General features: G+C 40.6%; 1 protein-coding gene and 2 long non-coding RNA genes across 6 annotated transcripts; all 3 read right to left on the bottom strand.

The window, feature by feature from the left end:
* Window positions 1-32,017: 32,017 nt before the first annotated feature.
* Window positions 32,018-54,237, bottom strand: LOC144583087 (uncharacterized). Its single transcript, XR_013536679.1, has 2 exons — window positions 54,098-54,237; window positions 32,018-52,178 (listed from the first exon to the last, which is right to left on the bottom strand). It is a non-coding gene; the product is annotated as an uncharacterized LOC144583087 (long non-coding RNA).
* Window positions 54,238-62,333: 8,096 nt separating this feature from the next.
* Window positions 62,334-71,169, bottom strand: LOC144583086 (uncharacterized). Its single transcript, XR_013536678.1, has 2 exons — window positions 67,626-71,169; window positions 62,334-67,431 (listed from the first exon to the last, which is right to left on the bottom strand). It is a non-coding gene; the product is annotated as an uncharacterized LOC144583086 (long non-coding RNA).
* Window positions 71,170-74,319: 3,150 nt separating this feature from the next.
* On the bottom strand, window positions 74,320-91,849 carry LOC110076075 (uncharacterized). Of its 4 annotated transcripts, XM_020787929.3 has the most exons (5): window positions 87,394-91,849; window positions 85,988-86,093; window positions 84,077-84,216; window positions 79,297-79,497; window positions 74,320-76,502 (listed from the first exon to the last, which is right to left on the bottom strand). In XM_020787929.3, the coding sequence occupies exons 3-5, from the start codon at window positions 84,204-84,206 to the stop codon at window positions 76,195-76,197; spliced, it is 639 nt and encodes a 212-aa protein (XP_020643588.3). In that variant the 5' UTR covers window positions 84,207-84,216; window positions 85,988-86,093; window positions 87,394-91,849; the 3' UTR covers window positions 74,320-76,194. The 4 variants fall into 4 exon arrangements, with proteins under 4 accessions (XP_020643588.3, XP_020643589.3, XP_078232246.1 ...); XM_020787930.3 differs by lacking the exon at window positions 85,988-86,093; XM_078376120.1 differs by lacking the exons at window positions 85,988-86,093; window positions 87,394-91,849 and adding an exon at window positions 85,737-85,959.
* Between the last annotated feature and the right edge of the window lie 16,149 nt (window positions 91,850-107,998).

Here is a 107,998-nt window from a genome sequence, read left to right as displayed (position 1 = left end):
AGAAATGCATCATCATCATCATCATCATCATCATCATCATCATGATAGTGGTGGTGGTGGTGATGATGATGATGATGCCATCTGCCAACTCAGATTTTACTTGGAAGCCTCACAGTAGCTGCAGAGCAGTGGTGGTGGGAGTGTTAACAAAGCAATACGTATTGTTGCTACTCTAAGCAGCCCTATATTGTTGCAAGGGATCCCTGTGGAAAAGAAAGGTATTTGGGAGCGGTCTTGTTAACTGAGAAATTTAGATCCATTACCTTTGCAAAAGATATTCTCCTGGTAGAAAGGAAAGTTGCTAGAAGTGGATTGTTGATATGGAACAATACTACAGCCTGCATTTTTGGTGTTTTCTTGTGGGCATGGCTATGAAGACTGTGCTGAGGACCCAGATTTTAAAATTTGTCACTGAGCTACCTTTTCTAAACATGTACACAATTAATTTAAAATGACTTTTTGTACTCAATGATGAGCATTTTCCATAATCTGTGGGTGCACTCTCCTCATAAATATGAAGATTCTGTAGTGGAGAATGTTGTGATTTTATGTAAATATGAAGATTCTGTAATGGAGAATGTTGTGATTTTATGCTCGGAAATCTGGCTATAAACCACTTGATTCCCAGAAGATGCCTGGGAGCAACACATTTACCACACCCCTCAGTGATTTCTGCCATTTAGTAGTGAGTAACCAAAGGCGCACCCATGATCCTTCAGCCTTAACCTAGCTATGTTCTTGGGTCAATTACAGTGGTGCCTCGCTTAACGAGTGCCTCGCTCAATGATGAATTCGCATAATGATGGCCTTTGCTGGAAATTTTGCCGCCTCACCTAACGATGTTTCCTATGGGGGATTTTCGCATAACGATGTTTGTAATTTCTTTTTGATAGCCAACTGGTTTCCTGAGGGAACTGGTTTTCTACTCCACTTTCCCAGCAGCATTGTCAGAGGAGAAAGCTAACTGAAATAAACTGAGAAGGAAGACAGGTAACATGAAGGCCTAGCACTACAATCTGCAGCTGTTGACCAGAGGAAGGCAACCTGTGGCCAGCAACCTAACTTCAGAAGCCCTCCACAATCAGTCAGTTGCATCCCAGACTACTAGGTGGCAAGGAAAAGGTGACAAAGAGATGGGGAAAGTACAGGGGGTAGGGAAAAAAAGATGGAGGAAAAGGAGAGAGAAAATATCTGCGTATCTGCTTTTGGTTTTAGCCTTTGTCCATTGCTGACTTCAGCCCCTCTAGGGCTGGCATGTGATGCCTGACAGATTATGGTATAGTTGCTGCTCCTCTAGGCCTTAGTGGGTCAGTGGTAAGGAGAGGAGGGAATATGAGACTGAAACTTTCCTTTGAAGAGGAAATAATTACCCTGAGTGAGGCTAGACCTGCAGGAAAGCAGGAAAAAAGCTGCCTTCTCCTCAGCCTCGCAATACGTTTTGTCTATATATTGCTTTTCTTGAGATTTCTTGGCCATTTGCCCCAGCTCGTGTTGTATTGAGCATCCCTGAATAGTCATATATCTCTGTGTGACAGACCACAAGAAGTCTTTTATCTTGTACGGAGGCTCCTTATTCTCATAAAGGTACAATAATTCTCCCACACTTGGCAGCACCACACTCTATGGAGCTGTGGTACAGACAAAACATCGTGTTTTGTGTGGATTGCCTCACGTTACAGACAGAGCACTGTATCCATTGAGGGTCCTGTGGTTTGGAGTTCCTGTCCCTGAGGCTCTTATAAATCCACTCTTGCCTTCTCTGTGCTCACATCTTCTTTTCATCTGAGAAAACCAGTACTTCCAATTAGACAATAAAAAAAGTGTCACTCACAGTCTCCTTGAGTTCTGTTTCTCAGAGTACAGCAAAAAAAGCAGAAGAAAACATCATTATCCACTTCTCCCAGTGCTTCACCACTAAAGCTCAGAAAAGTTACTTTCTGGGCTAGAATTCCCAGAATTGAGGTCAGCGTGAGGGATTCTGAGAGCTGTAGATCAAAAGGTTTTCATTCCTACATTTAACACCTCTTGAAGTTTTTGTTGTTTTTAAAACCACCCAGAATAGTGCATGGCACTAATGGGGTAGTATATAAATTTAAGAAATAAAATAATAAATAATAAAATAAATCTATGCAAACTTTGCCCACCATGGGACATATGGGAATTTTGCAGCATTGTGCAGGAAATTCTGTTGCAAAATGAAGTTTCTCCAGTCACACAAAGAGTGATCCTGTCCTACTTGCAGAGAAATAACTAATTGAATGGTGGTCTTCATGGAAAAAATGAGGCTTATGTCTTTTTTGCCTGGTTAAGATAATTTCCCATTAGCACAGGTGGAGAATGAGCAGCTCTTCTGAGCCTGTGCATTTGTGTTATTCTCTTTGGATCAACAAGATATTGGAGCCCCAGATGGACTGGGTTTGTTTGAACAGTGCAGGTGGCAGAAGGAAATTTCTGTTGCTACTCTCTAAATGGGTGAATGGAATTTGCTTAGAGTTTCTAGAAAATGAATCCCTTTAGAAATGTTGGAAGCATTCCATGTTGGGCGGGTATGGAAAGATGCTTGCTGAGAAACTGTCAACTATATGCGTGTTTATTAATGAGAGGTTGATAAGGATGGGAAACAGAGTATTGAGAAAGTACTTAGTTCGGTGGCTGCTGCTCATTTGAGCAGAATAATGCAGATTTTGAATTGAACATGCCATCTGCCTAGCACCGGGTATGACTACAATGCCACTGGCATGGTTTGTGGATTGTGGCAGTTGTAGTTGAAAAAGGCAACATGTACAGTGGACCCTTGACTTACAGACGGCTCGACTTACAGACGGCTCGACTTACAGACTTCCCTGGCTGCAAAATTTTGATTCGACTTGCAGCCAGAGAATCAACTTACAGACCAGAAAAAAACCAAAATGGAATAAAAATAGAATAAAAACCACTGGTTATGGGATTAATCGGTTTTCAGTGCATTGTAGGTCAATGGAGATTCGACTTACAGACTTTTCAACTTGCAGCCACCATTCCAATACGGATTAATTCCTTAAGTAGAGGGTCCACTGTATATGCTCTGGTAGTGAAACAATTCCTGTTGATATGGTGTGATTTTGCAAATCCATCTGAAAGTATATATCAAATGTAGCAGATTTGGTTTTAGGTGTTGACTTCTGCTTCTTAAGCTGCCACTTTGTGCGGCTTGGAGTTGTTGTTGTTGTTGGGATCAATATCCTGGGAAGGATGAGACCCACTCTTTGCAGCTAACTGAGACAATGAGAAGGGGGACTGAACAGGTAGATGCAAGAGATAAATGAACTTCTAAGACATCTAAATAGGTCTATAAAAATATGGGAAGATCTTTTGGTACAGGACATTTTAACACACCAGAGGATCTTACTCTTAAATAAGTGCCAGGTTCCTTGGCATGAGGGCTACAAGACTGCAGATAGTTCATCCATAGAAAAGACAATAGGTAGCTTTGTCTTTTGTCTCCCATCGACACCTGGAGCACTGGTGCCCTTGACACATTATCACTAAGGCACTGCAGCCAAGAAAGCTTCCTATTTCCAGAAAACATTTTCCTTCTGTTCTATCCTCCCGAGAGGAAGTCTGGAGTCACTGTTCTGTAGTGGTTTTAGGCTTCCCTATGCAAAAACACCATTTACAGCTGGGGCACTGGTGCTGGACTTTGTGACTATAGATCTATTTGGTCCCACTAGGTTTTATGGTAGGAAGGCTGCTGGATGGAGCATAGGTTTGGTGAGACAAATGACTTGCTAATGATCCAAGACAGCCGGGGAAATATCTCCCCTGGGGAATTAATAGATAGATAAAAGATGGTATTTTTAAAATGTAGGTCTCTATCTGGATGCTTGGAATAAATGAGCCATCAGAAATGGGAGAGAGAATGTGTGTGTGCGTGCGTGCATGTGTGTGTGTGTGTGTGTGTGTGTGTGTGTGTTTGTGTGTGTGAAGAAACTGCTATTTGGAAGGAAAAGAAACAGGAAGGCAAAAAAAAAAAAAGAATGAGTGAATGATCTTTGAGCTTTGGCTGGAAGCCTCTTAAGTCCAGGAGCAGTGGTTCCCAACCTTGGGTCCCCAGATGTGCTTGGACTACCAGAAATTCTGGCTAGGACAGCGAGTGGTGAAAGCTCCTTAGAGTTTTAATCCAAGAACATCTGGGGATCCATGGTTGGAAACCATTGCTCTACAGCTTTGGTAGTGTAAGGAGCTCCCTCCCTCACCCTGAGGGGTCCTCATCTTATAGAAATACAATGCCAAGTTGTAGTTATAGAAATACAAAGCCACCACTCAGCATTAAGGCCTTGGGGCTTTATCCTCAGTAGTTTCAAGGAACTGTAACTTCCTTTGAACTTAATTATGCAAATACCTGTGATTGGAGTGTAATATTTTAGGTCCAGCAGCAGGTTCTTCTCAATTTTGGGAGCCTTTGGTATGATTTGCTTGGCCACTTTAATTTGCAGCAGTATGAAAGCACATGCCAAACATTTTCTCATGCTCTCTTGGACATGGGTAAGAATGTAAGAATGATAATGGAGGGCACTAGAGCTGTTTTCTGGTCTTGAGAATCCAGCAAATGCTCAGTCTTACTGCCTTCTGAAGCTGACCAGAGGATTGGGGCCAGTAGTACAGACAAAATGGGTGTAAAAGATGTGGCTTTGTTATGGAATATATAACTGATTAACCTAACTCCAGGTTAATCAGCTAAGCACAAGCGGCATCAAATTTCTGACAAATTTCTAATCATGAGGTAAATCTCTTTTGCTAAAGGCCTTCCATCTGGAAGTTGGCCTTTCAGCAACAGTTTCAGTATGCTACACTTACTGTTTTGACTTGAATAGCTGATCTCTATTTGGCTGTAAGCTAAATATAGGCTTGACCTTATTACCACCTGGTGCTTGTTTGTAAGTGCACCATGGACCACGTGCCACCTTGGGAGGAACCAGATAGCCAACTGATGGTTATGCTTTGAGGCAGGTTATACTCACCTGAGCTCTGCTTTTCACCTGAGAGAAAGAAAGAGTTCCTCTCCCACAGGAGCACTGACGCACAGCCTATATATCTGCAGAAAGCGCTAAAACACTTCTGTGAATTTTTGCAGTTAGCAAGGCTCAGAAACACTGAATAATGCAGAGCATGAGAATTCAGTACAGGTGACATTAGAGAAGAAAGTCAGTGCTTCACATGAAGTCTCAAGAGAGCAAAGGAAAGGGGGACATATTTGCTGCACTAAGAGGATCAGGACTAGCACAGTCTAGGCCTCCCAAATTCCTTTTCTTCCAGTGATATCCTTGTCTGTATGTAGGTATGCCTGCACACAGCCCCTGTTCAGATTTACAGATATTCTATGCATGACGCATTGGGGGTTGTGCAAACTAGGTTTGTGTGAACCCACCAGAATCACATGTGGATTATCACCAGCAAAACTTCCCTTGATTTTGTTCATGTGCAACCCTGCTGTTCACAAGCTCTGGTTTTCCCATTTTGGTTGTCACTGAACAACTAGAATTAGTAACAGAGAAGAAGCCCTCAACACATCTACCCTAGATATTGACCCATTTGCTCTACAACTAGATTGACTTGGAATCCTATAGCTGACCTTCTAGCCTGCTCTACCAAGATCTCCTTCACTATTGATTCCTGCCCCTCATTCCTACCACACAATTTGCTCCCTGGTGAAATTGATAAATTCATAGAGGGAGGTGTCAGTTTTACTTATGTTATCCTTGTTGTAATAAACCTGGGCCCTGCCTTTTCTCTCTCTCTCTCTCTCCTAAAGTAGAGTGGATATCATGTTGCCTTTTTGAACAAAAACAAAAAATTCCCTTTCCTCTTTGGATCTGAATCATCAAATAAAACAGAGAATAGGGTAGAGAATGAAGTTTTATCAGCTGCTGTAAAAACAACAAGAATTTTTCTCAACCTTGTTAGTGTCCCCAGAGGGTGAGATCTGTTTGTTTACAAAGCTTGGTTCAGAACCTTGCCAGTTTCACTGTGCCTCAGAGAAGAGGATGGTGAAGAAAGCTGCATTGATGATGCTGTCATTTCAGTAAGAGGTGGAGGCTATAATGCAAAGTGCGGGGTTGGGAAGCAAATATGCAAGCGTATGTGAGAAAAAAACAGTAAAGAGATTAAAAATGGGCTTCAGTTTTAATGTGCTTGTTCACAGGTGAACACAGCATGCATAAGGTTGAAATGGGATTGCAAATCCACCTGCATTGCCTGAAAAGGCTTTAAGCACAACACCAGCACATTTACAATTTCATCTCTCTCTGTCTTGTTTGCACGCCAGTAAGTAGGTGCTCACGAGTTCTTTGATCTTGTGCATTAAATCAGTTTTATTCCACTATTTTCTAAATTCTGTTTTACTTTCAACAGAAATAATTTATTTCATTTCTTTTCAGACAGAAGAAAATACTGTGCCAGCATGCAGTTAAATGGTGGAATTAGCTACTACAAGATGTTGTGATGCCCACAAACTAGGATGACGTTTTAAAAAGATTAGACGAATTTGGGGTGGTGGTACCATCTCTTGTATCGGAGATAGCCTCTCAGTAAAGGTTATTGGGGAACATGAATGGAAGGGTGTTACTGCTGTCACATCCTGCTTGGGGACTCCCTAGAGCAATGACTTCCAACCTTGGGTTCCCAGATGTTCTTGGACTAAAACATCTCAAAGCCTTAGTTTTGCTGGCCAGGATACCTGGGAATTATGGTCCAAGAACACCTGGAAACCCAAGGTTGGGAAGCACTGCCTTAGAGGCCATAAAGTAGCCACTGGGAGGAAAGAGTGCTAGACAGATAATTGGCCACCACAGTTCCACCTATGGTTTAAACAAATACAGTGGTGCCTCGCTTAGCGATTGCCTCATTTAACGATGTATTCGCTTAGCAATGAGGTTTTTGGAGCGATCTTGTGCTCCGTTTAGCAATGTTTCCAATGGGGAAATTTCACATAGCGATGTTCGGGACCTTGCTTCACTTAGCGATGACAGTTTAGGTCCCCTGTTTCGCTTAGCGATGTCCGTTTTCACTATTTTTAGTGTGTCTTAAAATGTTCAAAAACTGTTTAAAATGCTTGGAATCATTAGCGCACCTTGTAAAACCTTTGCAAACTTAATTTGGCTTTGTTCTGAGTCTTCGTTAATTTTTGGTGAATCCCCCCCCCCATTGGAATGCATTGAACTGTAGGTTTGACATCTTAAGACACTTTAAAAATAGCGAAAACGGACCTGTCAAAACCATTGAAATGCATTGAAACCTATTCAATGCATTCCAATGGGGGAACCGCGTTTCGCTTAGCGATGTTTCCTATGGCGATTTTCGCTTAAGGACAGTAATCCGTTCCCATTGGGATGGATTATCCGGTTTTCAATGCATTCCTATGGGAAATGGTGTTTTGCTTAGCGATGTTTTCCCATAGCGATGTTTTGTTGGAACCAATTAACATCGCTAAGCGAGGCACCACTGTATGCTATTTAAGGGTTAAATTATTGAAAATTCTCAGAAAGATCAGGAAAGCTTTTGTAATTTCCTATCATGCTTTTTGGGCACAGTTGTACAACAGTTCTCCTTCTTTTTCTTCATCCTCCATTTTTTTACCACTTTCCCACACAAAGACACCCTAAACTTGATGCCCAAATCCATACCAGCTCACATTACAGCAATTCATAAAAGAATTCATAAACAAGGATCAGAATACTGCAAGAACTGTCCACTATAAATCATAGTAGGAATAAGGAAACAGGGATCAGTTTGAGTTCTTCCTTCACATACTGAACTACTTCTGGTATAGTTGCCCCTCCCTTCTTCCTAGGGCCCAATCTCACAGGTCTTCTGGTTCTGGCTGCCTGCTGACCTTCTCCACCACTCACTCAGCAGTAATTCCTCCCTTAAGAACTAGTCTCACACCACTTTCTTATTTCTTTGCCTATAATAATGGTTAGGGAAAATTGCTCTCCAAGCAAACATCACGCCTGGAAATTTAGGTGGCATTCTTTAAGTCAGTGAGAACTCTTCAACCAGTCCACATTGAGCCACCTTTTATTTGATGCTCTGCTTTCAGTGCCTCCTTCCTCCAGTTTTAAGATGCCAGTGAAGTCATTCTCATGTCGTATGGGTCCTCTCAAAGGATGACTGTTCATTGCTAGCATCATTGCTCAAAACCTTGATTCCTCAGTTGCAGTGCTAGAATTAGCACAAGCCAAAGCTCAGAAAGCCACATTCTAAGTAGCGATAGTGCAAAGAAGCAGACTATCCCAAGTTTTGCTTTTGATTGGGGTTTTTTTGTGTGTACCTACCCTTTGTTAACTTACTGAAAACAGTGGTTAAAAAACAACAACAACCCACAGCCACTTAGCTCAGTGTGGCAGTCCATTTTTGTTTAGCTTTCTAGTCCATCCCTAAGCTATAATTAGGGTGGATCCACTGGAGCTTTGAAATTTAGAGAGTACAAAATTTTGTTTCTGGAAGGTTATAAACCTGCCTGTGGTATTTGCTGCTAGAAAGTAATGGATGTGCCTGTTGAAAGCACATGTATCACCTCTGGATTATCCTTCCCAGGCAGAAGGAAATACAAACACTGGGAACTTTAGTGAGGAAACAATATGGCTGCCATGTGCTGAGGCCCAGGCTTTTCTCCCCTTTCATCTGTCCCCTTCCCACTCTTGTCAGTCTCATAGGACACAAACTGAACCAGTAATGGGGTGAAGCTAAAGATACCAGAATTGCTAGTTACAGCTCTCGTAGCCCCTTAGCTCAGCTCAATTTGATGCCGCCTCCAGGTGACTGTCCCACTCACTAGTCGCTGGAGCAAGTCTTCTTTGTGTCCATAATGTTCCATAAATAGGCAAAGGAATTATCTTCCAAATGAAACTCACAGCCTCTTAAAGATATCAAGGCATCTCCTTTCCATCACACACAATTGAGCCAGATGGTACAATATAGGTGTCATTCCCTATGTCCTTGACAAATTCCATGAGGGCCTTTAAAAGATGGTCCAATGGCCCATCAGTTTCGTTATACAGTACTATCTCTTTCCATGAAAAGTTCCTGAAGGCTCAATGGAAGGAACAAAAACCTCATCCTGCACTTCACTGTACAATACTACACTATAGGGGCACATTTCCTTCTGATTCCAGCTGGTAATCAGTTTATACCCTGAAGCGTGGGGATTAATAGCTCTTGTTTCATTACATTCTGCTGACCTAACATTCCCCCACAAGTTTGAAGAAGAAGATGTCACTCTTCACTTCTGTTCCTTAGGAAAAGCTGTGATGTAGCACATATGGTGCAATGCAGAATGCTGCGTGATGAATATTCCTGTGAATCAGTATCTTCCATGAAGTTCAGCTCAGATTTTTCAGTTTTGTGATCATTCCTTTGCCTTTCCCAAACAAGTGTTCCAAAACTTGGTAGTTTCTGAGGTACCTGTTTGACTGACAGGAGTTACCTCTACAGTACATGTTCTTTATTTTTCCTGGCCCATAAATTACTTCAGTAGTATAATGTCAAAAAGCATCTGTGCATTTTTCTCTTTCAGTCCATCCTACTTAGATAGTACCATGTTGCCTTGTGAAACTTTGAGATTAAAACACAGCCAATTTCTGCACCTATTATTGATTTTGTAAAAAGAAAGCTATCTTGCCACAAAATAAATGGTTTTGTGGGTATGTTTTAAAGAAACTAGCTTTGTATGGTTTTGCTGAGCATCAGTCTTCTGTCAGTGATAACCACCACCCCGTATGAAGAAAAGACAATCTGTTTCCCTTGTAAGAAAATTTTCGCAGTGACATTTGTGCTTTTTGTAGTAAGCATTTAATCTTTCTATTAAACAAGACAAAACACATGGTTTGCCACCCTAGAAACAGTTGTCCCAGACACTTATGTCAGTGTGCTTTGCAGTTTCCAATTAAGAAAACGTTTTAGGATCTTTGACTCTGTCATTTCATTATGTGATATTTTAATATTTTGCTCCTCTGGAACAGAACTTAAAGCCAGCTTTAATTTAAATGAACATTCAGTTGTCCAAACAATAGTCATAAACAGGACTGCAAGCTTCTCAGCACAATCTTATTGCCTGTTAATTCAGAAGTCAATACCTCTGGGTAGAATTCTATTAGCATAGAATTCTATTAGCAGAGTTTGTCAATTTCTCAAACTATATCTACTTTCCATTTATGAACGCTAGAGATTATCATATTAAAAACAATGGGCTTATGCTTGTGTAAGGAGGTACTGAATACTGCCTTGTTTAACTGGTGAATAAAGGCAAGTACATAGGTGATGGGCCACTGTGCACATGGAAAAAACAAACAGGATTTTGGCTACCATATTTAACAGGGCTTTTTTCTACGATATACTGGGACATGGTGGCTCTGCGGGCTAAACCGCAGAAGCCTGTGCTGCAGGGTCAGAAGACCAAGCAGTCGTAAGATCGAATCCACGTGACGGAGTGAGCACCCGTCACTTGTCCCAGCTCCCGCCAACCTAACGGTTCGAAAGCATGCAAATGCGAGTAGATTAATAGGGACCACCTCGGTGGGAAGGTAACAGCGTTTCGTGTCTAAGTCGCACTGGCCATGTGACCACAGAAGATTGTCTTCGGACAAAACGCTGGCTCTATGGCTTGGAAACGGGGATGAGCACCGCCCCCTAGAGTCGAACACGACTGGACAAAAATTGTCAAGGGGAACCTTTACCTTTACCTTTTCTAAGATAACTGTACCTTTAATGGGCTTATCTGAACATTTATTGCTAAATTCAACTGCTACTCTTAAATATAGTAGGTATATTGCCCAGAATCCTATTGCTTATTTCTTTCTTTCTTTCTTTCTTTCTTTCTTTCTTTCTTTATTTCTTTATTTATTTATTTATTTATTTCCCACCTATCTAGTCATTTTTTTGGTTGTTTTTTTCTTTGCAACCTTGCATGCTGAGTCCAATAGGTGTAGCTGGGAGAGACCTTTCTGCCCTCTGAATTCAAAGAGTGCTTCACCTCTCTGCTTTTAAGCCTTTTCTCCCTCCTCTTTGTCTGCTGAAAGCTGTCAGTGTGTTGAGGCCTGTTCCTGAAAGTCAGTCAGACATTATTGTTGGTTTGCTATTTGATCTGTTCAACTGTAAGTAAAGAAAATGGGTTTTATTTTTCTCCTACTAATGTCTCAGAGCCAGTTATTGAGACTGTAAGTGCCAGTTGATGAGAAAAAAGGCAACTAATTTGAAGATAAATCTGCTCTGTGAATCCCTGCACTTCTGCTTTGACCAGAAATATAAAATTCTGCAACAAATTCTCCAGGAATAAATCTCAGAGGAAAATTTCTGCTGGTTAAGAAGTCCTTAAAGAGTCACCACTTTCATTTCTTCTTGTGTGCCAGTCGCATGACTTGCTGATTCTGGCTAGTGACTCAATGAGACTCAGTGTTCAGATCCTTTTGATTATTCAATAGGTCTTGTCTAGTTAACAGTTTGGTTATCTAATCTGATAGTTAACAGCTAATTAACAGCTAATCTGATATCTGATTTATACAGGACTGTTCTAGTCAGCCAGAATGGTAGTGGTGGTGGTAGAAGGGGGGCTAAAATGAAGAACACACATGCTTTTCATTAAAAAAAATGTGTTGACTCTGATATGTTAATATATTGAATGAAAAATAACATGAAAGTTGGATTTTGTTTCTGCCAATGAGTGTCAGAGTATGTTCATTTCGGTTAATAAAGTATCTCATGTTTACTTCTTCATTGGTTAAAGGTGTTGTATTGAAGTTGTATGTAGAGAGAGTCAATATGGTGTTGCAGTTACAGTGTTGGTCAAGGATTCAGGAGGCCTAGGTTCAAATCTTACATACTTGTGATCTCTCAGCACAACCTACCTCATAGAGTTGTTATGAGGGTAAGTTAGAAAGGAGGAGAGGCATGAATACTACCTTGAACTCACTAGAGAAAGGCCAGAATAAAAAGTGCAATGAGTAAATACATAAAACAATACAGGAATAAAGAAATAAAATGATAACATGCTTACATTGAACAATTGCTATTTTAAATCAAAAAGCTTAAAGGCATTACTAATTTAAAGAAATGATGTTCTGCTCTTCTGCTTCTTCCTCTCAGTCTGAGGAAGACAGGGGCCTTCTTCCTCAAAGGAAATGCTTATATCTTAAGATAATTCTTTCCACTTTTTTATACCAAATGTGGTGTAAAATTAACCCCTGTTTTTGTAAATAATGAGGTTGTTCACAACAGGAACATGTTCCCAGACCATACACACCCTTTCCAGGTTATAGTACTGTCAGCAGCTACATTTGAGAAAAGCTTGATGGGTCTGCTTAAAGGAAATTTCTCTGCATGCCTTTGTCTGGCTAAACAGGGCTGTTTAAGAGAGGGGACATATGGCTGGAAACAGTGTGTGGCATGCCTTCCCTGTGGCAGGCCGGCAACTGTGAGTACAGCATTTCTCCAGGAGAAAAGGCTGTGCCAAACTAATTTGGATCCAACATGTTCATCCACCGCTTCATTGACGCAGGTAGCTGTGGAGGAGGCTCAGCTAAAGTGTATACAATGTGTGTTCGGACTGAAGTAGTTTTCTAACCATATTCATTATTTTTGTATTTCACAGCTAGATCTACAAGAGGGAAAAAAACCTTTCCTTACTTTTCCAATTACAGGGTGGCAACAACAAGCCCTATCCTCATACCATGCCATTCCTTCAGTTTAAATAACAGTAGCTAATAACTGTTCCAGATTTTTTTGTGGAGGGGGAGGAATTCCACTCCTTTTTTCCCTTGTTTGTTCTTGTCTGCCATAAAATAATTTTTTTCTCTACAGAAAATCCTGAAAAGCATAATAAACATACAACAGATCCATTTCCCATTGGAGTGCCTCCTTTAAATTCCTTCCTTCCTTCCTTCCTTCGAACTGATTCTGAACTGAAAGTTTCCATCTGGGAAGCTAAGACTCATAGAATGAACTGAAACTATAAGTGCCATACCGCTAAACTACCACCACCATCATACAGTACAAGGAAGAGAGAGAGAATAAACCAGCCCTACTATGAGAAAAAAGCACAGAGAGGCAATGATGTTGTATCCAGACATACCAAGCAAAGACTTAATGTCACCTGGATGTTTGGAAAAATACCAGTAACTCCCATAACAAAACAGGCACATTTGGGAGAAATAATGACTTGTCTGGAAAAGCTCTAAAATAGCCATCAAAAAGATGGGCCATTAAAACCCTTTGGCTCCGGCTAGCTTCCACATTAGGCATGTCATGTAGAATGGTTATGCTTAGCTCCTTCCTCGGTTGTGGGATGTCTCCATTATATTCCCTCCCACAGGAGGCTGGACTGGCCGCATCTTTACGGTGCTTTACTGAAGACCTTTCTTTTTAGACACGCTTTCCCTTAGTGAATTGGCTAGAAATGAGATATTCCCAGAAACAGCTGTCTAACATATAAAAATACAGATAAACATGTTTTGTTCCACCACCACCCCTTAGACTGTATTTCAAAAAAAATAATAATCTTTAAAAAAAAAAAAAAAGAATAATGGAACAGTAGCATAATCTCCACAGGTGTACATGTTGCTATCACTGCCTTCCTGTCTTTATAAAAAGAATTAGGTTATGATGAAGGCAATGGCATACTGGGAAAGGATGCATCACAGCATAACACATGTTGACTGTTTCCAAACATAATCCTTTTCTTAGTTCTATCTTTCCCATCCATCTTTTTGTTCCTAGCAGTTTGGCAACACATGACCCACACAGTGAGGAGATGTCAATAATTTTATAGAGATTGTTTTCTGTGGGATACCACCCATATTGGCAGGCAGGGTATGATGGCAAACTTGAGGAAGTTATCAGATTGGTTGCCGTGCTCCTCAGTGTGAAGAGCCTTATGGCGAAGTGCTTAAACAGCTGCACTATAGCCAAAACTGTGCTCTCAACCTGGGGTTCAGTCCCCGGTAGCCGGCTCAAGGTGAACTCAGCCTTCCATTCATCTGAGGCCAGTAAAATGAGTATCCAGCTTGCTGCTAGTAGTGGGGTGCAATATGTAAACTGCATAATTAACTTCTAAACCACCCAGAGATTGATTTAATTGCTATTGGGTGGTATGTAAGAATCACACTTTGCTTTGCTTTACTTGATCCCTTCCTTTCCTCCTTCTTTTGTCCAGTGTTTTATAGTTTTCTGCCTGGGCACATTCAAAGCTTGGCAGAAAATAACTGGTTACTTGTAATTCATTGTTGTTGTTTTCCGACAATGAAGATGTAACTACATTACATTATAATTATAACTTAACAAGGGATAACTTTATTCCTTTTATGTTGTAACTCTAAATGCTAGTAGCCAAAATCTTGTTCAGTTTTTATGCACATGTGAGGACAATTTATGTACAAGTCAGGGCAACTGCAGTGTTTCTTCCCCCTGTGGAGCACTCCCCTTTGCACAATTTGTCATATGACTGGTAGTGTGCTTGTGTCACAATCAGTCCTTGTCAGATTGTGTGAAGGGGGGTGGTGAAACACTTACATAATTGTCCCTTAGGCAATCACATATTCAAACAGGATTCTAACTTTTATAGCTGTCAGGAGGTAGCTTCACTACACAGTAGAGGGAGAACACCAAATGGTTCAAGGGCTTCCTCACGTCCTGCAGTGGACGTTGAGGCAACGACAAGGTGGATGGGATGAGAATGTTGTTTTTTTTTTTACCACAGACCAACCATACACACTAGTATTCAGATTTTCAAAAAAATTAAATAAAATTAAATAATTTTAGTTATTTCCAAAAAAACAGAATAGTAATGAGTTAGTTCTGAAAAATCGTAACTATAACAGTACCAGCTACTATCAGGAAACTTGGAACAAAATGTTTAATTCATTAACATTCTAATTTCTGGTCAAAAGCAATGGTCTTTGAACACATGTATGCATACCTGAAATTAAAACTAAATGTTTTGATTCTGCTGTTAGTAATGGGCATTATGTTATACAGCCCTGTGTTCTGAAATTACATACTGAAACAAGGCCCTTAGCTAGCTGGAGGATTCTGAGAGTTGTAGTCCCAAAGGTAATGTTTCCAAGTTCTTTTCCCACAGGGGCTGTGCATTGTGTATGCGCAGAGGAGGAAAGCTGCACAGAAGGGGTGGAGTCACATTCACTCACACAGCCGTGCACCTTAGAGGGAATCTTACCCTCTAAGTCATGGCAACTGAACTTCTTTCTTCTTTCTTTAAATATTTCCACTACTCATCCAAGTAGCTTCTACAGTCTGAGGAGAATTGGTAGGAGACCCCTGATATCTCCTCCACATTGGTTTCACTTCCCTCTGGTCTGAATAGGCTGGTTAGAAGGATGAAAGATTTCATCCATCCCCAGAAAGATTAGGACCACATACATCAGAAAGGCCACTGTTAACAACCATTAATGATCAATGGCAATGGGTGAAGAAGGACTGCAGAAGTGGGATTTTCCCTCACCCCCTGTCCTTTGTCCTTCTAACCAGCCTATTCAGACCAGAGGGAAGTGAAACCAATGAGGAGGATATATCAGGGGTCTCCTACCAACTCTCCTCAGACTGAAGAAGCTACTTGGATGAGTAGTAAAACATTTCAACCTAACAAGAAAGAAGTCCAGTTGCCATGACTCAACTACTAGATAACCTCACCTGGATGACTGAGAATCTTCACAGATAGAGGGAACCTTGTCTGCCATTCTTTCTTTTGGCACTCTACCCTTGGGCCACAGATGTAGACTGCAGTAAAAGTACGGAAGCACCACATTTTTCTGGGGAAGAAATAATGGAAAGATTTCTCTATGTTAATTCCCAACCCCTATCTCGTAAGCAAGATGAGTACATACTTGTCAGTTTCCTAAACTAGACAATGCTTGCCACCATTTTGAGAAGACTAATAAAGGCTTTTAAAAAGTAGAGTGAATAAGCATAGGTTGCTGTTTTGAACATGTGATATGACGTGGCGGTAGAGGATGCAGGAAACAGAAAGAACATAATCTGGAACCTTTTTCCATTTCCTACAATATCATAATGACCTCTATCTTGTTACTGCGCTATCTAGGAGACAAAAAAATCTTGGAATCTCATTGTACCATACACGAGAAACAGTTCTAAGAACCCAATTGTTTGGTGCTGCTAAAGGCCCAGTGGCATGATTTTCAAGCAGAGCATCATTAGTGCCAGTGTTCCAGTACAGCTCTCTAATCTGAGGAGAATTCTGCTGAGACCCTTTATAGTCTCCCTGTACTGTAATTCTAATTGGATGGAAGTCTTCTTTGATTCCAGTAATTCAAGATGGTTCTGTGCATTGTATGCCTGTACTTTATTAACCAACAGGGGACTGGGTGAATTTATGTTCCTGTTCACATCATATACTCTTATGGACAAGAGCTGATCAAATGTAGCATCAAGCTACAGGAGATGCTTAGCTTACATTTAAAAGCCAAACACAAGTTTTCTTTCCAATTAATTGATATTCTTAGAATCCTATGCCTGAGCAATCAGACCTGCAAATGAATCATGTGTTTACTTCCTGTTTACTAGTGATAAATAAAATATGCTAATTTGCAACATGCAAAGATGAGAAAATCCTACACTAGGACAAGCAGATGTCTTTTGTCACGGAAGAAAGCGCTGCTTCTAAACACAGGCTCTTGTGTCATTAGGATCAGAAACTGTTTACAGATCACAATTTGCAACTATAGGGTTCTGGTTTGGATATAAGAGACAAAACTGAGGATTAGATAAAACACAATTGAAGTGCAGCTGCTCATTTCAAGGAAAGGATGGGCAAGGAGGACTGCATGGGCATGGCCTATGTTTTTGGCATAAGCCCAGGTTTTTCACTGTGACCCAGCCAGCAGGCAATGCCAAACATTTCTGGGAACACAAAGCCTGTTGGAAACCAGATCTTTGCTATACTACAAGGTCTTGCCCTTGTGAAGCTACATCCCACAGAGGTTTATTCTCGGTTTGTGCAAATCTTGAGTTTTCCATATGGATACTTAGTTTGCAGAAACAATAAACCGTAGTGCATTCATTTGAACTGGATATGACTTGAGCAGGGCCACTGTTTTTAGAGTTCAGAATATTTGAGGTCAAGGATGCTTTTTGGGGAGAAATGCATTAAAACTGATCAAGTGCACACAAATTTCTATTTTTAGAACTGGTTACAACCAAACATATCTGTTTATGCAACATACCATTTCTTTCTTTGGGATAGATAGGGAAATGGTGCAATATCTTTCCTTCTCAGCTTACATGGATCCTGTGTTTTTAAAGGGTTTGGTTTCAGCTGGTTGTTTTTGTAATACAAGGAAAGATCTGCTAATGCAGAGATTAGTTGGTGCTTGACAGTACATTACGAGTGTAGGTGACCTGATCCAAACACTAAGCACAGACCCATCCTGTGTCACATCTGCTCAGCCATCTGACCTAATCTTTACTATTCCATAGGAGGTGTAATTTTTAAAAAAGCAACTGGGAAAAGTTTACAATAATGTTAGATGCAGCTGTTCTTCAGCTATGATCAATTTTGAACTTCCATTTTGGAATGTTCCCATGGCTCCATTCCAATAAAAGGTAAAGGTAAAGGTTCCCCTTGACAATTTTTGTCCAGTCGTGTTCGACTCTAGGGGGCGGTGCTCATCCCCGTTTCCAAGCCATAGAGCCAGCATTTGTCCGAAGACAATCTTCCGTGGTCACATGGCCAGTGCGACTTAGACACGGAACGCTGTTACCTTCCCACCGAGGTGGTCCCTATTTATCTACTTGCATTTGCATGCTTTCGAACCGCTAGGTTGGCGGGAGCTGGGACAAGCGACGAGAGCTCACTCCGTCGCATGGATTCGATCTTACGACTGCTTGGTCTTCTGACCCTGCAGCACAGGCTTCTGCGGTTTAGCCCGCAGCGCCACCACGTCCATTCCAATACTTAGATTATATTTCACACTTCAAAGAAAATCCTTTTAGTGAACACAAGATAAAAGCTGGGAGAAATCTGATCTTGACTCTTGCCGAAACAAAAAGAATGTCTTGGATAGATGCTATAACAGAGCTTGACATGGCAAGAAGCAGTCAGAAAGTTTGGAGGCTACTCAAAAGACTAAATAATGACCCAAATAAAAGGACACTGTATGCAAATACAACACCAAACCAAATAGAACACCAACTGCTCTTGGCAGGAAAGACTAATCAATGCAAAATAAAAATAAAACATCAAAGGGATATTCAGAGCGAATCCCATAAATTTTCTAGGGCCTTCATATTGACAGAACTAGAGGAAGCCGTAAGAAAATGTAGGAATGGCAAAGTGGTGGGACTGATGATGTCAGGACAGAGTGAATTAAACATTTAGGACAAAACACAAAGGAATGTCTCCTTCAACTTTTTAATAACTGTTAGATGATGAAACAAATTCGAAAATTATGATGGAAGATGAAAGTAATCATTATATTGAAACCAAGTAAAGAACCATCAGACACCTAAAGCTACAGAATCTCCCTACTATGTCATCTATACAAAGTGCCTGAATGAAGAATATGAAAACCTCTAAAATGGAACTTCTTCTAATTCCAGAACAGGCAGGCTTGAGATCTGGCAAGAACTACTGTATACTGCTCAGATGTTAAACTGAATCCAGCATATAGAAGACAGTTGTGAAGTATATAAAATAACTGTAGCAGCATTTGTGGACCTTAGAGGGGCATATGATACTGTCCACCATCAATTGCTGCTCAAAAAGTTCTACTTTCTTACTGAAAATCATGGACTAACAGAAATGGTTGCTGTGCTACTTCAAAACTGAATATTTTTTGTTGGCTGCCACAGGAGACACAGTTTTTTAAGAAAGCAAAGGAACTGTCCCTCACAGGGCAGCATTCTGAGGCCTTTTAACATTTACACAAATGATCAGCCAATGTTCCCATACCCCAGAAGTTTCATCTACACTGATGATTTTGCCTTGACAGTTCAGGGGAAAATTTTGAGTCCACTAAGCACCAGCTGACGTGCCAGTTTATTTAATTCATTGGTAAAAAAAATGTCAACAGCAGGAGTTGACTAAAACAGAAATTTTCTCCTCCTAGCTAAGGGAAGGGCATACATAGTGTGAGTTAGGCCATCTACATACATCTCTCTAGTCAAGAGGCACATATGTCTATGCACCTGTATGTATATCTGGTTTTTTATATGTATGCAGAAGAATGAGAAGCGAATTTCAGCAGCTAACAGTAGCAATACATCATGATAATGTTCTGTTAGTCAGTGTAGAAGAAATATTACCTTGAGACAGAATTGATGAAGTGTTCACTGAAGAATGATTTCTATTCAAATTATGCTGCATTTTGCCATTCTAATTAACCATGGACTTCACTTGGTGCTGACCTATTTTTTTCTTATTTGCCATCAAGTCATGTCTAACTCATGACTTGTTGGCACATGACTCTTAGGGTTTTTGAGGTATGTGAGATATTCAAAAAGTGGCTTACCACTGCCACTCACACTGAATTTGCATGGCCACGTGAGGATTTGAACCCAGGTCTCCTCAGTTCTAGTACAGCACTCTATCCACTATTGCACAATGGCTCTTATCTGTTCTTTTACTTGTATATATTTATGTAGAGTTTGTGTGTCTGTGTATGTATGATTTTAATTATATCTGTAATCTGGTGTTCATGTGAGGGTGTGTCTGACAGATAGACAATTTTGAGAAGAAATGGAGGTCAGTACAGTGAGCAGAAGCGTAGCTGGAAGTTGGGGGAAATTAGCTACCAATATTTTACGGCTGCTTTTGTGTAGTCAGAAATTAGATAGTATTTATACCCGAAACTGTCATTTTTCCATGTCTAAGCACAGAGATGAATGTTGGTCTATTTAAATCTAAAGACTTTGGAAGATTTTTAATAGATAGGAAAAACTGAGAGATCAGCTTTGAGGGCATCACTTTTGAAGTGGTGTGCAGCAGGTCACCATAAAAGAAACCAGAGGTCAAGGAAACTCATAAGGTGCAGATAAAAGTAAAATAATGTGCATTTGCTGACTCACAACAGTAAATCTGTTGACATTTAAATGGAAAACTTGTCTGGTCATTATTCTCTCCTAAAATTTGCAAAATTCTTCACACAACTGTATATCCATATGAACAATTGAAACTGATACACAACGCACACAAAAGTAACTTGTTAACTGTTATTGCTTATCGGTTCTCAGGAAACTACCCATGATTTTTCTATATGGGGTGGGTATGGGCAGGCAGAATCTGGCATGACCAAGGGTAAGGAATCATGGGAATAGAAATCCAACAACGTATGGAAGACTACAAATTACCCATTCCAATTCTATATCATGGACCAAACAATCTCACCTTGTATAGTCCCTTAGGGAGCTTCAAAAATAGCACCTTGATACTATTCCAAATCCTGCTGGACTGATAATGGCAGGACCAAATATGATGGACCAGTGATATGTCTACCCCTTCCTTTCCAGTTGCTGGCATTCTGCGTGTGTTTAAATCAGTTCCATCCCATTGACATCAACAGGAGCGAATCAATCTATGCCAGCTCCAGGGCCAGCCAATTTGGGGGTCATGTCTGGCTGGCCATCACCAGCCAGTTTGGGGGTCATGTCTGGACTTCATGAGAACTCTGGATCCATGACATCTCTCAAATCGCCTAATGACAAACATCTGGCATGCCTCATCTGCTCCTCTCCTATGCTGGAGTTACTGCATCAAAGAGATAAAAGGCTGAGGCCTTTCCTCTCCCTGAAAGGGTTAGCTGAGGTCAATTTCCTTTGAAGTTTGATGGAGCTGCCCATCAAATCCTATAGATTTTTGAGTACTGGCCCCAGAAGCACATGGACGCAATTAAGATTACAGGGATATTCAGTGCCATAATAGTTGTTAACTGTGGAAGAGATTTAAACATGTCTTTTGAAGTCAACACTATTTGAAATTAATGATGAGGATAAGAGTTTCATAGGAGAGATTTTCCAAATTTACTTAGAAAAAAATGTCATAGGAGAGACTGCCTTCATTTACTTAGTCTCGAATTCTTTCTGAAGCAATGAACAGTCAATCTCAGTATTTAAAAGAGCCAAACTTTAGCCTCCAGATCCTTTATGGAGTCAGTCCATGTCATATTTGGTCTTCCTGTTTTTCTGCTGCCTTCTACCTTTCCCAGCATTATTGACTTTTCCAGAGAATCCTGCCTTCTTATGTTGAGACCAACACAGGACAGCCTCGGTTTCATCAGTTTTGCTTACAGAGATAGTTTAGGCTTAATTTGCTCTACCACCCACTTGTTCATCTTTCTGGTAGTCCAGGGGAATATGCAAAGCTCTCCTCCAGGACCATATTTCTAACAAATCCTTAACCCTTTTATTTTCCTGTCAGCTTTCTTTACTGTCTAGCTTTCACACCCATAGATGGTGCTTGGAATACAAGAGTGTAGATGATCTTGGTCTTGATCTCCCATGACACATCCTTAGACTTGATGATCTTTTCTAATTCCATCACTGCTGCCCTTCTGAGTCTCAGTCTTCTTCTGATTTCTTGGCTGCAGTGTCCCATTGGACTGATGATTGAACCAAGGTATACAAAACCTTTCACTGTTTCGTTTTCTTCATTCTCAGCATTAAACTTGTGTAATTTTTGTTTGTTTGTTCTATTCATAGGCCACCTTTCTTCCAACAAGGGGACCCAAGACGGCTCTTCTCTAGTCATGATTTTGGTCTTCTTAATGCTCAACTGCAGTTTGGCTGTGGCACTTTTTATTTTCATTTTCACTAAAAATTGTTTCAAACCATTGCTGCTTTCTCCCAATAAGACAGTGCAGCTTTCACTTCACTTTCTAGAACTGCAGGTTCTTCATCACAGGATTCCTCTTCAAAGAGTCTGCCATACTTTAATCTCTTCTTTATAGGTCTTTAATATATTGTTTCCACCTTCTCTTTATTTTCTCCTGTTTATTTATTGGATCTTTTGGAAGATATCTCTTGTTTCCCCCCTTTTGTTGTTCTCCTCTCTTTTTTTGTAGTAGTAGCTCTCTTTGTCTCTATGTGACAGTCACTGAAAAATCTGCATTCAGGGTTCTGATCCTATTTATTTCACTTTTGCCTCTCACTTGTCCTTTACAATTCTGTTTCTTTCATCATCCATCTACATCAGTTTTTCTTTTCTTTTTAGTACAGCATTTATCGTTTTTGCATTCTTTTCTGATAATATCTCTGGTTTCAATCCAGAGTTCTTCTGGTTTGCTGGGAAGTGAGTTTAACAATGTAAATCTGTTTCTTATATGGGCTTTAAATTCACCAGGAATGTTGTTTAAAGTATATTTTGGCACTATGATTTTTAGTGTTCATTCTACGCTTTTTGTTGGGTATCAACAATGGTCAATACCACAAGTTAGTATTTAGTATACTTGTGATACCTGTTGTGGTGTAGGGAATACAATGATGGGCGGGTATTTGCATTTTCTGTGGGGGATCTTTGGACACCTAGAATCTTCACCTTCCAATTTTATTTTACCCCATCTCATGAACCCATCTACTAACTCTGCTAAAGTACAAAAATGTTTGTTTTGTCCCCATTCTGCCTGTCCTATGGGGTTTCCCCCTCCTACGATCTTCTCTTTGATTTATTTTCTTCCTACTGATTGAAAACAAAGGATGAGATATTCAGTAATTCTGCAGAGACCCAAGACTGTATCAGGGACAGAGTTTAATTATTTAGAAGTCCTTTTCTTCCTGATAGCTACATACAACCCAGAGGAACACTGCATTTTCCCCCCACTCCCCTGAAAAACATTGTTCCAATTTTTGTTAAAAGCTTTCTCTTCAAATTCTAGTTTGTTTGTTTGTTTTTGTTTAAAATACTGCAACAGAGTAAAGAATATGTGGTTGGCATGGGAAAGCCTTCTATATTAGAGACTGTATTTAGCTTATAAATAGTTCAGCCAGTCTTGTCTCACTAAATTGACTTTTCCCAACTGAATGCTTTTCAGATGTTTTGGATTACAACTCCCATGATCGCTGATTAGAGATGGGCAAAAACCTTGGTTTGGAAGTTCATGCTGGTTCATATGTGTGACACCACAGGTATCGCATATTCCCTTTTCCCACCTGTCCAGCCAATGACTTACTTACCAGTCAGATGGCGTTTCTCCTCCTCTTTGGCTCTTTGACCAATCCCTGGCAGGAGCATGTGTTTGCCTGTCCTGCCTCCTTGTCTTAGTGGACAATCAGCCAAGGAGACACACAGGGAAGCCTATGCTCCAGTTGGAGACTGGTTGAACAGCCCAAGAAGAGGAAGAGAGGAGTGCATGCCAGCTGATGAGTAGGGGTCCAGCGGGGATTCGTGCCCATGTTCTCCCTGACTATTGGCCATGTTGGAAGGGGCTGATGAATGCTGAAGCCTAGAAATTTGGAGAGCACCAGGTTCTGGAAATATTTAATGCATGTATGTGTATGATCTCTTTCTCTGTGTCTGTTTTTCAGCTGAAATATACATACAGCATACATACTATTAATATAATTTATCAAATTTCAGTGGAATTCAGTTACGGTAAATCCTTGTTATAAAGCCATTGGCGAAGATCAATTCCTTCAAGGGAGAACTTTGGACCAACCTTCATGAAGCAGACACTGGCACCCTAAACCCTTCATTAAGAGAATGAACCAGAACAGACCCCAATCTGTCACACACAGCTATTACAAATAGTATACTGAGATCTTTGTGCTAAACAACTTTCCACAGTTTTATTCTTTATCAGTCAAGGAGACATTGACCTCTTCTGCAAAATGGTCCAAACTGAGTTGACAATTAATGGCAATTAATGGGCAATGCGAAGAACATTAAGCAATTTGCATCATCTCGAATTACGCTGGGCTTTGGGCCTTAGTAGTATGGCTATAAGCCACAGGGCTAATCTTGTATGTCACTTCTATATTCTAGTCACATCCAAGGGAGGAATAAAATTTAGAAGGAAGAATGAATACCCAAGTTGCAATTTTCCTTGAGGGTACATAGGGATAAGAATGCACTGGACGTACAATTGGGCTTCCAAAAATATGACTGTAGATAGTCATAAATTATCTTTATGTTCTACCTTTTCTACAAGGATTTCAATGCTGCATGCATTGTTCTCTCTTCATGCTTCCCTTTAGTCTTTCAACAACCATTGTGAGGTAGTTTAGACCTAAGATACATAGCAAGTGACCTAAAGTTACTCATTAAACAGTGGGATGAATCTAGTTGCTAGTTCCAGCCATAATAGACTCACAGAATACATGGGATTAATGAAAATCCCACTGAGTCAAGGATTTTACTCTAGTTAGTATTAACAATTGAATTTAGTCTTTTATGATTATGTGGGGATTAAAACCTGGGCGTCTCCTGACTTGGTCTAACACTTTAACCTAAGCTAGATCTCAAACGCAGCAAGATACTATTGAGTAAGCCTAATCACACGTACAGCTAGTAAATGCCATTATGTAAAAGCATAGCATCAGAGGAGGTAGACTATGGCTTAAGTGTGCTTGGAACAGTTATTTTAGTTTTAGGAATTTCTGAGGGTGTGAAAATAATTGAGGATGGGAAACTTTTAAATAAGGTAATAAATGGTTATGAATCAATTAGGCATGGGTTGTTCATCCACACATTATGTAAAAGTTGTTTGCATGTGCACAGAATGTGATAGGGCTCTATTTTTCCCCACATGCATGTTGATGGATTCAACCAGATTTTCACCCTCTTTGGTCTCAATGTGGTGCAGATAATGTGCTCTGCATGATGTGTTTTCTCCACATGCTCCTGCAAGTGTGCTACAGAAGTTAGAAAAACTGGCTTCTGGGGGAAAAAAGATTTAAACACTGAACAATATAGATGATAAGTGATGCCACCTAACGGGGGACATCACCGCCTACAAATATCTGCAGGATGTAAACAAATGGGGGGAAAAGAACATGGTTCTTTAATGTGATACTTGTGTGCATAATTAAGTGGGATTGGGGAATTATCAAAACAGTTGTTAAAAATAGGGGTGCAACTACACAGTGGGGAAAACCTGCTTCAATGCAAAGTTTTTCAAATCAGGTCCCAGTTGTTTCCATGAGTGAACTTGCTGTAGCCATCCAGATGAATACAAACAATTATAATTTTGTAGGAGTCAGCAGGGGCAGAGGCAGAAAGCTGTGAGAAGAGCTGTCCTTGAGATTCAGAGTTTCCACCAGGACCCATCTCTTCTCTTAACTTTTTATTTATATTTTTTATTTTTCAGAGATAACATAGCGATCTGATTCAGTGCTAAATTTGGAAAGAATTTTAAAAAGAAAGAAAAGAAACTCTGTTTGGAGACAACAGGTGCTTGGCTGAGGGAACTGATGCCCCCTGCAACTGCCCCTTTGCATTGTCGCATAGCATCGGAAGTAGAGAAAAGCGATGCCAGCAGAATTGGAGTAAAATAAACGTGGTGATGCTGTGGGCTAAACCACCGAAGCCTGTGCTGCAGGTTCAGAAGACGGAGTGAGCTCCCATTGCTTGTCCCAGCTCCCGCCAACCTAGCGGTTCGAAAGCATGCAAATGCGAGTAGATAAATAGGGACCACTTCGGTGGGAAGGTAACAGCGTTCCGTGTCTAAGTTGCACTGGCCATGTGACCATGGAAGATTGTCTTCGGACAAAACGCTGGCTCTATGGCTTGGAAACGGGGATGAGCACCGCCCCTTAGAGTTGGACACGACTGGACAAAAATTGTCAAGGGGAACCTTTACCTTTACCTTAAATTACCCCTGCTCGCTGGACTAAACGATGCAGTTCCCTACTGTGAAGAGATTATTCTGCATTGCTCTTGCCCATGCTGAGCTTTATGTTGTGTAGTTATTGGGTTTTAATTGGATTTCATCCATGCCATATCTGGTGCGTGGTAAATGCCCAGTGTAGCTGCCTCCTTGGATAGCTAGGAACATTTCCTGACAATGAGATTGTGACAACTGTAAACCGGTTTGCAAATGGACTCAATAAAATCACTTGAAAGCATGTTGTAGGAGGTGCATGTATCCCATTTACAGCTCTACTGGACACAGGAATGCCCTCTCCTTCCCTCCCTTCTAGCTGGCTTTTCAACAATAGCCTGGCCAGAATGTTGGAAAGTTGTTTGTTTGTTTTTTTAAGTGTAAGTCCCAATATACTGGCTGGGGTATTCTGAGAACTGTGATCCCCAAAAGTAACTTTTCAATGTTCTAAGGGTGACTTACAGAAAAGAAGATGAAAATGCCTTTGAAACAGTGACATTTGTGTGTTAAGACTGCTGTAAAGCAAGGTGAGTGAAAATAGTGGCAACCTGGATAGGTAAGCCTCTCCTTGGAGCAAAAATTTAGTTAAATCTACAATAGGCAGGCAAGTGAAGTTGAGGTTCCCCCCCCTTACTAAATAGAAGCATAAGGTGCTTTAAATAAGTAATAAACATAATCAGCATCTGCCTATGTATAAGCACCATCTTCTAGCATAGGCTGAACCTTCAGATCTTTTAGTTTTTTAGCTTTAAAAAGGTTAATGATAGTTCAAGGGACCCATATTTTAAATTTAAAGCATCAGTTATTTGAACCATCAATGTGAACTATTTAAGGGCTATGTCAACTGTCACATTTCTCCACTTGTGTCTTTCAAATGGTTAGATATGTATGAAACCAGTACCTTTACTGAGAGCCCATTATCACAGCCATGCCATCACTGGTTGCCAATAGTCCAAGCAGGTGGGTGGGTGTCCCCAGAGCATCACCTGTAAATGTCTCATGTGCCATCATCTGCCTTCTAGGAATGCACTTGATGTATGAGATAATTAAAAAGGCACGCTGAAAACAGAAGCAGACTAAATTAAGCCTAACAGCAGAAGAGATGTTGTAACATCCTTTCCAGAACAACCATCAGAATCACCTCTTGACTCTTCAGAGAGCCACGGCTAGACTCTGAAGAGGAGACTAGGTTGGCCGTATATTTGAAGACCTGCTAGACGTCAGACCTCCTTTGAAGGTATCATCTATTTGAAGGGCTGTCCAGTCTAAGACTGATTTAAAGATAAAGAATTTTAGATGGAAATCAGTGACCTTCAAGTTGCCAAGCAGCCCTCTCTCATTTTTCAATGAAATGGTTGCAAAGAGGAGGGGTAATTTTCTAAGAAAAGAAGGAAACCTGCACACACTGATGCAACTACTGATGCATAGCAGGCCGGATATGACATGGCGTGCCAATTCTGTATGACCTTCAGATGTGAGGTCAGTCCCAGGAGTGGGCATTCTGAAAATGTTGCTCAGACCATTCTTCTGAAGTTACTGAATGTTGTCTGGATAAATATTTCAAGAGAACTACAGTGACATCTGTTTATTTTCCTTCAACATTTATTCATTTTCAGTAAGCTGCAAAAGATACAAGGCATGAGTTTATTTCAGAAAGTTATTAAACATTGTACCTTATCTACTTATTGGTTTTATATTCAGTTTTTCTCAGCATATGCCCCACAATGGTTATCTAATCACAGTCTTCTACAATATGGTGAATTGTAGTGTATTAAACTATGGTAATGTCTAATTATGATGATATTTGAATATTGTAGTTTAAATTAATATATGCACATTTAATACAAAAATATCTCTCTCTTTTTGAAAAGGTGCAACTTAAATAAAGTACTAGGAACATTGTCTGGGAATAAGTAACAAGTCCAGGAATCAAACCTTAGTCTGTTGCTCGATCTTGCAAGCTTCTCCATGAATGACTCACCACATCATCTCTTATGCTTTTACCATATCAGACTCCTTTAACTGATGACCTGATGAGCTGACCTGGACTCCTTACTGTCTTTACATTTGGGAGCACCTTACTGGATTGATGGAATGGCATGGCTTTGATTTATGGCTTGAACCTTGACTACCTATTCCAGCTCCTCCCTAAATTATTTGATAGTGTCTCCCTAACACCTAACTCCCTTAGTCTGGGTTTTTTTTTGAGCCCTCTCCATTTCCACTACCCTAGATAATTTGTATAATTTGTACCACCTCAGGTGGTGAGACACCTGCAGTTTGAAAACAGGTCTTCAGATTCATGGGACCACCCCCATTAGGGGGGAAAGCCCTAAAAAATTCCCCTTTTAAATCAAATCCTGCCCTGCTCCTTTTTAAAAACTCCAAATGGCCTTCCCTCCAAAAAGTCTCCTTCCAGCCACATTTGGTTATTTTTTAAAGGGTGGGTATGGCCCTCAAAGGTATGAGATGAGTAGAAAATGGGATGCATTTCACCTTCAGACCCTCCACAGCTGCCCACCCCTCATTAAGACCCATGTATATTGTTCTGTTTTATTTATGAAAAGCACATTAGAATTGGAATAAATAATTAGAGAAATAAATAATTATAGAATTGGCCTAAGCAGGAAGTGAGGCAATAATGGAACCCTTCTTGCATCTATCGTGATTTCTCTGATAAAATGCCCCTCACACAGGACTTGAGAAGAAAGTTCATCCATGCTGAAATACGACTCTACATACCAACTTGAAACTAATATTTAATAACAACAGTGAATTTAGAGCGTATCAGAACGAATCTGACAAATGCAGATAGGGTCCAACCTGTAATATAAACCCTTTTTCCAAACAGAAGAATCCTGTCTTGTCCACCATATCTGGCACATCTTTTGTTTTCTGGTTCTGTGAGCCATCATGGAGCATTTATGTACATGCCTTGCTCTGGGAACTGCTACGCACCAAAGCACTGACTTGATGTATGCAGATGTGAATGCTAAAGGTACTATGTGTGCTCTTATGTAATGCTGGTTAATATTAGTAGTAACCAAGGGAGAGAATGCCACCAGATTTCACATTGCAGAACAAAAATCTGTGGGTTAAAGCAGGACTGGTTGTTACAATGCAATAATTAGTACTTTTGTTTATTACACTAACTAAAGCATTAGGGTTAACTCCTTTGGGAGACAGTCTTCCACAGTCTAATAAACTTCTCACTTAGACCCCGGCTTAAATTCTGGCTGAGTTTCATCCCATTACTCCTAATTATCTCCCATTGGACCATCCTGAACAACTGCCTTCTTTTTTAATCTGTACCCCCACAGATGTGAATTAAAGTCACCTGATACTCTCTGCTAATACAGCTGCAAGTTGCTCATGAAGAAACAGCTTAAAGGTTATCTGAGGAAAACACTTCTTTGAATATATGCTCCAGTTACATAGAACAAACTATGTGTGAGGAAAAATGTAGAGAAAGCATAAGCCGTATCCGTTATTTTTTCGAAGTACAGCTGAAATGAGTGGGGGACTCTGGGGATGCTCATCCAGAAAAGCAATGCTAAAGGTCTTTCCAAAAACTTTTAACAACAGCCATCTGGGGGACATCAAGCTGGAGAAGACTTTGTAATGTTGTGTGAATGCTGGTTCTGTTTTGAGGGTGCACAGCTCAGTGGTAAAAAGAAAAGTACAGTATATGGACCCCCATTCCAATTCTTGTTTTCAGTCCTTTAAAAGGTCACAAGGAACAGGACTTGGCATAAAAGTGAAGTTATGTCTTCTCTCATTTGGTAAGTAACATGTTCATCTTCCATTATTGCGAATGAAGGTCACACACACATACGCATGCAATGTAGTCATATGGGATTGTAAATGTGTGCTAAAGGTGTTTGGCTCATCAGACATTTGTCAGAGTCAAGCTGTCTGAGATTCTGTATGGCTGCGTCCAAATACAGATTAAGAAAGTTATGCTGTCAGATCCTTTGTCCCCAGTGCTACAAATGCCCACCATTTACTGCCAGAACTACACTACCCTATTTTTCAGAAAAATGTTGATCAAGAATTAGAATCTGACTTTGAGTGCATAGCCAAAGTGAAAAGAACTATTTCTTTTTTTTTCCTCTAGGCCTTCTCCCTTCCCTTTTCTTCCCTCTCCTCTTTGCATCAAGTCCCTATTGTGGGGAAAAATAATTTGGTGCTAAAAGATGAAACATGTGACATGGTATCTTATGTAGCAATATACATATCTTCAGTATAATTTAGAGCAATACACTCTGCAAGTTAATTTGCAGGTTAATTATATTGCTGGAGTTGTTTCAAACTACTGGAAAGATTATTCCATAAAAAATGATTATGGGAATTTAAAACCCTCATAGCAGCAGCATCCTGCTGGGGGCAGGTGAGACTGTAAGGAACTGTGAACTTTCTGCCAGCCCTTGTTCCATGCATATTAAGTAACCATAATATTCTTCTCGAGTTTTCTAAAAATGAAACTACCATTTATTCTCTCCTTCCTGAGAGCGGTCAAGAGCCCACAGGATCTGTGAATGCCCCTGTTGCTTTAATTTATTCTGTTCCATGATTTCTACTTAGAAGAGAGTGTGTGGCTCGGTTTAGCTATATGAGCAAACAAACTGTACAATCAAAAGATCAAAGCTGCTGTCTATGCAAATGAGGATGTCCCCATTTATCGCTCTGCCTCTTTACTGCTTATATTTTTTCCCTCAAGATAGGAAACATCATGGGTCACCAGCATTTGATGATATAGGCTCTATAACTCAGGACCTAAATAGATACCAGGCTATAAAGCCCTAAATGACCTGGATCCAAGCTATCTCAAAGACTGGATCTCCCGTTATGTGCTGGCTCAGGTGCTAAGATCATTAGGAGAGGTCTTTCTCTCAGTCCTGCCATCACAGCTGCATCCATTAGGGACACAGGAGAGAGCCTTCTCTGTTGCTGCGCCCAGACTTTGGAACTCTCTCCCACAAGAGGCCAGACTGGCTCCATCTTTGCTATCCTTCCGCCAGCAGGCAAAGAGCTTTCTTTTCGGGCAAGCCTTCCCTCAGTAACCAGCTAAACATGTGTGATTTTTAGATAGATTGTTATGCATTACTGCTTTGACTGGATTTTTAGCACTACTACTGTTTTCCATGTTTGTGCTTTGCATTTCTCAGAGGGACTTTTAAAAAAAAAAAATGTAGAATTGAGCTTTGCCTTAATATTGCCTGGCTGTTAATGATGTAAGATGTCTCATTCATTGTCCATAATTTTAAAATATTACCTTTTAATGATCTTAACCACTGTGGTATACTCATTATTTTCAAATTTAAACATTGTATTTCATTGTGGTAAGCTGCCTTGGGTCCCTTTCAAAGAGAAAGACGAGATAAGGATATTTTAAATAAATAAATGCGGAGCAATTGGCTCTGCCAGCTGGGGGTTTCTGGGAGCTGTAACTTTAGAAAGTTAGATTTTCAATCCCAGTCCTGAATATGTTTCTCAATATACACTTTAAAAATATGGGGCTACTGAAAACAGCACATGTAATATAGTTGGTCATTTTGGTCTTTAACTAGATGCGGCCTGAAATGTGTGTTTGCCACTAGAAAAGAACAGCATCTATCTATTTTGTTTTCCCTTCATATGGCTGCTTCTATGGGTTTTCCCACCTTGCTTTTAAAATAATAAAGACTACCTGCCCTGTAGGTCTAGTTCTGTGAGGATTTTACATTAAAAGTGACTGTGAAAGACCAAATTGTTCCCATACCAATGAAGGAACACCAAGTGAGGCAACATTGCGTAGGAGTTTTCTGAGAAATTTTCTAAAACTGTCCTTTTCTGCCTTCACAAAGAATGCTGAAGAATTGCACCGTTTCCTCAATAAAGAGTACTGGACACAATGACCCTTTGCTTTTTCACCCTCTCCTCATTTTCTTACCAGGAAATATAATAAAGAATTTTGATAGCCAAAATTCTTTTTTGAGAATTTAACTTTTTGTATTGTCCTAATCTTGGGTCACACTCAACCAGTTATTGTGGGTGTTTTGGCTTGTTACCTGTCTTATAGCTTAGATGAATGGCAAGCATTCAGAGTTTTCCAGGGTTTTGAAATTAGTTATCTAAATGCTCGATGTGGATTTTGAAATGTTAACATTTAGTAAATATTCCAAAAATCAGAGAGCAGCCTGGGAACGGTAAACATTTGTCTTCATGGGGGAAACTTTAGAGAGCCTGTAGATTTTAATCCTATCATATAATGCTATTTTATGCTATTTTAATGTGTTTTAATTTATGTAAGCCTCCCCGAGTAGATGTTGTCTAGAGGGGCGGGGTAAAAATTGAATAAATAAATAAATAAATAAATAAATAAATAAATAAATAAATAAATAAATAAATAAATAAATAAATAAATAAATAAATAATGCTTGTTTTTCACTTGTTGAAATCTTCCTGTTTGTCTTGCACTGTGTGGTCATAAGTGGCCCCAGAGATGATTTTGACCAGAAAAAAAACATTGTGGGGTGGATTGAACTCACTCTTTCTGTCACCACCATAACCTGGATCTCAACCAGATAGAGTTGCATTTTGCCCTTTAAAAAAAATCACCACGGTAAATCTCCCCTGCTGTCACTTGTAGAGTGGCCAGGCCTTGCCCAAAGTCTTGCTTGAGAGATAGAAGAAAAGGGCACTCCTGCCACAGTCCACAGGGTGAAGCCAACTGGCCTGGCAGTTGAATCCAGGGTACCTTGTGCAGAAGGGAATTTTAGGACAGCCAGGAAGAGGGTGTGGTATAAACAGTCCTTCCTGCCCTCGGAGGAAACAGCTGGATTGCTCATGAGGCAACTGCCACTGCTGTTTCTCCACATCTACTGCCTACGGTCATCATACTACCCTGCTTAATGTTAGGACGAGGGCAGAGTATGGCCATCAGACAGTGAGCTGGGACTCTTCTGATAAATCTTAGGCAGCCTGCATGCTTTCTCAGGACTTCTGATCCTCTACCTGTAATCAAGGAAATGAATGGGTTCTGACACCATCTGCCAGAAACAAGGGCAAAAACAAGCAGGAATATGCTGGGAACACATGAATTACCCCACAGCAGATGGCAGACTTGCCTGCCTACTTTTCATTCGGAAGTTTTATTTTTAACAGCAACATCATGAAAGCAAAGACACTTCCAGTGATTTGTAAATGGGGCATCCCAAGAACCATGAAGGATGGCTTATTCCAAGAAAAGTACACACAGGATTATGTTGAACCCTAGCTAGGCACTTCGCTTCATGGCTGGGCAGCATGGCTACAATTAGCACATAGTGGAACACAGAAAAAAAGAAAGAGATATTAAAAGCACACAGCTGAGAATATAAATGCTATTGTGGGGCAGGGAGGGGGGAGGAAACCAGGATACATACAAATCAGTACAGCAAAATGACTTATGTTTCTTCATAAGCAAACGTTAATAACACATCTGCAAGTTCCCTGCATTCCAAGAATCTCAACCAGTGTTGGCTGATGTCGTTCTCTATTGTGAGTTCTTGGAATTCTTTAGATCTGGAGGATGTTCAAACTGTAACCAGCATTTATAAGGGCTGAATTCTGAAGAACAACCTGAAACAGGAATGTGCCCTGTCCTGTCAACACATTGTTGATAAAACACATGTTGTTTTGATACTGTTTGATATGCTATCGATAAAACATATGTTGCTTTGATAGTTTGCATTTTGAACCATATTGGGAATAACATATGCTTATTGTATCTACTTTTTTATACATTAGTTGTATGCATCCAGTTCCCTTTCCCTTCCCCCACTAATGAATACATTCACAGATGTGTGCTTGCAGCATCTATTTCTCTGTATACTGCAATCATTGTCCTCAGTTTGCTGGGGTGATATAGAACAACACAAACTCACTGCTTGCTTGGCATTGAGGTGAGGAACAGGTTGCTGCTTGCTAGGATACATGTTTCTGTTTGGCAATGATGGTATCTTTTATTTTATTTTCCAATTATGTGCCCTTTCAAAGAAGAAGTTAGATGACTTAAAGAATCATAAGGATAAAAACTCTTATCATGGGGTTTTATCCCAAATCGCAGTGTGCATGCGGGCATGTAGTACATGTATGCCTGGCAGCAGTGCATAATTTTCATGTTGTTTCTGTGTCACTTCTCAATGCAAAGCTGCTCTTGTGGACATCTCCCAACCAGCCAATCCACTCTCAACTCCTCAGCCTCCCTGGGGCAACCGTATTGCTGGCTGACATGAAAACACAACATGAGAGACAAGATGAACATGAACAATATGAAGGGAGAGAATGCCAAGTTATGCATCCGCCACTTCCACCACCCCTACTTTGCCCCAGTTTGCCCTTCTACTCTTCTGCTGTTGATTTCTTCTCTTGGGATGGGAAGTGCCCTGTTTAGTACCCACCAATTCTCCTTTTGCTTTCAACAACCCTCTCCCTGCCTCTCCAATGTCTCAAGGCCATTCTTCAGTTTGGCTTTGTTCCTTCCAAGACTGGGTGTCATCTACAAGATGGATCATATCTGAGGAATGTTAGACAAAAGCTGATCCTCATGAGGGCAGAATGAGGGATGTTATTTTTAGCCATCATACCCTAAATATGTCTTTGTCTGGGTAACAAACAATGCCATTGCTAGGCCTGAAGGGCAAACTGATTCTTTAGATCTTGAGTAGAAATGAATCAAAGCAAAATGGGGAGAGAGAGAGCTGAAGAGATACAGACAAACCAAAGCTGAGTGGATCTAGTTCAGACTCTTATCAAACTCCATGATGTTCCATAAGGGTCATCACAACTGAGGAGGTAGGTCAGGACTGGTAGTATCATAGGAATTGTGATGCATCTGATAACCTTAAAAATCTCTCATGGATCATGTACCTCAGGGTTAGATGGGTGTTAACTCAACAGCATTTCATAATTAGATATGGCAGGCACATATCAGTGGGTTGGTATCTGTGTAGAATTCACAGCATCCCCCTCCTCAATCTGGGCACGGAATTACCAAGCACATAGCATATTCACGAGATAAGGATCTATTCAACTATCAAAGCATGTGTATCCTATAGCTTACCTGTACTGTACAGAATGGAGCACATTCAACTAGAATTATATAACTGTCTCTTTAAAAGTACATCCTTGGTCAATTTGAAGAAATCAAATGAACGTTCTGGATACTTGCTGTCATAACAGGCATAGGCAGCAACAGAAGAGGGAACCTATGCAAGTTTTTAATTAATTTATTTTTATAATGTGAGACCTAATAATCCCGGCCATAATCCTACTGATGTTTGCATAATGTTTGAGTAACTTCCCACGGCTAATTCTGGCTAATATACAAAATGCTGGGGTACTTCTTACTTGTGTAATTGGGTACATGATGAGGCATGTAGCCAATACATGCTATAGAGCTCCATGTCAATTAGCTGTGGCAAGTTTCATAAACCTTATGCAAATAACAGTAGAGTTCTGCCCTCTACCTCTCTTCCCAAGTGACCATGAACAATACATACTCTGAAGATGTGAAGCAGGGAGGACAAGGACATGATAGGCAATTCCTCCCCTTGATCCAGTTGGAGGCGGAAGCTGTCATGTGCCCAGAATTCATACCATTCCCAGCCCATAAGCTAACAGCCTGTCAGATGATTAGGTGATGTAGGAGCCCAGCAGCAGCCTCCTAATTATCTCTGTCCACAAAGAAAGTCTGGAAGGTCCATATAATTCTTGCATCTGCCAATCCATTGATATATGCCTGCCACATCGAATGATGAAATGCTCTTGAGTTAGCATCTCCTTGACAACCTTTATTTAATTGATTAGAAGCACTCTCTGAACTTTACCACCTGTGTGCTGAAATAGCATTTGCATTATAGACGTTTCAGATATTTTTGCTGGTTGTTGTACCACTGCAAAGTCAAATTTATTTTGGCATTTACTCATGTTTGAGGATTTTTAGGAGTGTGTTCAAATCATTCAAGCTTGACTAGATTTTTGGTCAGGGATGGGGAATATGCAGCTGTCCAGATGTCAATGCAACTCTGGATAGCTCGGTGGTTTAGGTGTCTGGCTGTGGAGTCAGAGGTTGGAAGTTGGATTCCACACTGTGCCTTCTTGACAAAGGCTGGACTCAATTATCCATAGGTTTCCTTCCAGCTCTGCAGTTCTAAGATGATGATTACTCTCATCATCCCACACCATTCACTATGCCAGGTGGGACATCTAGCAGGCAACACTATCTCATCTGTGGTTTAGATGAATTTAAAGAGTAATAAAAATTGAAATCTTTAGGACAGGAGGATGTGAGCGTATTTTTGTCTTTCTAGGAGCAATATCAGATGCATCTAATTCAGTTTGGATTGCTGGGAAAAGTGGGCAGGAAACAGCACGTAGGAAGTCTTGGCAAACCAATTAACCCACAATCATGAATGAGCTTGAGGCACTGGGAAAATGTTGTGATACCTCTGTCAAAACATGTAATTGACTCTGAACGCTGGCTGTACTTTGTTGTCTTGTATTGGTAATCACTCAATCTTTTTTCCTCCTGCTGCGATATGATGAAATGCTATGTGGTGCAGTTTGCCACCTCTGCACATTGGGCTGTCCACAACATGAGTTTTTAATGAGAAGTCAATTGTCACTGATGTAACCTAACCAAAGGGGATGTGGCTTAAGCATGCATGAGTTTTAGACCATAGTCACACTATAGCAGAGCAGTTTTGACAGTATGGAAGAGGAGCTGAGAAAAGGTGTGATCAGATAGCAAGAAAGGTGAGCATCTGATCACACTGGAAAGGGTTGCTTTGCTGGGGGTGATCTCTCTTAAAGAGACCCTTCTGTCCGTAGGAGGGTTGCTCCAGCTGAGCTCCCCACAATAGTAGCCTTATCGCTAGGCCAAAAAAAGTCCATCTTGGGCATGGACTAGGGTCAGGCTGGAACACTATTCCCTGCATGTCATGTGATTGCCAGAAAATAGCTCACACCAGACCATGCCACAGGCAGTCCAAAATGTGAGCTGTATGGCTGTGTGATTATACCAAAAGTTAATCCTTCTGACAAGCTTCCAGTTAAGTCTTTTATCTTACTTTAACCCTAACCTCTAACATGTACCTGGGTGGATGATGTGTACAACCGGCTATTCTATTTCTAAGTTTTCTAAGGTTTTCCACTGTTTTGTTCATCATTTTTCTTATTAGGAAAAAAACACCAGGAAGACAAAGATGGAGTAGGTGCACTGCCTAGTGTTTTGAAGGGCAATAAATAGTAGCAGCCCACTGTATACTACAAGAAGCCCATCTGGCTCAGATAGAGGGAGAATGTACTTATGTGCTTTGTGCTAGGAATGTGGTCTTTCCACAAACCACATCTCAACCAGGGAAGCCATTATGTATTTCTTCTTCACTGAGCCAAACCCATCTTTCTATCTAGAGTAAGGCAGAAGATCTGGGATACACCTGGAACCTCAGCCTACAGCACTGGGTCAACCTTGGAGCCCAACATCAAAAGAGCACATTAATCCCTCTATATATGGCCAGATTGCCATGGTCTAACCTGTAGCCAAAGCCTGTGCTGAGCAATGAATGAGAAAAATAGTGTAGGCTGTGAATGAAACTTAACTTTGAAAAGGCTGCTGCTGCCTTGTGCTCCTTTTTTCCCTGTCCAAACATGTGTTGCTCCCTCTTGCCTTTTTGCCCAACTTCCAAGTCCACCACAAGAGGAGCTGACGTGCACCAGCCATGTTTACTCACTTTCAAGTTAGAAGATGAGGAGGTGGGCCCCCCTGCTCGGAAAACAAAATGCCAGTGGCAGCATTATTACCAGCACCCAAGACTGGACCACAACCCTCCTGACATATATTTTTAAAGAAAAGCCATGCAATGTGTATCCACTAACACCATTTAAGGAAAGCGCCATGGTGAAATGGTGGGGAGCGAAATGAAGGAAACAAGACTTTGTTCACTGAAATTCAAGCTTCAAATCTGGGGCAAGTATCTAACTGTTAGCACTCTCGGCAGTGGGCGATGGGCAGGATGGTGTGGGGATCATAGAACCCCATATATTGTTTCTTCTGCAGCCAACCTCGGAACATAGGAAGCTGCCTCATATTAATGTCAGACCATTGGTCTATGTAGCCCAGTATTGTTAATTCTGAATAGCAGTGGCTCTTCAGAGGTTCAGGCAGGACTCTTCCTTAGCCATCGCTTGAGATACTGGGAAATGAACCTGGGTCCATGCTCTACTACTGAGCTATGGCTTTTCCTCAACACCATGCCCAATATTCCCTGTCTCCAAGTTCTAGGCAGGTCTGTCCTGCCTGTCTTCCAAAGTCAGGCAATAATCTCAGTGTTCACGATAGTATGTGGTTTGTTCTCTGTTTTGTTTTATTTCTTCATCCCTTCTCTTCTCGTGGCTTGGTGCTGAATGCTACAAACAGAACACAGTGGCAAGTGACCCTCCTTTTCTAACAGCTGCTCATCAGTGCCTGCCAACTTGTACTCTCGCCAGCCCATTAGTGCCCCCCACCAACTGCTTTGCAGTCCAGTATTTTAACCTTTGCTATTATTTATTTATTTATTTATTTATTTATTTATTTATTTATTTATTTATTTATTTATTTATTTATTTATTTATTTATTACATTTCTATCCTACCCATCTACTGACAGAGCACTACTCTGGGCAGCTAACAACAGTAAAAATGATCACCACCACTACCACCAAACGCAAAGTCACTAATAATAAAAGCCAACAAAAGAATCCGAGAGACAATAGCAAACAAGCGCAACTTGAGACACAAATTAAAGCACGTGAGTCTGCAAGAATATTGAAGGAGGAAGAAGTTCCTAAAGGCCTCTTTGAAAAGCTCAGATTTTACACATTTCCTGAAGGTCAGAAGGGAAGGAGCCTGGCATATATCTGCAGGTAGCATATTTCATAGTGCTGCTGCCACCAGTGAGAAAACACCGAGCAAGCCCAGATCCTGGTGGTAGCTCTCTGGACCTTTCTAGGGGTGTCCACTCACAACTGCAAAGCCTGGGTAGACTGGATGGCCTGAGTAGATAGATGATCTTAAGGAGAGATGCTTTGCCAGGTAATGAGGTCCCAAAGTGTTAAGGGCTTTATAAGTAAGCACTAGCACTTTGAACATTATTCACTCATCTTCAGCTGCACTTCCCAAAACAGCTGTACCAGAACTCTGAACTTTAGGGATGCTGTGACATGCAAGAGGCTAATTTACTTCTCTCTCTCTCTCTCTCTCTGCTTCCCTCCGCTCCTCCTTTTTTTCTCTTGTGTCTTCCTGTATTGTAGATGTCAGCTACCCAGAAATATAGGCTCTTACTGTGTCAAGGTTGCAAAAAAGGATATCATCTTGCATTAAATTTGCATATTATACTTTAAATTAATGCAGTATATCCAAATATCACAATGAAACGTTATTACTATAATTTAAGTGGAAGTATAATACTGCTTAGAGGGACGTGGTGGGGCTGTGGGCTAAACCACAGAAGCCTGTGCTGCAGGGTCAGAAGACCAAGCAGTCGTAAGATCGAATCCACGCGACGGAGTGACCTCCCGTCGCTTGTCCCAGCTCCCGCCAACCTAGCGGTTCGAAAGCATGCAAATGCAAGTAGATAAATAGGGACCACTTCGGTGGGAAGGTAACAGCGTTCCGTGTCTAAGTTGCACTGGCCATGTGACCACGGAAGATTGTCTTTGGACAAACGCTGGCTCTATGGCTTAGAAACGGGGATGAGCACTGCCCCCTAGAGTCGAACACGACTGGACAAAAATTGTCAAGGGGAACCTTTACCTTTACCTTTACATTACTGCTTACCATAGCACATGTGGCTAGGTAACCACCTTGGCTCACAACACTGAGAGGAAGATGGGATATAAATCCAATAAATAAATAAGGCATAATGTTTAATAACTCTCCGAAATGCCTCTATACCTTGTATTTTCTGAAATATAGAAAATTAATACATACAGAAGGAAAATAAACAGAGGTCACTGTAACTTTGTTGAACTATCTAGCTAGGCAACAATCAATTATTCCAGAGGAATGGTCTGGAAGCTTCCAGAATCTCCACTTCTGGGACTGACCTTGTGTCTAAAGCTCATACAGAATTGACATCCCATATCATATCCTTTGTTCCATTCACCGTTAGTTATGTCAATGTGTGGTTTCTGTCTTATAGAATTTTTTAATTTCCAAAAGATCACTGAGCAAGTTAATACAAAAAGGTTTCCAGACTCTGTCTAATAATGTCTTGTTGTATGTTTTATTGTCAGGGGTTAGGACAGGTCCTTGTGGGATATTTTCACTCAGGTGCCACAATAATTTGCCTGGCTTTGTCTGCTACACACCTTGACATGAATGCAGGGGGGGCATTATTTTCAGCTCTGGCTCAGTCAGAAAACTTGATGGGCCAATCTTGCTTCTCAAATGGATCATTTCTTTCCCTCTCACAATGAAAAGGATTTTCTTCTTCTATGAAAGCAAAAATCTACAGTAGGCTTTTATTATAATCATCAACAGAAAATTTATCACATATATTTTGTCTTCAGGTTGTGCCTTTGGACCAATTTAGGTTTTAAAAGTTACCATGATGTGTTAGGTGGTTATAAATGCCAAAGGCAGGCAGTGATTTTCCTGAAGGGAGTAATAACATACTTACTATTTCAGAAGTAACCCCCTTGCCCCTTAGGGTGCTGAGCTTATAAAGCAGGGAAGCAAGCATAGTAATTTCTTTGATCTTTTTAACAGGCAGGGAAATGAAAGCTCATAGCTGGGCAAACACATCCAAAGCCAGAGGGTGATTTTCTGGAAGAATAAGGATTACAGCAAAATGAGAGCCTATGATCAATGCAAGAGGCGTTCCTTAGGGCCAGCACCACCATGAGGGAAAACTGAACACTTATTATCAAGTTTCAGCCTTGTTATCAGTAGATAACAAGCAGGTAGTTGCCAAGCATATAATCATTTTTGTCAGGGAAGGAATGGTCATAAAGTAGCAGAAGTCTACGTGGAAGCACTACAGCATTATCCATAACAATGGTTTTGCAGGGAAGGAGTGAATGGTGCACCACTGTGTTGTTTTAACTTCTGTCTTATGTTGTTGCGATTCCTGTGTTTCTTAATGATCTGTGAGCTGCCTGGAGTCCTGCTGCCAAGAGAAAGGTAGCACAGTAGTGCAGTAAATAAGTAATAAATAATTAAATACTGTGCTGAATGTGGATGTCTTCACGACCAAAGCAAAATGTCCAAATGATGTAACCCACCTTGGCCAGCCACAGAGATGGGAAAGAAAACGACGCCACTTAAAGAGTTTGCTGCCCCAACTCCTGTTTCATGTTAGTTCAAGGCAATGTTGGGGAACTTATTTCAGTTCAAAGACACTGAATTTCATTTCAAAAAAGTTAGGGGGGGCCCTATTCGGGAAGGAGCTATATGGGGAGGGAGTGGAACAAAAGCACGTACAAAAAGCCAGCTCATTGTAGCTAAACGGACTGCCTGCCAGTAACCAAGCCTTCAGAAAGACATTTCAAGTTTTCAGAATGCAGGGGGGAAAACCAGTTTAAAAGCCTAGAAACCACCAAACGATGGTGCTGTTTGAGGAAAAGCTTCGCCACCTGGAGAACCCCATGGTGGGGTCCAGCAAGGCTACATCTAGCCATGGGTCTTAAGGTTCACCACCCATACTTTATGACAAGGTTTTTGATTTAGTTCCTTCCTCCGGGATGACAGATAGCCAGCCTTGGCCTTATCTTTTTCCAACAGAAACAGCTATGTTTAAGGCATTCAGGCATTATCAATGTTGGTTTTCTGAGCATGCTCATAGGAGAGCACCTTCCTCTGCTATTGTGTTCTTCATTGTTTCAGTGCTAAGTCTAAAGAGGAAAGATTCCTGCTCATGTGTAAACAAGAAAAAACCTGGGGGAATCTTAGTTCTCTTTTGCATGCAGAACTTATATGCAAACAGGACCCTTTCCCTCTTCAAACATGGTGCTGAAACCACTAAAAATGGCACTGTGGATGGGGATGGGCCTAGGTTAGGATGGCCACTGCTCCATCGCCAAAAAAGGACACAGAGGACAGGGAACACTTTAAAAAGTATGACTTTTTACAGTAATTTCGGATGTGCTAATTTAAACTACATAATATATGCAAAGGTAATCATAATTAGACATTATTACTCTAATTTAAGTGGAAATACACTACAGCTCATCATGTGATACAAGACTGTGATTACGTAACCCTCTTGGGACACAGTACTGAAATAAAGATGGGACATAAAGCCAATAAATAAGGTGATGTAATAAATCTTATAAAGTTTATATGATAATTTACATTGCCAACTCAGCAAACCGCCATCCTGGCATATTACTATAATGGCAAACTGCCATGGCCGTAAGACATTTAGAAAGTTGCAATATTTTTTGTAGTTCCTGTGATGAGAAGTTCTTCATTATGAACTTTCTTCTTTTTATAATAACATTGGGTATTCACTCTCTGAAATGCCCCGTGCCTTGTATTTTCAGCAGCTGACTGATAATGGATATGCATGACAAGGAAATAAACAGAGGCCACTGTGGCTTTGTTGAACTATCAGCTAGGCAACAACTAGTTATTTCAGACAAATGGTCTGAGGTATGCTTTCAGAAAGCCCACTCTTGGGACTGACCTCACATCTGATGTCCATACAGAATTAACATGCCATGCCATCTCTTTCCTGCTATGCATCAGTAGTTATACCAGTGTGTGAGTGGTTTGCTTCTTTTCTTACAAAATAGACTCTTTTGAAAAATGAGAGAAGGCTGATTAGGTACATTTCCCACTCAAAGCTTCTACTACACATAAAAATTTAACATCATAATATCATTCCTCATGGTGAATTCAACTATTCACCAAGCTACTGATGTGGCAGAGGTTGTTTTTCTTTCTCCCTCCCTCCCAAGCCCTTCAAAGTCCAGGCTGGTGAAAAGTTCTGCAGGACTCTAATGCTAGCCTGCTTCTGAGATTTTATTGGTCTAATAAAGGCACATGAGTATTTTTTAAATAAAGGTACCACCCGGTAACAGTGTGGTGGGTGTCAGATGCAGAATCAGGAGACCTGAGCTCAAATCTGTGCTTGGCTAGGGAAATCTCATGTGGGAAAGGATGTTGTGGTGGTCACTTATGTATACATCACCAAAAAGGAGGGCCAAAGAGAACAACGATTTGGATAAAGTTGCATACATTAATTTAGGTGTGCAGATACATAATCAGAATTTTTTTTAAATCTAATCTAAGCAGATTTACACAGTGAACCTTGCCTGAATGGGCAAGACTATGACCAAGTAACCTGCCTACCTGTTGAGTCTACTGTCCATGTTCCCGATATTGATGGCCAGCTTCACAGTCACTGATTTCTCTCTAAAATGCTTTAGCTTTAAATCAGTCTTGGACTAGAGAGCCCTTCAAATGGAAGACACCTACAAAAGGAAGACTGCTATCTAGCAGCTCTTTGAATGGAGAACTGTTCTTGCTAAAAGAGGACATGTGGCCATGCTCGCCTAGGTACTCCCACTATGTATACTCAGAATGCCAGGGCTTTCCATGTAAGAAGAGCCCTGCTAGGTCAGATCAAAGGTCTCTTTAGCTAGTCCAGCCATTATGCTTTTTCATGTGGCCAAGTAATGTCTCTTTCCTATTGCTCCCTTCAGCAACAGATATATTCAATGGTTTACCTCCACTGAAAGCCAGTATGGTAGAGTGGGTAGAATGATGGACTAGAACTGAGGGTGCAATCAACCAGCAGGAAAGGCACACATCTGATCACATCAGAAAGCAAGGGAGAGCAATCTCCCTTAAAGGGATCTTTCTGTCTGTCAGGCATTTGCTCCAGCCTGACCCCAAAAAGTAGTAGCCCTACAGCTGGGCAAAAAATGTCCACCCTTGGCACAGATCGTGGTTGGTTTGGAATGCAATTCTCGGTATGTTGTGTGATTGCTGGGAAATAGATTGCACTGGACTGCTCCACAAGCAGTTCAAAATATGATATATTTCCCTATGTGATCACACCCTTAGAAGACCTGGATTCAAATCCATAGAGACCCATTCAAGTGTGGTGGTGGCGGCAGTGATAAAACCACTCCTTAAATATCTCATGCACTAAAAATCCTTTTAAGGTCACTATCAGTTTGGATGTGGTTTGATGCCACAAAGCAACATACCTCCTTTGAATGTCAATATTTTGTATAACCATCTAGACATGTATAGCCTCTTCATCTCGTGAATCTGTCTAACTGCCTTTTACACAAAGCCCAGAGAAATACTTTTTGTATTAAAGCTTTCAGGATCTCTGGCTAACTTTGGGGTTCCTGGAAGTATCATCCAAAAATGTATAATTTTAAATTTAAGTCTTGTGGAATTCCCTACTTTTATAATGTACTATATAAAGTAATGTCCTTTGTCTACCCTGAATCTAGGGGTTATCCAATGAAAATAAGTGGAATGAGTTCTATGTTAATTCCCTGATACTCTTCTACTATCCAGACCTGGCTCTTAAAGTGGCTGAGATAGCATTATATGATGTAGCATGAAGGCAATTTGCAAGACCCATATTGTCCTATGCCCTCCTAAGCCAATACTTTCAGGATGGGGCATTTAAGAGAAAGGCATGTTGGAGCTCTGCTTGCTCATTGGCTGTTATGACCCTGCTCTTGTTACTAAGCAACGGGATGTCTCTTCTCAGCGAGCTGTCACAGCCAGTTAAGTGAACACAGATACCCAGAGTTTGTGAGAGGGGGGCTTTTTCTTACTTGCCACCTTGGATCTAGAGGCTGCTGCTCGTTTGGACAAGAACGTGGGTGGGCAGGCCAGAGAGAATAAGGAGGAGAGACTCAAGACACACAGGCAGAGCTGCTGCCCGGCTCCCTAAGAAATCTACCCAGAGGGTATGTGGCTTCATTCCAAGTCACTGGAGACAATTTACGACATTGCCTCCAGCAGGAGGGACTCACACAGAGGGCCCCCCTCTCACTGTTTCTGCAAAACCCACAGATCAAGCCCATAAGCATTGGGAGGGCCATGCAGCTGGAATCATCCAGCCAGAAAGAGCAACCACACAGAATAATTAGGACCTGCTTGTTCTGATGCAGCCTTTCTCAACCTGATGCCCCTTTAGAACTGTTGAACTACAAGTCCCACCATCCCCAGACAGCACCAGCTGGACACCAAAGAGGAGTAGGACATACATAGCAACCAACACAAAACAAAGAAGGGAACTCCTATTTATCAGTATATATAAATCGATCATAGTGAAATAGCTCAGAGAGATGGTTTAACAGAAGCCATATTTTATTTATTTTTAAACACCAATTCATTTGTAAATAAAAGAATGCTCCTGCTACCTGCTTGAGGTACTCATAACAATGCAAATATGGGAGCACAAAAATAAAAGAACAAGACATATCACAAGTCACAGCAGGAACAGCCAACAGCAGCAAAAACAAGAGCGCAGCTACAAACAATATTGGAACAATAAAGACATTTGAAGTCTTTTAGGGATAAACTTCATTTACATTTCTAATCCCTTACTAAAAGCTATCCAGAAGGTGCAGTTTTGGGATCATGAAAAGATGCTCATTTGAAGGCAATGTTGACTGTGAATGATGGGCTTTTGGGCAAGAAAGTTACGGCAGATCTCAGCAGATTCTAATAGACAATCACATGGTGAAATGCTTTCCCACAAGCAGATCTCAGACCATAACACACATGTTCTCATGGTGTTTTTGCAACAATATTTTTGTTTGCAATTCTACAGGATGAACATGTGTCAATACAATATAGAAACCAGAAATAAGTAATCAGAAATAAGCAAATTATGGGCAGTGTGGTCATCATACATTATGAATCATTGTATAGACCATTCAATGCATGACATATAGGACATTGAGAAGAATCCTGTCAACAAAGTATAGTAATGGGTACGCAAGCCATTTCAACAAGTGGCCTTCTTGCTGCAATCTGGGCCACTTTTCACTTCTAATTGTTCTTCGAAAGTGGCGTTATGGAGAGAACATGATAGTCATATAACTATGGTGCCCAGATTGTGGGTGTAAACTGTGTTTCTTTCCATGGTTCCTTCCAATCAAAGCAACCACAATCACCACCATAGCAAGAACCCAATATAACCTATAGTTAGCCTTCACTTGCACATCTTTGCCTGTGATTCCATTTTGTGAAAGGTGATCACTGCACCCAAGTCAAGGATAAATGTTATTTTAGCAGGCCAGTCTCAAGCCTTTACCCATCCAGGCCTCTAAGAGTGCTCACTACCTTTCACCAAAACTGCTGCCACCAACCTATCCTTAAAATCAAAAGGACAAGTGTTTCTTTCAAACAAATAAAAATGTTTATTGATTACACAAAAATAAAAGGAGTAAATCACAGGTTTAAATCAATTAGTCAATCACTGTTTCTCAGACACTAGCTCCCTCAGACTTTTCCCTCACTGACAGCCTCTTTCTCACTCTTTATCAGTCTCTCTAATCACTCATCTTCCAAACTGATCTGATCTCTTCTCACATATCACACACACCTTATATAACCCAGCTCCTCCCACCTCTGCACCACCCTCCGTCCTCTCATTGGCTGAGGTTCCCCTGCCCAGCTGAGACGGACAGGTGAGAGCAGAGCTGTATGCCACAATACCTCCCCCCTTAACAAGTTGTTTCATGGGGGAAAGCTAAAGTGCTTTCTCTCATAAACAACGAGGAGCAATACAATAATACATTTAACCTAATAACAATATTATATTTAATAAACATTTTTATAAACATTAAGTAAACATCTTACCTGCAAGTCATTCCCACACATTCATTAACATTTACCAAGATCATTCATACTTACACTTAATATTAGACATGCCACAGTTATATACCTGGTTTGTAAGTATTCCTCTTCTCTCCAATTTTTCCACCTGCAGATTTTGAAGAAGGTTTCAAATACTGTTTATTGTGCCTTGGTGGCAGCCCTAGTTTTCCTCCTCATTTCCATCTCATTTTCTTACTCCGCTTTTCCTTTTATTCACTTGTAGTTTTTATAAGAACAATACAAAATCAATTATGATGTCCTTTCTCCCTTTGCCAAGCTTACATACCAGCCCCAGCAGCCTCCTGTTCCATACCTTGTTTTTGATAACAAGGCCTTTCCCAAACATTGATTGGTGCTTAAAATAGCCACCAAGATTGAAGAACACCCACTGAATAGCTGCTAGTAAATGCTGAAGCTGGCAGGGAGACCTCAGTTCAGGACACTTCTTGTCATGCCCTCCCCAATGTGAACTGTTTCTCGCATGCATAAAAGGATATTTCTTACAGTAAACCAGGTATGGGCAATTTCAAGTGGTCTGGAAGCAACCCTTGCTGTTCTAGGACCTGCTATAAACTACACTTCCTATGCTGCCATGGAGTTACTGATGTTTGCTTACTTAAAAGTGGTTTGCAAGTTTCCTGCCAAATTTCATCAGCAAACTAAGACAAATTCTTCAAATCAAGCATTTTCTATTTTTAAAAAAATAGCTTTTAGTGGTTTTAGCAGATATTTGGTGGCACAGTTTTGAGGAAGGCCCCTGCAGGCTGAAAGAAAGGAGAGGGAGTGCATGAGCCCACCCCCATGTTATCTACCCTTGTAATAAACTATCAAGGAACATGGTGGCGCAGTGGGTTAAACCGCAGAAGCCTCTGTGCTGCAAGGTCAGAAGACCAGCAGTCATAAGATCGAATCCACGTGATGGAGTGAGCTCCCGACGCTTGTCCCAGCTCCTGCCAACCTAGCAGTTCGAAAGCATGCAAATGCAAGTAGATAAATAGATACCACCTCGGTGGGAAGGTAACAGTGTTCCGTGTCTAGTTGCGCTGGCCACGTGACCACGGAAACTGTCTTCGGACAAACGCTGGCTCTATGGCTTGGAAACAGGAATGAGAACTGCGCCCTAGAGTTGGATACGACTGGACTAAATGCCAAGGGGAACCTTTACCTTTACCTAATAGGTAAATATTCTTCTGGAGCATGAAATGCAGAATTTCTTCCCAGACAGGGGCTTTTGAGAAAAAAGAACACCACATTTTCCCATGTTCACTCATAAAATAAAACAATTTCTCCAAATAGTGCAATTACTGCTATAGCAAGAAAAATTGTGTAAAATATGGTAACAAAAGTTTTAGATACAGGTATGCATTGGATAGTGCCTGTGACATCACAAGTAATTTATGCTGCCATCAACACTTTGTGATCTCTTTATGGTGCTCACCTAGTTATCTAAAAATAGAAATAGTAATAATTGTGATAATCAGTGAGGCCACTTTTTCTTGCATTTTGTCAATCTGATATTTTTCAACAAAATTCCCTTATATGCAGTTAAAAACCTGCTGCCTGCATATGCTGTGTAGCACTATCACTACAAATTTGCCATAGGATAAGGCTGGACCATTGTCTGAGACTAGATTGTTAATGGTTTATAATGGGGAGAAAGAGTTGATTTTTCCCAGTAATTAGCATAGCTGAAGACTGCAGGAATGGCACCTTTCCCACCTCTCCAGCTTAGGGGGTGGGCAGTGAGAGTTGTGAGAAAGAAAAATAGAAGCAGTGTTAGGAGGACAAACATACACACCAGGAAAGTGCATACATGTATGATTACTGCAGCCACGTAGACATGACAGACATGGCCAATCAGGAGCTGAAACAGCTGGTCATAGAACATGCCCAAATGGGTACAGAATTATTTGATGTTCCTTACATTTCAGAGGTGGGGGTGGGAGACAGCACTCAGGACTGGCCATAGGCTGAGCTGGGCAATTGCCTGGAGCGCTGAGCTGAACTGGGTGTTGAGCTGAGCTCAGCAGCTTTCCCCACTAAATATAGCGTCTACAGCAAATTACCAAAAGCTAAGAACAGATGCAAAATAAATTGTATAATGTAATGTAATGCAATGTAATATAATGCAATGCAGTGTAGTATAATGTAATGTAATGTATGGCAGTTATCCTGTGCTGTATAGTAGTATGCTGCCACTGGTCAGAATGCCACTTTTTCCAGTTTTGGCTTGCACAAATGACACTATGGCTAAAAAATCAATGTCATTTCTGAAGGAAAGTTATTTCTTGAGACAAGCTACCCATTCCAAATGACAGAGATATCGCTGGTATCCTTATAGCAGAGCACAAAACAAGAAGTAGGTCACTCTGGGTCTTTCTCTGAAATGTTGCTGCAAAAAAGCCTGGGCATGGTAAGGCTTTTTACACTCCTATGTGTTGCAGTCTTGCTAAGGCTCTGCATCTAGGGAACACCGCCGTGATGGAAGGCGACTCTGGAAGGAAGCAACTGGACAATTTGCCCATGTTTCTGTGCCCGTGCATACATACCATCAGCCCCATTGCAGCCCTAAACGTTATAACACTCACTTGAATTCTTAGTATTTTGGTGAATGTTTTCATAAAAGGAGGAAATAGTGTGTGAGGGTATAAGGTGTCACTGGAGCTCAGTGTCTTCTTTTGACATAATGGGACCTTTTCCCAGCCAGGATGAAGCACATAGTTTTGCATGTGAGAGAGAATAGAAGCTAGTCTGAGACTTAAGTGATTGTTTAAAGCACTGGTGTTCATTCAGTCTGCTAAAGAAATGGAACTGTATGCAATTTAAAATTCAACCCATCATGTTAAAGAAATATTTTATATCTATATATCTGAGAAGCAATATGTATAATAGAACTAGGGAACAATTGCACAGGGGGGTATTTAAATGGAGCACCAGTGTCTCCAGCTAAACTAGAAGGGCAGCAGAGTGTCCTAGTTCTAGGTATGTTTGCTAGGCAACATCCTAGGTAAATAGGAAAGGAATGCAAATGCATGACGCAACTGTAAGACTTTCTTCTATAATGATAAGAAGAAGCTGAGCGTTGGCATAGTTCTTATATGGGATGGCTTAGGGCTGCTTCGCAAAACAGAAAAGAGATCTTGCAGCATCATTTTCTTCACCCGATCTTTTGCATGGAACACTCTGCTATTTGGAAAAGAGATGGCTTCATGACCATACCTCCCAGACATAGTGGCCATTTTGCAGGTCTTCTCTCCTTGGGCTTTGTGATGTTTGCCACTGGATCTCCCACTGGTCTTGTTGTGGTCGTGCTACACATTTCACTTGATAATGTATTTGGCAGGACACCCTGTTCAGGTATATAAATCCTAGCATGAGAGTGTCTCTTCCACAGCACACAGGAGCTACAGCTGGGGAGATTTTCAGCAGGAGAATTGTGGTTTAAGGGTAAAGATAAACATTCTTATACTTCAGTGTTGCGGTCTCAATTCTGAGTGCACCCCCTCCCCCCAAGCTTGGCATTACTTTTGAGCATATCACCTCCAACATATGATGACCCTATGAATGAGTGATCTCCAAAATGTCCTGTCTTGAACAACCCTGCTCAGCAATTGTAAACTCAAGTCTTTGGCTCCCTTTAGGGAGTCAATGTATCTTGTATTTGGTCTTCCACTTTTCCTGCTGCCTTCAAACATTCCTAGCATTAATTGCCTTTTCCAGAGAATCTTGCCTACTGATTATGTGCCTAAAGTAGAACAGGTCTCAGTTTCAATATTTTTGCCTTCAGAGAAAGTTCAGACTCGATTTGTTTAGGACCCACTTGCTCATCTTTTTGGCAGTCCAGGGTATCTGCAGAGCTCTTCTCCAGCGTCACATTTTATATAATTTTTCCCCAGTTAGATTTCTTTACTGTCCAGCTTTCACACCTATATTCAGTGACTGAAAGTATAAGAGTATGGATGATCTTACTCTCCAATGACATATCCTTATATTTGATGATCTTTCCTAATTGCTGCCCTTCCTCATTGCTGCCCTTCCGAGTCTGCAATCTCAGTTTGGATTGATGATTGATCCAAGATATTCAAAATTTTAATTTCTTCATTGTCATCATTAAAGTTGTATAATTATTCTGTAAGCAATTTTTTTCTCTTCTTAATGTTTGACTGCAATCCTATTTTGGCATGTTCTTCTTCCATTTCCGCTAAAAAGTCATTTCAAGTGATTACTAATGAGAAAGATGATGTCGTCTGCATATCTTACATTTTTGATGTTTTCACTTATCCTTTATCTGAATCTAATCCAGTTTCCATATGATATGTTGTGTGTTCAAACTGAACAAATAAGGGGATAAAATACACACTTGTCTCATACTTTTTTGTATAGGAGACCAGTCTGCTTTCCTATATTTTGTCATCACAGTAGCTTCTTGTCCACAATATAGGTTATGCATTAGGGCTGTCAAGTGCTGAGGCACACCCACTTCATTCAGACCTGGAAGGGACCCTATGAATTAACAAGTCCAGCTCCTATTAAGGAAGCACAGTGGGGAATTGAACTCCCAACTTCTGTGCTGCAGCCAGGTGCCTAAACCTCTGAGCTATCCAGGAGTTCCAAATAACATGGACTTTGATAGATCTTTTCAGCCTTGAAGCTGAAGAAAAAAAATAGCATCCCTCAGATAAACCTGCAGGTTTTCTACTAGTGTGGTCGGATAATTCAATAAATTGGAGAACAGGAGTCGGGGAATCAAAGCTTCATTGTATTTTGAAGTAGAAGACCCAGTCTATATAGTTTTGGGCACACTACATGATCTTAGAGCACTCCCAGAAGAAGGGAATGGTAAGGCACTTTTGACTACTGTATACCTAGGTAACTGTGGAAAGGATTGGCGTAAACCAGAATCGATTTGATGGCTTGCAGCTATTATCAACAGATTTGGAAGAGATAAGGGAAACAGTGAGGGAGAAAAAAGAATTAAACTTCTCAGCACTACTAAATTTAGAACCACCAGAAAATAGGCACAGAAGTCATCAAGAGGTCTTGTCCACTTTGAGGACTTTTTCTTACCTTTTTTGTACCTTCCACCTGGAAGAGCAATTCTGGAAAACTTAAAACTTGCATATTTTTGTAACAATTTGATTTCCACAAAAATATTACACAATGGTGTGGTTCCCCCCCCCCCCGAAAAAAAAAACTGCTGGAACTACCATAGCAATCTTTTGTTTTTGTTTTTCTATTTTAGATACAATCTACACAAATGTGTGTGTGGGGGGGAGAAAACAATTAAAGCATGCTTACCATATCTCTTCTTCTGCATCCTTAGGTCAATTTGTTTGGTACGTAAACATAGTAACTGCCATGACAAAAGGGACCAATGGCATAGACTGCCCAGTGATATGCCTTCCAGTCCATCTAGTTCAATATTCTGTCAACTACAGCAGGGTCCTCCAGCCCACAGAATCTGAATGTGTCATCAGTCGACAAACAGATCAATCCTGCCTGGTCAAAACGAGAAGGGAAAGCGGGACCATCTTATCGTCAACTGCAGTGTACGTAAAGAGCTGCTTCTACAACTCCCGGGCAACAGTCCAAAATGCCCCAAGTGGAAAAGGGTCAGTCCCTTGTCAACTGAATGCACTGACACCAGCCCAAACACACTCCCGCTGCAATCTGCCTGTCGCCTTTGCTCTGTTTAAAAGTCAGGAACCATTTGTATCACTCTAAGATGCATTCTTCTGCATCCTAGTTGGTTTCTATGGCATTCCATAAGGTGATAATAGTTTTATTTGTTCTCGTAATGAAAAAAAGTTGGGTAGGAGAAGATTACAGAGCATAGTAGGAAAAGAGGGTTGTGCTTTTTGTGTACCTTTGCACAAATATACTCCAATGTTCTGTGTGTGTGTGTGTGTGTGTGTGTGTGTGTGTGTGTGTGCTTGCGTGCGTGCGTGCGTGCGTGCGTGCACACATGCTCATGATGCGTCATCTAGTTGAATCTGATTTATAGGATTTTTCAAGATACTGTATATGAAATATTTGTGGAATGATTTCATCATTGGTAACTCACCAGTGAATTTTCATGGACAAGTGGGGATTTGAATCTAGGTCTCCTGAATCCTAGTCTGCCACTCTATCCATTGTATCACCCTGGCTCCTAATATGCTGCTGCTGCTGTTACCTGAAATCAGTTTGGCTCTATTGGTATTCCATCTATTCCTGGTATTTTATTTCTTCCTAGTTCTTTCACAACACCTTTCACTTCACTTTCTAGAATTGCAGGTTGTCCATCATAGGATTCCTCTTCAAAGGAGTCCAACATCCTTTTATCTTTACTTTATCTGTCTTCAATATACTGTTTCCACCTTCTCGTTCTTTTCTGCTTGTCACATAGTGTGCTTTCCTGTTAGCCATTCAGCACTCTTTTAATTTCTTGAATCTTCTGGAAAAGATACCTTGTTTTTCTCTTTTTGCTGTTTTCCTGTTTCTTTGCACTGGCTGTTCTAGTAGTTCTCTTTGCCCCTATGACAGTTGCTGAAAAACTGCATAACAGGTTCTGACCCCATTTCTTTTACTTTTGCTTCTCATGTGTTCTTTACATTTTAAGTATTTCTTCCATCATCCACCTAGGTTTTTCTTTTCTTTTTTAATTCAAGAATAGTTTTCTGCACTCTTTCCTAATAATCTATCTGGTTTCAATTCAAAGTTCTTGTGGTTCACTGTCAATTTAGTTCTGCAAATCTGTTCCTCATGTGGACTTTAAACTAATCAGGAATGTTGTTTTAATTATATTTTGTCACCGATTCTTTTAGTCTTCCTTTCAACTTTATTTTAATGTTGGATATTAACAGTTCATAATCTGTACCTCAATCCATTCCTAGTCTTGCTTTGGCAGAGAGAATACAGCTTCTCCATCTCCTGCTTCTAATTATGTAGTCCATTTCATTTCTACATTGATCCTCTGGTGATATCCATATGTAAAATATGCTACTGGCTTATAAAAGCTTTACCTTTGAGATTTCATCTTCTCATTTTTTTATTGATGTTTTCCCCATTTTTGGACACGTGTTTTGTGTGTGCATGCCATACAATGCATGCATATATACAGAGACGGCTATCTATAGCCTTTTAGATCCCTCTCTATGAACGACTGAACTTACTACCTGCTAAACTTCATAGCAACCCCAATGCCAACAGGGTCAACTAAATTGACAAATAGTATGGGAATTGCTCTGGTATTGGCATGCTAAGATTTGCATTAATTTCCATTGATTACATGACTACAAGTCAATACAAATAAGCCCAGACTCCCCTCCCCCATCTCAACTTTTTTTCTCTGTCACTTGGGTTCTACTTTTTTTAAAGTAGAACCAAAGTGACAAGCCAGGTGGTGTGACTGTTGGTGCTGATATACTTCACCTTACCTTTGTGGTCTAGACAGATGTTCAAAGTTCAAGTCTTCACAGGTGAATCTCTGCATCATGTTGGGCCAGTCACTCTCATTCAGCCTGACCCACTTCTCAGGGTCCTTGTGAGTGTGGAGAGGATAGAGTAATTTTTTTTAAAAAAAAAATCATATAAGTCATTTTAAACACTAGTAACTAAAAAGGAAAACATTGAATAACCAAACCAACAAAGCTATTACCACAAGTATCATCTCTCTTAGAAAGCCTCTATCGCATCATTTTTCTTTAAAGTGTTCTCTTTTAAAGACGAAACCCAAAGTGAAATCACAAGCACATCCCATATCTTTAAGGGCCACTGTTATGCTTCTTGTCTCTCCTGCAAAAGAGAATTTAAACATGACTCCTTTGACAACTCATCTTATTATGCTGGTGTTTTCCACTAATTTGTAAAGGTGGAAGTGGGGATAATGCAGCCTGAGGCTAGAAGGGGTCCTTCCAAAAACATCCCCCACTCAAAACTGAACGGAGGCAAACAGCACCACCAATATTGGGGAGCAACTGGAGGGAAATGAGTTGTGTCGAATATTTAAATACTTTTCTGCCAAAATCCAGTGGCAAACAAGGAAACCTCAAGTCAACCCACACAAATGCTTGCTTTAAATGAATCATACTAGAGATCATTTCCTTATGAGAAAATGGTGATTTCTGTGAGGAGTAACAACAAAGTTTGCTAGGCTTTGTTGCTATTAACTGTTCTATAGTGATGGTCACAAGTGCCACAAGTAACAGTGTTAGTTGTTTTCAAGACAAGCTGGCAAGGACTCACATGGAGTTAACAAAGCTGCTAAGGGGTATATGAAAACAGTGTCAAGAGAATAGAGTTAGGACAGAAACACATGGAGTCAGCAAACAAAGCAGGTGAAGAATGTCATAGAAGCAGCTTCTGAAAGGTGTCATAAAAGGTAATGTCATGCCAAGTTATATGTCATGTTCAAGTACAGGAAAACCATAGATAAAGCCCATTACCAAGCCACAGCTAGATGTCAGAAGAGGTAGAGGTATGTCAGGAATGTGAGGGCTTGAGATGCAGCATATGGGCATGTTGTTTTCAACAGTTCTTGCTGCCGCTGGCATGCTCTTGTACAGATGCTGCCAACTTCCCACGCACACAAAGATGTGACAAAGTAGAGGCTACTCACAAACAGTCTCCACAGAAGGAGTTCCTTATTTGTGGGAAGTCCTTTGCTGTAACCTAGCATGCTTCCTAAAATAATTATGCTTCGTGAAGTCAATTATGACATGGTGGCCCTTCCCAGGATTTTCTAGGTAGAAAGTACTCAGAAGTGGTTCACCATTCTCTTCTTCTGGGGGCACCCTGGGCCTCAAGGGAGAGATCTGATCCTGATTCTGTGGCAGACCTCCCCTCCTCTAAAGAGAGTGGGATCTTACACTCCAGAGGACCCCGAGTTTTGTGGTCTCTGATAGGTCCAGAGAGAATCTGTTTTCTGGAGGCTCTGGGTCCTTGTCCCAAGAAGACCTCTTCAGCAGGGGCATGACAGGTGAAGGGGACAAATGGAGAGAAATGCCTTCTGCTAAATTTTTGCTTGACAAGCAATAATTAAAACATACATGGGGCTTACAGGACCATAAAAGATAATAAATTATAACTATCCTGGAATAAATTACTCTGTACACCAATCAGAGTTTATAAATCTATGAAACTGCACAATCCATATAGTGGAGAAAACTAAATAGTAGCTACAGCCCTCAGAATTCAGCTACACATGAGTAAGTCTCAATGTAGGAATGCTTTGTATCATCTTAGTTTGGCCTGCTGTCTAACAGGGTAGGTCTCAATCTCATGCAGTGTTTTCAGGCATACAGTGCAAAAGTCTCCTCAGCCATTTCTTCAGTCTATACATTTGTCTTTAGATACTCCTTTATTTCTGGACATCCTGGAGAGTTTTCAGAGTTTCGGGTGTTTTTTTTTTAAAAAAAGAACACTTATTACCTCAAGGTTTTCCTGTTTTATGATTCTCTCCTCCCTTTTTCCTCATTTACCCCAAGGCAAAGAAAGCAGCACTCGACACTTAGTTCTTTTCATCTCTCCTTACTAGTCACCCCTAGACAACCAATTAAAGGACTCTTTCTTCCAACTTCAATGATCCTATAATTAGTTCTCACTCCTTTGTTCGCTTTCTGCTTAAATTCGGCTCCATACCCCTCACCAAGGCAGTTGTGCCTTGTGCCAAGGCAGTTAGTTGTCATTTTGAACAATACCCATACTTCTCTTTGCCACTGCCAGGGGGACCAATGACTTCTCCTCAGAAAATAGCTAGGTTTCACTTTTGAGGACTTGGCTGTAGGAAGGAATATCAGATCCTCCTTTAATAATGGAACAGAAAGGTTAATTCTGAACAGATATGACTTTTTCCATTACTAAAGCTCTGTGATGAGAAAATTAACATCTAGATAAATGTCCCCTTCTTGGCAATTCATAAGGTCCAGCGGTTGCCTTGTGGTTTTCATTTCGTGGAACCTCCATTTGGCTTCTACAAAGCAATAACTAAGTGAATGTTGTGTCTACCTTCCAGCATGACTGATCCCATTCATATGTTGTTGGCTCATAGCCTGAGAGAAACAGAGCCACTATGAGGTGGTTTTAATGTTGATGACCCAAACTAAAATCCCCAGTAAGCTTTGAAACCCACTGGGGAAACTTGGGCTGTTCACTTTCCTTCAAGTGCCCTGATTAAGAGTGTGATTACACTGCAGCTTACTCTGTGATTTGTGCCACAGTTGGCACAGTGAAATTCAGTGTGTTTTTCATTGACTACATGATGTACAGCTAATCATGGGTAAGCCTGGTCTTTTTGCATGGACATTCATTGCTCAGCCAGCAGGTGCAAGTGTTATTCTGTGGTGATTCTACTTACATAACCTCCCCCCCCCCCCATTTTTGGCTTGTGTGATCTCCTATATTGGTCCAAAGGGGCAGTAGAGGAGGGTGTGTCCAAGGGTGACATGGACAGAGGGGTATATGTTTTTAAAAAGTGTTTGGCAAGTGGCATTGTTAAACTGCAGTGCGTGTCTGACACGGTGGTGTACTGGAAAAGAATTTCTTTTTTAAAAAAAGACAGTTCAGAGGACAGACAAGAGGTGCTAATCTAGGGAGATGTTCTCACTGTACTGCTATACTGCATCCCACTGAAGTGTTATGTCAGAACAACGGGAATACCCCTTTCTAGTGAGCACTTCATGTCTTTTCTCCAAACAAATTTTAAACTATGCTTTTCATTGTAGTTTTATGTCAGATAAACACTGCAGTTTCATAAATCATATCCATGCAGCGCCATGTCACTTGCCGTTTTTCAAGAGGTAGGGAATAGGGTAGTGTTAATTAGAAAGGAGGGTAGTTGACTCGTGATCCTGATGAGAACTGTAGTGCTATGAATGTCTTGTCCCCAAAATTGCCTGGGGTAATTAAACCTTCCATGTGAACAATAACAAAGATTTAAATGCCACACACAACTTCAAATCAGCCCACAGTCAACCTGAAACAGCTCCTCTTCCTAGTCACATCTTTATAAGTATGTTGTGAAGGTAAAAGGGTGGATAAAAGAGCCAAGTACAAAGTTTTAAATTCTCTTGAAAAGGTGTAAGGGAAGGTTATAAATGGTTTTTTTAAATTAATTTAATTAATTAAATTAAATATTGAAATTGAAAATTATAGTTGAGGATTATTCTTTTCATTTATTTAAAATATTTATAGCCCACCCTATATGACAGAATCTCAGGGTGGGTTACAGAGCTATTAGTGAAGGAGTGGTCATCATGAGTGTTGGTCCGAGTTTATATTGGTCGAATAATGAAGCTCATCTATTGGGAGAGTTTCCATTGCAAAGATATTTTGCATGCTACCAAGTGTAAGAAATATTGTGGCAACACTCATGATTCTCATATTATTTTCAAAACAATTATTATGGCATGGATCTCCTGTCTCCAACCAATTTGGCCACAGTGAAGCCATGAGTTCAGCCAGATAATTAGACTTCATGTGCCTAGCAATCTGGTTATTCAGATCTCTTCTCAATCATCTGCACAGCATCTCCCCTATCCTACCCACCATAGAGCAGCTGAAATCCAATTCCAAGCAGATAGATTTTGGCTTATGCCTCCAATGGAGACTGTGACAGACCCTGTAACCTCCTCAAAGTGTCTTGCATGAATCACGGGGCCTTTTAAAGCAGGTGTGATCATTGTAACACCCATCCATGGATTCCCAAATGAATTCAGAGCTGGGAAGTTGCTTTATTGGACTACCAGAATCCCCCAGGGCAACTTGGATGCTGATCCCACTGACCAAGAATTTTAGTTGCCATTTTAAAAAAGCATCCTTTCCATCCTCTGCAAATAATCCCTGGGTCATGAGAACTCAGCTCTCAGCTAGATTCTTCCTGTAAATAATGACTTTCCCCCAAAAAAGCTTTCTCTTGTTAATATTCCTAGTTTAATTACATAATAAATTACTTGAAAGTAATCCTCAACATTAAATAGCATTTGCTTGATGTCTTTCACTTTTAAAAAGTTTCTTTTCTAATTGCCCTGTCGATAAACAGCAAGTAGATAACCTCCTCTAAGAGTGATTTTCTAATGGTTATGTTTGCTAATGTAGGGACGTGGTGGCGCTGCAGGCTAAACCACAGAAGCCTGTGCTGCAGGGTCAGAAGACCAAGCAGTCATAAGATCGAATCCACGCGATGGAGTGAGCTCCCGTCGCTTGTCCCAGCTCCCACCAACCTAGCGGTTCGAAAGCATGCAAATGCAAGTAGATAAATAGGGACCACTTCGGTGGGAAGGTAACAGCGTTCCGTGTCTAAGTCGCACTGGCCATGTGACCACGGAAGATTGTCTTCGGACAAACACTGGCTCTATGGCCTGGAAACGGGGATGAGCACCGCCCCCTAGAGTCGAACACGACTGGACAAAAATTGTCAAGGGGAACCTTTACCTTTACCTTATGTTTGCTAAAGGAAATTCATTTGCCTTTATCGAACAAATCTGACCTTTGTGCCGATGCACTCTATAATTCTAAGAGAATAAAATGAGGTTAATTTTGGACCAGTGGGCCAATTACTCTCAATATTTGACTGAATACTTACTGATGAGGGTTTGAAATGTTTGTTTATAATAGAAAAAAAATATTTTCCTCTGCAATGTCACTTCATAATGTTCCCTAGTTAAAACCAACCTTCCTCCTTCTACAGTGATAGCATGATAAAAAGAAAATCCTATTGCTACTTGAGTAAGATTTTATAGGAGTTGCCACTTATCTAGAACCGAAGGTTCCCCAGATCTTCTCTAGATTGTTGTTGGGGCTTATGCAACAAGAACACTCGTGAATAGCAAAGCTGATGCTCCACTCCTTGCTTTGCTCCAAAAGGCATGAGGAACCCAGCTGGCTTTTTGTTGCGCAAGCGCCACACATATAAAAAAAAAAAACATTTCTGAGCTGAGCTGGTGGCCACTGATGCAAAGTGGGATGGTTGTCCAGGCTTTAAAGTGATGCCAGAGGCAAACATTGAACTTATTATTCACTCCGACATTTGTTTCTCCACCTGGAAACTTGGAGAAACATAGGCAGCCAAAGCCTTGAGATCTGGCAGCCTTAGCCTTCCCTGTTTCTACCACGATTGTCCCTGACAGGTACATAGCCCTTAGTGCAGGCAATGCTGCACCACTTTTCTATCACCATGTGGGTTGGTCTCTAGGTCTTTGTGCAGATTCAAGAGATAACAGTGTAAATGAATCTATTTGCTCAGAAGAAGTAAGTGTGACATAGTCTATAAGATTATTTCCCATGTAACTGTTTATAAGGGTCACAGCAACAATTGTTTAATCTCCTTTGTCTAGAGCAGGAGGTCTCCAAACTTTTCAGCATGAGGGCCATATATTTTATACATTTTTGAGGGACGAAGGAACACATGCATGCACGCATGCACGCATGCACGCACGCACGGGCTGAAGGGAATGGACCTGATGTAGAGAGCTCCCCAAATCTCACCAAAACAAAATGTTGACACTATAAATGTCATCAGGGGAAATAATGGAAAAGAAAAAGCTTGTCCTTTCACAAAAGGAACAAATAGAGATGAGAGGCATAATTTTCCCAACACTCACCCATAGGTTCATCTCTAGATTTTAGTGCCCTTCAGGGTGGATTTGATTTAAAACTAATTGATCTAAATTACAATTTAAATCACAATTTAAGTTTTAAAAAAAGATTTTTAATGATTTAAAATTTAAAAATTGATTTAAAATGTAAATCAATCTGATTTTTTTAAAAAAATCATTGGTTTTTATCTACCCGGGTACTTTGTAAATTTGGATGTTCGGGGGGGAAAGGCTATGCCAGTGTGTACCATCTGTGGGCCAAACTATATGTACAGATAGTATACCATTAGAAGCTGAAATCACATTAGCATGCAAAGATATAGTTCTGAATTTTGTGTCTGACAAATCAGCTTTGCAGACAAAGCCCACATTTATACCCTGAGGACCAGTCACAAACCAAAGCAAACTAATTTACAAACAACAAATTAGGAAGTGTGAAATGCTTCTGCTGTGACAATCAAATGCTGTCAGTGCTTTAGAATGCCCTCTTCTAATAACATGCTCTGTTTAAACTAATACCTAATATGTCATATGTAGTTTGACCCTCAATTCCAGGTAGTGGTACTTTAAAGAAAAATGCCATGGCCAGGTTATTATATATCTCTCTTTCTACCATGCATGAAGCATTTTTATCTAACTCTCCCCAGGCTGCTGCTTATATGGTTAATGGTGAGGCTTCAATGCCATAAGTCTAATACACAATATGAAATACGTGACCCTTCCCCAAATATATGTCAAAACAGTTCACAGTTTATAGGTGATTGCGGAAGAAGGTCAGTCCTGGTACTTCTTGGCCTCTACCCATGTGGTAGAATTTCTTCTGGAAGCAACCCAAGGGAAGCTTCAGGGTTTCCAGACCCAGAATAAGATCTGTTTCTAGCTGGAGCCTCGGAAATGCTCTGTACAGCCAACTGGCAACACAATACCTAGGGCATGTGCTCTGCCAGCTGCAGCCCTTTCACCTAACCCACAAATACCATGGCGTATGAAAAAGCAGCCAGCTACAGGCGGTTTTTCTTTCGCTTTTCAACTGCTCAATAGCATCAGTGTGGTGGGTTCAGTTGCATGATATGCCATAGTTTCCAACATCAATTTTTATGAGTAATAACTGAGCAACAAATAATCTTTCTTATGCAGGAATCCAATGACACAGCCAGTTAATTATGGGTCTCGGATGACAGTCTCCCTCCACCCACCCCAGTGAACCAGCCAACCAATCTCTTCCTTGCCTGTTAGCTCTGCTTTTGTTCTCGAGGTCTTTGAAAATATCTCAAAAGTTCCAGGCATGAGAAGTAGGCAGGATATAAATATCCCACAAGTTCAGAGATTGTCAGTTCCATGTTGATTTGGGCAGAGCTCAGAAAACGTACTTTTGTGGACTGTAGTTTCCAGAATTCTCCTGCCAGCGTGATCGGCAGCTTGGCTGGCTTTTAGCTTAGGATGTATTGTTGTGCTGAAGGGATAACTTGTGTAGCTGTGATTTTGTCCTCTGTCCCAGAATCAGCTGCTGTGACCAGAAGAGTGGGACTAGGGGAAAGGCAGCCTAGTGGGCAGTGCTGAAGCAAGGGCTAGACTAAGGGCAAGAGCCTTGGATTGCCCAGTTCAGCCAAGGTTTTATTTTGCAGATTTTATTTCATTCCCTCACCTGCTGGGAAAGCCTGCTGGGAGTTTGCTGGGATCAGACTCAAAAAGGCTAAGAGTGGAACCCTCAGTCACCTGCTGCGAGAGGTTTGGTAGGCACTTGGAGGAGAAAGTCACTCACATTAGCCTGGAACTTGATGCCACAAATTTTACAGTGTTTAGGGAGCTGTCCAGTGCACCATCTAGTCATGATTTTTTGGGGTCAGTTTCAGCTGTTGTGTCTTGTGGACAAGACACTTAAATTAGTTCATCCCACTACATGTATATTTGACCCTTGCCCTTCACAGTTGATAAGATCTACCGTGTTTCCCCAAAAATAAGACATGGTCTTATATTAACTTTTGCTCCAAAAATGCATTAGGACTTATTTTCAGGGGATGTTTAATTTTTTTTCATGTACAACAATCTACATTTATTCAAATACAGTCATGTCATCTTCTTTTGGTTGCTGTCCAATGGTGGAGGGAAGGGTTTCACTTAACTGGGGCTTATTTTTAGGTTGGGCTTATATTATGAGCATCCTGAAAAATCATACTAGGGCTTATTTTCAGGTTATTTTTGGGGAAACAGGGTAACAGGAGTAGGCTGGGTGGGTCTAGGAAGTAGTAAATGTCTCATTTCAGCAGGTGAGGGTGCCTTCTGCCTTTGCATGCTAATGTACCTTCTCCTGAAGAGATCCTCTCTGACCCAGAGGTATGTGATAACTACTGCTCCATTGCAAAAAATCCCTTTTGGAGCAATGTACTTGAACATGTGGTGGTTGAGCAGCTTCAGACATTCTTGGTGGGCACTAATTATTTAGACCCATTTCAGTCTGGTTTAAGGCCAGTATTCAGTACCAAAATGGCTTTAGTTGCCCTGACTGATTACCTGCTCTGGGCTAAAGACAGGGGGAGTGATTCTCCTGGACCTCTTTGAAGCTTTTGATACCATTGATCATGATATCCCCTTGGACAGGCTCCAGGAACGGGAGTGGGAGGCACTGTACTGCAATGGTCCCATTCCTATCTTCAGAATCAGTTCCAAAGGGTGGCATTGGGTAATTTCTGCCCAGCCCTGTTATAAGTAAGCTGTAGGATACCACAAGGTACCATTCTTTCCTTCATTCTGTTTAATATCTATAGGACGTCAGTGGCAGAGGTCATTAGGAGTTTGGGGACTGAGTGCCATCAGTAAGCTGATGACACTCGGCTCTACTTCTGATCATCGGGGTCACCTGAGGCTGTGCAGGTGCTGGACCAATGTCTGGAGGCTGTAATGGGTTGAATGAGGGCCAATAAACTGAGGCTGAATCCCAACAAGATGGAGGCTCCATGGTTTGCTGGTTCCAAAGTCAAGGAGTTGGAGAGGAGATCTGTTCTGGATGGAGTTTCACTTCCCTTGAAGGAGCAGTTGCATAGTTTGGAGGTACTCCTAGATTCATCATTGTCATTGGAGACTCCTGTGAGCTCAGTGGTTTGGAGTGCTTGTGGTCAGTTTTGACTGGTCCTCCAGCTATGACCATTCCTGGACAGGAATAACCTGGCCCCAGTAGTCCATGTCATGGTAACTTCCCAGTTAGACTGCTGCAATGCACTCTGTGTGGGGCTACCCTTGAAGGTGACATGGATACTCTCCCTATAAACTTGCCCAATCACTAAGATCTGCTGGGGAGTCTCTTCTCTATGTCCCACCATTGAGAACAGCTCATTATGTGGAGCCACGTGGGAGGTATGGCCTCCTCTTGGAGGCTTGATTGTGCCAACATTAGCATAATTTCTAATGTTGACCATGTCAAGATGTAATTACTGTACTTACTAGACCCCTTGGGGAGGTGGCCTGCATAGGTTTTAGTGCAATGGCTTTAATGTTTTTAACGTCTGAACGTTTTGATTTTGTGCTGTTTGATTTTAAATTCTTTTAACAATCTTACATTTTAGAATTGTTTTATACAGCTTCATAATTCACCAGAGATCCTGTGATATAGAGTGGGCTATAAATGTTTAAATAAATACAATACAATAAATCATGACTAATGTTTGTCACCTACTTTTCTTCTTATTTAGAAAAGCAAGCATACATTTTATAACCAAGAAAGAGCCAAATGTTACATGGTTTGGATTCTTGTAGTGTTTTTTCACATTTACAATATATATTTCTACAGGAGAGGTAAGCAGTTTAATTCATGATGGTCCAAAAATTTAAGTGAGGTTAATATGTAAATATGCATCGGCTCAGAGAGCTTCCTTCCTTCTTTCTCAGGGCTGGAAAACTTTGCCCACATCATCACCAGTGCATGACTATGAATATATCAGCTTTCACTTCTGGGATCGTGACTCTTCTGGAGTTTGAACCAACATGAGATAGCCTTAACTTTGGTCTTTAACTGACAGGCTTTTTTAAAAAATTGGTAATTGAGATAATCCATCCAGAGGGGTACTGAAATAACTAAGACCTGTCTAGTTTGCCTGCAATTCTGGTTCAGATTAAATGTATCTATCTGTGGGCCAAGAGGATTAAGATAAAAATATTGTGTATACCATATTTAATATACTATAATAAATATAAAAATAATTGCAACTAAAAATGCCTGTGGACCCCCCCCCCCCAAAAAATCCACTCTATTGGGAATTGCAACCCCCCCAGGCTGAGAACCTGTGCTTTATATCATGCTCCAGCCTATGAGATTGGAAATGATAATTCCCAGAATCCCCCAGCCAGTATGCCTGATGATGGGCATCCTGGGTGTTGTAGTCCATAAAAGGAAATTCTTCAGTGAGCAGCCCATGAAAATGTTCTGTATGACATTACATAATCAGCCATGGTGCTTGCATATATTAGACTTGTGTGTGAACTAGACATGCTGTGCGTTGACCTACAGAACCTGCCAACTCCTTTTGTAGGCTGCCTGCATCCCAAGTGATTATGACACTAAATAAAGGAAATGAAAGCTAATGTAATGAGTTTTTTTTCCTCCAGTCCTTCTTTAAGTGCAAATACCATCTGGCTCCCCCAACTCTGTCAGCTCTTCCAGTCCTGAAGCATTTTTTGCTTTTCCTAATTACTGTCATTACGCTGTGGGAAGTGATTAGTGTGGATGCTGATGAGAGATACCAGGAAGGCCTTGTCCCTTGATAGACTTGGCATGTGAAACTAGCCAGCCTCTTCCCTGAAGCCATTTTAGAAGAAGAAAAATAGGGGTGGGAATAGAGTTGCCAGTTTTTAAAAAACACAGATCTCTTGGTGATGAGAGAAGAGAATTTTTTTAAAATATTGGGTGTAATGGGGATAGGACAAGCAGGGGAATTCTCGTAGTATACAGACAATTAATGGGAGACAAAAACTTTGCATTTAAAAGTAGAGGAAAAAATCCAGTGGCTTTTAATTTTAAGGTTGCTCTGGTGAGAACAACAACAACAACAAAAATTGGATTCTAAAAAGCGTAAGTGATCAGAAATTTAAAAATAAAAGAGCGATAAATATATATCAAAAACAAGTGAACTTTCAAGTCCAGCAGGATTGTTCTTCAGAATGGGCACTGAAGAGCTTGTGGCTATGGTGAAAAACAAAGGGCTCCAAAAATCATTCTGCCCAGGTCTTGAGCGAACAGGATCTATAGTTCAAGTCAAGTCCCTGGATGGAGAGACCCAACCTGTAAAACCAACTGGAGGTGTGTTGGTGTCAGATTTCACCCCTACATATTTACAACCAGGGTTGGTGATAAAATTATTTCAAGGAATGAATCATTTGCTCCCACAAGAACCTGATGCTGAAAGAATCCTGCATCCTGTGAAAGCTAAAGTTGCTGAAAATACGCTGTTTCATATCTTTCATGGTGCTTTGTACCACCTTACTATTTAAAGAACCCAGTTAGTGTGTGATGCTAAGACTGTGTACTTTAATGTTTGATCTTAGGACAGAAGAGTCCTGCGGTATCTGCAAATGTATGCTGTCCAAATTAGTAGCTGTCTCTTTTAGAGAAAATGACATTTAGGGAATATAGTTTGGGAACAGAGAAGTGTATGGGGAGGAAATGTGTTGCCTGCATAATTATGTTGTATATTGTCCAGAGAGTGCTTTATGTGCTATAGAGTGGCATATAAACAGTATGCTTTGCTTTGCTTTATCCTTTCCCTATCATTGCTCTTCCACAATAGCCCCCCTCCCCAGCAAAAACTATTTCTCACACTATGTAATTACAGATATTTGTTTGCATGTGTACACCATGTGTTTCTGGATGTTAAATCTGCTTGTATGCATCATATCTTGCTGCCCTTACATAGTGTTAGGTCCTACTGAATTGATGACTGAAAAATATTTCTGGATAAACATGGACTGGAGTAAAACGCAAAGCTGGAGCAAGCTCAGCCTTGACTTACAAGTCTAGTGTACAAATACACCAAGCTGATGTTACATCTTTGGTGTTGCATCATGTGTTTAATCATGAGACCACTAATTAAGTCTATAGGATGCTTGGATGATATGTTTGCTCCACCAGTGAAGATCATCTATGTAGGGAGGGAATTCAAAACCACAGCTGTTCTTTTTGGGATTTTCAGACTGCAAATGCAAAGGTCATGTCTGGCAGCCTCCATCACCCCCTGAAGTATGTGAGTATTTCTGAAACATGGAGTTATTGATGGCACCGTTGCCAGTTTTCAGCTATGAAAGTGGTACATGTTTATATACCATTTTGAGATGCTCAGGCCAATTACACTTCAGAACAATTCTTATCTTAAGGATATTGATCCCCCTGCAGGTTACTCATCTTTAGCTCTTGCTCTTTTCATTCTTCTTCCAGCAACCCACCATTTTTTTTAGAATAACCACCAGCTGTTGAAAGAATGATAGGTGTACAGTTTGCATCTTGAAACTCAAGGATGGTCTGACTCTAGCAGAGTCTGAATTGGCATCAGCTTCACTCATCAAATGATGCATGTACCAGAAATGGTGATAGTGCCAAATTGTAATACAAATTCTGTGCAAGTACTGACCCTCTTAGGGGTGCTATTTCTGGCAACATATGAAAACTCTTTCGCTTTCCTCCTCTTAATGAATTTCTTATTTCACATTAGCTCACAATCTTTTATTCCAAAGGATTCTATGAAGGCAAGATAATACCTCTGCCACTGTCCTATATTCATAATATGTATTAATATTTCTAGGCTGCTTTTCAACATAAAGAGCTTCAAAGCAGCTTCCAGTTAAAAACACTGGAGCACATAAAATCACAAACTAAAATAATTTAACAAAAAGGTGAACACACACAACAGTGAAATGGCCTCCAGCAACAGCAATAAAGTTTTAAAAAACCCTAGTAAAACAAAATAGCCTTTGTTGTAATATAAATGTGGTGAGGAACTAGAGACCCCCTGGTCTAGATCACCTCCATTGGTTTTGTTAGCCCGAATCTCCATTTCACAACTTTGTCAAAGGAAGGTGTGTTCTCCCTCCCAAAGGAGTGCACACTACCTCATAGTTGTCCAGCCACAGCTCTAAGGCTCATGCATAGAATTCTCCATGTCACTTCAGGATTGCAGGAACACAGCTCAGATAACCTTGAAGAAAAACAATGAGGGGGACTCAGCTATACCCAATATCTATGTGTTTCATGCCTATTTGTATTTTTACTTAGTTCCACCATGTAAGAATCATGTTAATACTGTCACACTTTGGGCGTTGGCAGGACGTGAGCACCTTTACAAGCTAGCAGGCTTATACGGAGAAGGTAGACCAATATGCCTCAACTTACCTATCTCTACCTGTCACACTCTTAAGCATGTGGTAGAAGAGTGCCACCTGCTGGCAGGACAATGGTCCAAATGTGGCTTTGTCTTTATAATTCATTTTTCAGCATTGCTTTCCATTCTTCTATAGCAGGGTAGAGGTATGTAGTTTCTTTCCTGTATAAGCCATAGTCTGCAAAAAGAGGCCCACTCTGTAACTGACAAAAGGAAAGGGATAAGGAAAAACAGAATTGTATTGGTTCAACTATGAAAAACCTTTATTAGGATGAAGTGATTTAGGCATCCTTCAGTCTTGAGAGACTATGGTAAGGGTGAACTAAAGGATGAACGAGAATGTCATAAAAGAATAAAAGCTTTTGTGTTCTTCCATATATTTCAGCAGGCCAGGATGTACAAAAAGATAAGGGATAGGGGAACAAACAGAAAAGTCCTGATGGCAGGTAGTGAGACATCATCATAGGAGATTTGGGCTGGGCAATATCTTATCCCTTATGTCTCTTTTCAGGGCAAAAACATGGCTTTGCTTTCCCTACCCATTAAATCGATCCATAGCTTACTTTAGCATACAAAGAGCCATGTCCGTAGCTTTGCTGAGCCTTTTAGTAAGAATACACGTGCTGAAGATGTATCTGCAAACATCAAGTTGTCTTGCAAGCTGATGGTTTTAGGGGCAATGGGCATCACAACTGGTTTACTTTTTTGACTCTTTCCCTTAACTTCAGATATTATGCTACCTTTGCCTGGTGAAGAGTTCTGGATAACTCAAAAGCTTGCCCTGGTTTTAACACTTCAATTATCCAATAAACCTATCTTGGTTTCTGTGGATATCTCACAAGTTTAATTTTTCTATTTACTTTTGGAAATACAACAATTAGCCATCTGGGGCAAATTCTACTGCCATAGCAAGAAGCTTCCCCATAAAATTGCACTTCAGTGAGGGGATCAGCTGCTCTAACAACTAAGCATGATGGTCTGTATTGATACTTTAACTCCACTGGCTGCCAATCATTTTCCGGGCATAGTTCAAAGTGCTGGTTTTAACCTATAAAGCTCTAAACAGCCTGGCTCCGAGCTATCTAATAGACTGTGTCTCCTACTATGAGCTGGCTCAGGTGTTAAGATAATCCAGTGAGGCTTTTCTTTTGGTCCCACCACCTTTACAGGTGCATCTGAAAGGAAAGAGAAAGGAAAGAGCCTTCTCTGTTGTTGCTCTCAGACTTTGGAACTCCTTCCCACAGGAGCCCAGGCTGGCCTCATCTTTGCTGTCCTTCTGAAAGCAGACAAAGACTTTTCTCTTCAGGGAAACTTTCTCCCAGTGACTGGCTGGCTACATGAGTAAATTTTAAATTGATTGTTATGCATTGCTGCTCTGACTGGGTCTTTAGTACTATTTGTGTTTACCATTTCTCAGAATGGTACTTGTTTGTTCCTATTTAGTATTTGCATACTTATTGTTCTACCTTTACTATTGTCTTTTAACAATGTAAACCACAGTTGTACAGTCATTGTTTTCAACTTTAAATGCCATAGGCTCCCTGACATATGAATTAGCAAAATACCTAGTGACCCTCCTAGAGACCCACATTGGACAAACCTCATCCTACATCAAAGACTCAGGACATTTCATAAGCAAGATTAGCACCCGAAAACTCAACTCCGGGGACAGACTGATCAGCTTTGACATAGTATCCCTGTTCACCAAGGTACCGATAAAGGACACTCTGACACTCATCCAGCAGATATTTCCAGAAGATATCAAGGCCCTTTTCCAACATTGCCTAATGGCCAGCTATTTTCAGTGGGATAACGAGTTCTATGAACAGACAGATGGAGTGGCCATGGGGAGCCCCCTCAGCCCGGTTATAGCAAACTTCTACATAGAACATTTCGAAAAACAGGCCCTGGCTTCGGCACCCTTCGCACCCACAGTCTGGTTCCCATATGTGGATGACACCTTTGCAATTTGGAACCACGGTGAAGAAAAACTGGAAGAATTTCTAAACCATCTCAACAGCATCCACCCAAATATACAATTCACCATGGAAAAAGAAATAGAGGGCCAACTCCCGTATTTAGATGTCATGGTCATATGAAAAACTGACTTCCTACTGGGACACAAAGTCTACAGAAAACCTACCCACACAGACTGGTACCTACACACACAAAAAAAAACTCCAACCACCACCCACAGCAAAAAAGAGGCATAATCAAAACACTGGTAGACTGTGCAAATCGGAACTGTGAAGCTCAATTTCTCAGCACCGAACTCAACCATCTGAATTGGGCCCTCCAGGCAAATGGCTACTCAAAGAATGAAATCACTAGAGCCATCAAACCAAGAAAACAACACCAAATTGAAGAGGAAAAACAGCCACCCACAAATAAAGTATTTCTGCCATACATCAAAGGGGTCACTGACCGCATGGGGAGACTTTTGAAAAAACACAACCTACAAACAGTATTCAAGTCCACCACAAAAATACAACAAATGTTATGGTCAGCAAAGGACAAAAGGGACCCCCTCACCACTGCAGGAGTATACCGGATACCTTGCAGTTGTGGCCAGGTATATATTGGAACCACAAAACTCAGCATTCACACCAGAATCAAAGGACATGAGAGACACTGCAGACTAAAACAACTGGAAAAATCGGCAGTAGCTGAACATGCCCTAAAACAAATTCTATTTCAAAACATAGAAGTACTGGACAACACCAGTAATCAGTACTGCATAGGGAAGCCACTGAAATCCACAAACACCAGCAGAGCTTCAACAAAAAAGAAGAAAGTTTAAAACTCAACAAAGCCTGGCTCCCAGCACTGAAAAGGTCCTGCAAAAGGTCAATGAATTCTACTCAGCCACAAGGACTGGTGATCATTGCACACAAAAGACTAGCTAATGACACCCATCAATCACAATGACAGATAATCTCTCACCCTTATCACAACAAGACACTCACAACAAAAAACACGCTGATCACCATAAACACCCAATCTCCTGAAAAGGACAAAAGGTGATCCCACAGCTATAAATACTCAACTATCCAAACTAACTGCACCAGAGCACAGACAGAGTTCTGACTCCTGTCCTCTGAAGATGCCGGGCCACAGAGACTGGTGAAACGTTAGGAAGAAAAACCTTAAGAACACAGCCAAACAGCCTGGGAAACCCACAACAACCATTTAAATATTGTCTTTCAAGGATGTAAGCCGGCTTGGGTCCTTTTTAAGGAGAAATGTTTGAAATAAATAAAATAAATTAGTGTGATATCAGATTTGATTTCTTGTTTTATCGCCCTAAAGCAATGGTTCCCAACCTTGGGTTTCCAGTTGTTCTTGGGCTAAAACTCCAGTATTCCAGAAATCCAGCTAGTATTCTAGCTGGATTTCTGGAAGTTGTAGTCCAAGAACATCTGGAGACCCAGGGTGGGAACCCATGCTACCTGGTTTGAACTTTTTCTTCTCTAAGCTTACAAAAGGTCTGTGTTGCTTTGTGCCATCAAGTTGCTTTCAACTTATGACTTTATCAATAAATGACCGCTCCCCCCAAAGCTTAAATTATTGATGTTTCTTCTGCCAGTTTTTAGTTTGCCTTCATCTCATCTGCATCAAGTCCAGCTTTTCAAATGGTATGTGCTGCATACAGACTGAACAAATAGGGAGATAAAATACATCTATGCTTGACACCATTGACTATGAAAAACCATTCTGTTTCTTTCTATTCTGTTTTAACAGTAGCTTCTTTTCTAGAGTATAAATTATACATCAGGATAATCAAATGTGCAGGTACACCCATTTCTTTTAGAACAATCCAAAACTTTTCACCATTTACACAGCCAAAGGCTTTGTTGTGATCTATCAAGCACAAAATGACTTTCTTCTGAATCCTCTTTGGTCCACACCATAATATTAATGAAGATTGCATTCCAATGTGATTCCTACTTATGGGGGCCTCTTCCCAGATTTTCTAGGGTTTTCAGGTGTATTCAGAACTAATTAATCATTCCTTTCTTCTGTGGAGTGCCCTCCAGTTATACATCTTGCCCGTGGCCACACAAGTTGACTTGTATCCCAGGAGATGTAGGAGAGAATTGAACTCCCAACCTCTGGATCTGCAGCTAAATCCCAACCACGAGCTATTATATTTGCAATCTCTCTCTTGGACTAGAAATGTAAAATTTCCAAAAAAAAAAAATCCATTTTTCTGGGGGAAAACACATTCCCCCCCCCCCTATTATTCTTATCTGGAAAAAAATGATTTTTAAAAATTTTACATCTGTAGAGATAACTTAAATATATAAAGTCTCAGAAGTCTTTCATTAAGTTATTCATGTTATATATTTTGAATACCATGCCATAGACATATTATTTATCACTGTAAAAAGGCATATCCCACACTCCATATTTGTTTTCAATTTCTTTGGAGAAAAAACAAAAAATGGCTTTGGAAAAAAAACAGGAAAAAAACTCAGGGTTTTTTGGTGAATCCTATTTTTTCCTGTTTTTATTTTTCTTTCCCGGCCTTCCCATCTTGACTCTCTCTCTTTTCTGAATCCAACTTGTGTGTTGGACATTTCTTTGTCCACATATGGTAAAAGTGTTTGTTGCAATACCATGATCATCACTTTGCTTGCATGGGAAATTAATGTAATGAAATGGTTACTGAACTCCTTGGCATCTCCATTCTTGGGAACTGGAGTATATACTGAATGTTTTCAGCCACTGGGGTGTTGCTTTGTTTGGCATATTTGTTGGTGTATTCCTGCTACATCAAATTTCTGAATAGTTCTATGCTATCCCATCCACACCTGCTGATTAATTTCTTCTGAATGTTTGGAGTGTAGCTTTCACTTCACTTTCAAAACTGCGATCCTGCTCAGTCCTGCTCAGTATAATCTTATAATCCTTTAATCTTTTCTGTACAGTTGTTCAGTTCTCTGCAACAGATCCTCCCTGAGTGTCACATTCCACTGTTATCACTACCCAATAGCTGCCCTTCAAGAGTTTCTCCATCCAACTGTCAATTCTCTTCTGATGATGTGATCATTCATTCCTTAAGAGGAAGGATGCCTCTTCACCTTGGGTGATCCTGCTAGGAACCGAAACTCATAACACAGCCTAGCCTACTAAGGGCATTGTTTTTAGCCTCCCCAATGCACTCAACCCACTTCATTGTGTTAAGGTGTTGATCCAAGAGGAAGGAAGAGGTTTTGAATTATTTGCCTTGACACCCCATTTTATACCATCTTTGCCAAATGAAGAGTTCCAGAGACACGGCTACATTTTCTAATTGCTGTGAGTTGTTTTTGCTACTGCTGTTGGGGGCTTGGCGTCATTTGCCATGAAAGTTCTTCCTCACATCAGTCACTGGAATTTTCTCACATATGCTTTGGGATGCATATTGGCTGCCTGTGCAAACCAGGTACTGACTTTCTGCATCTTCTCTTCAAGAACAGACTTGAATAAAATATTCATGCAGACAATGGAGACTTTGTCATAAGGTCTTTGCCTTGCTTAGGAAAGGGAACTGAAAAAATGCATATGGAAACTTACACAAAGAGGTGAGAGCAGCTGTCACCACAACCAACCTCCCCGACCCTAGGCAAGGGAGAGAGCGGCACTGTGAGAAGCACAGTGAGATTATGTGAGCAGTCAGCAAAACACATGCTGGCAGGAAAGTGAGAAAATAGCAACAGAGGTCTTTGATGGGCTGTGAGGACAAAACAAACAGTCCCTCAAGCTGAAAAGACCAGCCTGGTGAGCACCAGACAGGCAAAAGGAAGCATGCCAATTGTTACTTATTCACACTAAGTCTGCTCCCACACCTTCATGCATGGCCATCCCTAATTCAAGTGGCAGCTAGCTCCTTACTGCCCTTGTCTGAGCTTCCCCCCCCCCCAGGATCATTTAGGGATGGAGAAGATAATTGTCATGGGAAATGAGAGAATAACCCTATAAAAGGAATCCATGATGCAAATTCCCTATAATAATAATAATAATAATAATAATAATAATAATAATAATAATAATAATAATAATAATAATAATAATAATAATAATAATAATAATAATAATAATAATAATAATAATAATAATAATAATAATAATAAAATGTGCTGCCAAATAGACTTGGACTTGTGGTGACCTTTTCTAGGATTTTCTAGGTACACAGACTCAGATTTGGTTTACCTGCTCCTTTCTTCTGGGGGTCTTCTGGGACTTGCCCAAGGCCACACAGGCTGGCTCTTCTCCCGAGAGGCATGGGGGGAATCAAACTCCCAGCCTCTGAATCAGCAGCCAGGAAGCAATTCAGTGAGCTATGCAGCCATCTGATGCCCTTATTAGGCCAAGTTAAAACTGAATTGAACTAAACTCTAATGAAATGAAATGGGCACGATATTGTATATAAATTTGTGAGGTTGATAACAACATTCTCAGGCATGGGGGAAAAGAAGCGGGCAAAACCATAAAGTCTTTATGTCCTCATTCTGTTGCAGTTCTGATAGTGGGGGAGAAACAGGCACCAGAAAAAGCTGTCCGGCATACATTGATTCAGCAAGGCAATACATAGGCTCAGAGATATTTGCATACCTACTCAGAAACTTCCTCTTTGTGTACACTGCGTTTTGCCACAGGATATGCATTTATAATAAGCATTTATTTAGAAGCTCGACACACCTCCTTCCTGTAGCTGGGTCCTTATCACCTGCATCCTGTTATATTTTGCTATGAGCCAACAACCAATATTTTCTTTATTGATGACAGTTTTGCACAAATATAGATGCCGGATGGTGGCTACAGCAGCAAATTCAAATCTCTGTCCATGGTCCTGTACGAGAACAGACTGAAACTGATCCCACTATGTTATTTTCCTCTGCACTTCTTTGAGTCCAAGCGAAGTGTTAGTTTCTTATTTATTTATTATTCTGAGTTCTATACTGCCCCATCAGTGCAAACACTCTCTGGATGGTTCACAGTGTATTGATACACTCATACAAACAAACACAGAGAATGCAATAAATAAAATGAACCCCCACCTCTAACTGGATTGATAAAACCTTCATTTAAATGAACTAAACACATTTAAAACAAAATTGAATATCCCAGGTCAATTAGATAAAGCACCGGTAGAGGATTAACAATGCCTATTGTTGAGCAACTGCATTGCTCAACGTTTATCTTTTATAATTTGCTATAGTACTACTTGAGGGGCGTGGTGGGACTGCGGGTTAAACCGCAGAAGCCTCTGTGCTGCAAGGTCAGAAGACCAGCAGTCATAAGATTGAATCTACGTGATGGAGTGAGCTCCCGTCACTTGTCCCAGCTCTTGCCAACATAGCGGTTTGAAAGCATGTAAAAATGCGAGTAGATAAATAGGTACCACCACAGTGGGAAGGTAACAGCATTCCGTGTCTAGTTGCGCTGGCCACGTGACCAAAGAAACTGTCTTCAGACAAACATTGGCTCTATGGCTTGGAAACGGGGATAAGCACCGCCCCCTAGAGTCAGACACGACTGGACTAAATGTCAAGGGGAACCTTTACCTTTACCTATAGTACTACTTGCCATCTATATGGTGCTTCCAACTTCTACAACCCATTAGAAAAAAAATCTTCCTCTTTCTCTTGTAGAAGCTTTCACAGCATCAATTAGCCACAGATTATATCACAGCTTCTAAAGTTCCTTTTTTAAAAAGCCAATAATTCATATTTTCCTTTTAGAATTTGAAGAAGCAATAGTTAACAATTTCATTTAAGTAAAATAAAAAAGATATACAAATTTACCCATCATATATGTAGGTAGCAAGGATGCCAGTTCCTTGTACAGCTTTGAGGTTTTTATTGCATTCTGAAAATACCAGTTTCTTAAAACCCATGGCAGTCTATTAAATATATATATATATATATTCAAATGGCTAAAAGCATAATTGACTTAAAGATAGGGTAAGTAGATTTATAAAAGGCAGAGTTTTTTGAGCTATCAAATGTTGAAGAAGTCATTAGTGCCATGTGCCATTAAAGGTACCTGTAACATATTTAGGTTATATTATGTCTTCATGAGAATATGAAGCCTCTCCCGACCAAATATCTTCAACACGGCACCTAGTGATGAAAGTAATTTTGTCTCTCCATTTAGACTTCATGCTGTAGTTCTGATCCATTTTATTCATTATTCTTCATTGCTGTTTGCAACATTGGAGGGCATTTTTCACCCCAGTATCTTGATGGATGAGTTTCAGGGTACAAAAACTAGTATGCGCTGAATAATAATTTTATTTCCTTAGACTTATCTTTTCTTTTTGTCTTCTCCCATTTCAAAGGCAGCCAGGCAAGGGGCGGTAAATTATCCCATTATTATTAACTTACTTTTTCTGATCTGAACCAAAACTGAAATCCTCTGGCAGCTGAGGCCGGCTTCATTACATTAGAATTTGGCAAACAGCAAACCTACTTCCATTAGAAGTGAGAGAAACCTCTAGTGCCTGTATCCATTCAATAGCCTTTCATCATACTAAAAGTACTGATATCACATTTTAGGGAGTACCTGCCGGTCCCAGCAGTTTTAAACCTATTGTTAAGGCAACTTTTCACTAAGAAAATTCCCCTGAGTCGTCTTGGCCGTTACCAGCATAGTTGTTCCAAGTTCAGTTGCCGGCACTGGAAAAGCAGGGCTGCGTTCTTCATTGAGGGGAGACCGGGGAACAACTTCAGAGGCATCACTTCCTGCCTTAACAATATGGTACATGTTCCTCATTAAAATTTCATCACCAGCAGTGTTTGAAGTGCCATTTTCATGTGGGCATTTAAGTAGTCCAGGAGCATCATCTCCTTGCCCGCAGCTATGGTCTTCATGAACTTCATTTTCAAAGGAGTCCTTATTTTCTAAAATAAAAATAACTTAATGAGCATTGCATATGCTGTGAAAGAATTCAGATAAGAGGCTTTGGGTAAAAATATATCTTTCGGTCCTATTTTTTCACTTTAGAGTACATGTAAGAAAACCGGGAATAAAATAAAAACCCTCCTCTAAGGAAAGATCTTTCCATATTCAATCTGAGTAGCATGCAAAACATACAAAAGACTGAAAGAGAACATCAGGAAGAACAGAACACACTATCCCTCAACTTTGGATACCTTACTGCCACGATTCTTACCTTCTAAATATTTTTCTTACAGATTTCTTTTTTTTTTAAACCGAGAAAGCCCCCTTTTGCCCTCAAGTGGCCAGAAAATTTGGGGCAGAGGTGTTGGGATCCTAGAAACATGTTGAAATTCTTTTCATGCTCCCTAGAGGGCACAAGGGGACCTCTGAGCTCCCCCACCTCCACATATTATTTTCCCAATAATTTTTCAATTACAGTGGAGGAGAGTCCTGAGGTGTCCAGAAATGCTAGAGGGTGCCTCTTTCCCACATCTTGATAGATTTTATGAATTTATAGTTAAATTTGGCTTTCTTGCCCCCTGCCTTTTTTTTTTTTTGAAGATTTTAAACAGATGTTGGATAGCCACCTGCTGGGGATCCTTTAGCTGTGGATACCTGAATTTGCATAGAACTGGCCTAGATCAGTGGTTCTTAACCTTTGTTACTCGGATGTTTTTGAACTGCAACTCCCAGAAACCCCAGCCAGCAGTTGGTGGTGAAGGCTTATGGGAGTTGCAGTCCAAAACTCCTGAGTAACCCAAGGTTAAGAACCAGTGGCCTAGATCAGTGCTCCCCAATCTTGGGCCTCCAGATGTTCTTGGACTTCAACTCCCAGAAACCCTGGCCAGCAGAGGTGGTAGTGAAGGCTTCTGGGAGTTGTAGTCCAAGAACATGTGGAGGCCCAAGGTTGGGGACCACTGGCCTAGAGGACACCTGGGGATTCTTCCAACTCTACAGTTCTATGATCCTGATTTCTGATGTTACAAACAAAATGTAGATGAATATGGAACCTGAACTTGAACAAGGTCACATCCACCACAAATATCTGTTGGGGTTATACCTCTTTAAATTCTTCCCACTTTCTCCCTCCAACACAACATGGATGTGCATCTCTACAACCCCTGATCCACTGTAGTGTCATCTCCCACCACCTGAAATACAACTCCCACCCCATTCTTGAAACGTGGTGGGGTGGCAGTTGTAAAAAAGCTAAGCTAATTTAAATTATTTCTCTCTTCTTTTCCTATTTATTATTTATGATTATTATGTTCTGTTATTGATATTTTGGACTTATGTTATTATAATTGTATACTTTCTGTGTTAGCTGCTCAGAGTGGTACCGACTTACCAGATGGGCGGGATATAAAACAAACAAACAAACAAACAAACAAACAAACAAACAAATAAACAAACAAACAAACAAACAAATAAATAAATAAATAAATAAATAAAATAAAAACTATCCCCCAGAAAATGAGCACCTCTCTTTAAAACAAAGTACAGTATGTAGAGAATGTGTGCCTTTTTCTGAAGTGCAATAGTGCTTCTACCAAGACAGTTAACTGGCTTCAAAACAAGGTGTACTTTCCTTGCGTGCTGTGCTTTAAAGTGGATGTGCTAATTTTTGAGTAGGCATTGCAACTGAGGCATGGTAGCAAATTTAAAAGGCAAAGGGATTCAACCCCAACCAGAGCAAACCCATTGAATCAATGCAATCGTGTTAATGTAACAATTCTTCCTTATTCAATGTGTCTACTGTTCGTTCGTTTAGTCGTGTCCGACTCTTCGTGACCCCATGGACCAGAGCACGCCAGGCCCTCCTATCTACCACTGCCTCCCGTAGTTGAGTCAAATTCATCTTGGTTGCTTCGATGACACTGTCCAGCCATCTCATCCTCTGTCGTCCCCTTCTCCTCTTGCCGTCACACTTTCCTAACATCCAGGTCTTTTCCAAGGAGTCTTCTCATGAGATGGCCAAAGTACTGGAGCCTCAGCTTCAGGATCTGTCCTTCCAGTGAGCACTCAGGGTTGATTTCCTTTAGAATGCATAGGTTTGTTCTCCTTGCAGTCCAGGGAACTCTCAAGAGCCTCCTCCAGCACCACAATTCAAAGGCATCAATTCTTCGGCGGTCTGCTTTCTTTATGGTCCAGCTCTCACTTCCATACATCACGACAGGGAAAACCATAGCTTTGACTATTCGGACTTTTATTGGCAAGGTGAGGTCTCTGCTTTTTAAGATGCTGTCAAGGTTTGTCATCGCTAGTTAGGACTAACAACTGGATTTAGATCAAAGTCACAGCATTTTTGCTGCCATGGCAAATTTAGTGCTGACAGGCATGCATGGAGTCTAATGGAGGGAGGAGCTACATTCAACCTACAGCCAGTGTGTTGCCCATGATTGGACTAGATCAGGGATAAGCTAATTCAGTGAGGTTGAAGAATAATTATCTGCTCTCAGAAGCCACACACAAACACTTTTCAAAATGTCAGAAACGTGAAAACAGAAATACCTAGAGGTACACAACAAGATTTGACAACTTGGTATTTTGGCGTAAGGGGTCCAATGGCCTAGTTAAAAAGTGACTCTGCATTTCTAGAAACTTCTGCAATTCATTTTGCCAGGAAAAACAAAGGCCTTGGAAAAGGCTGAGGTCCACAAATATAGCCTTTGGGGTGAACTTTGCTCCCCTGAACCACTTGACAATCTTTATAATGGATTCAACTCTCTTATTCGAAAAAGTGGTAACACCTACCTTTAGGATCTTCCTCATCTGCTTTTTTCATCCTCTTCTTTCTCTTTTGTCTCAGGTTTGTTACAAGCCACAGCACTGCCAAGGCAAGGATTAGCCCCACAAAAATGTAGAGACCAAAGGCAAGGGCTGAGCAAGCGTGATCTTCAGTAAAAGGTCCTGCTGGTATACGGGTTGTAGGGTTGGCCACTCTGAGAATAGTGGCTGTGGAGAAAAACAGAGACAGACATGGGTAATTTCATCAGAATACTGAGTGGTAGCAGTAGTGGCAGCAATTGTGTTTGGGGGGCACCAGAGCCAACTGGGTTTATCTTAACTTTAGGACAGACATAATCAGGGTTATTAATTGAATAATTGTTTATTTAATTACAGTTATACCCAATCCTTCTGAAATTCTTACTAAAAGGATAGGGTTCCTCTGTCTCACTTTGGCCTCATTTTGTTCTCACAATAACTCTTGAGGTAGATTAGGCTGACTGGCCCAAAGTTACCCAGGGAGCTTCACGGCAGAGTGAGGGTTTGAATGTAAGTCTTCCTGATCTTCCTCCAACATTCTGAGTGCTGAAAATTTCTAAATAAAACCTCTTTATTTAGAAGCTTAAGCTCTTCCTAGGAGCCACTTCTGTGCATGTCCCACCATCTCAATTACAACAAGTAGCCAGTCTGTTGGGAGCCTTCTGGGATTTTTTATCCCACAGTTAGGTTCCCTCCCCATGGAATCACTTTTTTCTTTTTTCAGGAAAAAAATATTTTAATTGTCTATTCCTCTGAAAAATAGGTTACTTACAGTGACTCACACTCAGGTATTAAACATTTTAAAACAGTAAGCAATAATATAGAACAAAGCAATACAAAAATTCAATGACAGTCCTCAAAGGGGGGGGGCAGTGAGCGTAGAGTTTGACAAAATTAGTTTTTTGGACTACAGCTCCTATAATCTCAGGATTTTGAGAGCTATAGTCCAAAAAAAATCCTAGCATTTTAAAGTTCTAAATGAACCATGTTACAAAAATATCACTTGTACAATGCCTGGGCATGCCCACAGAAATTGGTTGATGGCTTTCTTTTGATAGGAAAATCCAGAGCCCCGGAATGGCTATTGAAAGGTTTCAGCCTGATTAAATGCTCTAGTCTGGACCATGATACTTAAAACCAACCATTGCAGAAATATCTGTGAACTGTTGACTTAGCAGTTGCTCCATAAGCTGCTGGTCTTTAGATAGCTCTATGGTAGCTGATTTTAAGATTTCACATGTAAGGCACTTCAGGAACTTTGGAAGATGCAAGAGGATTATTTTACTTTAAAGAGAAAAGGCCCAGGACTCTACACATTTTATACTAAAACTAATTAAAATGTCTTGTCAAGAAAAATAAAATGCAAGCATATTTGCGTCATTTTTCAAATCTAGGACACTTGCTCCCTGTTTAGCCATGGGGTGGGGAAAGATCTATGTAGGGCACTAACACACAGCTCAGTCTGTGCACCCGACCCAGCTGCCAAGGTTTCACCAGGTGTAGACTACACATATTCATATGAATATTCACAAACAAGAAGGTGAGAAAGTAAAAATGAAAGAGGAAATTGTCAGGCTGCTGCTAATTTGTGTACCAGGTACCGACATCTGCCCGTTGCATAGTGCAACCATGGAGTACACACACTTCAGATTAACTAAAGCATATAAAATCTAGTGAACAGACTCGAGAAGTGTGAATAGGAAGCAGCTGTTTGGCCTTTCAAACAGAATTAGAAATGGAGGAGAAATACTGAAACAGATTTGCACCATCAAGTGCACAATTAATTATTTACCCTATGTCATTGTTACAACTAAATTCTGCACATTCTTGTTGCACTGTATATTTTTGTCTTCTTTCTTTTAAAAAAAACTATTGAAGGAATTTCTTTAAGATATTCCAACATGCAGCATTTCCAAGGGCTGCTAGGCATGACACTTCGTGAGGTTATATACGACAATGTAAGAATGGGCTCCTTTCTGCTTCACTCTGCTTGGCTCATTCCCACTTTTGCAAAAACACTGCAGCAAATGCAAACAAAACACCGGACTTTGGTAGGTACTAGGATTCATATTTAGGATGTAATCAACTGGCTATTTGCGGATAACAAAATGCCTCTTTTAATTATTATTTAGCAGAATATTATTCAGGAAAGACAATCGTTGGGCTAACATACCTATTTACCTGTTTATATTTTAAAAACCTTGTTTCTTTTAAAGCACATGCAGGCACATAGATTCAAGGTAGCTTACAAAACAAAATAATTGCTATTTTAAAACTGTTACAGTATTTAAAAACATGAAATATACATGTTTTAAAATGCTACATGTTTCTCCTTATTTAGTCATAGGGAGGGAACAGATCTAGATAGGGCACTAACATATCGCTCAGCCTGTGCAACCCACCTGGCTGGCCCATGACTAAAGAGGAAAAACATGTAAAATTCTAAAACATGTATGTTTCATGATTTTAAATAACATATAAAACATGTTTTTAAATAACATGTTGAAAATTAACATTTTCCTTTCTAAATAACAATTACAGAACACAATAGACTAGAGGACAATTGAAATACTTTTCAGAACTAGCAGTCATCAAGGAAGCTGTCTTAAACAATGGAAATAAAAAGGGCACAATTCCTTTATTTAATACACTTTTTAAAAAAAATCAGGTGCCTAACCAATAAAGTGTTGGAGCTGGATGGATTGAGCTTGGAACGGTAATCCAGAAGTGGAGTACCACTAAGGAAAAAGCCTTGCTCCTCATGGTTCTTACGATTACTTGTAGCCCATTGTCTGAGAAGGAAGAGGGCTTTGGGGCTAAGAGACTCCTCTGATGGCACAGCTGCCAGAAGGAAGACACACAAGTAAATTGTTATGCAATTCAGCATTACAAGATTTAATGATAGCTAGCACCCTGGATGATTTCCAAAGGAATTAGACAAATTCATGGAGACCATCAATGACTGCTAGTCATGTTGGCAAAGAGAGAGAGAGAGAGAGAGAGAGAGAGAGAGAGAGAGAGAGAGAAGGCAAAATATTTGGCATTTGTAGACTAACTGATTATTTCAGTGTGAGCTTTTATGGATCAAAATCCACTACTTCAGACAAGAGGAGTACAAATACTATGTCCTCTATATTTATATGTATCCTCATTATACTGGGAGTCATGACCAGGTAAGACGATGTGAGAGTGTTTCAGTAGCATACAAATGGAACTATCAAGCTTTTAATTACTTGAGGCTGCAAGCTCCAGACAGGGTGATAAGCTACATGCTAGGTCGCTCTGGCCATCACAGGAGTAATGAAAGTCCTTTCTGGGACAGAAGTCAGCATCTGTCAGGGGAGACAACTATGTCCAGAAGATATTACAGAAATCTTAATGTTTGTTGTACACTAAGACAGTTTGCTCCAATCCCTTCACATGCATCCTCCATTGTTTCTTAACTTTAATCTCATACTCTTGGATTAATGTTCAGGAAAAAACCACACACAAACACACACACACACACACACACACACAGAGAGAGAGAGAGAGAGAGAGAGAGAGCATCTCCTCTTGCTCACATCATCTCATAATAAGCAGCTCTATAGCAAGTCTACAAACCAATCCTTGGGGTATAGTTGAGGGAGCCAGGTATGTTTAGCATGGAGAAGAGAGTACAGGTGTTATGACAAGGAGCTCTCTTTAAATGCTTAAAGGACTACCAGACAGAAAACAGAACAAGGTGGCTTTCTGCAGTCTCAGCAAGTAGGAATGGAATCAATAGAGGCAGTTTACAAAGAAATGGGAGTTTGGCTAAAAATTAGGAGGAATTTCCTAATGGTAAATGCTATTCAACAGTGAAATGCACTAAGTCAGAAAGTGGTCGGCTCTCCTTTGTTCACATTTTAAAACAAAAACTGGCTCCATCTGCCAAGGATGCTTTAGCAATGGATGACTTGCATCACAGGTGACTAGACGACATGAACCTCATGGTCAGTTTTATTATTCTAAGTGAGACCATTGGTCTGTCTAGCTCAGCGCCATCTGCATGGACCAGCAGCAGGTTCTCAAACATGCTTCCTTGCCACCTGACAATAATAAAGATTGAATCTGGGACATTTTGCACTCAGCATTTTATCGAGATAAACTGTGTTTGCTGAGATCAAGAAGTTTGGTACTTACAGTATTTAGAGCATGCTGTGATAGCCAGCCTCAATCACATGACTTGCATACTGTAGTAAATGCGAATTCAAGGTCTTCATGGGTGCCACATTCTACACATAGGAAGGTGTGGTGCTGAGCAGCCAGAGTCTCAGACGCCTAGGAATTTATTTTTTGCTGGGACAGTTTCTAAAACATTTGGTTGTATAGCAAGTACCCAGCCATGAATTGTGGAAATACCCACAGACGGGAATGCACCCCTGGGTTCTCTCTGCTCTGCACATCAACACTGTGACGTAGGTTTCTTTTTACTTGTCCCTCTTACCAAAATTCCTATTTTACAAACAAGAAACTGGAAATGACAAAAGCAGAGACCACTAAAATAGTGATTTGAAAGTCAGCTTCTCAAAAGCAAGACAAGAGCCCCTCGATGCTCTTATACTGTATCTGGATGAGAGAGGACTCTTTCCCCCCGCTCCCCCTGCCCCTATTCATTAGTCTAATCCACTAGATCTGTTTCCATTGCTATAGGATCTAGTTCTACTCTTCCTAATAGCTAAAGGCACCAATTCCACCCCTCCTTCCTTCCAAGAGCCACCGAAGTTGGGTTTTTTCCTTTCCTTACTTGGTTCTTTTTCAGTGCCTCTCTGCATCTCTTTGCAGCTCACACATTTTTCGATCAGGCGGTCATAACACAAGCTCCGATGCTGGCAAGTGGTGTTCATGCTGGGTGGGCTGCTTCCGTTCTTCCTCATGGTTCAGAGTCTTTAAAATAAATAAATAAAAATAAAAGAAACAGATTACAAGGACATAACTAAACAGCAAGTTATTCAAATATTGTCCAGATGAGAAATCATTGAACCTTGAGGTCTCAGTAGAATCAGCACAATTCCCTTGAGGCTTTGCTTCCTCCAAGAGGCCTTTTGTCAGACTGCTAGCAGTGGTGCCGGGGGAGAAACTTACCCAAGCAACCTCTCTCTCATTCTGCAACTCCCCTGCCATTTTCACATTTGCTGCTTTTGTTGCAGAGCCCATGTGAACCCATGCCACATAATATGCTCAGTTTATTCCATTTTCCATTGATATTCTCTTTCTTAGAGGAAGTGTGCATAGTTTGAAAAAGTTTCTTTTTTGGGCAACCACTCTCAGAAAAAAAAATCTCTTATGTCTTAAAGTGCCAAAGGTGAAAGCTATCCAAAGGCTATCCAGTCAACACACATCCTAAACCTGGGTCTTGAATCTTGTCTTTTGCCCTCATCCATCCTTCTCCCATAAGGCTTTTGCTTCCTTTTTTGTTCATGTTTGATAAAACACAGCTTGTCATTTCATTTAAAAAAAAAAACCCAAACGGTGGTTAGTCTTAACTATGGTTTGTTTGAATCAAGTCAATGAAAATAATAGGTTATAAACAAGAATAACCACCATTTAAGTTTCCTATGATAGTTTAATGCTATCTTTACATTTATCCTTATAATTCAATTAAATGCTAAAGTGACAGGCTTGAGGAAGGAATGTAGGAGCACAAGGCTTATATGAGCCCAAATCTCACTTCAGGTAATTTACATCAAAAGAAACCATAAAGGTGACCTCTATATAGATTAACTATCATTATCCAGATTAAAATATCACTAGATGCATTAGCTGCATTCTTCCTAAACTTTGGAAATATTCATGAATTCCTCTTCTTAAAATCATGGAGACAGAACGTTCAGTAAATGAAAAGGGAATGAAAAGGCGGAACATCCACTTAGGAGAAATTTACATGAAAGCCAATGTGGTAGAGTGAATAGCATGTTGGAAAGGGCTCAGAAGACCTGGATTCAGATCCTCACTCAACATGGGAATTCATAGCATGAGTGGTATGGATAAACTACTCCTTACTCCATCTCACATAATCTATTAGGATTTACAAAATCCTACCAGGGTCACCATAAACTGGATTGCACTTAATAAGAATAATTTATGACCAGAGACAGGTTTTATATTATACTCTTTATTTCATTGAATAAATAAAGGATATTTTCTTTGTATTAAAGGTTTTAAATCATGCGACTATGTGCAAATATAATCAAGTAATCTTTTAAAACAAGGTAAGTCATCAACCTAAAATCTTTAATCAACTACAAGCTTATTCATTACTATTTATTTTGATCATGAAATTTTTTTGTAAGAAATGTCATGGGTTTGATAAATGAAATTATTTGTTAGGCCAAATACGACTGGAAACAATTAACATTACATTATTATTTTCTCCCAGTGAGATCGCAGAACATGGTTTTACTGACCATAGAACGCCAAAGATTTCATCTCATTGCAATTATGTTAGAAGGCATGATTTCTTTTCAGTACTTGAACTTGGTCAGGTGGAATCATACATCCCAAATGGGCAATTGTGGTGGACAAGAAATTCAGGAACCATCGGCTCTGCTTAGATCATTTGTCCTTATAATTGAGAATTTACCCATCACCTGTCAAACCAGGCTAGACAGAATGTCTGATTTGCTGTCTGGCAAAACATCTGGAGTCTGAATCATACCCGGTTACATCTTCTTGACTACTCTCTTTCTTCACTGCTATCCCTCTAATCTCCTGCTTCTCTTTCTGCCAGACTGTTGAGTGTGGTTCTGTGAAACACAGTGGCCCTGGATGGAAATATAGCATGGCATCAAAAGGACAGAAAACAGACCTCTGGAGTTTTCTCACCAGCCCTAATACTGAACTCCCTTGATATCTTTGGAAATCTCATGAAAATTCCATGCCTGCTTGAAAGAGTAGAATGAAGAGGAAGAGGAAGAAGTTCTTGTCAGAACGATCTTTAGTGGTGGTGAGCCTATGCCTTCCAACAAAATCTGGAGGTCCATGTATTACCGTATCTAGCTGGGCCTTGAAGGAAATGCCATAGTTACAGGGGAAGGTGACTGGCTTTCCTGAAAATGTTCCAGGCCCTTTTCCTGAATTCTCAGATGCTCATTCTAAATTACATGCTACAGATCTAGCCCATATAACCTCAAGACTGAGATATACTTTCCCTAAATCAAAGTTGTAAGTCCACTTCAGTTTTTATGGCAGATATGTAACAAGTAAAATTACTGTGATCCAGTTGAAGAAATACCAGTCTATTAATAAGATGAATTTAAATAGATTCATTAATTAACTCTATAAAAAGTTCTATATGCATATTCTGTTCTGAATACCTTTGTTTTTTTAGATGATGCATGCAATAGTCATCTTTTAAAAAGCACTCCACCATCTCTATTGCACAGAACAGAATGTCCCCCCCAAACTAGTATTTGTCATCTCTAAAGCTTTTAATTGAACTTATATTAAAAGCAATATTTTAAAAATAATCAGTTCTGCAAAATTACTCAACCAAATTAATTGAAGAAACTTAGCTTGGTATTGCTTTGAGGCTTGTGTGGGCAGGAAAGTGATTAAGAAATACTTTAAATATAAATTTATTTATTTATTTAGGTGACCCAAGACGGTTCACATCAACTCAAACTATACAACATCAGTAATTTTAAAATATCATCTAAAGTGCCATATTAAGAACAGTTAAAGATATAGCAAGATTAAAAACAATTTTAAAACATTTTTTAAAAATTAAGTCTCCAAGTTTAATAAACAGCATTCTTGTGACACTTATTGCTTATAAACCTGCCTGAAAAGGAAAATCTTTGCCCGATGAAAAGGCAAGATGGAGGGGGCCAACCTGGTTTCTCAGGCCAGTGCATTCCAAAGCCTCGGACCAACCACTGAGAAAGCCCTCTCTCATGTCCTCAATAAATATACAGGGAAATAATAAAGAAGTCTACTGTTGTAGTACACTAGCCATTGCAAAGTTGTGGCAGATTAGACTAGATAATCATTACAATCCCTTGCAACTATCCAGTTCTGTGACTCTATGACCACACTGTAAGACAGATGCAAACTTCTACATACCTCAAAGGGTCCTCCTTTCATGTAACATCGTTAGAGAGCAGTCCTGCATATTAAAAAGAGGTAAAATGCATCGAAGAGAAATGTAAAATCCTCTTTCTTTCACTGCCCCCTAAAACCAGTCCTCTGATCATGTTTTTGTTTCCTTTTCTCAACAGGTGGGAAACCCTAGTTTGGTTTCATCGAAGAAGTCAGTTACATTGTGCTCCACGTGTTTCTCTCTGTTTCCAGCCTCCTGCACTTTGCCTCAGTGTTTTTTCTTTCCACGCCTATATTTGCTTCTCTGGGCTGAATCGTACTGACTCAGTTATTCCTTGCAAGTATTGGTCAGATTATACCAGTGCAGCCAAGTGTTTCTGATTGTGACCTGGATGATCCTTTCTCCTCTCCTTCACCGTATTTCACATAATCTAAATCTTTTTGTGGGTGGGGGATTAAGTTTGGGTTCACTGGACTATTCTCTTAAATGTCCCCATCATTGGATGTGTAAACCATGATGCCTTTTCCCCCCCCACTTATTTGTACTGAAATCAGAGTTGCACTTACGGTTTTGACCAAGTCTTATTTATGAGAATTTTACTGTAACAGAGACATATTCTTTATATACTCCTGCCTCCTCATTAAAATTTACTATTTAGATTTTGGTTAGTAATAGTTTAATGAGTGAGACAAAAGAGCCCCAGAGAGAACAGAAATGAAATGGCTTCCACCATATGAGGGGTGGCTAATTGCACACAGAAGGAAAAAAAAACACAACAGGATATAAGTGCTTTGTCCCTTTGCTCAGTAGGTTTAAGTCAAAAGACAAAAGCCTCTGAAGGAATTCTTGTTTGCTAATAACAATCTAGCTTCAGTAATGTGTTGTTCAACAACATGGAGCCGATAAGGGTGGCTGCCATCCATTTCCTCTCCAGCTGTCTCTTTTAATCTATGTATCCTGGTCCTGCCAACAGAACATTCCTCCATTGTATGGCTTTGTGCACACACTGTGCCACTTAATAAAGCAGAGGAAAGAACCAGGTCCTTACCCAGAGAGCTGACCATCTGAAAGAAGCAAAGGGAAACAAAAGAGAAAGAGGGGGTGGAGTGGCAGCGAAGCAAGGGAAGAACGTGTGTTTATTCCCATTACCTGTTTATTGTTTGACTTAGTTATAATAAAAGGCAGGGACCAAACTACTGTAGCCATTTTGGCCGGTTATGGCCATTTTGGAGGTGGTGCAACTCAATCACAGAACACCCCGGTCCTGAGTCATTGTGCTCCCAAGACATTTGATGTTTGGATTCTGCCAGAGTGAGTCAGATCATAGGCGGGCAGTACACCTCACATAATGATCAGCTGCAGTACTTTTTACTGAAAATGTGTGTACTACAGAGGGGGTGGTGAACCAGTTCTCACTGCCTCACGTGTCCTACACAGGCTGGCTTGTCTTCTGAGGTTTTAAAGCTTTCCTTCCTAGCTTTCTCACTATTGGCTTCCGTTCCACCTTTGTTCTTATCTCTTAATTACCCATCTTATATTTGTGATATTTAAAATGCAGGAAGATGATGAGTAGCCTCCTGTTTCTGTTTCTTCTCTCCATAAATATTTACAATGACCTCTATGTTCCTGAAAGTGTAACTGCTGTAGAGGTCCTCTCACGGCCAAACTAGAAATGGCAGATAGCATGTCATTAGAAGCCATGTTATTGAAAAGCTACTGAGCAATCATACTTGCAAAGGAAATCTATACTTACCTGATGGTGATCAGTCACATCAAACAAATTTAAGATCAATGGGAGGTATGAATAGCTGCTCCTATGATGATCAGATATGTTCAGCACTTAAAGAAATTCCCTCTTCTAATGATGAGCTATCTGTAATGCATAGTTTGGCCATTATATGTCTAACGAGGTTCTCGCTTATGTCATTAGCAATTCTTGGTTTTTATATAAAAAAGCTGCCTGAATTTGCAGAGTAACTTCCAGTTTACAATCTACAGAAAGGAAAAAAACTTATCAGGGGAAACAAGATAATGCAAATATCTTTTAATCAGGCAACTACAGATCTCCATATATTTTGCATTCTGCTTTTCAAGGGCCTAGCTTCTCACTTATTTACTTGCAGGTTAAACATGCATCCTTAAATTGAAAGTTGGTTTATTGAATACTCTTTAAAATCCCTGTGAGCTGAGATTTTAAAGAGCCCTCTGTTCATCCCCAGCTCTGCTTTTATGATTCATTGTAAAGCAGATGGGCTGTTTAAAGTGTTGCACAGTGTTAAGGGTAAGGGACAATTTTCCAAAGTTCTCCATAATGTATGAACACATGCATGTATGTAGCCATCCTTAGTTTGCTGGTTTCTGGACTGCCTCTTTGCCTTGGCTTGCTGAACACATGCATACATTTGCAGAAACATAGTAGTCACTGTAGTTCCTTGGAACTGTTTCTATTTCATAGTGAGATTTTGGTTTTTTTAATTTTTAAATTAAAAATACTTAGGGCAACTAGGGAAAAAGATTGCAGGGGTGGGCATCCCTGCTGTTCAAAACATCACACCCAGCTTAGTCCGTCACCAGAATACCATCCATATCCCCCTCCTCTTGGAGAAAATACAACTGATTGCATGGTGAAAATTCTGTTCAAATTATTTCATCTTGAAAAACCCTCGGTGGCAGAGAGAAAAAACCTCTGTGTCAGAAATAAAAAAAGACTGCATTGATTTGAATTGGCCTTTGTTTTGTGTGATCAGTTTTTAAAACGGATTACAATATTTGACTCTGTAGTCACAACTTCTGTGGGAATTTTTCTGAACAGGGAGTCAAAACTACATAGCCATTTCCACACACATAGTACAAACTACTATTATAACAGGCCATCTATCTGTGCACAAATCTAATGATTAGATTTAGGCATGAAGGCACATGTAAACACCCAAACACTTGCCTAAGTATTTTCATAAGCGGGTTGATGTGACTTTTGATTCTAACTGATGTGTAATATAAATGTAAAATCTAGATTAGCTAGAATGTTCCTTAGTATTACAAATGATTCCTCTGCTTTTTCTTCTGCATTAACAATGATCAGATATTGACATAAACCATGTTAGAGGCATTTTGAGGCTACAGTCCTTTGTACTTATCTAGGAATAAGCCCCATAAACAATCAGACTTATGAGGAAACATGAGTAGGATTTACCTATAAACCTTGCAAATGAAAATAGTCTAAATCTCTGACACTTTGAGAATAGTTTCATTTTCATAAATGAGGCTTAAACTAGCTTTGGCTTGAATTGGACTTGAATACAAATGTAAAATCTTGAATTTTAATTAGATTTTCCGCTGCATTTTCACATGAACAGTGTTCATGCATAGCCCAAACAGGAAGAAAAATTGATGTATTAATTTTTTTACTACAATGTGTGGCATTGTTTAAGAGTGCCATATCAGTGCTCTCCCCAACAGACAAAAAGCAGGCAGACACAATGCAGTTTTGCCTCCAAAAATGCTGCCCAAAATAAGCGCCTATGTGTCAGGCTTACATGCATCATGTATTTGCTGCAGGAACCACCAATGTTTCTCACAATCTTGATATTGTGGATGAAGAATTGCCCTAAATGAAACCCCAGAGAACATGGGTGGGAAAAGCTCCTCTCTCTCCCCAGCTCATTGAGGGGTGAATTCCCTTGGGGGGAATCTGTCAGCAGATGGATACTGGTGATGGGTGGGGCCAGAGCTGCAAGTGGATAGCCATTAATTATTCTAAATGTTATGATACATTGTGGTGTGTCTGCATATGGGCAAGCATTCTCTTCTTTCCCTCCTTCTGCCTCCACACCGTGGTAACACTAATGTAGTTTGGTACCAAATTCATCTCCATTCCCAGATTAGAAGATGTTGAGACTTTGGTCCTTTCCTGATTATAGAATGGGCCACAAACCTATCAGAATGGGCTGAATCAGACTCATCCTTTATGTCCAACCAAGAGTTGTTTCCACATAACTTCCATAGTCTTATTTTTAGCTGAGCATCTTAGGCAAGGACCTTACCCATACAAATGCTCCCAGGATATAATCATATTTTTCCCCCAAAATGCCCTTTAAACAATAGCTCTCAGACTGTCAAATGTAGGATCAATGTCTCTGTCAATAACCTATTCTGTGAATCCTGTTAACCCTTGTGAGAGACAGAGTGCTGGGTTTGGAACAGGGTGGGCAAAATATGACACTCCAAATGATCTGGGATTGCAACTTCCAGCATTGCTTTCCATTGGCCATGCTAATTAGAACTAATGGTAATTTTAATCCAAAAACATTTGAAGGACCGCACTTTGCCCTCTCCTGACCTAGATAGGTTCTTATATAGCAGCCTTTCCCAAACTGGTACTTACAGATGTACTGAACTACAACTCTCATACCTACTCCCCTTTTTGTTTTAGTTTCAAGCACCCTGCAGATGTGAGCCACTTGTTTACAAGGACATGATCATTGCCACTTGCACATACGGATCTTGTGACTGTGCTGACTGTGGATGTTGGGAGTTGTAATTCAAGATACCTGGAGACTGCTGGGTTTTTAAAAGCCATTTAAAAACTTGGCTCTTTAGGCAGGCCTTCCCTCCAGTCAATAACTGATCCTTATTCTTTGTCTTTTAAATTATTTCATCTTGGCAATGATCTAAAATAAGTGTTAAAATTACGATGTTTCAAATGTTTTTTAAATGCTATTTGTTACATTATGATGTTTTCATGTGTGTAAGCCGCCCCGAGTAGACTTTGTCTAGGGGTGTGTGTAAAAATCTAATAAAGTAAACTTTACGATAGAGCCTCGTGGCGCAGTGGTTAAACCGCTGTACTGCAGCTAAAACTGTGCTCACGACCTGGGGTTCAAATCCCAGGTAGCCGGCTCAAGGTTGACTCAGCCTTCTATCCTTCCGGTAAAATGAGTACCCAGCTCGCTGGGGGGCAATGTGTAGCCTGCATAATTAAATTGTAAACCGCCCAGAGAGTGCTTGAAGCGCTATGGGGCAGTATATAAGCAGCATGCTTTGCTTTGCTTTTAAACTTGCGGGGAGGCTGTGATACATCTTCCAAAAGACAGGCTAATGTATCTGCCCAACTTCTTCAGGGGCTACAGAAGGACATCAGTCTGTATCCTCATATGATAAGGATCATGCCTTTGAAAAACAAGTGGATTCTGTCTGGGGAGTGTTTGAAAACAAAACGGGAAAGAAGGGGGGGGGAGAATCCCATTATGTAACAGACGGCTATTAGCATGACTAAAACAGATTAATAGAATCAGAGCTCTGGTGCACTCCATAAGGAAACTCAACATTTCTTATCTTGTTTATGAAGACATGGGAACCCTGGGAGCTCTGGGGTCTACTTAGCTGACTGAGTTTTATTAAACAAATAAAGTAGCAAGATTATGAAAGCAGCAATTAAAAACATGGTTTTACTGCAGGGGTTGGAGCAATGCCTCAGAAATAATTCTCTCAAATTTTTGTATTTGCAGACCCCATGGGAACTCTTTGCCTGAAAGGGTGCTGGACTTCCGAAGAGAGATGGGGGCGCGCGGGGGTGACGGAAGCCTTGGGTGCAAGCATCTTCTACTCCATGCAAGCATAGCAATAACATAATGTGCACAGAACTCCTTGCAAGGCCTAGGACTTGGGTTAGTTCCTTTAAAAAGTCCAGCTTCCAGAATTCCCCGGGGAGCACAGGCAAAGGGCCATACTGGCTGGAGGATTCAGGGAGATTTTGTCAAAAAAAGAGAGAACTTTGTCAAGCTCTGGGAAACTCCGAACACAGACAGAATTCTAACACCTGTCCTCTGAAGATGCCGGCCACAGAGGCAGGCGAAACGTTAGGAAGAAGAAGAAAAAAAACAGAACATGGCCAAACAGCCCAAAAACCCTACAACAACTATCAAACAAAAACCTTCTGCAGGGCAGGCATTTGCATTAGAGTCGTATATATACTAATACATATTTATAGTGTCATAGTTAAAGGTATTGTCTACAATTTACATCAAATATAGGTAACGTGGAGTGGTGTGCACATTCCTAGGGCTCCAGCACAACCACTCCCTAGTGCCCCTAGTCCTGGGGTGCGGGTGGGGAATGATTATTTTGTTTTCCTTGTAAACTTCAATCTTGTCAGATTTTTCAAAAACAATTTTGGCCAGAAAATATACTTTTAGAAACTGAAAATAAGAGGCTGGGCACAAAGGTTATGGAAAAGGGGGGGGGGGAGTAGCTTTTTACTTTCTGAAGCTGCCCATCCCTGATTGAAGCATTTCCAGAGTGGGGAAACAACAGTGACTACCTGAAACAAGTATAATGCATTTTCTATGCACCTTTGGAGACCTAGAAGAGGACTTCTGTGGTCCTTAGCTGTTCTATCCATGGTCCACAGACTCATAGATAAAGTGCATGCTCAGGAAGGAAGCAAAAACCACTTACACCTCTTCCAGTAAGACTCAAAAGCTTTGATGAGAACCTAAATGAAAGAACAGGGAAGGCCATGACGGTCACCCTGAGTCAGATCAAAAACCAACCAAACAACACACTTTGCATTTCACACAAGATGTTTTTGCAAGAGTGTTTTCACAACTGAACAACAGCCCGAGGATTATTCATGGAACTTGTTTGAATTATTTTGAATAATGAGTAAGTCTGAGAATATGAAAAGTTCACTCTGATCCCCATGAGACAATTATGGCCGGGAGACTTTCTCTCTTTCTCTCAGTCTCTCACACACTCCTTTGTCCAATTCACTCTCCACCACTCCATTTCTTCAAGACAGAGGGCTTAATGCACAGTCTCCATTGGGCATGTGCATAATATTAAACATCCTCATTCTAGAAACAATGGATAGAATGCTATTACTGTACTTATAAACACTGGTGTTTGGTATAAAACTCGGCTGCAAACTGCTGCAGGTTAAGAAGACAATGTAGGCATTTGCTTCAGTCACACAACTCACTGGGCAACTAAAAATACCTATGCTGATTTCTTAACTTGTGGAAATTCAAGGCTGACATTTATGCTGATACAGTAGTCTGATGCTGACATGATTTTGTCAGTTGGATTCTAACCAGTTATACATTAAGAAAGGAGTTAGGCTAACTGTAAAGGTAACAGCTGTCAGCATATATATGCAGACAACTATTCCCTAAAAATATTATCCCTATCCAGCCATGCATAAACCACTGGATGTTGTCGCAGATAGTCAAGCCCACACCTAACTCTTAACTCTGAAATCAACAAATATGAAAACATTCTTCATATGGGCTTCCAAGCCATGAACAATTCAGACTGTCTGAAAAGCTATCTTGTAACTGCAAAAGGAGAAGATAAGAATTCATGGAGAATGCATGGTCAACATCTTTCCCCTTTAAGATATATGAGTTAAGAGTTGTGAACTCTCCGTTCCTAGGCTACAATGTTTAATTTTACTAGCTTTTTGGTAGCTGGCAAAGAGCTCCATTTTTATGGTGGTCTTAGAAAGAGTACTCTCATTCTCTAGCAGACCACTTAGCTTCCAAGCTAAGATGCTTAGAGGGACCTCAGGCCACTTGCCTACATCCAGTTCTTGCACACTGCCTTATATATAAGGCTGTATTAGTCAAATTATTAAGTATTTCAATTTTAAACTAACTGTTCTTGAATTGGACACATGAGTATCCAAGAGTGGTTTAGCATATATGTTATATAAACAAAAATATGTTTGTGAAAGAAAAATTACTAAGAGCAAAGTCTTCATTTCATTTCTTGATTACTAGTCGAATGGTTGGCCAGCTTTGCTGTTCGGGGGCAGGGAATCTAAGTGTGATCTTCTACAAGAGTTTTGGTTTCTCTTTTCAGTTTGTGGTTCTTGTTATGTTTCTGCAGGGGTGCACCAAAGTTCTCCACCCAGCTGAGTCATAAGCTGCACTTCAGTAACTGTACCTACCCCCCCCCAAAAAAAGCCCTCCATGGACATTCTGCAGTGCCTCGCTCACTATTAAGTGTTTTTGGGGGTTTCGTCTTATTCTTCCCCCTCCTGGATTTTGTATGCCTGGGGGTATTTAAAGCTCCATTTTGGTTATATTTTAGACTTTCTATGCCAATAAAGGTTGTCTGTCTGCTTCAGTTTATTTAATGGCCTGGTCCAATTCCACCACAGCTTTTTTTCATTCCAGGGTAGAGTTTGGAAAAGTTACTCTTTGTTGCACTGTGACTCCCAGAACCTCTCAGCCACTGGTCAGGCTGGATGAGGGGTGGTTATGGAAGAAAGTCATATCCTGAGTATTTGCTTGTTTCATGAGTTGACTCATGAAAATTTGGGGTGGTAGCAAAAGTACCACCCCAACTGATTGCACTAGGTTCTGGCTCGTTGCAGCGGACAGTGCAGGTTTCTGAGATCTGCAGCCAGACTGTATTCATTCCAGCCATGTCTTCAAACAATGTTTCTCCTCTGCAAATCTTGGAAATGCTTGGGGGATGAGAAAACTCTTTTAAATCTACTTCCATTCTGTAGCTTCATTTCTCATGCAATTTGTTTTATTTGGTTTTGTTTGAAATTTGTATGTTAGCTAAAAACATCCGATTGGATGCCTCAAATACAGAAATCAATGTTCAATTGAAAACACCATAGCACTTAACTCTGCTCCTAGAACAAATTGGAACAAATCCCTGGAACAAAATAAACCATGCCCTGAAAAAGAAGTACTATACTAGCAACAACAACAGCCACTGGCAATGGTGCGGCTAAAAAATATTGTAAATAAATAAATAAAATAAATAAATGAAGACATTGAAAATCACTGAATATATTGGTTTAAGTCATGCAGATAGTGAGAAAAATACTGAAACCCAGCAATGCAGAACCAGTCACGTTTACAGGCACCATCTGGAAAAACCCAATATCTCTGTAACATTTGTTTTTATATAGAGATAAATAATAGCAGACCAAATGGAAATCAACCAACATTCCTATGGAAAGCAGTAGAATCCCCAGCATCCCCACATCCTATTCCTTTCCATAGGAATGTTTGATAAATTATTACGTTTAGCCAGCTCTGATCCTCACTTTTTCAGATTCTTTCTAAATGCAACCCACTCTCTACTTTTATCTGTTTATTTGCCCCTCTTACCTCAACTGGATTCATGTCACCTTCCACAAATACTAATGTAAGTCATAGAACCAAAGAAACAGAATAATTGAGTTGGAAGGGGCCTATAAAGCCATTAAGTCACATTCCAAACGCTAGATAGAAGTTCCATCTACCAGGGGATTAACCTCTGTCATTAACAGAAGGTTTTTAATATCTATATGAAGTTGCTAGGAGATGTCATTCGGAGATTTGGAATTCACTGCCATCAATATGCTGATGGCACACAGTTCTATCTCTCCTTTGCTTCATCTGCATCAAGTGCTATCCCGGCTCTTGAGCACTGTCTGGGTTTGATAATTGACTGGTCTGGGACTAAGAAGTTGAAGCTGAATCCTGACAAAGATCCTGCTGTTAGGAAGTTATCCTGACTGATTAGGAGACCAGGATAGTGGAACCCTATCATGGTCTGAATAGTGTTCCACTATCCTTAAAATATCAGCTTCACACCTTGGGGGTGCTTTTTGATTAAGCACACCCGCTAGAATGACAGGTATCCACTGTGGCCGGAGCTGCTTTCTTCCAGCTTAGGCAGACTGTTCAGTTGCATCCCTATCAGGATAGGAAATACCTGCCAGTGTTGGTTCTTGTGCTAGCAATCTCAAAAAATTGATTACTGCCCTGCTCTCTATGTGGGGGTGCCCTTGAAGACAGTATGGAAACTTCAGCGGGTCCAAAATGTGGCGGCCAGGCTAATTTCCAGGGCAGGAAAATTTGATCATATCTCCCAAACTCACTTGCATTGGCTCCCTGTTACTTTCACTGCCAATTCAAGGTACTGGCTTAGACAAAGAAAGACCTGAATTATTTGGCATCTCATTACCTGTTAGAGCATCTCTCCCAATGAATAATTATCCAGTTCACCCATTCCTCCCAGCCCTCACTTCTTAGAGTGGCTACTTCAGGAGAGGTAAAAAGAATGTCAGCTACCAAGGTTCCCGCCAATGTGTGCGACTGAACACAACTCACACCCCCCATGCAGCTTTCCTCCTCTGTGTACTCACATACATTGTTTCTGGCCCCTTCTGTTCTGGTTGCAACAGAACCCTGAGGGGGCAGAGTCATGTATCCAGGGGTGAAGTCCCACCTACTGGGGCTGAAAATTAGAGGGAACATTGTCAGCTACTAATCAGGCCTTCTTGGTGGTGGCCCCATCATTGTGGAATTCTCTCCAACTGGAGGTGTATCAGGCATCCTCACAATGTATTTTTAGAACACTTGTTAAGATGGAGCTCTACAAAGAAGTCTTTAAAAACATATTACCTCCTAGGGAATAATTTCAATTTTATAACTGGACTTCACCAGATGATTTTTTTATTGTTTACATGTTGTGTTACTAATTTTATATTTTTGCTCACCAGATTTATTAATTGGGGTTTCATGCCCCCCCTTTATTCACTACTCAGAGTAATGGTCTGTCACTAAGTGGGACCGTATATACATTGCATTTTTAAAAAAACTCCCACTGATTATCAGCCAATAATCCTGGACTGCTAGCCAGCAGGGGCATTAACAATGGACAGTGAGACAGCATGCAATATGTATGGACCAAATTCTTTTTAACCTTGAGCTGAATTGATTAAATATATCCAGCTTCTCAGTGAAAGCCAGATTTTTAAGGATTCCAAGTCTTTCCCATATTTCTCTTCCAACACCCTTAGTACTTTCCTCATATACCAGGATGATGTAGGGATCTGCAAAACAAGGAATTTAGAGTAATGATAAGGAGGCTCAGTGGAGATAATACTCTTTTGTGATACCTGAATCTATGCTGGGACAGATGTCGACAGCATTGTATCTACCTTGGCCAGAGTTCTCTTGGGGTCTGCTGCCTTCATTTGAAAACTTCAGCAACACTGGCATATCTTGGCAGGGCAAGAAAGCATTTTGAATGTGAATCCAGCTGTAGGCTCCATTCCAAATTACATCTCAAAGACATCCTTCCAGCTTCAGCAATGCTTTGTGTTGCAAGGGCTGCTAAGTGCTTATTTGCTTCTTCAGTCCAATTAAGCAGCAGCTTTCGAATATAAAAGAAATAAATGAGATGCATCCTCAACTGTGCGAGTTCTTGTCTTCAATAACTACTGACACGGCTGTTCTGTCTACCCAACCACAGATTGCAGTGGAAAACAAAATGCTTTGTACATTTCAAGATGAGATCATTCGAGAAACTAATGTTTAATTTCTTGTTAATTGTTCAAGTTGACTTTATAGCTGCATTATGCTGGGCTGGGAAATGTTCGGTGATTCTGGAATGAGATATGTTGGATTTTATATTTTATGCACTGTATGTAATTTGTCCTAGGGGGAGGCAGAAAGAAGCTTTGTTCTGAAAGATGGTAAACAGGCCATTTGAAATATATAAATAAAATGAGTGCATGATGGGAGTTAAGTGGGAAAGGAGTAGGTATCTTTGCTTCTACTTCCTAAGTATTTGTTTTAATTGCACTTGTATCACTAATGCTTTTTGTCTTTAAAAAATTTGTAAAATAGTGTAGAAAATCTAACACTTCAAACCACAGGGGTGAGAGTGTGCAGTCCTCCAGATGTGGTTTGACTGCAACTGTCATGATCCTTCATCATTGCCTGTACTGGCTAAGGCTGATAAGACTGGTGTTCCAACAATCTCTGGAGATCTGACTACATAATCTTGTCCCTAATATCCTGTTTGAGATGGGCATTTTATAATTCTTATGCTGCTAAGAATTTTCAGGTTTTTTTTTTTTTGGAGAATGACAGGAATCTCTAAAATCCTCATGGTCACCAGGTGCCATCTGGGGGAAGGACAGAGAAATGTGACACCCAGATTTTCATCAGAAAGGTGTAGCTTCTTCCACCTAAATGAATGGGGTCAGTGCAGGGATATTTCTAAGAGAATCTGAAAACACAGACAACTGAAGATGCATAAAGGAGGCCAAATTGATATCACAGTATCAGACACACTTCTTCCAAAAACAGATTTCATGTCCACACCAGGGTCTGCTCTCCAGCCACAGGGAGCAACTGTACACCTTGCTACGGTGGCCCTGCTACAAAGACACCACTCCATTCAGGGTTTCGGTGTCTCTTGTCATATCTAATCTCAAGATTAGATCACTGTAACGCGCTCTACGTGGGGCTGCCTTTGAGGCTGACACGGAAACTTCAGGTGGTGCAGAATGTGGCGGCCAGGCTCCTTACAGGAGTGAGAAAACATCAACACATCTCTCCAACGCTGGCCGCATTGCATTGGCTGCCCATCTGTTTCCGTGTCAACTTCAAAGTTTTAATGCTTACTTATAAGGCCCTAAACGGTTTAGGACCTCGATATTTGGCGGAACGCCTCCTCCCACCAAGGTCTACCCGGATCACCCGCGCGAGTCAGGAGGTGAGGCTGAGGAGCCTGACGCCGAGAGAGGCCCGGAAGGAGAAGACACGAAACCGGGCCTTCTCGGCGGTGGCCCCTCGCCTCTGGAACAATCTCCCTCCGGCGATTTGCGCGGCCCCCACGCTGGGCACCTTTAAAACCCAATTAAAAACATGGCTGTTTATTCAGGCCTTCCCTCCAGCCAACTCTTGATTTTTTCTTACTTTTCCTTTTTATCTTTACAGCTGTTCTTGTTTGATTATTATGTATTTGTCTATGTTTTATTATTTGATTTTATATTTGGAAGCCGCCTAGAGTGGTCCGGTGGGCCAGATAGGCGGGGTATAAATTAAATAAATAAATAAATAAATCTTTTGATTTTATAAGTCTACATGCAGGAATACCATGAGGCCAAAAACAGTCTGGGAAAGAAAATGAAATTGTGTTTTTTTTTTTGGGGGGGGGGTACTGTTGTTGGGACTGCCCTAATTTACAATTTCGAAGAAGTAGCCATCTTAATCTGTGCAAGCATTTCAGAAAAAAGAAACAGACAGAGGGAGGGACAAAAACATTGTAGCATCTTAACAACTAACTGCTATATTTTAATGTCAGCTTTTGTGGTCAGAGGAAGTGGAATTGATCCATGAAAGCTCACATTCAAATATACATTTCTCTTCAGGAAGGTTTTTCCTTAGCAACTGACTGTCTAGGTTAGGTTTTTAAATGGGATGGTTTGTATTTTGTTGCTTCTAAATCTGTATTAATGATGCTTTTACCAAACATTTTAATGTAGCTGATGGGGCCGCTGGTGCAAACATATTTCTAATAAAATAATTAGAAAGGTCAAAAGTACCATCCACCATGGAGTGCAGTTTATCCACCCCTCCCTCCTAAACCTGTCTGGGACAGTGCGGACCCTAATTAACATAACCCCCAGAAAGACAATGGGCGGACCATGATTGCTGCTTATTTGCATCTCAACAAGAACTGGTACTGGTAGTCATAGCAGTATTAACTCAAATTTACATAGATTCACCCCTCCTAGACACTCCACACTCTGAGCGCCTGGACAGGTAGGGTAGAACAGTTCCTCTATGCTAATGTGCTTCCTGAATGCAACTAGCCATAGACCTATTGTGGGCAGATATTCCCCCATTGAATTGTGGTGCTGGAGGAGGCTCTTGAGAGTCCCCTGGACTGCAAGGAGAACAAACCTATCAATTCTAAAGGAAATCAACCCTGAGTGCTCACTGGAAGGACAGATCCTGAAGCTGAGGCTCCAGTACTTTGGCCATCTCATGAGAAGAGAAGACTCCTTGGAAAAGACCTTGATGTTAGGAAAGTGTGATGGCAAGAGGAGAAGGGGACGACAGAGGATGAATGGCTGGACAGTGTCATCGAAGCAACCAAGATGAATTTGACACAACTACAGGAGGCAGTGGAAGATAGGAGGGCCGAGCGTGCTCTGGTCCATTGTGTCACGAAGAGTCGGACACAACTAAACGACTAAACGACAACGATTTCCCCATTATGTCCCCTAACAGCTGTGCCCGGGTGAAATTTATAACCAATGTGCCTATTGTTGGAAGATGTTTCCATGATATTGCCCAACTTATAGAATAGTGCATTCCAGGTTTCAGACCACCCCACTACCCCCTTGTATGTACACCCAATAAAATTCTCTGTTAACTATTTCCTGGTCACATGTGCTGTATCCCAACCCTTGATTCCAGAATACAGAAGGTATAAAACCCTCTGTCACCATTCTTCAGGGCGAGCAGTCTGCCTCTTGCTTGAGAGAGGCTGTCCCATCAGGCTACTATTTCTTTATCTGCGATATCAAATAAACAAAAGCATTTTTGAATTCTCTCTCGAGTCAAGATTTATTGGCAATTAATTTTGACTTGGAAATTCTAGGGGCTTGCCCGGACTCAACATAGCTATCTATTAATTCTTTTCAAATATTGTTTTTAGCTTTTAATATTTTGTTTTTAATAATATGAGCTGCTTTGGGTCCTTTTTTAAGGAAAAAGGCAGGGCAAAACAAACAAAAAACAAACAAAGGTGAACTTTTAAATTCTGCAGATGTCTTCATCAGGCAACAATGGTATAAAACATGGAGTTCAAGCAGGAAGTGCAACATTTGGGCCAGATGTGATGCCCGTGGCTCATGTTGTCAGGCTGCCAAGAAGTCAAAATGGAGTTTTAGATTCTACATGAGAGAGGTGACAAAGACATCAATTTGAGGACTGTTGGTCTCAGAAGACAACAGCTATGCCCTCCAAATCTGACAACTGACTTGGGTAAGGCCACAGACATATACAATAAACATGCCTGTGACACACTGATAGACCTTTCCTTGTTTCTCATGCTTTGTTCAAGGCACACTTGATGTTCTCTGGCAATTTAACAGGACTATTTTAAGCACACAACACAATGAGTACTTCACACATTTTTACAGTGGCATGTGCTTTTATTGACTAGAACACAGCTAAGCAAACAACTGGGCCAGACCAAAGCAACAAATACAGTGGGGTCTTGACTTAAGAACAGCTCGAGTTAAGAACATTTTGACTTAAGAACCACTCTCATAGGAAAATATTGACTTGACTTACATACTTAGATTTGAGTTACAAACTGAAAAAAAAACCACGTGGGAGGCAGGGAAAGTGCAAAATTAGTTAACTGTTGGCCAGTGAAAAGGGTGCCTGTCTGCTTCCTCACTCCTCCCAGCGTTTAGAGAGTGGATTGGGAGACAGTCTTCAGACTGCCTGGTACTGGACAGCCTGGACTGTATTTTCCCTGCCTTCCCTGAGCCTTTCTTGACCTAAGAAAAAAAGAAAGAAAATATCCCCCTCTAGTGGTCGAAGGCAGAATAGCATGTTCCCATTAGTTTCTATGGACGGAAAAGAGCAGATACGGATCAAATGGTTTTCAATGCATTCCTATGGGAAATGCAGATTTGACCTGCAAACTTTTTGACTTGAGAACCGCCTTCCAATACAGATTAAGTTCTCAAGTCAAGACCCCCACTGTACCTCTAATTCTCTGCAGTTTAAGCCACTCTATGGTTTAATTTGAGTAGGCATAGTTCAGTGGGCTGAAGAATCCTGGCAGTGCTAATGCCTAGGACTTTGAATCCCTGTTGTGCTTCCCAGGAGAGGGGACTGCCAAGCTCCCCTGCAGTGTGACTGATGTGATATTATGTGCTGTGCTACCTGTGTGGTCTTAGATAAGCTGCAGAGTCCCAGAACACTACCAGAAAGAGGGACTAGAAAGTGGCTCCTGGATTCTTTTAAGCCTAGAAATCTGTTATGCTTTTCACAAGTGAGAAACAACGTGATGGTGTGTAGTTATGATAGTTTAATTGCCACTAGATAGTTAATTTTTCAAGGCTATGTTTACAGAGAGGGCAGAACAGTGAGAACTCTAAGTAATCATATAAATAGCTAAAGATTCATTTTATTCATATCCTCAGAACTGATTGTATGAACTAAAGAAATGAGAAAACCTAGCAAAACCAGCAAAAAGAAGCAAATGTTATAGCTGGAGATGTTCTGTAATATTGAGCATCTGCTTTTGCTCTCTTACCACAGGAATGCAGAAAGAGATTGGGTAACATTGGTTCCCAAATCCTTTGGATAGGTCCCTCAGCACTTTTCAAAAGGCGAGTGATTAATTGCTCATTTTGCCAGATGACTCTCTGAGGCAGGATCTAATGCTCTAATGCTAATTACTTCAATCAGATAACAGAGTAATTCAAGCTTTTGCCCTTAGTCTCCCTCACTTCCCCTTTCAGAATCACTCTGAGGTTTCCACTGCTCTTTTGTGACCATAAACCTGTCACTTGAACTCAGGGAGTCAGTTTAATCAGCTGGCGACTCTGTGTGAAGCTTAATAAGAATGTACCTTCCAAACCCTGATCAAAGTAGGACATCCACATTTAACTCATCTGTATGTTTCTGTATGCTAGGGTTGGACTCCTTGACATTTGAAGTCCCTTCCATCTCTGATTCTATGATTTTGGGTCTTCCTGGGGCCCATTCAAACTGTATACTCAAGTATAAGCCTAGTTTTTCAGCACATTTTTTTGCTGAAAAAGCACCTTCTCAGCTTATACTCCAATCAGTGTCAAAATTACATGTTCTCTGCAGTGCAGTCCCCCACTCATTTACGGGTGCCTGCAGCCTCTGTGGGTGGTCCAATGACGCAGATTACGTACACTCCATTTCCACTCCCAGGACACTCCCATCCTCCTCCTCCTGTATATTCTACGTACCCACCTTCCTCCTCCATTCTCCATCTCCTTCCATCTTGTTAGACAGCAGAAAAACAGTAGATCGGTGCAGAACGGTATGAGTTCTCCCTCCGCAGGCAGTAAAGTGTGTCCTGCAGCTCAGAAGGGCAGTATCTTCAAAAACATCTAACCTACTGATGCTTCAATTAATGTAAATTTATTGGTATCTTTTTTTTTATTTTTGAAATTTACCAGTAGCTGCTGTATTTTCTACCGTTAGCTTATACTTGAGTAAATAAGTTTTCCCAATTTTTTTGTGGTAAAACGTTCGGGTCGGCTTATACTCAAATATATACAATATATGCAAAATACACCAAGATTGTGCCCTCTTAAACCTCTTTTAATAATGAAAAAGGATGATCTAAATGTTTTTCCCTCGAGAATTCCTGAATTGTAGCAAGGACGTTAATCACAGAAAATTACCTGAACTGTTTTTTCAAAAACTGAAAATCTTGTCTTGTTTATCCCTTGCCAATTATGGACTGAAAATGCAATCCCTTGGAGTAAGGCTGAGCCACTCTGGGATTTTTAGTCCAGAAAAATAACTTTTTGCATTCTAAAAAGGACTACAGCACAGATTTCTACTCTGAGGAGCAGCCTACCTCTTTCACATGCATCCTCCATATTATATGCTCCAATCCAGGATGCAACCCATCCTTGATTGAAGTGCTGCTCCAAGAACAAGAGAATCAGGATATCTTTTTAATTCACCCTACTCAAAGAGGTAGTTCTACCATGAAGGAGACTTGAGTATTCCATTCAGCCATGAAGATGAGGTAACCTGGGGCTTAACTTACCTCACAGAGTGGTTGTGAGGATAAAAATGGACTGAAAGTAACATCTATACTACCTTGAGTATCTTGGTGGAAAGCCAGGATGTAAAAGTAACAATACAGAAATAAAATGTTTTGAGAGAGAGAGAGAGAGAACAAGTGACAATAACAGTGATATATACACAGCCTAAAACTGCATGCTATGATTTGTACATCCCAGGTTCTTTTCACCAGCTCCAGAGCAGGTGTTGCTCAAAGAAACAAGGAATAATACAATTGTCTCTTTGAAGCCAAATAAAAACAAAGTCCCACATGCATTTGACGGAGTTAGGAGATCCACTGTATTAAGGAAACAACTCCAAGTGTACAGTTATTGAAGCCCTAAAATAAACAAAAATGCAATTGCAAATACACGATCACTATATGGATTCAGCCTTCCAGTGCCCCTCCTGCGCAAACATATTGATATTCTGCTACCTAAGCCAAGGTGGCAAGGGCCTTATCATCCCCCAGGGGAACAGCAACTCATGCATCTCCAGATCTTTCTCAATTTCAGTCCTTGAATCACAACCCCTTCCTACCCATTGGTCTGAACCAAACAGTCCATAAAGGTTACATGAGGACTGCACCTTGCAGAACACAGAAAAACTAATTGGAGAAAAATGAATCAGAATGTTTTTCACACAGTAATGCTCAATTGCGCCAACAATCTTTGCATTAAGATTTTCAAAATCTCTAGCCCCATTTGTAACATCAGTGGTTTTGCACACAATATAAATCAAATGTGGATGCATGAGTGCACCTGTGTATCTGCCTGTTGTCACATACACAGCAACTCCCTGTTATACATACTACAAAGAAGCTGGGATAACAGCCATTCATACACATTGTGGTTGTGCAAAGTGGTGATTTGTGTGGGATCTATTTTGGAAAGAAGAAAAGAACCCAGTGTTTGGATTCAAGTTCTTGGTACTGACCTGATTTTGAACTGGTTTTTCATTTAAAAGCCACACTCCTTTCACCCACTGTGTTACAGAGACTTCCAGCAGACAATATAAATAAGTATGAGGTGTTATGTCTTTTAAAGAGCCACAGAAATGCATGCCAGCTATCTAAAGAGGGAAATATGTTTTGCATTTCTTAACCAAGATCTCCTTTTTCTACCATAAAATGCTTTTTCATGAATAAATTGCTAGATCAAGAGTCAAAGTAGCAATTAGTTTTCTGTGCTCTCATTTGTTCTTTAAAAAGGGGAGGAGAAACCCTTAACATGCAACTAAGAGGGTGAATACATGGGCATTTAGCTGCCTGTTTGTTCTGCTGTGGAGATAAGTTGGTTCGCTCCTAAAGCCAGTGATCGGATGTCTTTGCTGGAGCAAACCAGCCTACCGCCAAAGCATTCCTAATCACACCTTTCTGGCCCTTGTCAGGGGTGTCTAATTTGGGATATGGGAAAGATCACTTTTTTGGTTCATTTCTAGTGCATGTGAGATTGGTGAAAACAAACCAAATCAAGTCATCTTCTTTGAATTTGCCATATTGTGAAGTGGCTTAAGAAGATTTGGCTGCAAGCAGGTTTTCAAACGGACCTTTAATAGACAAGCAAGCAAAAATCATCCTCATTCCAAGGATCAGGACTCACTGCTGAGTCAGACTTAAGTCACATCTGCGACTTGACTTGGGGGTTTCTGATGCAGCTTGTGACAGGGGCCCATTTGTCTGACTTGCTTTGCCAAGTCTCTATGGCCCCCTGCCAGCCTACCTGCTGCTGCTGCCACCATCTACAATGGCATTACATCAGAGGGCCTTTCATGATGATGCTCTATCTCCCTATAGTTGGAGGGTGGGTCCTCCAACCTTTCCTGTAAGTTGCCCTGGTGATGCTCTAGCCTTACACAGAGTGTCACCAGGGCAGCTTACAGCAAGAGGCAAGGGGGTTGGAGAACCTGCTGTCAGAGTACAGCAGGCTAGTGTCAAAATGAAAACTGCCTTCCTCCAGTTTCAGAGGGCCTGCCTCTTCTGTGCTATCAGCTGGCCAGTGCGTGCATGGGAGTAGGCAGCAGCCTGGCTCCTGAATGGAGGCATCAGCAGCAGGAGGAGGAGGAGGTAAGCTGATGGTGGCTGGGGTGGCGGTGGGGATGGGAGGCCCAGTTCTTTAGTATTAGAGTTCTTAGTCCCAAGTCTGAGGGGGGCAGGGCAAATGACTCAGATGCAAAGACTTAAAAAGGGAATGGGGGGGGGGGAACCAGGAAACTACAGACCAGTTAGTCTAACATCTGTTCCAAGGAAGATGGTGGAAAGCCTCATCCAGGATAAAATCTTAAAAAACATAGAACAAGCCTTGCTGAAGGAAAATCAGCTGTAAGGGTAAATCTTGCATCACCAACTTTTTAGAATTCTTTGAAAATGTCAGTAGGCATGTTGATGTGGGCAGACCAGTGGATATTGTCTATCTAGATTTTCAGAAGGCGTTTCACATGGTCCCTCACCAAAGGCTGCTGAGAAAACTCCACCATCAGGGGATAAGAGGGCAGGCCTTCTTTATGGATTGTGAATTGGTTGAGAATCAGGAAACAGATAGTAGGTGTTGATGGGCAATTTTCACAATGTAGAGAGGTGAAGAGCAGTGTGCCCCAGGGATCTGTCCTGGAACGGGTGCTTTTCAACTTGTTCGTAAATGACCTGGAGACAGGGATAAGCAGTGAGGTGGCCAAGTTTGCAGATGACAAAACTTTTCCAGGTGGTGAAGAGCAGAAGGGATTGTGAAGAGCTCCAAAAGGATCTCTCCAAACTCAGAGAATGGGTGGCAAAATGGCAAATACATTTCAATATAAGAAAATGTAAAGTAATGCACATCGGGACCAAAACTCAAACCTTTATTTATTGGCTAATGGTTCCTTAGCTGTCCGTGACAGATCAGAAAGAGATCTTGGTGTTCTGGTTGACAGCTCGATGAAAGTGTCAACCCAGCGTGCAGCGGCAGTGAAGGCCAATTCCATCATAGGTATCATTAAAAAGGGGATTGAAAATAAAACAGCCAACATTATAATGTAATTGTACAAA

Source organism: Pogona vitticeps, chromosome 5 (assembly GCF_051106095.1).
Source record: "Pogona vitticeps strain Pit_001003342236 chromosome 5, PviZW2.1, whole genome shotgun sequence".
Lineage (NCBI taxonomy): Eukaryota > Metazoa > Chordata > Lepidosauria > Squamata > Agamidae > Pogona > Pogona vitticeps.
This window is presented reverse-complemented; position numbering and strand designations above follow the sequence as displayed.

Excerpts from the sequence above, each read along its gene's own strand:
- LOC110076075 (XM_020787929.3), bottom strand. The coding sequence starts at position 84,206 with ATGAGGAAGAACGGAAGCAGCCCACCCAGCATGAACACCACTTGCCAG. Across the intron at positions 79,498-84,076 it reads AGGCACTGAAAAAGAACCAA|CCACTATTCTCAGAGTGGCC; the intron begins GTAAGGAAAGGA and ends TTTTCTCCACAG. Across the intron at positions 76,503-79,296 it reads AGATGAGGAAGATCCTAAAG|AAAATAAGGACTCCTTTGAA; the intron begins GTAGGTGTTACC and ends TTTTTATTTTAG.